General features: G+C 35.9%; 5 protein-coding genes across 7 annotated transcripts in view; 3 read left to right on the forward strand and 2 right to left on the reverse strand.

Moving 5' to 3' along the window:
• Positions 1 to 11,493: 11,493 nt before the first annotated feature.
• Positions 11,494 to 46,134, forward strand: LOC129749771 (tachykinins). 2 transcript variants are annotated; one of them, XR_008738159.1, is made up of 10 exons: positions 11,494 to 11,848; positions 38,740 to 38,846; positions 39,251 to 39,450; positions 39,512 to 39,584; positions 39,714 to 39,849; positions 39,916 to 40,194; positions 40,682 to 40,782; positions 40,899 to 40,987; positions 45,413 to 45,557; positions 45,616 to 46,134. XR_008738159.1 is itself a non-coding variant. In XM_055744845.1 (9 exons), the coding sequence occupies exons 2-9, from the start codon at positions 38,754 to 38,756 to the stop codon at positions 45,630 to 45,632; spliced, it is 1,044 nt and encodes a 347-aa protein (XP_055600820.1). In that variant the 5' UTR covers positions 11,495 to 11,848; positions 38,740 to 38,753; the 3' UTR covers positions 45,633 to 46,134. The 2 variants fall into 2 exon arrangements, 1 of the variants encoding a protein (XP_055600820.1); XM_055744845.1 differs by lacking the exon at positions 40,899 to 40,987 and having other exon boundaries at positions 11,495 to 11,848.
• On the reverse strand, positions 44,338 to 60,911 carry LOC129749769 (anoctamin-1). Of its 2 annotated transcripts, XM_055744842.1 has the most exons (16): positions 60,745 to 60,911; positions 60,286 to 60,530; positions 59,840 to 60,206; positions 59,709 to 59,777; positions 59,513 to 59,584; positions 58,600 to 58,760; positions 58,363 to 58,531; positions 58,066 to 58,298; positions 57,844 to 58,004; positions 57,485 to 57,717; positions 57,062 to 57,430; positions 56,759 to 57,005; positions 56,492 to 56,697; positions 54,094 to 54,375; positions 53,884 to 54,022; positions 44,338 to 53,823 (listed from the first exon to the last, which is right to left on the reverse strand). In XM_055744842.1, exons 2-16 carry the CDS (start codon positions 60,507 to 60,509, stop codon positions 53,672 to 53,674), a joined length of 3,084 nt encoding a protein of 1,027 aa, XP_055600817.1. In that variant the 5' UTR covers positions 60,510 to 60,530; positions 60,745 to 60,911; the 3' UTR covers positions 44,338 to 53,671. The 2 variants fall into 2 exon arrangements, with proteins under 2 accessions (XP_055600817.1, XP_055600818.1); XM_055744843.1 differs by lacking the exon at positions 59,513 to 59,584 and having other exon boundaries at positions 60,745 to 60,910.
• A 541-nt stretch (positions 60,912 to 61,452) lies between these two features.
• On the forward strand, positions 61,453 to 62,150 carry LOC129749772 (iron-sulfur cluster assembly 2 homolog, mitochondrial). The gene is made up of 2 exons (XM_055744846.1): positions 61,453 to 61,604; positions 61,659 to 62,150. The coding sequence occupies exons 1-2, from the start codon at positions 61,564 to 61,566 to the stop codon at positions 62,050 to 62,052; spliced, it is 435 nt and encodes a 144-aa protein (XP_055600821.1). The 5' UTR covers positions 61,453 to 61,563; the 3' UTR covers positions 62,053 to 62,150.
• LOC129749770 (4'-phosphopantetheine phosphatase) lies at positions 62,146 to 64,080 on the reverse strand. Its single transcript, XM_055744844.1, has 5 exons — positions 63,676 to 64,080; positions 63,412 to 63,614; positions 62,835 to 62,977; positions 62,471 to 62,759; positions 62,146 to 62,393 (listed from the first exon to the last, which is right to left on the reverse strand). The coding sequence occupies exons 1-5, from the start codon at positions 63,921 to 63,923 to the stop codon at positions 62,206 to 62,208; spliced, it is 1,071 nt and encodes a 356-aa protein (XP_055600819.1). The 5' UTR covers positions 63,924 to 64,080; the 3' UTR covers positions 62,146 to 62,205.
• A 21,783-nt stretch (positions 64,081 to 85,863) lies between these two features.
• LOC129748931 (voltage-gated potassium channel subunit beta-2) overlaps positions 85,864 to 144,179 on the forward strand; it is a 63,969-nt gene continuing 5,653 nt past the window's right edge. Inside the window, exons 1-12 of the mRNA XM_055743737.1 lie at positions 85,864 to 85,943; positions 87,301 to 87,367; positions 89,551 to 89,651; positions 90,594 to 90,869; positions 90,933 to 91,117; positions 132,405 to 132,475; positions 132,755 to 132,988; positions 133,061 to 133,157; positions 133,214 to 133,341; positions 133,408 to 133,487; positions 133,626 to 133,892; positions 133,959 to 134,144. Of these exons, the coding sequence (XP_055599712.1) occupies positions 90,825 to 90,869; positions 90,933 to 91,117; positions 132,405 to 132,475; positions 132,755 to 132,988; positions 133,061 to 133,157; positions 133,214 to 133,341; positions 133,408 to 133,487; positions 133,626 to 133,892; positions 133,959 to 134,144 (1,293 nt within the window). The 5' untranslated portion in view covers positions 85,864 to 85,943; positions 87,301 to 87,367; positions 89,551 to 89,651; positions 90,594 to 90,824. The remainder of the gene's footprint in view (positions 85,944 to 87,300; positions 87,368 to 89,550; positions 89,652 to 90,593; positions 90,870 to 90,932; positions 91,118 to 132,404; positions 132,476 to 132,754; positions 132,989 to 133,060; positions 133,158 to 133,213; positions 133,342 to 133,407; positions 133,488 to 133,625; positions 133,893 to 133,958; positions 134,145 to 144,179) is intronic.

Genomic DNA, 144,179 nt, shown 5'->3' on the forward strand with positions numbered 1-144,179 from the left:
GTGTGCGCCGGCCAATGAGAGATACCAAGAATAAAGTAGAAATTTCTTTAACAAAAAACGGTAAATATTTTTTTTCAAATTTTTTCATGAAAGATCATAACATTGCCTTCTTTTTCTTCATAGAAAGTATTTCGTTCAAACGAATGGTTTTTGAGATACAGGCATTCGTAACTGTCCCATTTCTAAAAGAACTAAGCTTTACTCTTTTTTATGGCTTATCCGACAAATTTGTAAATATTTAAAATTTTATAAAATGAAAATAGGGGAATAATGAGCACCGGTGGCAAAATTTGTCTACTAAAGTAGGAGAAATAAGGAGATGACAAGCATCTTGGCCTTGAGTCAGTTGACCTTTGGATCTAGCGAAAATTGTAGATTCGAATGGGAGCCGATAAACGAACAAGCAATTGGTGCCAATCTGAGTGAGTCGTGTTATTGACAACCAGACACGAACCCGAGCAAATAATGTATCAAATTGACTACAGTTAATCACATAATTGACCGCACACCCGTATTGTTGATTTAATTATTGAATTTTAAGGTCACTTTACCATCCTTGTGGCATTTGTGTCTGCACATTAGAATAAATCACCAAAAAATTACCATAAACCAGAGGTGAGCAACACGCGGCCCGCGGGCCGCATGCGGCCCTCGAGAGATGTTTGTGCGGCCCGCGAAGCATGTTTCAAATTAATTTTTTTTTCTGTTTTTGTTAATTATCACAAACTAGCAGTCACAACAAACCAAAAAAAAAAAACGCAAAAGGAAACCCAAAAAAACAGAATATTCATCCGTCCCATTATTATCCAGATTGTTAACTTTTTTGTAGGATTTTCATTGAGTTCTTATGAAGGCATGGATGCAATATTACTTAATGGAAAAAACGTAATATAGGTGTTGGTCAAGTCTTTCTAGCAAAGTTAAAATTGTATGAAAAAGTGAAATATTTTTGTTCTTAATTATTGACGGAAATACGGAAAGTTTTATAATAAAGACTGGGTGAACGATTATAGATTTCTTATCGACTTGACTCAGAAATTCTGATTTCTCGACTACAATAATATCTGCAATTATGTGGTTCAACCAAAAAAACTTGTATAATTACACAGGAGGGCTGCATTTTTGGTGCCTATGATTCAATAACTGATATTATAAGATTTTGATGTCTTGAATTCAAAACATTTAACAGATACTGTCTATGACTTGCGTGTGAAAGTTTTAAAATTGATCAGTTTTAAGTAAAATCTGTCTTTTATAAATGATAAACCAATTAACCTCCATAAAAATCAAAAGCTGACTTTCATTAATTTACTACTCTTCATTCTATCAAGGACTCAGATATTGCCCAGATAATCTTGTATCAAAGATATACTGCTTTCAAAAATTTAATTCTACTCACAATTTATAGAAATTCAAAAAAAAAAATAGATTAAACTACTTCTGACATCATTAAATAAGGTCATTGAATATTGGATATTAAAATTTTTAATTCATTCAACAATTTAGTTTTTTTTTCTCGAGGGATTTCAACCGTCTTTATGGCTTATTCATCCCGAAGTAAGTTGAAGACTGCGAAATGATTTGACTTACGGTTTTAAGATATCAAACATTCAATTTAGATTAATTTATCTATAAAACTTCGTCAAAATTCCTTTTTTTGCAGGATTGAAAAAAAAATAACAAAATGAAAAACTGTTTTCTCAGAATTCAAAATTACTCGCACTCTCTGAGAAAGTTGATCACTGAGTAAATAAGTATTTGTATTTTACAGTTTTGCCAAAAGAGAACGACTACTTTTTTTTAACCTAGTTTTTAAAGTCATCTCGAAATCTAGTGCTGACAAAAAAAAATTAATATATGGACTCAGCATCTCCGAATAAGTCAAAATCAGTTTTGAGATTTCTTGCACCTCGAAAAATGAGAATTTTGTTGTATTGTGTAACGCTATTTTCAGAAATTTCATAGGCAAATAAAGCCAAACATTGATTAAATTAAATTGGTTGAATTGAGTCATTTTACTTCAAAATTAGCAACCCACATTACCAAGATTTTCATGGTTCAGTCTTAGAAAGCCCATACCATAGGTATCTGAATTAAATTAAGAAAAATTATGAAATTTGTAAAAAAATTCTAAAATCAAAAATCTGTACCATTGGGTAATCTAGTTTAAAAACTGTGAAATTCTGATTTTTTTATGAATTTGAAGCCATGCTCACCATCTCAATACAATGATTTCATACGGAACTTCAAATTATAAAAAAATCCGTTGATAGGAAAAAGGAGGCTTTGCGAAAAAAAATTAAATAAATTGTAAAGAAAACTTTTTCGAAAATGGGCACAGAAAAAAAATCGCTATGATTAAGTTCCATGAAACTTTTCAATGGAGGTCATGACGAAAAATACCATCGCATCGGTTCGAACAAAAAAGGGTGTTTTTTCAGAAAACGGTTCTAATCTTTTTACGAACCTTCGAAAGACTTTCGAAAATTTTCGTTTTTAACAAGTTCGTCGCCACGCTCATTTTGACAGTATTACTAGCCAGCCCCAACAAATTTTCGGAGCGGGGAAGTAAAGAGAGAAAACTCCAACATTTGAAACGTTTTGATAAACTGAGCGGATATCTGGTGTCAGAGAGCGTCATCCGTTTTTTTTTTTTTATAAATGAAAGGGAAGCAAATGATGTTTGCATGTTGTAAAAATAGAATCTTCGCTAAACATTTCAAATCTTTAAAAACATTCAAATTATTGAAAAATGACCCGGTTTCAGTGATGAAACTAAAAAATACGTTCAATTTTGCAAACTATAATTAACTAAATTTTATTTTAAATGCGGCCCGCCGAAAGAATTTCATATTAAAAGTGGCCCGTTGCTTCAAAAGGTTGCTCACCCCTGCCATAAACGATGGATGCAAAACTGACCTTAGAGTACAAGTTTTCTAAAAAAACATGAAAAATCAGTCTAAAATGATGAACAAAAAAGTACACAAACTATCAAATTTGACAGTTTTGACTGAACTCAACGGAGCATGTAAGCAGACCAAAATAGTGATTTATTTGATTTAAAGCATTTTTTTCCAGAGCTTGTGGAAAATGTTGTTTGGGAGAATCATCAGTCAATTTGATGAACATTGGAATCCTTGATGTATCAACCTTGACATATGTAGGTTTTATCGTCCATAAGAAGATACCTATCGAACTTGGTCAGTACCCGGTCGTATAGCTTCTGAGCACGGATTTCGGTTATACACTATTCTTTTTTTTGCTGTTTGCTAGCTCGATACGACTTGATTCCTTTCCGGAGTCGAATCATCCTCACGGTACTATGGGCAGCGCCGAGTTTACTGGCCAAATCAGAGTCCGACAGATTGTTATTCCTCTTAATCGTCTTCAAAGTCTTCCCACGCAGTTTCCGGTCCACTCTGATTGGCACACGATTGGCTTGAGGCTTTTGAATCTTCGTCAATGTTTCCTTATACCATTTGATTCTGTTATCTTATTTTAATCGCCGCTGGGATATATTCTTATTTAATTTTTGGCATTTCGGCGAGTTGTGAAAATTCAAGGTAGAATATTTAGAAAGAACATGAAAGTATTATAGGTGGAAAAATCAAAGCTAGAGCGCTTTGGGTAGAAGAAATTGAATAGTTGGTGAAAATGTGAGCCCGGTCGGACACAATCTCATGTGTTCGACCCGTCCGTGTTTCAATGTGGGTAGGAATGCGATGGGTTTCTTCATCGCTTCCTATCAACATTGAAACGGTGCGCGGCAAAGAATCACGCAAGTAGTTCAAAAGCTGTTCACAAAACAAAAAGCCCTGCTCACATTTTCACCAACTATTCAATTTCTTCTACCCAAAGCGCTCTAGCTTTGATCTTTCCACCTATAATACTTTCATGTTCTTTCTAAATATTCCACCTTGAATTTTCACAACTCGCCGAAATGCCAAAAATTAAATAAGAATTATACCATTTGATAACGCGTCATACGGTATTTCTGGACCACAATGGATTTTCCTAATAACTTGTAACGGGTTAATAAAGCAAAACATTTTCTTTGTAAGGCCAATATCAAAAATACATTGATTTAACTTAAACGACTGTAAATATTAGCATAATTCGGAACCTTAATAGTGTTAATAAAATAAATAAGCATAAAATTAAATTATTTCAATTCGAAAACGAAAACATTTCGACATTCATATTTCAAGTGCCACCCTAGACGAACAATCATCAAAACCATTAGAACGCTGTTGAAGGCTTTAGATCAACCAACACACTTCCAACTTTAAACGTGTGGCTTGAGACGCCGTCTTTCGTAGACCACCGACGGCAGACTTTGTTTGCATCAGGTGAATGACCTCCTTCGGGATGCGTTGTGAACCTAAAAGTTTGGGGAAGAAAAAGATTGGTTTCTAATTTCGGATTTGGAAGGGGAAGACAAGGGCTATCCGAGAATTCGCGAGAGAGGATTTAATTGTTTAACTTCGCGACTCGACTAAGTCGGATCGGGTAGTTCCGGTCACGAAGTTGAACTAATCCAGTAAGCCAGATGACTGAAAGATCTCCCGACCCATTTATTCCCGGTGATTAGCGTAGGAAAGATCGGTTATCTTTTGCCGTCAAAAGTACATTTAGACTTGGTAATTTTTGAGACTTGTAACTTCTTTTACCAGTGCGTTTAATTAATTATCTCTCTCGAATAGCCTAGACCTAGAAAGCATAGGATAGTGGTAGTGCAGTGGCAAAAGTTATACGAGGATTAATCGACCAGAGGTATGTTGTGGGAAAAAACCGCACGTGTCGAACGCAGTGTAAAACACCGCACCTTTTCCCGACAGATTCCTCAAAAAGTCCACTGTTATCACCCAGAGGAAGTCGCCCTACGCCAAGCCTCGCGACACACCAGGTTTACCGGCGCAAGGCTGAGTACCCCAGCTAAGGCGGTTATTTTTCATCTCTATCGGCTAGCAAACATCAACACCCCAGCCGAACAGTGATACCGCCTTCAGTGCCATCGCGCCGCGGTCTTCTCGCGATTACGAGAACCGCGGTCATTTTTCATCGTCGTCGTCAACCAACAGCAGACCACGACGGCTAGCTAGAGAACATCTTCTCTAGCTGCGCCGGAATCCACAGACCAAAAAATTTCGCCGAATCACCGAAGCAGAACTACCACCACATGACCGTCAACTAGAGTGGTAAGCCGCAGGAGAGCCGCAGTAGTTCACCGCAGGAAAACAAAAACGGTGAGGTAATGGCTACCCAAAACCCCACGAACTGTTAACCGAAAACGTGAGTACTCCCATATGCAGAACATGTTTCTTCTGCGATCGCTTTAAAACGTACGTTTTTCGCCCGCAACTTTTGCACAATTTATGTTGCGCGAGCGCGAGATTTTGGCCGCATCATTGATTCAGCGGGCTATGAAATTGTTCGGACTGGCGAGCCGCATAAAGTAGCCCCATCGTTGAAAAATTGTCGTTCGTTTCACACGAAATAATAACAAGTGGAAATGAACATCGGACGCATCTTTATCGTACAAACCACCTAACATCTCCACCACGAACACCACTAGAAAAGTTTGAGAGAGAAGTAAAAGCTTAGGCCTAACAACACACTACAAATGTAAACAAACACGGAATAAATAGAATGTTTTTGCATAAATGAAAATCGGCTCCGATAAGTCTCAAAGGAAATGAGAAGTTAATATGAATGATTAATTGAGGTATTTTGAAAGGGGGTTACAAGTTGTTCCTTTTTCTGTTCGCGTTTTTCCATTTTAGAGTTTTTACTGCGGAGACTGGCCGCGAATCCAGTCACGATCATTCCTTCACTAAACCGGGGTAGAGGGCGGAGTCTTGTACGACGGCTTAAACCCTGGTAGTTTATCTTTGGGCCGAACAACAGCTAACTCCCCTTTCCACAAATTTCTGCAGGGTTTCGTCTCGTCTTCGGGGCGGCCTCAAAAGGGCCGAAGTACGAATCCCTTTTTGGAGACCCTTCCGCTTCTTTCCCAAAATAGGGAATCAACAGGAACTCGCGACCGAGTCTCATCAGTTGGGCAAACTAAGACAGGGTAGGTGGTCTTCCATCCTCAAGTGGCGCTTAAGCCACCCACTTAAAAACGGAAGTGTGTTGGGCCTCTCGTTATAAACTGTGCACATTTTTTTCCATCTTTCGGCTTCCATGTTGAATGTTTATAACAGTGATTTTTCAAACTTTTTTCACGCGCCGTCCTCTTTTGCTTTATTGCCGAGCTCACTGAACCCAAAGAAAATGTTGTGAAAATTCAACCGCTAACAGTTGGAATTCCGAACCTACGTAAGAAGATTACCAACTACAGTACTGTTAATAATTCTAGAGAAATGTCTGTCTCTTCAAATTGCAAATTCCATAACTCTTTATTTTGAAGATATTTTTGTTCAAATTTTCTACTTTAGATAGATCAACTATCACACTATCACCAAATTTAAGTTTTCTCTAACATGTATGACTTGAGATACAGCCATTCTACGAAAATCTGACTTTTTGAACTTTTTCCACTCAATCTGCAATATCTCAGAAACTGCACAACACCTATTATTAAAATTTTGCAAAATGAGTGTTTAAACATAAACAATTTTTGAAAAGTTCTATCGTTTGCATCAAAAGTTACGCGAGGTACAATATTTGAGGGTTGGATTGGAAAATGCGATTTCTTTATAATTTTGGACGAATATTTGCATATGAAAAATATAAACAGAGCAAGGAGTAGAGAAGTTGAAGTGATATCGCACTTGCTTCTATTTCTATAGAATCATGAACGGTGCTGTAGTTAAACAAAATTTAAAATGTCAATTAAGCTCAATATAACAATGATGTTATTGTATTTCCAAGACTTCAGACTTATGCATTTACAAAGAAAAGCTTATAAAAATGAACTCAAATTCCTGTACAAATTATTGCTCAATATCTTGTTCAAGTATTCACAATTTTGTTATTTTATTGGGCAAAATTTACAGGTCTGAAATATTAACAAAATAATGAAGGGAGAACTCCAGTGTTATTTTCAAAATCTAATGAGCTGTAGGTTTATAATTGCAAAAATCATCAATTTCTGGTAAATTTTTGATCGAATGAAAACTGTGACCTGTAATTTTCCGAAAAATAAAATATGAAAAACGGATAAAACGAAAACACGGAAGCTTGTTTTCCTCAAAAGCCTTTTTTATGAACTTAGTTACTCTTTGGTTCTGAGGATTTCAAATAGTTAACAAAGTATGGAAATGACGAAGTACATACGTAGGGGAGATGGGGGCATAATGGCCACCTTAAGGAAAACGGTTATTTAACCATAGAAAATAGCTATAATATGGAGGTTACATTATTGTTTCGTGTTCAGACACTTGAAAAGCCTATTCCCTAACGGGCTGAAACGCGAAAAACTAGATGAAAACGTTAAAAAATGCATTTTAAAAAATTTTGCCAAAAGCTGAAAACCAGCCACTGTGGAGGCATAACGAGAACCCCCCCTGAGGCAGTATGAGCACCATTAATCAGAGCAAGATGTGCGTTTTTGCCGGGGAATCTAGCAGCAAATTCAATTCGATGAAGTCAGGTGGGGCTTGTGATATAGCTCAGTTTGCAAGTCTGTTGTCTCCTGAGCCGATGTCCACGAGTTCGAGCCCAAGAGCAAACATCGAACACAGTTGTACCGGATAAGTTTTTCAATAACGATCCGCCAACTGCAACGTTGATAAAGTCGCGAATGCCATAAAGATGGTAAAACGACTATAATCGAAACAAAAAAAAAAAGATGAAGTCAGGTGAGTCGTAGATTCATCAAACAGAGCAATTACAAAATAATCTAGGTCTGTTTGTAGAATACAAACAATTCACGCACGCTTATACATTAAGTGCTTTTTTCGGAGGATGATGCTACTAGCCGTATAATGTAACAATAAAAAAATCGATCATGAATTGTGAATGGAAAAAAATCACCTCGAACAGAAATCTAACTCTAGTCTTTTGATTACCTCTCCGACACCTTACCAATAGGCTAAATTGTCGGATGAAAACTAGTCAAGGTGTGGCGCTATAAATCAATTTTAATTCGCTGCTAGATTCTACGGCAGAAAATGCTCATTATGCCTCGATAATATGGTGGTCTATATGCCCCTAGTCAACAAATTTAAGTAAAAACGTGTTTTAAAATTGATAAAAGTGAAAAATCAAAAATTTTATGATGGTAAAAATTGATAAACAATGTGTACATCATGTTGCAGTGCGTACATTATAGATCAAGGTTATTTTAAGATCATAAGAGCTTATGTCGTGGTGCTCAAAAATTATAATATTTTCGTAACATGAGAACCAAGCTAGTTTTTTTTAAATATCTCTGTAAAGATGATAAGGAGATTCCTTTTTTTTGTAAAAATTAATACTATAGGAAGTACGAAACAAATCCTCATGAAAATTTATTTAAGAAAATACGCACTTTCGTAGGAAAGCGTAGTTCTCATTATGCCTCGGGTGCTCGTTATGCCCTCATCTCCCCTAGTAACGAAATTATTCCTACAAAGCTTAGCTTCAAAATTGTTGGAAATTCAACGAAAAATATAAATCTATTGTTTGCTGTGTATCTTAAAGTTTCGAGAAAATTATTTCACATTTTTTCAAGCTACAGAGCTATTAAGACATTAACAATACATTTAAATTCATTTTTCTCATACTTTCAGATTACAAAGAGGCAAATTTGGTAAATGCAATGGTGGTTTATTAGTCTGCGTTATTGACATGATATCCCTGAACGACGTAATTTAAGACTCTTCTACATATGAATTTCAATCGGAAGTCATTTAAAATAGAATAAATTAAATATCAAGGTTTATTTAAAAAAGCGACTATTAAATTGGAGGGAAAAATGAAATGAAAAATAACAATCCACTTAAACCTATGTTCTGTGAAGAAAAACTGCTCAAAAATCCTAGATAACATGCATAGAAGGAGCGATAGGTTTTGGTCTCGAACAACGTCGAACAACGCAAGATGGACGCATAGGCTAATCCCGCGACTTTCAGACTGGGTAAATCGGAAGTATGGAGAGGTCAACTTCTACCTAACGCAGTACCCAGGGCCATGGGTGCTTTAAGCAATACCTTCATCGGTTTAAGCTTATCAGCTCGCCTTATTGCCCGGAATGCGTAAATACGGAGGAATCGGCAGAACATGCTATATTTGTCTGTCCCAGGTTCATTCCAAGGCGTCAACAACTTCAAAATTTAAACGCAGTCGTGGCGTGCTAAAGTCAACGAAATCTCGCAAATCATGCGCGATCTGATAAGAATCAGGAAAGATGATGAACGGAGAGAGCGAGATCGTCAACCAAATTTGACAAGCTAATGGAAGGTCTGCATTTGATTCATTGTAAATAACGGTACATTGTCCATTGTCAAAAAAAAAAAAATTGAACAGTTGAAAACGGTCCATATGCAGGTGTTCGTCGAAGCTTTCCGTTTGATGTCGGAACAGGAGTGTTGTACGGGCTTCATGTCAACTTTGTGAATACATCTCTTGATTCTACCAATCAATAGTTTGCAGTTCTTGGCTCTCCAATTATTTTTTTTACACCAATGAGCGAAAAAATCTTCGATTGAGTGACACTGAGGCAGATTTGTCGGGTTGTGGTTCTTGGGTACAAATGTGATCGAATGGGTATTCAGGAAGGATTGTGTTTTTTTGGCACAATCGATGACGCTTCATCCGGCCAAAACACAACCACTTTTTTCAATGTCTTGCCAATCTACTGGTGAGAACAATTGAAATTTTCAGCGACATCCCGTTGGCTCAGTGAATCCTTGTTGTTGAAGGCACGGGAAAGAGAACGAAGTCCTTTTGTGTCTATAATTTTTGATGGTATGTCACTTACTACCTTGCTTGCGAGTTGGGGACTTTAGGATATGGTAAACAGTGGAAGCCGCCACATTTTCACTTTTAAAATATTGTACTGTGTACTTTTTGCAGAGATTTTTGTGCTGTTCGTAGAACTGTACAACGCGCTCGCAAAACGGCATTCTGAGAAAAACTGGGCAAATACAAACAAAACAAAAATACTGGCGAAAAAAGGAGGAGAAAAGCTAACACATCAACAGTCTCATTTTTCTCGGAGCTCGTTTATGTTTGAGTATTGGGGCCTCGAAAAAATTCCAAAATTTTAGTTGTCACCCGTTATTTGAACATTATAACCTAACCGGCTGAAAAGGCGCTAGAAATCGAGATTTGGGAACGTAAGTGGATGGATTGGGCACACGCTGCGAAAAGATGAAAACGAGATTTGCAGAGAGGCGCTTGACTGGAATCCAGATGGGCATCGAAGAAGAGGAAGGCCCAGAAGCTCGTAGCGGTGCAGTCCAGCCGCTGAAATCCGCACAGTTGTCGAGAACCTTGGCTGGCAGCAAGTGAAGACGCTGGCTCCGGATCGCCAGCAGTGGAGATCTTTTATCTCAGCCCTATGCGCCGGTCAATCGGCGCCGGACTCTTGGGTAGGTGTATAACCTGACCTGTACCTTTTCATCAATATTAAAAGAAATAAAAGGGAACTATTCCTGTCCAAGAACCTCATTTGTGTACGTCGCTATACTCTGTTTGATAACTGACTAATTTCTTTTTCACCTGATTGTTTATGATAATTTGAGAAAAACTTGTACTGTACGATCAATAGTTATTTTTGTAACCAAAAATAGCCAAAGTTCAAAGCCAAATTGATTTTGTTTTCTTTCATCGTTGAAAAGATGATGATTTTTTCACTGCTGAACGCCTAGAATTTCAAATTGAGGAAGCATAATATGAGTATGGTAAGTTTTGGAGCTTACTGTATTTATTAGTAATTTAAAATCTTAAAGTGAAATATAACGTGTTATCCATCTTATATATAAAAATGGAGGGGTTTTCGTTGTAACACCATCACGTATAAGCAGACGGTCGGAATGAAGTGAAATTTGGTATCCAATAGTTTTTCGGGTCAGAGTTAGTTTGTAGAATAGTTTTAAAATTTCACATTTTATGGAAGGGAGCCCCGACACAAATTTAAAATTGGACACAGATCGAACAATTTAAATACGATTTTCATAAAAATTGATTCGCGAGCACGAAGTAGTTAAGGACGTGTAGATGAAGTTCAACATTTATAAGGATTTATTAATTTAAAGGTAAAACGAAGTTCACCGGGTCAGCTAGTTTATTTGGTGAACGGCATTTCGAAGTATGACGAAAAAATAACCTATCGTGTAGATATCACCAATTTTAAAGCATTTTTTTAAACAACGCCGTTCAAAACCCGCATTTATCAAACTTTTCGGAGCCCAAGTTCGCGTAATCCCAAATATTGAAAGTTTGAGTTGCCTTTTTATTCCCATTTTCCACACCGTGTGGGTGGGCTCACAGCTAGCGAGTGAGGTAGATCGCGGGGTGGCGCTCACAGCTCAGAATCAACTGGTTAAAGCTCCCGTTCCGGTGGTGATTGCTTCCATTCGGTCGGCTGGTTTGCTCCGGGCAGCATGTTCAGTTTGCCAGTAGAAACCAAGTTTCACATTTTATTCCCGTGAAGAGAAAAAAAAACGACGACGAAACATCCCCAGTGCTGTGAGCTTTCGGAAAAAGTGGCGGAATTGTCGTTCTAGTGAGAAGTCGTTGGTTGAGCCCCCAGACAACGGTCAGTTAATCGACGAGTTTCAAAGAACTGAACGAATGATACAGATTATCCTCGGGATATTTTCACAGTTTGTATTGTAAAGATTATTTCTTAGTGCTTTGTTCCATTTCGGTTACATCTCTTCTCAACGAGTGTTTTTTTCTGTACAGTTTGGAAAAGGTAAGAATTTTATTATTCATTATTCTATCTGTTGGGAGCTTTTATGCTCGAAACTATAAACAGAATGATTTTATTTTCAGTTTTTTTTATTTACTAACAATTTTAAGCTGTTGGATTAGTCTGAAGACTGTCTTCTTCCTTTGATAAGACTTCTTAATGTGTTTCATAGTTACAATTGATCAAAACGATTGAAAATTAAAAAAAAAAGATGAGACCGATATTTCGATCACGTGGGAGTGATTTGAGCGGAATAAATATGATTAATCATTTGATTTTCTATTATGGAATTTATAAAAACTTAGAATATAGGACCAGACATCAGGATTGAGACCAAAACCGCAATTAAGATTTTTGATTTAGTTTTTATTAAACTCAAAGAATACTCTTGTATCTTTTTCTGTACAATAGGCTAGTTCAGTGGTCGGCAACCTTTTGAGTAAAAAGAGCCAAAAAATCAATTTTTCAAAATTTCAGATTTTTAAAAAAGTATTACTGTTTTTCTGACAAAACTAAATCCATTATTGAAACGTAGCAATTCTTCTTATTTGGTTTGTAAAAGTGCAAGATGTGGACAAATTTAAATAAGAGAAAAGTTTACACATATTTTTTTTTTGACAAGAATTTCATGTAAGGTAACCTTAGTTGGATAAAATAAAATAAAGTTTCTCGTTCAGTAAGGATGGAAACAAAGAAAAACAATATTTTCCTTCTTGTTTATAATTCGACTCACCAAAACGTTTATTACAACAAATGAGAATTGTTTTGAAAATATATATCTAAAATCTGCGTATTGGACAATTTTTTATCTAATGATAAAAATGTAACCTTCGTGTGGGGTGACAATGGGTCAAAAACGATGTTTTTGATTTTTTTTCCAAATAACTCCAGTTATTCAACTCACATAAAAAAGGATTATTGCAGAAATGCTCGCAGATAGCTTAGGCATAACGGTGTAAAAAAAAATTTTGAAAATATTATTTTTGGAAAAATTATGGTCAAATGATAATCATTGTTGCAATAATCTACTATCTTAAAAAAATGTTATCAAAAATATAAAATTAGCGTTATATTTCAATTTTTCTATTATTTGACACAACTATCAATGAGAACATCCTTAGAAATCATTTGTATGAATTCGCAGTACTAAACGGGTTTTGTTTTCTCATAATCGGATGGTGAACTGAGAACATAGATGATCAACAATAACTCAAAAATTATAAATTGGTCAATGAAATTGAATTGTACAAAACTAAACCTGCCAGATTAAATTTCTACAATGTTTTATGTGTTGGATTTGGATTAACTTTTCCAAAAAATGCACGTTTAAATTCCTACTCGGCTATCAAAAAGTTAAAACGCAGCCTTCATCTTATAACTCCGAATGTAATTAAATCTTCTTTCCCTAGTTAAAAGAAATTCCAATTTAATATGTAAATGGTTGGATCTGGCTATTGTAAATGTAAATGGCAGGAACATTAGTTTTCATCATTCATACCTAATTGTTATGTAGCTGAATAAGTCTATTTATTAAGAATATGAATCATTACATTCATACTTTAAACACTGCATATTCTTGACAAAAACCCTTCTTGGTCCTTAGTCCTTCTTTAAAATATACAACCCGAGTAGCAAAAACCACGGTTTAGCAGTAATAAAACAATGATTTTTATGGTAACAGTAAGTTTAAATGTAAAATTATATTTTTTCTTTAGGTAAAATTTTTTAGATGCCGGTGAAAACACCATGATTATGTCAGTAACCGTGAAAATTACAGCTAAAACATATTAATTCACTGTATGTCTTACGCAGTTTGTTTGATTTTGAAATAAGCGTGTATCATTTCATGTCAAAAAAAAAAGTTTTTGTTTTCGTGTTCGGTGTTGGCAAAAATTTCCTACAAAATTTATGCGAAGAACTAGCTGTATTAAAGACGGTAAGTACAAATAGTGATCAAAATGAAGTTGCTTGAATTTCATGGGAGTTTTTTTTCAGGAAAAGACCTAAAATTGTGGCAGATCGAGTCCCCTTGGAATCCCGCTGGAGACAGACCCGGATGTCAGCCGAAAAACGTGAGTTTGATTGGCATTTAAAATATCCCAGTTATCGTGGAATTCACATAAAAACATTTGTGAAAATTTATTTGTGTGTTTGGCTAAAACTGGTAATATAATTTAAATAAATAATAAAAATAAATTCATTTGTTTTCCATCTATGACAATGATGACATTATCAAAACCAACCAAAAAACCCACCAAAAGCTACAATTTTTATTTCAGCGAGTGAACAATGTAAATCGGAATTTCATGGTTTTTTATGGACTGGAAGCTGAAAGAACCATGAACTTTATATTTTTGGGCTTTCCAATGTATGGCAAATCGCCATTTTTTCATGGTCACGCTGCCATACCCCTTTTTTATAGTTATTTTCGTCAAAACGATGAAATGTATGGTCGAAAACTATGAATTCCAACGTGCATTCACGGTATCGAGAACGATAATAATGATTGTGTAAACCATAAGATTTAAGGTCTGTGAAAATAGAATTCTTGGTTTTTTCATGGTGCAATTCTATTCGAGAAGGTAGGCTCTATTTAAACATGCCACGAAAAATAGTTACGGAAAAAACTGGCTAATGTATGGAATTTTTCAGAAAACAACATTTTTCTACAAATTGATAATGTATTTTCTATTAATGTAATGAACAGCATTATGCTTTTCGGCATAGCTAAAAGTGATATGCAATGGGCTTTTTTGACGATTTAAAATCAAAATTTGATGACATTTTTTCTTGTGTGAGTTTTTATCTAGCAATTAAAAAAAAATCATTCAAATTGTCTTGTCATCACAAAGATATGAAATCCTTAACATATGTTAAAAAAATATCACATTGCTTGCTTTCGACAAAGAGGGACGGCCATGAAAATTTATTCTAAATGCTCATTATCAATGGTTGAAATCCAAAAATGAATCCGAAGAATCAATCTTTAATCTAATGCACTTTTCAAAAGAATCAAATGGCGAATGTGGGAGAGATAAATAATTTTGATTTCCATTCTACAGTCCCCCCACAATCATTAGTCACTTAACGTATCATTTCACCACAAAATGTTCGTTCATTCGGATGTTAGTGGACCAAACATCAAGCTTTGCATGAATTTCAGTCATTAAATATTCCCTCTTTGATTTCAAACATGATTTTGTTTCCAATTTTGTTGAAAAATAAAATAATTTACCGAAACAATCAACGTTTTTAAAAACCACAATTATGGGTCAAAATTGAAGCTTGTAACAATTATTAGTCATATTGCCCACAATTATTAGTCACATAGAAGTCCATGGCAACACCCGAATATCAACATGAAAATCAACAAGTATCTGGCAAACATTCAGGGGCATTCTTCGCTAGTATACGTTCAAGGGGCAATTGGGTTGAGCTAGCAACCAAGAAATGTTTTGTTTTGCTTGCGAAAAAGTGACCCATGATTGTGTGAAACTTGGTGGATTCTGTAACAATTATGGGTCACTTTTATTTTGCTAAATATTATTGAATTTTCGCATTTTATTCGCTCGGTTTTATTTGGAAAATGTAAACTCTTCTTTTGTGCTTATATGGGACCAATTCATTTGGTTGGAATCTTTGAAATACCCGCATAAGGGTCTTAACGGTTTAAGATGTCAACCTTATAACATTGGAATTTTATGCGATAGTTCCACAGCTTAAAGTTCACCTTTGATAAAAAGTATTCAAACAGCAATTTTACTGTTATCAAACGCACAAATAATATTTTTAATGCATTTTGATGATATTGTCAATTAACTTAAAATAATAATTTGATATAATTTCTTTTGGTTTAGTAAGTATCAGCAGTTCTAATGATCGGTGACTAATAATTGTGTGTGACCCATGATTGTGGGGGGACTGTATATTCAACTGCCAAATTTTCATAACTATTTTTGTTGGTATACAAGCATGCTGTGTACATACAGAGAGCTTTCAAGTTTTTGTAATGATTTTATACTGAAATAACTTCTTTGTTTCGTAACTTTTATCTCCCAAGGTAGATTTTTTTTTGGCCCCATAATGATTTTTCTCATCTAGTCAAGATCTTTCAACCGTGTATTGCCGTGTCCCTGAGAAAATCAAATTTCATACATTTTTCCCCAGTCTCCTTTTTTATTACAATAATGAGTACGGATTCGGTAATCAGTTTAAATCTTTCTAGTAAGCAAGAAATTTGACTATCGTGTTCCGTTGTAGTGTGTTCAGAATACGTACATACGAGAAAATTGTCCATACCCTGAAATATCATCTGGCACTTCTGTATTCATGTGGCATATTTCTTGTAAAACGAAAAGAAAAAAAATCAACAATGTTTTCGAAAAAGTACATAGTTTTTAAACATATAAGTTGCAAAGGTTGAAAAATGTTTACATGCCCGTTCTTCCCGATTGTAACCGATCGCTCATAAATAAAGATACAGAAAGTGGCAAACATGTTGATTTGGCCTTACGACCGATACTTTCATATTCATAACACACACAATCGGCCGGTTCCGCTTCTTGGGCTCTCGATTGGAAACTTTTTATTCGGAAATCCGTTGCTGTTTTTATAGCATCCTGAGGGTGTACCTTTCCATGTCGTGTGTTCTGGACACCCAATGCAGCCGCAAAGAAAGTTTGAATGCGGAGAACACATGGACAGGAACCGGAAAGGTAGAACATCTGGTTAAACAATTCAGCCTTGCAGCAAGCAAAATTGATACACATAGTATAAATAAAGTTTCCTAGTAGATAAATTGGTTATAACTATTTTTTGAAAATATTTAGTAACGTGAATTTGTTTTTAAGCTGATGAAAAACCCCTCTACCGCTTCGCTTGACAAAAAGTAGTGGCTCCAGAGAGTGACAAAAATAGTAGATTGTTTCATATATTTCTCAACAAAAAGAAAACTATATATAATAAAAATACTGTTCCTTGCATTGTTTTCATGTAGCTTGGTTTGCTTAACTGTTAGTGTAGTGATCTTAAAGAGACAATTTATTATTCATATAGCTTCATGGATATCTTCATACACACCGTGAAATGTGGCGTATAGAGAAAGTTTTAAGACTGTCAAGAAGTTCCTATTCAATAGCTGAATAGGAGCAGTGGCTATTTAACAAACTAATTGAACATACCATTTTAACAAAATTATGTAGACATTTTCTCCGCGAGAGTTGGAGTTGAGATGCATAAATTCAGGGGTAATTATAACGTTTCATATGAGATTGAATCGATGAAACTTTGTCAGTTTTACACCTCTGTTACCAAATAGTAACAACAGCATGAAGCATCAAATGATGTTGAATAACGTTAATATCAAAATAGAAAGAACAAAAAAAAAAAAACTTTCTTAACCCCTTTCTTAACAAAATTTATCGCATCTCATAATCTTATTCTAACTTCAGAGGCGATGGCTCCAGATAGTGTAGTAGAAACCGAAAACAGTTTAAGCAGAAGATTGTTTTAGACCAACCTTTGCTTTTTTGTTTATGATTGACGGAAGAGAATTTGAATGTATCAATAAAAAAAAACTATTGCTTTAGCTTTTATTACTAATCCTAAGTGATTCATAGAAAACACAGACGAAAAATATTTAGGTATCCGGAATGCATAACTTCACAGAATGAAGTTCAAATGCAGCGCGACTTTGAAATCCACCCGAGCCATGAATAAGAAAATTATCCCAAACCGGTAACGAATTATTTATTTATCATATATCAACATCATACACTTGTTGCGGTACGCTGTCCGTTGAAACATGGAAAAAAGAATCAGCTGTCAGGCGAAGTAGATTATCAATGAAGAAGGAGCTTAAAACAGCGGTTGAGCTGTCTTCCGAGCTCGTAGGAATAATGCGCGTGTATATATTTGCCTTCATTGTTTGTAGAAGCACGGCAGTAAAGTGATATGTATATTCAATGAGGTTGAGAAAAAAACTGTTTGCTTTACCTGAGGGAAATCCGAGTAAAAAAGGAAACAAATGAAGAGAAAAATCAAATCAAACTGACAAATTACATTTGCGTATAAACTTGTTAACACTTACGTGAATCCATAGTTATTTTCAAAAGGAAGAACAAGAAAACCAACGGCTTAATCATCAAAAAAGGTAATGGCATTTACATAGTAATTACCTTGCTGTTTTGAGAATAAGCGTTCCGACCATTCGGTCTTATTCTGTCGAACATGATACAGCCAGTGCAAACTCCTTAACGAACACCAAATGCTCGTTGTGTGCTCCCCACTGTATTGCCTCTGTTAACAGTATAAGAACAAGACATCTCGGTTTTTTTTTTGCAACACGTGCTACGGCGTTCAACATTCAGAGAGACGAATCATACGTTTCGCCACTATTCACTTCAGCTACTCAAATGACGTATAACAACGACTGATCTCGGATAGGAATGGATGTACGTCACCCGAAATGTTTGGCATTGGAATTCAAAATCAGAGTTTAAGATTGAGAATTGAGTAGGTGTTCAGGTTTCCCACTAGAGCATTTGAAAATCTTCCAGACATAACATTAAATGCTGTTCGAAATCAATTTGTTTCTGACAAAAATAAGCGCCTGAATGTATGTAGATTCCGGGATCTGGAGCACACGAGAAACCCGCAGACAACCACACCGAATACCACTTTTCGGATAGAAATGACAACGAACGCGATTTACAGGGAATTCACTTTATTCCACCTAACGCTACTGTAGGACCGATCCCGATCAACAACTAAAGAACACTGTCGGTCGGGTTCTTATTTGATAGAGGATTATAATTTTAACTAGGGATGTTCAATCCAACATGTATACTATGATTTAGTTTCCCTTTTATAGAAGACAGCACATATTAACCCTCATCCGTCCCTGAAATTTTTACCCGTTACAGTTCCTGGAGTGTCTCCTGACTAAAACCGATATATCTCTATTGTTTCTTAACCGATTTATAGTTTTGGAAAACTTGTAATGTAGCTCAAATATGTTTCTCAGACAATATTCACCTCCAACACTTCAGTTTTCAGTTATTCAAAGTCTAAGAAAAAAATTCGAAAAAAACATGCTTCGGAAAAAGGCAGTAAATCAGGTATGGAATGCTCAAAAACATTCACTTAGTGTCCAATAAAGCTGAAGTTAGAAGCTATACGTTGGACATAAGTATATTTTTTTTTTATTTTTTAAGATCATGGCCACAAAAAATGTACTTTCTTACACGTTTTTGCAAATACTGAACTTTTCAATCAATGAATCGTCAAAATAGTTTAAATCATACCAGATAAATTTTGAAAAGAGGATTGGAAAGTTGACGTAATTTGGCACATTTTTGCGTTTTTTATTTTCAATATACGAAACACAGAATTTTTGACAATTTTTCAAAGGAAGCTGTTTTTTTTAAAACTTTTTGTCAATTTGCATTTTTTCAGCCTTTCTTGCACTTAAATTCAACTTTGCACGGGATTTTAAGTACATATACGCAAGATTTCCGTTTATATTCACTAGTAAGGTAACTTCAGGTAATTTTTTACCAATTCTAGTGGTGTAATTACTTTAGCGCTGCGATACTTTACACAGTGCGTCACGGTGCGTCCATAAAAAAGTAATCACGCGAAATTAGAGATTTCAAGAATTCATTGAGGGTCCCCGAAGAAAATGTATTATTTGGATGTACCCGAAGAAAGTTAGAAGCCGCCAAACTTCCAATAGTGTCATATTGACACCCAAGAGCAGATTAGGGTTAAACGGCATGAAAAGAAACTCATTCCTCGAGAATATGGAACAAAAGATTTGTTTTTGAAATTATTCATTTCTAATTGGAACATAAATCCACTTGAGTCAAAAAAGACTAGTTTAACTTCTGAGTACCTATACAGTAAAATTCCAATCAAAATGTTACTCTGTGTTTTGTACCTTCCATGCTTCATTCCTTTCAGAATGCTGAAACGAAATACTGTGATTTAAAAAATATGCCCACACATCTCTTCTTTTCATTACATTTTAATCTATGCTTTAATAACGTGAAAAAGTGATTTGGTTTGGACAAATCGAAGAAATGCTGTAATCAGTTTTCCGATAACTTATGACCTTCATAACACAGGGTGACATTCAAATCCACTTAGGCGACTTTAACGCTAAGATTGGCTGCGATAATCAGGACTTTGAGCGCATCATGGGGCGCCATGTTCTAGGACAGATGAGCGAAAACGGAGAGCTGTTTGTAGAATTTTGTGGCAACAACAACATGGCGATCTTAGCAAACTTGTACGGGGAAAGTTGGTGGGTTGAAGAAATTCTAAGGAACTTGTTTTTCTTATTCAATTAATATTTTTGGAACCAACCAATCTTAGTTCTCTCCGGTAATTTTTCCGAGATAATTGGTTTAGGGTCAACGGATTGAGGAACGGTAGGGTGATCGGTAATGAAGGGCCATACCGTATACACTCACCCTATTGATAGGTCTCTTAGCCGGGCAAGCACCAAACGGGAGATGATCTCTTCGGAGTGGCTCATTAAAATCATCCGCTAAGCACCTCGATTATACCCACGTCGCCTGCCTCCCGTTGCAATGGTACTCTCGGTAGAGTCTGTAGAAAAAGAAGTGAATGGATGTCGGATGAAACCTGGAGGATGGTCGACGATCGGAGAAAGGCGAAAGTCTGATTTGAGCACGCATGTACCGGTACCGGGTCAGCCAATGCAGCCGTCAGCTTACGATATGCAGAGCTGGAAAAGGCAGTTAAACGAGCTTTTAGACGAGACAAGAGAGCCTGGACAAACTCCCTAGCCGAAGAGGGAGAAAAAACCGCCGCCATTGGAGACATCCATGACATTTCTCGCCGCCTTAGTGGTGCAAGGACCAATGCTAGAATGCCGCTGAAAGTTCGAGCAGATCAGCTGTTGACAGATCGAACAGATCAGTACAAGCGCCGATCGTGGCCTAGAGGATAGCGTTTAAGTCTTTTAAGTCAGAGGTCATGAGATCGAATCTCGGTCAAGGCATGCATAGTACTCTTTCTGTGGGCTGGTGGTGTTAGCATTAGTAAGATCCTAACCATTATATCCTTGAAAGATGTACGCTTTAGTATTAAGTAGAATTTAGATCTCTTCAAAGAAACATGAAGTTTCACTGAGATCCTATATGTGTGTGTTCGTTTTTAAGCTCGGAGCGCCAACAGTAAGTCGCATTAATGGCGTCAACTAGGAAGCGTCCTCAATAGTTGAAATAGTAGCGGCAATCAAAGACATGAAATCCAACAAAGCGCCTGGAATCGATTGCATTCCTGCTGAGATGCTCAAAACCGACGCTGCCTTGTCAGCACAAATCTTGCATCGTCTTTTCGCTTACATCTGGGATACTGCAACATTCACGGCCGACTGGATGCAGGCTATCCTCGTATTGAAAGGTCCCGAAGAGAGGAAACCTGACCGAGTGCGGTAACTGGCGTGGCATTACGTTGATCTGTACAACTCTTAAAAGTACTCTGCAAAGGGATCCTAAACAGAATCCAGGAGAAGACCGACGTTACACTTCGATGGCAACAAGCTGGATTCCGATCCGGACGATCATGTGTGAACCACATCACAACAAACAAACAATACTGGAATAAATCAACGAATTCCAGAACTCTCTTCTGCTGGTTTTCGTTAATTTCGAAAAAGCCTTTGACCGACTGAACCACGAAAACATCTGGGTGCTTCTAAGGCGATGAGGAGTCCCAGAGAAACTAGTCCATCTCAGGTCTCAATGTCGGAAAGATCAAGTCGATGGAAATCAACACAGAAAAACCGTTCCAATTTAGTGATAGTTGGGCAACAGGTTGAGAATGTGGAGTGCTTCTAGTATCTTGGTAGTCAGATTACGCCTGATGGTGGTACCAAGGAAGACATCGAAACCCGGATCACAAAAGTACAATTTGCGTTTGGGAGATTCTACGAATGAAAATGCGAATCTTCAACTCCAACGTCAAATCCGTATTGCAGTACGGTTGCGAAACTTTGTGCACATATGCGGTGACGACGCGAAAAAAGAAAGTCTTTGTGATTCGCTGCCTGCGGAGTATCATCCGCGCTTGGTGGCCAGGCAACTGGATCTCAAACGCCGGTATCATCAAAAGGTGCTAGAAATCCTTAGGAGGAAAAGATTATTCTAAATCGCTTGAAAATCTTGCAAATTTTCTATTCAAATAGTCCATACAATCATTATTCTTCATTTAATTTTAATTTTATTTGTGACACTTTACCAATGTTTTGGCATTGGTGAAACTTACTTTTAATACATTTTCAGAAATAATCTTTATTATGTATCTTGTTTCATATATTTGTACCTCAAAGTAAATCTGTAAATTCAATCTGTGCAAACAAAATGCAAAAAAAACTTACTACAGTAATCTGTTCCACAATTCCAACAGCAAAAATATGTGGAAGTGTCTGAACAGCCTGACTGGAAACGGATCCAAAGAAACTGCTCCGCTGAAACTAGTAGTCAACGGTAATGTCACAAGTCATGAGAAAACTGTTGCTGATACCTTCAACACTTTTTTTTAGCAATATTGGCCCCCAACTAGCCTCCACTATCACAAGCCAGCGAAATACTAATCGATTTAGAACCTTTTCAAACCTGCGTCACTCGATCTTCTTGGAACCAACAACCGAACAAGAAATTATCTTAAAGATTCGAGATCTAGATCCTAACAAATGCGCTGGACCCGATGGTATACCCACTCATTTCATTAAAAGTCATTATCGATTTTTCTCTGAATTGATACGAGATGTTTTCAATGAAAGCCTATACACAGGAAAATATCCGGACTGTTTAAAGGTTGCCAAAGTTATACCAATTCACAAATCAGGATCTAAGGTTGACGTAAACAACTACCGACCGATCTCAATTTTGTCTGCTTTAAGCAAAATCCTAGAACAGTTGCTGGTCACTAGGATTACAAGTTTTTTCAAGAGCCAACGCGTTTTATATGAGTGTCAATATGGGTTTCGAGAAGGATCTAGCACGACAACAGCCACCTACGAGCTTTTCCTAGATGTCTACAAATCCTTAGACCAGAAAAACCCCGCAGGACTTCTTTTTCTCGATCTGAAAAAAGCTTTTGATACAATCGACCACGAAATATTACTCGAAAAACTTTCATTCTACGGCATAAGAGGTACACCATTGGAAATAATAAAGAGTTTTCTCACCGGTAGAAGCCAGTACGTATCTATAGAAGGAATTAAAAGCTGTAACCAATCATTGAGAGTTGGTATACCTCAGGGCAGTAACCTGGGTCCACTGCTATTCCTTGTTTACATAAACGACTTGCCTAACCTCAATCTTATCGGTAAACCTCGTTTGTTTGCTGACGATACTTCGTTGTTTTATTCCGGAAGGAATGCTGATTCAATAGTGGAAAGCATGCGTAACGATTTAAAAGTATTGTGTAATTACTTTGATGAAAACCTATTATCGTTAAACCTAACGAAGTCCAAATATATGATTGTATCAGCGTCCAATAGATCACAACAGCTACATGAAGAGCTTACGGTTGAATCTGTACCAATCGAGAAAGTGGAAAACTTTACTTATCTTGGACTAAATATCGATAGCAAGTTAAAATGGTTCAACCACATTAAAAAACTACATACAGAAGTAAGCGCAACATGTGGCTTGTTATGGAAAATGAAGAGATATGTCCCAAGAAAACAATTACTGTTAATGTACCAAGCATTCGTCCAATCTAAGCTGCAGTATCAGGTGTTTCTTTGGGGCGGGTCAGCAGAGACACATTTGAAAAAGCTTCAAGCTGCTCAAAACCGCTGCTTAAAAGCTATTTACAACCGACCGAGAATGTACGCCTCAAGACTGCTGTACTCTGAAGCATTGAACTCAACTCTACCTATAAAAGCATTAAGAGAATTACAAGCCATCTTGATCATCCACTCGCATCTGAATGATCAACGTGCTCATCACAATGTTGTATATGAACAACCAAGCCACGAATATGCCCTTCGTGCCCAAGCCACCATCTCAATAAGTCGACCGAATACTGAAATGACTCGGAGAGCATTTCCCTACTACGGTAAACTCGTTTACAACAATCTCCCTAGAGCCCTTAGGGATGAAACGAATATAAACAAGTTCAAAGCCATGCTGAAACGACACATAAGAAATAAACTAGGAAGTTATTTTAATTAACGTTCCGAAATCCGATGATTTCTATTAGTGAGTCCTAGCCAATAAGCGCTTCCTTTACAGAGATCTGTCTCGCTGGAAGCAATGTGAACATATACCTCCCATCATTCGCCTGTTTTGAATAGGCAACAGCCATCCCAACTATTCAAAATTTTTACAATTCCGTTTAAATTTATTTCGTTTCCGCCACTACCACCGCCACCACCGACCGCCACCACCAACCGCCTCCTCGGACCGCCACCACCAACCGCCCTTATCAACCACCGCCACCAACCATCAACATCACCTTCCGGCATCAATCAACTTCACCCGAGAGCAACGCTAAAAACTGTTATAAGTGTTATAAAAGTGAAATTTTGAATGTACTTTGAAAGAAGTGTTAACAAACGAAGTGAATGCACCTATTGTAAAAACAAAAATTGAAAAAAAAACATAAAAAATAAAGAATGATGAGGAGGTTTTGCGCCCACTGGAGAAGGACCTCAAAAGGAGGAACACTCCCGCGGGCTTTTCCCTGCTCATGAATAGAAAAAAAAAAAAAAAAAAAAAAATTGGGTCATTGAAAAAAGTAAACTGATGCTTTAATTATCCGTTGAACATTTCAAACAAATTGTAGAAGTAAATTTTGACTGTAGCCGATGATTCAAGTTTCACCAAGCAAAAAAAAAAAGAGTGGTATCTGGGCTATATTTTGTATCTCCCAGTGTACATGTGTAACAAAACGCCTGAATGTATCCTACCAATTTCTTATATGTAGGTACTGAAAGTTTCCTGACAGTGAAATCTGACAAGTTTTTACCCATATTATATCTTCAATTAGTGTTACTTTTTTTAGATTAGGTAGCTTATTCAAAGCTTGGCAACATAACGACTTCTTATGAAGATTTTAGTGAAATTTATTTATTTTATTTATTTATTGTTCACGGTCTTCGACAATTTTATATCATTCAGACTGATTTCTTAATCTATGCTTAAAACTATCTTTACTTATATTATAATCAAAACAAACACAAACTTGATTAAACAATTTACACGATATATCAAATGGGTTGAAAAATTCGTTTCTTCCATAATTAATTGTTCTTAGATGCTCAAAATTCCGTAGAGAGCGAGATGGGACATGATACGGTATCATTTCGACGAGGTTAGCACTGTCTATATTTCCGGATATAATGTCGAATATAAACAGGCGACGAAGAAGTATAATTCGTGAGCCGATCGGTTCGATGTTCAGGATCCCACATCGATCATGGTAAGGTGGAAGTCTCTGAGGTTCATAGCATGGTAGATTAGGGAGTGCGTACCTTAAAAACTGCTTCTGGACTGATTCGAGAAGTTTCATACCGCCGACTGAGTTTGGTGCCCAGACTTGTATCTAGTACTCCAAACCACAGCGGACGAGCGAGCAGTACAATGCCTTCGAACAACTTGTGTATTTAAGGCCAAGTATCATTTAAAACACACCCATTCGGAATAGTAGTAACATTCTAGCGTCCAAACTGAGTTCCTAAGTAGGGAGATTTCTATTCTAGGTAACGTCAATTGGGGCAACATGCAAAATTTTTCAACTTCAATGGCTTCCAAAATACTCACGTCGACAGATAATCATACCCTTTATGCATCTAAAGTGGGGAATCAAACCACATCAAACTGACGTAGTCAGAAAAATTATTGGTTTCTTCAGTTATTTTTGATTTTTTCAATACATGCGATTTTCTCTATATTTAGAAAAAGGGGTAACTTTGAACAAACTTCGATTTTAATGAAAAATCCAATGAAAACGTATGTAAACGTATAGTTTTTGATAAGTTTTTGATGCCATAAAAGCCATAACGTATAAAAACACCAAGTGTAGTAATTTCTGGTTCTGTTGAAACAAATTTTTACACTTTTTCTAAAGTATATTGCATACATTTAGGGGTAAAAAATACTACAAAAAATATATTAGCTGAAACCATAAAAATTAATGTTTGGATGAACGAAATTTCAATGCTGACAAATGCGTGATGCAAAACAATATATTCAAGCATATCGAAACGAGATTTAAAAGGTGTCTGTTTGATTTGCATTTTGTTGCATCTTACTCCAGGCAGGTAAATGAATTATAAAAATATTTATTTTAAAAAATTTGGTGATTGTTCGAAAAACATTTTTTTACCAACAGTGTTGGAAAAGGATCATGAAGCCAGTAAAAAGTTTCTAAGTGATATCATTAAGCCAATCCGTCATACTGGGTAAAGTTTTACAAGGCATCGAAAAATGTTAAAATTTGTACATTTGTTGCTGGATTTTTTAAATTTTGAATAAAAATGAAAAACTTCAAAATACTAGCTTAAGATCTGAAAAATTATGTCATCATCATTCTGTATTCATTAAAAGATAACTCGATAACGTTATATAAAATTAAAAATTATATCAGTGCTGTGGTACACAAATATTTCATCTAACCCCGCTGATAAATGATGCCCCGTTTGACGGTACTTAAATTAAAAACAAAACGTTCTACTGGACGGTCTTGTTGCCAGAGCCCAGTCAGCAGATGGACATATACCTACCATTCGCCATTATGTTGCGAGTGGGGTTACACTTTACACTGAATTTATGTAACGGAGTTGATAATGGTGTCAAGATGGCAAGAAGCAAGCTACACGGTGTTAAACTAACTACAAACATGCATGCAGACGCCTCATTTCCGGTCTGCTAACATTGGTAATTGTATAGCGCCAGGGAAAGTATTTTTTCCCCATCTATTCACAACTCTCTCGCTCGGATGACTTACATAGGTGTTGGACAGATCTATGCAGTAGGTAGTAGGAATGCTCTCGAATAAATTTAGTTATTCCATTTGAATGGCAAACGAATTGTTATCTTAATCAATCTAGTTAAAACTAAGGTAAATTAAATTTACCCCTTGGTTAAATCTAAAGAAGTTAAAAAATTATGATCAGATTCTTGGTTGAAAAAACGGAAATGGTGTTCAGAATAGTGATTTAGATTGTCAATTTAGGATTGAAAAATTCGATTTTTAAATTCACACTTTAAAGCCTTACGTCGGAGAAACGCTACCATAAATGTATCTCTATGTTTAAGTCACAACATTAACAGTCAGTTGCATTAGAGATTGTGAACCAAATTTCAAGCTCCCATAGGATTTTCAAACTTGCATATACACTAAATAGTCTGAAATATATGAATTCTCGAGTTTACTAACTTTTGTTTTTACTCAATCAAACCTGAAAGTACTTAAACATCAAAATACTACCTGGCTTCATAACTCAGTTCTAATCAAAACTAATAGTTTGTGTTTCAAAGATATATGTACAAAAAAAATCCCGCTCAACGAGCTAAGCGCGCAATAATGGTGGATACCTGAATGAGTTGCAAGTCAGCCATCGATGGAAATCTTGTTTGTTTATAATTCGATTTTGGCTCTTCGATGCTTTTACGCTAGCACTTTTTTCCCTCCAGTTATCTTCTGCGGTTTGTGGGGAAGCAGCATTCCATTTTTTTTTACATTGCTCTGTGCCGTTCATCTCACAACGGTGTTGTCTTGATAGCTATTTATCCCTATTATAATCAAATCGGTTGAGTAATGAAATCAGAGGTTTTCCCTTTTTTGACGCGGATGCTGTTCTGCTGATAGCTGAATGAAATTGACTGTTGTAGGAAAATGGTGAGTCAGTTGTTATATCGAAACATTTATTGGAATTGTTTGCTATAATGAACTCAATTGATAAAGGGTATTTTTTACCATAATTATATGAACACTATCCAAATATTCGAGTTTCAAAATTGTGGGTAAGTACAAGTAGAAGTTATATTTTGTATCCACTACGCTGAGTCAGACACTTTCAAGTGCCCTAATGAAACACTGGAGGAACACTTTATTTTGTACTCTCTGGAGCCGCATCCAAACAACTGCTTAACAATATGCGAGAGTACTACGATTGCTTCCGAGTGAAAGCTCTGATTACATTAGAATAATGTTAATTCTGTGCTTTCCCCAAGAAAATGTAAAGCTGCGTTTCACTATCCTCATTTTCCAAATGGATTTATCAATTTTAAAAGCATTTTCTATGAACATCTTAAATATAAACACTAAAATAAGTTTTGAAAAAAAAATCAGGAATCTCCTAATCTCAACCCCACTTTCCTGGAAAAGTTTTAAAGGTTTCCCGGCCTTTTTTCACCGCCTAATTCTCGTGTTTTTTGCTTAGGTCGTTTGCCTCAATAATGTGGATTCTCGATTAAAAGGATTTCCATGATTGAATTTAACAGCCGGCCCTACAACGACCCGACACCCACTTGTTTGCATACGATTATGTGTTCTGCTCTTTGATGGCTTTTTTTGCCAACCGCCCCGACCCCGGTTTGATGGAGAAATTTGCTAATACCGGGCGTGAAAAAGAAACAATAATATTATTATTGCCTAATTAAGTGCCGATTCTCGTTTGCCAAGTAGGTATTCATTGTACCTTGGGAGTGTTCAACATAAATGGTTTCGAGTGGGACCTTCATACGGCATTCGATGTGAAGCCACAAAAATCCCTGCAGTAATACAGTGACGGTTTTTTTTTCTACACAAATGCTGTTTTTTATTCTAAAATAAACCGATTTACATTTAAACGAATCTTGAAGGTTTTCCAGGTTATCCCAGAATTGAAGAATCAATTTGTGAATGAATTCCTATAATGTGTTTCAGAGACGCACACCATATCGAATACAAGAAAACGTTCATCAAAATCCATTTAAAAAAACTCAATAGCAATAAAAATGCATCCTCAGGATAATTGTTCTTAACACGTTCGGTGCCATGGGACCCATATTCGGGTGACGGGTGTATTTCTTGGGAGGCCCCGTCACATCAAAAACGTGTGACGCTCTCTTACTCATGTTAGCCGCTCAGTTTAGCCACACGTTGCAAAGCTGAGAGCTCTCTTTCTCTATTTTGTCGCTCCGAGAATTTCTTTGGGCCTGGCTAGTGAAACTACCAAAATGAGCGTGGCGATGAACGTGTTAAAGAGCCCATTTTTCCATTTTTTTTTATCATTGATCAAACAGAAATAAGTTTAAATTATGTTTTACTGTATTTTTCACATCAGAAAATCTGATAAAAGTAACAAAACTCGTTATGAAGAAAAAAAATCGTGATAGATTAAAAAAAATCGGATACTGAAAAAGATATATCCAAAAACTTGTCTGTATCTCTCTGGAGCTCTACTTTCAAAAAATAGATTTTTTTATTTTTTTTATTTTCTGTATGTATGTATGTATGTATGTAGATAATCCACCATGGGTGCATGGATTCACCGCAGTTTCGCCAACATTTGCGCTAAATTGCATTCTTTAGATTATAAGTTCGGCCAATCTTCCATGCAAATTAGCACATACCCGACACCATGGCTTCGTGTGAACTGTCATGTAATGAATTAATTTCGTATATGTGTATGTCTTATTTGTAGAACGAGCAAACAATTTCGCAACCGTATAAAATCCAAAACATTCTCAATGTTAAGAATCTTCGACAGGTATTCCGCATGCGTGTAGATATCTGCCCAGCTGGCAACTGATTGAACGTTCTTATATAATATAATCACTAAATGAAATAGTTATACAACACAATAACCTCACCTTTATACCAAACTTACCTCAAGACACACTGAGCTTACCATTAGCTGTAACCAAGCTTGATCAGTATCATGATTCATATGAATTATTTAAGTAGCTCTAAACTTCATACTCGGCACCATGGCTTTTCGTGTGATCTGTTATGAAGTGAATGTATAATGTTTGAATGTAAGAATTTATATTTGGGCGAACAATTCAAGCAGATACTCAACCAATCCAAAATGTATAAGGGGCTGTTCACTAATTACGTAAGCACATAGGGGGGGTGGGGGGGTTTCACATTTCCTTACGATCTCTTACTAGGGGGGTAGGGGGGGGTTTCCAAAAATCTTACGTAAGAAATGTTACATTAAAAATTAATCACAGCCACAGCCATACGAAACTATATTACTCAGGTTTTTTTTAACTCTTTACCTATTTGTTGGTAAATTTTGATGTTATGCTATTTATCTTTGAGTGAATTTGATTAATAAAACAATTGCAAGTTCTATAAAATTCATAGAGAACCAATTCAAACGAACATGCCATCAAAAATACTAAATCACATTTTTAAAAAAAGATCGTCGCTTTTCGCTTTCCATCATAAAAATCTTTTTAATTGAGAAATTTATAGAAACAAAAAGGAAAATGGCGCGTTGTGACACCACGATTTGAATCCATCATATTTCGAAAATGTCTTCATCCAGAAAAAATCTTTAAAAATTCATATGGCGCGCTTTAAATAATGCATTTCTAGACAGTTTTTTCAGTGTTAGACACGACCAACTCTAAATTTTACAAAAGAATAACCAAGAAATCCTAAAACTATATCGCTTACTGCTGAATAAGTCTGAGTTTTTAGGTAAGTTGACAACTTGATTGTCGTTAAACATTTTTGCCCCATCTCTAGTAGTACAGAATGATTTTTTTTTAAGATTTTTAAGATTTTCAGGTAAAAAACACCTTGTGCTAACCTGATCTCTCTTTTTGAAATTGGAGTTCAGATTTTGTATTGTTTATTCGATTGTGGAAATTTATTGAAAATTATTGCTACTCCAAACATGCTACGTCTTGAATGATGTTTTCTTTAATCGTTTATGATATTTCACCTGTTGTTTTGTATAGATTGTGCTTTTCAAATACAGTTTTTTTACTTTACTTAAGAAGAGTGCTTTGCTTTGAAGCATGTATGTAAAATTTTTAATATTTTCAAGCTATTTTTGAAAATAAGGTGTAAATTTCTCAAGGAATAAAAAACGTAAGATCTTACCAGGGGGGGAGGGGGGGTTTTGAAAAATCTTACTTTGTCTTACCAGGGGGGGAGGGAGGGTTGAAAATTTCCAAAATCGTGCTTACGTAATTAGTGAACGGCCCCTAACATGTTCAATGTTATACATTTACTACATGTATTCCGGCATCCGTGTATATACCTGGTCAGATGGCACCTGATTGAACGTTCTTATTTAAATAATCATAACCAAATGAAATCATATAATGTGACCAAACAAGAACAATCTCACCAAGTTTCAGGCTGATTCCTACATTTTCCGTATGTCTTCACTTCTCTGCACTGGACAACAGCTCCGACATGAAGCCAACATTTTAATGCGCAAGCCGATCCACATTTCTTCTTCAGCATATATTAAGCCCCTGAATTCGCCTCTGGATACATCACGTACGCAAAAATTTGAACAGATATTCACACACACCCATCAAACGAGCTATTAAAATTGGCACTGCCTTCTTCTTCTCACACTGCTTCTACCAATTGGACCCTTCGCGCCGCGCGAAACGACATTCCCACAATCCGATAGATAACCGAAAAGCGGACATTATCGCCGTATCCACACGTACATGAAAACCCTCACCCCACTCTTTTTTTATTTTTTTTTTATTTTTTATTTTTTTTAATTTTTTTTTATTTTTTTTATTTTCTTATTGTAAAACATGTCAAGAATGTTGTGTCAAATTTTCAAGTCAATTGAAGCAAAACTGTAGAAATTATAGGCCTTTATCTCCTCCTATCTAATACTGCAAGAAAGCAAGAGCAGAAACTTCAAACGCGTTTTTCTCGAAAGCACATTTTTAAAGTCCGTGGACATCTTCATTTGAAAACTACTTCTCCGATTCTTTTCAAATTTGGAACATATTTTCTACATATAAAATACCAGACCCCAACGTTTTTTTTTTTTTTACTTTGGAGAGATTTTACAGATAAAAAATAGCGGATTTTTTCGTGAAAAATCGTGTTTTTACTTCAAACAGCCACAAAAATTTCATAAAATTTTTTTAAGTTAAATAAAAACGTTGGGGTCTAGAAAAACATCTATTAAAAATATTTTGCTCTGATTTTTTGACTTCAGATGATTCTGTGCTGAGATACAGTGTCCACCGCAAATCCTGTTTTCTAAAAGGCATCCTCGAAAGTGCTCCGTCACCGGCTCATTTTTCAATATTTTTCTACGAAAAAATTTCTAAATGTTCTTTTAACAATGCTTTGTATAATGCAAAAAATTTGAATACATTTGTTTGAACGATAGCTCTAGAAAAAAATCGTGAAAATGGTGTTTTTTTTTACCCGTTAGACCGAAAAGTAATCATACGAAAAAATAAACAAAACAAGGGTTTTTATGACACGGTAAAAGAAAAATACCTTACTTTGGATGAAATATTATAGTTTTGTATTGAAATGGAGAAGCGCCAAAAAGGATTTCGTCAAAAATGGATCGAAATAATAAAAAACGCAAAGTAAAAAAGTCGATAAACAAGATAATGGTCCTTACCGTAAAAAAGTAGGACATTTTGGGTTCAAAGTAGGACGGTAGGACAATGGTTTAAAAAGTAGGGCGTCTGGAAAGCCTACTTCCATAGAACCTAGTGATATGATTTTGTAGCATACCTGCAGGCGCACCCGCTCAACCAGACAGGCAGCCAGCCAGAAAGAAAGCATCTCAATGCACTTTTTGTAACTTTTTTTATTTTTGTGACTTAGTAAATCCCGTTAAGAAGACTTTTGTGCACTTCTGTGTTCTTTCGTGATTTAAGTCCCTTACAACGTAAGGGAAACTTGTCTTCTACCGGACACTTAAGGTGTTTCAAGCAATAACTAACTAAAATATTTTTTGGTAAATATCGGTTCCTCTGCTGATTTTAATTGTAAATTGTAAACAAGTTGAAAAAAAGAAAAAAATAAATTGTTATGAGAATGTTTTGCGTCCACTGGAGAAGGAACATTGAATAAGTTCGACCACCGCGGGCGTTTCCTTGCTCACACATAAAAAAATGGGTTTTGAAGATTTAAATTTAAAGCCTGAGAATCTAAAACTAGCATCGAAAATAATTTAAAATATGAAGAGTTGTTTGGCGTTTCTAATTGACAATTGATCATTACTGCATCTGCAAATACCCCTATAACACTACAAGACATCTAACTAAATAATTTGGTTTTGATTTCCGAAGCTGTTTTTTATGTTTCAGTTGATATACTGGAGTGACTCTAAAGAGTCTAGTATTCTATTTTTTAATTTTTAAAAAAGATATGTTGTCCCTAGTTTTAATTTGATGTACACATATTTGTTGTGGCTCCAGAGAATCTAGGCATAAGTATTTTAAGCCCGAGGTTATGAGATCGAATCTCGGTTGTGGCATACAGGGTTCGGCAATTGAACTGCTGCATTACTTCAACAGTTTCGTTGCACACGAAACAGTATTGAATGACCCCTCGTCGCTTCGTTTACACTAAGTATTATCTATCATTGGATGTAAGTGTTACTTATGTATTCAGGTGTTATCCGGAAAAAATGGATCTCGATAAGAAACGTAGCGCTGTGGTTGTCTTGTTCCTAGCTGGCAAACGGCAGAGGGACATAGTTTGTGAGCTGTCCGATATAAGTGTGTGCAGAAGTTTTGTATACCGTACAGTTAAAAGATACCTGGAGACCGGAAGTGCCAAAAACGGTATGGTGGGGGACGCCGACCTACTGTGGTGACACCTGCCATGGCGAAGATCGTCAAGAAGCGCCTTAAGAGAAATCCTCGTCGTAGTGCCACTAAATTGACAGAGGATCTCAACATATCGGATCGAAGTCTCCGTCGGATCCTGAAAAATAAACTTCAGACCAAGCCTTACAAGATTCAAAAGCTTCAAGACCTTACGGTGAAGCAGAAACAAGAACGGGTAAAAAGAGCAAAGGCGCTGCTGAAGAGGGCCGCGGAAGGAAGGTTGAAAAAATATCGTATTTACCGACGAGAAATTCTTCATCGTACAGCAGTTCGTGAATAAGCAGAACGGCAGAGTTTGGTTGCCAGACAGATCACGAAGCCATGCCGACTTGCAGACGCCCACCCTGCGACAGAAACTAGCATCGGTGATGGTTTGGGTCGGAATCACCCGTGATGGCCGGACTCCGCTGGTTTTTGTCCCTGAAGGAGTTGAGATCAACCAAAATACATATCGGGAACTAGTTCTACAGAATCTCTTCGAACCGTGGGCACGTCCACATTTTGGTTCCAGGGATTGGGTGCCGGATTGGGGACTCGGCGCTGGCTCACAAAGCGAAGAAAACCCAATTTTGGATTGCGCAACATTTTCCAGGGTTCATTTCGAGCTCCGAGTGGCCAGCGAGTTCGCCAGACCTGAACCCTATGGACTTCGCTGTTTGGAGTATTTTGGAGGCCGAAGTCTGCTCTAAGAAACATGAATGTGTGGAGGTCCTGAAGCGATATCTCGTGGCAGCCTGGGATAAAATACCACAAGAACACCTGCGGGCCTCATACGATGCGTTTCTCGACCGTCTGCGGCAAGTGGTTAAACTCAAGGGCGAACAAGTCGAACTTTACCAGTAAATTTTGAAAAAGTAATTTGTTTTCAAGAAAAATTGAATGAATTTGAAAAAGTTGTTGTTTTGATCAATTTATGTTTATTTCAATGTAGCACTTCAATTGCCGGACCCTGTACATAGTACTTTTTCTGGAGGTTGGCGGTTTTAGCATTAAAAGCATGCTAGCTGCCTCTTTTGGAAGTTTGTACGCTTGAGTACATACATACACTGATGGACAAAATTATCCGACACATGCTAACTCATCGCATTTATTTAAATTTACAGTAACTCTAAATAGTTTGTAATAATTGCACTTTTTTGTGTGAATAGATTCTAGGAAATGTACTCTATCTAAGGGCATGAAATTTCCTATACTCAATTATTCTTTCATAAGAAGAAGAGAATATGTTAAATCAACGAAAATTTCAATAGAACACTGAAAGTGTCGAATACTTATGTCCATCAGTGTAGATATGGATTAATATTTCAGGAGAACTTAACGTTACACTTAGGATCACTTGTGTGACCTAAGGCAACGTGAGGTTGAGGTTGCAGCCAAAATTTTTATAAAGCCACTGGTCGGGGTGATGTCCTCGGCAAGTTCAAATTCGATAAGTTTGCAAGGAAGTGTTTGATCTGGCAAGGTATTTGCAGCTGCGGACGAAAAATCCCGGTTTTTATGATAAACAAGACCATGGACTCCAAGATGTACAAGGAGGAGAGCCTAAAATAACGTATTCTTCCGTACATTAGATCTACATAGGACTAGTAAAGTTTTGGCCAGATTTAGCAAGCTGCCACTACAGCAAAGAGGTACAACAGTAGCATCGGGACAACGGGGTGGATTTTGTCAAAAAGGACATCCCAACCCACCCAACAGCCCTCAATTCCGCCCTATCGAAAATTTTCTGTGTGAACAACGTCACATAAATTAAAATTTAATATTTTGATTTCCAAAGCTGTTTCTTAGGTTTGAGGTTGGTGTAACTGGAGTGGCTCCAGAGAGTCTAGAATATTAATACTAGATTTTATTGGTTTTATTGGTTATTTAAATGGTAATCCATGTTTTCTTATGTATTTGGAGAGTCCAATATTTAAATTTTGAAGTTTGAAAGTGTTTTTGAAAGTTGTATGTACTTGGCATTTGTGCATTTAGCATAGGCAAATCTCATCAAATAACTCGAACTATTTACGTGAATAATAAACACCAGTTCCATAACTTCATTAACAAACCAAACAATTACTTTCGAAATTCCGTTACCCAGCTGCGATAGCTGTTATTCAATGAATGTTACAACGGATGACCGACGCCCAAACGGTGGGCAAACAGAATGACCTGAACATTAAAACGTTAATTCAATGTTCCGGATTCACACGCACCGAAAATGTTGTACATGGCTTTACACTTTGTCGGACATTGTTTTCGAACTGATAGTCGAAAGATAATCTGTAAATAGTCACATAAATCGTACATTTGATACGTGACGATCCATCGGAATGCAATGCTAATACACACGGCCGAGCGATGTGAGCTGTTTGAATACGCTCGGTAGAATGTTTGATGCCGTTATTTTTTTCTGTTACAGTTAATAATTTTTTTCTGTTTGTTTTATCTTTTCCTGGACACACACACACAAAAAAAACAGACCATCAGGATTCTGCATATTTAAACAGACTGTGTCACCTTTCTCAGCGACGTGCTCGTTAATCTTCTACACTCTCGTGAGATGCCCCCGGGTAGTGCTTGTAAATGTTTCTGCCAACTTGAGCGAGCTGTGCCAATGTTTTCTTTCATCGTTGACGAATGAAATAGGTTAGGCTACGAAAAAAAAATCTGACCAAAATATTACTATTCCAACTGAGGTCATATCCGCTTCCACGTCATGCGTTTGCCTTTGTATGATTTATCGCAGCTGATAAAATACCCGAAAAATACGCCGACAATAAATCGAAATACCATGGCGTCATGATAACTTATTACCCTTTTCCATACGATAATGCACGGAGTAAAGCTTCGAAATAATGACTCGTTAAATAAATCAGAACATTTCACCTGACAACAAAATAAGTATAATATCTCAGATACATATATGAAGTCATTAAAACGTGTTGATATACCTACCGGCTTCATTTGAGATAGGCAATCCTTCCCTTACCACCTTTCCGTGTTGAGTGCACTCAGCCTTTGGCTTAGCGTCGACAAATGCAACAGTCCGGAAAAATGTATACAGTACTACAATATGATATGATAAGAGCAATAACAGAGCCAGAACTATGTTCGGGATGGCCCATTTTATGTTTCCTGTTCTCCAGCTGCTGTGCCGGATGAGATCAGCAATGAAAAATTGCTCCTTCTAATTAAGTTTGTTCATATCTGGAGAAAAGTTTCGCCAAGAAATTTTCTATATTTTATGGCCTTGGTCGGGGAATCGTTTTGTTTACAACAGAGATTTCGGATGCAACTTTTGGTGTAGGCCACATTCAGCTGGCTTTTTGATTAACTACAATCCAGTAACATTATTCTTTTAGATGATTGAGAAGGATTTTTCCATTTGCATTAACTACAGTGAAATTTAAAGTAATGTTGAAATTTTTAACATCACTTTGAATTCCACTGTAGTTTTTACCTTAAAAATCAACTGTATAACTGCTATTGAAGGCTGAAAGACAATAAACTCATCGATTTGGATTCAACATATTTCATTTTTAATTTTTAATCTCAATCTGAATCTGATTCTGTAATTTGAACCTGAATCTTAAATCTAAGATTTGAATCTGAATTATGAATCTTAAAACTTAATATGAAATCTGAATTTGAATCTGAAATCTGAATCTGAATTCTGAAATCTGAATCTGAAATCTGAATCTGAAATCTGAATCTGAAATCTGAATCTGAAATCTGAATCTGAAATCTGAATCTGAAATATGAATCTGAAATCTGAATCTGAAATCTGAATCTGAAATCTGAATCTGAAATCTGAATCTGAAATCTGAATCTGAAATCTGAATCTGAAATCTGAATCTGAAATCTGAATCTGAAATCTGAATCTGAAATCTGAATCTGAAATCTGAATCTGAAATCTGAATCTGAAATCTGAATCTGAAATCTGAATCTGAAATCTGAATCTGAAATCTGAATCTGAAATCTGAATCTGAAATCTGAATCTGAAATCTGAATCTGAAATCTGAATCTGAAATCTGAATCTGAAATCTGAATCTGAAATCTGAATCTGAAATCTGAATCTGAAATCTGAATCTGAAATCTGAATCTGAAATCTGAATCTGAAATCTGAATCTGAAATCTGAATCTGAAATCTGAATCTGAAATCTGAATCTGAAATCTGAATCTGAATCTGAAATCTGAATCTGAAATCTGAATCTGAAGTCTGAATCTGAAATCTGAATCTGAAATCTGAATCTGAAATCTGAATCTGAAATCTGAATCTGAAATCTGAATCTGAATCTGAAATCTGAATCTGAAATCTGAATCTGAAATCTGGATCTGAAATCTGGATCTGAAATCTGAATCTGAAATTTGAATCTGAAATCTGAATATCTTAAATCTGAAATCTGATTCTGAAATCTGAATTTGAAATCTGAAATCTGAATCTGAATCTGAAATCTGAATATCATAAATCTGAAATCTGATTCTGAAATCTGAATTTGAAATCTGAAATCTGAATCTGAAACTGAATCTGAAATCTGAATCTGAATAAACCGTTTAATAGCATTAATCGCAAGTCTCTGTTTCTCAGGCAAATGTCAACAAACTATGATCGAACAATAGATACGTTATGAAAGCTGAAAAAGTAAAAAAAAAGTTTTTGGTTCCTCCATATTTTTTATCTGACAAGCCAATTAGTTCGTGATAGAAAAATGTGTGAATTTAGGTTCAAGAAACAACTCGCAGCTTCTCAAAGCAGATTATTTCAGTTTGACGTGGGATCAATTAGCAGGAAGGTTTTTATTTTGTTTGACATTGTTTGATGCCCTCCACATTTGGGTCAAGATATTGTCGACGGTTCAATAGAATAGAGACTGTATCTCAAAGGAAAATCCGGTATTTACATTTTATTAAGGTTTCATAGCTAGTGTTTTCGTTTTTCAAAATAAGAGTAAAAAGTTTCTTTATAAATCAAGACTTTCTTTGAAGTTACATGTTTTCAAATCGTTGTCCGATTTGTTTCATGATAGATTTTTTTTCAATGAAACCAGTATTTTTTCTAATGTTTTTCTTTCTACTAAATATTTTCAGAATAGTAACTCAAAATGGCCAGGTTAATTCTCAAGTCGACACTTTTAATTGTGTTAAACGTTCACGTTCTCTTCGCCCTGCAAGCCACAACGTCAACAGAAACCGAGGTGAGTAGCATTTTTTTAGACCAGTTTGAACTATTACTTGTTCTTTTATGTACTATTCCGTTAAATTCTATCATTCATTTTGTTATTCAATAATTTGTTTGTATTTTATACTTATCATCCAAAACTTTGTTATGCGTTATCAGTTATGCGATTCTTTCTGAAAATATTTTAATCATCAATTCATTGAATTTTAAAATAACACTGTAAACTAGCAACCCTAGCCACAATAAGTAGCACCGCCGTTGAAAACTGATTCCCAAGAATTAGAAAAACTAAGTAGCCTGTTTCTTAAAATGATTATTAGGGTTAGGGCTCATCTACGGATAATCACGCTAGCTTTTGACAAATTATTTAAGAAGGCCGCGTTCGAAAGTAAAACATGTGCTTTTTTTTCTTCAAAACAGAGCGATCGGAACAAACGAGATCTGGCACAATACGGCTATTACCTCAATTTGAACCAGGCTGCTGCAGCAGCTGGTAATGAAATTAGCACGGTAACGCCACCGCTGATGGCATCTGGCGACTCCCAGAATGTGGCCAACAGCGACAGTACAAATGAGCAGGACTCCACTCCTGGGAGCGACGAACGGTCCCATTATTTGAGGTAATTTTATTATTGGCAAACAATTTTGACTTCAATCATGATGCACACATGCCAATTTCAGGGATTCCGCGTATGATCGGTTAAATTTGATGGAGAATCCATTCGCAGCTGCTATCAGTGATGATAATTATATGGTAAGTTTTACTGGTTCTTTGTAGTGATAGAGCGAAGAAAAAATTCGACAAATAACTTGCTATATCTAAAGCTGCTGGATGCCCAGCCGAAAGTTGATTGAATTATTCATGATGTATTTTGTTATACAGGATGTTCGTGGGAAAAAGTTTCTTTCTTTATACCCACTGAAATTATATCCCAAACGGGCACCATCTGGATTCCTAGGACTGAGAGGCAAAAAGTACTACTATGATGGTGTCAAGCGTGTCCCAACTGGATTCACCGGTAAATTAAAATCCGCCCTCTCAACCTTTACCATAGTTCATAATTGTGTGCCTATTTTGTTTTAAGGAATGCGTGGAAAGAAGTCGGATTTTAATATGGAAAATCAAATCGAAGATGATGAACCGGATACATATCCAGATGATATTGAATTTTACGAGTTACTGCAAAAGGAACGGAAATTGCTGGAAGATATCAGTGAAATCTACGAGCTGAACAACGCGCTAAGAAACGAAGTGGACTTCCAAACTGCCGAAAAACGTGCACCATCCGGTTTCGTTGGCATGCGGGGCAAGAAAGCTAATGGTGCTGCCTACGGAGATAAACGGGCGCCATCGGGTTTCCTTGGTATTACACAATGAGTAGTCCATTATCTATCTAACAGTTCTTATCGTTATAATCTCTTTTCAACTGCCAACAAAGTAGTTTAAAAAGCATCGCCCCTAATGCTCATTTTTGCCTGTCACTACCGCTTGAAAATGATGTTTTCGATACTTTTTATTTTTATTTTTTTTTTATTTTTTTTTTTCATTAAAAAAAAACATGATTTCAGGAATGTCAAATTTTTGTTGAACATCTACATAGCTAGGTTTAACAAAAAAAAAATGTTTCGATCATAATTTGAAAATATTAAGTATCAATATTGTCACAGTTTATAACAAAAAAAGTGGTTAAATTCATTATCCAAAAATTATGATTCAACTAATTACTGTAATCCGAACGACGGGCGATATGAGCAACTACCTGTTAGGCTCTGAAAAGCGTGAAACACAATTAAAATCACAACCTACCTGCAACATGCGTTCTAAAACTAATAAAATTTCATCCGGAACAGGAGTCCGCGGCAAGCGGGATAGCACATTGGAATACGCTGAAGGCAGCAAGCGAGGACCTTTCACCGGATATTTTGCCAATCGAGGGAAGAAAGAACCCCTGGTAAGTAAAATGGAATAAAGTTAGTGGAGACTGCCTGCATACACACTGATCGCTATCGCTTTTATCCACCCGGCTTTACACTAAATATGATGTGGCTTTTGTGTTGATTTTTTAAGCGCTTCTTTACCCGGGGAGTCGGACTTAATAGCGGTCGGGGAAAGAAGTACAAGTATCTCGGAAGTTTTGTAGGCGTCAGAGGGAAAAGGTAACAAACCATATTCTGCTTATCGCCTTGCTCTTCCGGAATGCTCTAAGCTGTACATACATAGTTGTAGTTTCGTCGAAAGCTTTTCATGTTTCGCTAGATCGCCTAAATGCATGCATTCGATTGAAATTAGCCGGAATTGATGTTATGTGGACAAGCTACACTCAAATTTCACCTAGAACCAAAACTCATATTTGGTCACGCTGCTACATCTGAGAATATTCTGCGGTATGAATATCCACTTCGAGATTGAAATATGATATTTAACTGAAATTGAATTTCATAACATGTCACGTTTCAGGTCAACTTTGCTCTTATCTCAAGCTCTAACTCTGGATCTCTTAAATTTGGAATTAGGAATCCACTTTTCATTCATATCTATTCGGGCTTGTGATATAGCTCAGTTGGCAAGTCTGTTGTCTCCTGAGCCGATGTCCGCGAGTTCGAGCCCAATAGTAAATCGAACACAGTTGTACCGGATAGTTTTTCAATAACGATCCGCCAACTGCAACGTTGATAAAGTCGCGAATGCCATAAAGATGGTAAAACGACTATAATCGAAACAAAAAAAAAAATCATATCTATTTATTTTTATAAATCAGCATTTTAATCTTGATGACTCATTAGTGTTTTTTTAGCAATTTTGAAAAAATACATTCGTTGAGATATAATAAATTTGATGAGGTTTTCTTTCTCAACTTCGGTATGGACTTTAATGATTTTCATTGTTGTAATTTTAATAATTCTAGAAGCTTTTTCAAAACTGAATTTTGAATTGAAAACCTAAATCTGCCTTAGGAAATTTATTTCCATAGAATCTGAATCTAAGTTCATTATGACGATAGTACGTACTGAATCTTAGTTCCTAATAGGAAGCTTATTTATATGTTTTTTTTTTATTGAAATAAAAATAGATAATTACATAAATTGGTCACATTTCTATGGTCCCTTGTTCATGATTCAATCACCATTTCAAAAACCTTCTATATTTCGTTCAGCAATACTGAATGAAGCAAGAATGAAATACACGTTTTTAACGAAAATGATCACTTATTTACTCTGTGAACGATACAGTAATTCACTTCTTTTATTTTGATCTTGATGTGGTTTCGTTTCCATTTTCGGAGGTTTGCACTTGCTTCTCGTTGATTTGAGGTTTTCCTGCTGTTTTCTCACTGACTCTCTCAGGTTGCTTTATTTCTGCTGGAGGAGCTTTCTCGACAACTACTATTGTTTGCGAAGAGCTTTTGGTTTCCGTGAGTACCTTTGAGTCATCTATTGGTTGATTTTCAGAATTGGAGTAAGCGTCTCTACAACTTGAGTTTCTGTTGCTACACTGCTGTATAAACGACCTTGAACCGAAACACGTGTAGATGTACCATTACGTCGTGGGTAGTTAACCTTATAATGATCACTGCCTTGACATAAAAAACACTTGTTAACCATTCCATCGTGATACAAACGGGCCTGGAAGTGGCCAATTCGAAGCTGGGTGGGGATCTCCTTGTTTATCTCCATATATGCCCCTCTTACCGTTGAGAATACTGGGAAACCTGTGCTCGGGTGATACTTTTCACGTACCTGATTCCTTATGATTCCGAACGGCTCTAACACCTTGTATATTTCTCTATCCTCAAGTTCAGGAGGAAGGTTGAAGATTCTGATGTACCTTAAGTTGACTCCTGCACTGCCCCTATTCGCATATGAGTCCCATGTGCATTTTCATCGTTTTTGAGTTATCGATGGAAAACGCTTCTTTGTGCTCCAATTTACCAATAAAGTTTGTTCCCAAAATTTCGAAAAAAATATTACCCCTGATGTGTCCTATGTGAAAAATATTCGCATATGAGTCCCATGACCAAAATTCAGCGCCAGAGCTTACAATTAAAGGAAAGGATAGCTAGAAAATAAAGTAAATCTATTATTTATTGCTTAAAACATTAATTTACGTAAAAATTGATCGTAAAGTAGCAAAATGATTCCGAAGAAATCTGGATCATAGTCACAAAAAAACATTATTAAGTAACAGGTTAATTCTACCAAAATTATTTTTTCGACAAAAATCAACCGATGAACAACGCTCAATAGATCAGTCTTCGGTCAGGATGGATCCTTCGTGGGAGATTTCGACGATCTAATGTGTGATCGGTAGGTGGTACTTGAAGTGTTGTTTCGGTAACAAAATAACAAACTTTTTTCATTACTTTTTTCTATATGCATAACAATATCAATACCACTGTTTTCGTTTATTACCCAGGAAGATTTTCCCGGAAGAAATCTCCTTCTTTGTCTTGAATCTAGCAGACTTTTGGTCGGTGTTATCCACGTATCCGTAACACGCATGGAATTAAATGGTGATGATGTCTTATAAATTCGAAGCAATTTCACACGAATGAAAACAAAGTTTTGGAAAAACACATCCCACTTGACGAAAAAACCTTGATTGAAATCAGTTTGGAATCAAGATCTTTCGAAAATTTTCTTCCGTCATCAAAAAGAATGGTAAACAAATGGAAAAAATATGTTAGAAAAGTACTTGCCACTTGCCGATAACTTTAGCACCAGAGACTCATTTGCGAATAATCGCTAATCGAGGGTTAAGAATATTCGCATATGAGTCACATGAGTGTTTTATTGAAATTTCTCCGTAATTATTAGTTAGTATTAGCGCAAAAGTAAACAAAAGTATTCTTTGAAGTGTTTTCTATCCGAACTATTGATAGGTTTTGCCAACAAACGATGCATACGATTGTTTTCATGAAAACAAGCTTCAAACTTTACAAGCGTTTTTCTCGGTTTGCAGTTTTTACACATGGGACTCATATGCGAATAGGGGCAGTGCATCTGTCATCGTCACTTCGGCAGTAGTTCCATTTGCATACGAAAAATTAGCACTTCCTTTAGTGATATCCGAAATTTTGGTTGCTTGGGTTAATTCATATCTGAATTCTAAATCATAAATTGGAATCTGATACCTTTTATAGAGTTTATATAAAAAATTATTTTCAAAGCTTTATTTTTATTTTGCTTGTGAATTATCAGAATGAGGACTTAATTGATGTACATTAAGACGAGTTTCATTAGATTGAGGACAATATACTCTCTGGAGCCACCAAAATGTTGTTTGAACTTATTTCCATGCTCGTGCAATGCAATGGATAATCCTTGTGGTTCTTGAAATATAAAGCTAGTTGTAACATAAATTTTCGAAAATTCTAATGGGATAAAAAGTTACGCGTGGTACAATATTTCAGGCATGAAGCTAGAAACGTGTTATCTAAGGAATTTCGGATGCATGTTTCCATATAAACATCATATTTTATGTTCAACAAACAGTAAATTTATTTCATTAGTTTAAAATGAATAAGTTATGACTTAAAATTCGGCGTATTTTGTGTTTGGTATTTCTTGATGATGGCGTTTGATTATGACTCCAACTAGAAAAATTGTTATTAAGAGCATAAAGTTCAAAACTGGTGTTGTCATTCAGGTGGTTGGGGTACGTTTACGCATGATTACGGTAATTCAAATACTCTGATAGAAATCGTATTTTTTTGGTCCAACCCCAAAATATTGTGCCTCGCTGAACTTTTTATTCTATTGATAGAAAACTTCAAAACATGTTAGCTTTATATTCCAAAAATCATTCTGTGAAATCTCAATAAAAGACGTTGTTTAGTTTCTGAGATATAGCAGTTTGAATTTTAAAAGATAAAAAAGTTCGATTTCTGTAGAAATTACTGTATCTTAGGTCTTAGGAAGCTCAAATTTTGTGAAATAATAGCCTGATAATGTGACGAAAAAAAAACATCATCATGTGTCATGGAAGTTGAAAGTTAAAGTGACAGTTTGCGTGTTTCCGTTTCTCTAGAATTATGAACGGTATTGTAGACCTCATTTTAAAAACTGATACCTGTTTATGATGTTCTTATATGTTCTTTTAATGCTTTCATTTTGACAGTGAGTTATCAAAATAAGGACTGAACCGTTGCCTCAATTAAGATGAATTAGTTTCGTTAGATTGGAGACAATGTACTCTCTGGAGCCACCAAAAAGTTAATTCTAGTAATCTATTCTCTTAAACAAAAATAAAGTTAACTCTTTTACCCATTTGTAAATCATTCAATAGTTTTAAAACACGATTGCAATTTCTATTTTGCTAGATATTATGAATATATTTGTATTTTTAATTTGACTCATGCTTTTATAAAAGTGTCTTTTGAAAATGACGTTGATGATCTGAACAAAACAAATGATGAAATTTCCAAGTTGATGAGAATGATTTTTTGTATGGCAGTTTCAATAATAATATGGAAATATGCATGGAAGTTCGGATGAGTTTGAGTTTTTTATATGTTACTTACTATTATAGATTATCTGAACAAAACTTTGCATATCTAAGTTGGATTTTCCTTTCGTTCACAGATGTCTGACAGCTTCCTGTACCCGGGCTCAGTAGACTCAGTCCGGGGATCATTTTATCCGATTGCCGATGCTCTGGAAAGCAACCTATCTCCACCGAAGCGAGCTCCCAGTGGATTTTTGGGTGTTCGTGGCAAAAAGTGGATAGGTATTTATCTAGGAAAATATGCTTGAATACAAAACTAAAAGAAACCTTTCTTTTGCAGATCAAACGGAGGAATAAAAATCCAAAAGAAGCGATACATGTACAGAAAAAATACAAGCTCACAAACCGGAACATAAATCAATGACAATTTCAAAAGAATTGCATAAACATAATCTTCATCTACTGTTTGTTGCTCAAAAACATAATGATACAATTTGCAAATGGCCCCCTGAAGATACAGTTTGTATAGTTTAAATATAATTTTCTCAAATCTGAAACACCGAGGTCGTTTTCTATTCTTGTGTTATTGGTTTATCTGAACGCAATATAAAACACTAGAAAAATACACCGATTCTTCAAAACGCTGTGTCAATTGATTGCAACCTAGGTGAAATCTTATCATAATGTTATCATGAAATGATAAAATGTATAGACTGTTAAATATGGCGAATTATTTATTGGAAACATATCACATGAAAACGTAAAAAGAGAGAAGGAAATAAGTTTAAACTATCAACATTGTATTATATAAGTAACCATGTAATAAGCGGCAGAATAAAACAAAAATTACAGTTTAAAATTAACATTTCTTAGGACGAACATATCCGGATCACTGGTTAAAGGGAAGGTTTTACGAAAAGCATCATTTTATGATTTGGGTTCTCCTATGTGGATTAAACTATTTTTCAAATTTCGTTAAAAAATCTCGTAAATCGCTGCAATAATTGAATGGTTGAACAAAAGGCATACTTAGCTAACAAAGGCTCGATTAGAACGTTGCAGCAGTTTTTGCTAGTACTACACTGCCGTTCTACGCAAAAGTGTTTCATGTGACTTTTGGGTCATTTTCACTTTTTTTGCTGGAACTGCCTTTTTAAAATTGAACAAACAAGTACCTAAACATAAATACATTGTTCTGAACTTATGCAAATAAAACAATGCTTCCTTTCAATTGAATTGTACATAATATGTCCATAAAAAAAAAACAAAAATTGTAACACCCTGATTTATTTAGATGACTAAAATAAATAGCTAGAGTACTTTACTAAAATTTTTAAAACAGACATAATACCAGCTTTCAAAGAAAGAAAAACCTTAGGCTTATGACAGGTTTGCATAGAAACTCGTTTCTGTATGCTTTCAGATTTTATGAAAAAAATCACACACAAATTTTTCCAACTTCCAGTTTGCTGTAAGAAATGTTACTCTCAATCAACTTGAACTATTAGTTCTATTAAAATGATACCATCATGTCACCATCTACCGCCCAGTTAAGCGGTTTTTCAACTTCAAACATGTGTAATAAAAAAACGACGGCAGATTTTTATTCGCTTTCTTTTCTAATACATCTCAAAACTGCTCTACTTTGAAAAAAAAATTTAGTGGAATGCGAAAAATATACGCTTTTAAAAATAATTAACTAAACGTTAAGGTGTTCAACTGGCCCTATTACCGCCCACTCGACTTTTTCGAGTATCGATAATGTTTTCTTAAGGAAAAACTATCTAACAACACGGAAACTGTTCTTTTTAATATTGTCCATGTAACGAGCTGTCAAAACCATATTTTGGATTTTGAGAGAATACATTTTGTGAAATCTTTCCCGCAAATGTTGTACAAATTTTAACAAAGTGCGTTGACTGACAAAATGATGATTCCCGGCAAACAGCCTCAAGTAATCGGTTACTTTCAGTTTCGGTTTCTAACGTAATCAAACTAAATGCTTCTTACAATTTACACTTTTGACACAATACATGCGTTAAAAACAAAGAAATTGTGCGTGCAGTCTCGTTTGAACTACGATACGTTGCACATCGTGTGTGTGAGCTGAATTGAAATCTAATTTATTTTTCTTCTCTCCTTCCACACTCTATTGTCGAGCGGTGCAATGACCCACAACGATACACCAAGGTCATCGAAAAATGAAGTTCGAGTACGGAAATATCACGAAAATTATGCTGGGCCATATCTCGTTATGGCTGAAACAAATGTCGGGAATATATCTGCTGCGAAGATTGCTAAAAGTCTGGTGAAGAAATTTGGTGACGATTTTATTCGTGCTATGCCGGTTTCTAAAACCAAAATGAAAATTTTGATGCGATCGAGGGATGCTGCTAATGAAATAGCAGGCATCGGTACCTCAAATGAAGTGCGTTTTTTTATCCCCCAACGGCTGGTGGAGTGTCTGGGGGTAGCCTATATTGAGCCGGATATTTGTGATGAAGAATTGAAGTTTGCTAATGCTTACGATAAACGCAAGTCGAATCAAGTTGATAACCCGGAGATAGTTCATGCTCGTCGTGTGCTTAGAAAATTGGCTGATGATAAAGAGGAAGCCCTGTTTACGGTGATTTTTACTTTCGCTGGGCAGAATTTACCTACTCACATCGAGTTAAATAGAGTGCTTTATGCTGTTAAGCAATACATTTATCCTGTCCGCCAGTGTGGTAACTGCTGGCGCTTGGGACATGACAAAAAAGGATGCAAGAGTGCTAAACGCTGCAATCAGTGCTTGGATCAAGTGGGCGGCGAAGATCATGCGTGTGAAAATAGTGAGCCACAGTGCGTTAACTGTTTAGGCTCCCATCGGGCCAATGATCACAAGCTATGTCCGAAAATAATTCAAAAAAAGAAAACCGATAAAGAGCGGCGTGACACTTTTTCACAAGGACGTGTCGATTGGTTTTGTGGAACAAATTCAAATGATTCATCAAACTCACTACCTATCATCTCTCAACCAACAACAATATCCACCGTGGCAGTAGCTTGCCAAACAAATAATGCTGACAAGAATGGATCTAATCCTTCCAGCAAACGTCGTTATAATGTCGATTCGGACGATGAGCTTCCCCAACTTGAAGTTAACATTTCTGACGGGGTTTGCGATTCGATCCGATCGACGATTGAATCTACTGAGGTCATCGATATCGTTGCAGATGCTCTGGAAGTTCCTGAGGAAGATATTGAAACTCGACAAAAAATCCAGCAAATGGTTTTGGAGAGAATTTCAGATGTTGTTAGTGATAAAATGAAAAGCTATTTTGCTAATCTCAGATTATGAAAAAGACCACACCAAGCACTTTAACAACCACCGTTCCTCTGCAATGTCTACAATGGAATTGTAGAGGGATAAATAGTAAACGCTCATCCTTAATCCAGCTCATAAATACACATAATATCAATATTTCGCTTTTGAGTGAAACACATCTCGACAGTCACACAAACTTTAATCTACCGCAGCACACCATGTTTCGTAAAGATCACAGACGAAACTCGATGGGCGTAGCCATCGCGATTCGTTCAGAACTAAATCCCGTAGCATTTCCTATTGCACTGCCAGCGGATATTCAAGCCGTTGCCTGCCAGATCAAATACATCTCCGGGTTGATCACTATTGTATCTGTGTACATACACCCGCAAGCCAACATATCGCAGACTCAGTTTGAAAATTTTTTATCAACCGTTCCGAAACCGTGCATCATTGGAGGAGACTTTAACGCAAAACATCACCTATGGGGAAGCGAGCATGGAAACATACGTGGAGACCGTCTTCATCAAGCCATCGAAACATCTCATCTCGTCATTCTCAACAACGGTCAGCCAACTAGGTTTGATGTAAACCGGTCGTGGGGCGCAATTGATATCACGCTGGTTTCTTCGAGCCTTAGTTTGTGCTTCGACTGGGAGGTTTTGGATTCACCAAATGGAAGCGATCATTTTCCGATAGTTTTTCATTCGAGTACTACATGCGCGATGAAATTCTACTCTGGAATTAATGTTCGAAAAATCGACTGGGAACGTTTTGCCGGAAGCCTCGAGGAATCATTCGTCGAAAATGGAGAACCGGATAGCTTTGATGTCTTCTTTGAGCTGATTTGGCAAGCACTGCGCAGGTCCTGCCCATCAGTAAACTCGAACCACACCCGCCGAATACCGCAACCCTATTGGGACGAAGAGCTAACAGAAGCGAAGAAAGCCACCAGAGTTGCTTTCCGCGCTTGGAAACGGGAACTGTCAACCGAAGCTTACGAAGGGTACGCTAATACAGAACGAAGGTTCAGAAATTTGGTACGCGAGAAGAAGAGGAAAAGTTGGCAACATTTTTGTGATAGCTGTGATAGTTCTACGTCCCTCACAACCTTATGGAGGATGGCCAGAAGGTTCAAAGGACGCGGAGAGCCATCAAAAAACATCAGAATTTCGGACAATTTGGCCAACGATGTTTTGGACAAGTTGGCTCCCTCATCTGCCAAAAATCCACCCCCGGTTTTTCTACAATGTTCGTGTTGCTCTCAAACTGGTTTTCCATTCTCAGTATCGGATATTCAAGCTGTTTTGAAAACCGGTAAAGATTCGGCTCCTGGTTTGGATGGTGTTCCATATTCCGTCATAAATCGTCTCCCATGGGCGGCGCTTAGTCAGTTGCGAATAATCTATTGCCAAATTTTTGCTTCAGGAAGAATTCCGGAAAGCTGGAAAACCTATAAAATTGTACCGATTCCTAAAAGTGGCCATGATCCGATTTCTCCTTCTGCTGTTCGTCCAATCGCGTTAGCTTCATGTTTTCGCAAAGTGTATGAACTCATAATCAAAGATCGACTAGAACATTTCATCGAAAACAACAACCTGTTCCCTTCAGCTATCAACGGTTTTAGGAAAGGACGAGGAACAATGGATGCGTTGTTTCCACTGATTAACGAAGCTTCCTTAGCTTTGAAAAGAAGAGAGCATGTGGTGATATGTAGCCTCGATATCAAAGCCGCCTACGACAACGTGGAAATTAATGTTCTGGTCCGCGAATTACGCTCATTAACAGTCCCTGAATGTCTAGTAAAAAGTATCTTCCATCTGTTTGAAGAAAGGAATTTGTGCATTTCGAGTGGATTAGATTCAATATCTAGGACAACGTGGAAAGGCCTTCCTCAGGGATCTCCACTAAGTCCGTTATGCTTTAATGTTGTGATCAGTGGATTGATCAACAGTGTCCCTCCTGATGTGATAACCGTAAATTACGCCGATGACACAACAATTGCTGTAAGAGGAACCTCACTGGAGCATAGTTGCGAATCTCTCCAAAGGGCAGTGGATAGAGTTGTGGAAAATATTTTCGACCTTGGGTTAGAACTTTCGCCGACGAAATGTAAGTGCCTCCTGATCTCGACACAACAATGCGATAATCCTCCAGAAATAAATATCGGCGGTTGCACTTTGGAATACGTCAGATCCCTGAGGTTACTCGGCATGTACCTCACACGAAATCTGTCGTGGTCGTGTCATATTAGAGAGGTACAGAAACGTACAGCTCCGTATCTTAACTTTTTACGAAGCATATCGGGCCAGTTATGGGGAGCACATCCAGCAGCATTGTTAGTTATTTTTAAGTCATGTGTGAGATCAATATTGGAATACGGTTCCATATTTATGACGGAGTTATCACAAAAAGAAGCCATTATTTTGGATAGACTACAATGGGCAGGAATTCGAATCTGTTTGGGCTCCACAAAAACCACCCACACAGGTTCACTCGAAGTGATGGCTGGTATTATTCCGCTGCAACAAAGAAGAGAACTTGCGGTCATGCGTTTTGTAAATAAAAGAGCGTCACTCCTTTCTTGGCATCGACAATATTCCAGACCGATCTTGGACGGTGGCTTAGTGGCTACGGGAATACACCGCGCAACAAGAATGCTTAACGAATTCATTCCACTTGAACAGCCTCTAAATAATCTCCCATGCTACATGTTCAACCGTGAAGTTGTAAGAACAAAAATATCCATTGATCTCACTGTTAAACGGTTATGTTTAGAACACCAGAACTCATCGGCAGCTGATTTGGTGTCAAACTATCTCTTGGAAGTGTATGCCAACGCGAAAATCTTGGCAACTGACGGGTCGAAAGATATTCAAGGCACAGGTTATGCTGTGGTAAATAACTTTGGAACACCTGCAGAAGGGATCAAACTCGACAGTAAAGCATCCGTTTATATGGCAGAGCTTCTGGCAATCAGGCATGCTGCGAAAATGATCGTAAATCTTCCTGTTGCTCAGTATATTATTCTATCCGATAGTTTGAGTTGTCTCACGAGCCTGCAAAAAATCAACATCAATCAAAAATATCCCGTTGCTTGGTACGATATAAAAGAATCCATTCTTGAAGGTCAAAGAATGGGGTACGAAATCCATCTGATATGGGTTCCGTCTCACAGAGGTATTCCAATGAACGAGTTGGCAGATCAAGAGGCGAAAAGTGCGTGCATCAATGGTGGTACAGCAGATTATATTTTAACATCATTCGACATCCAGTTTCCGATTCGGCGTACAACAATGCACAAATGGCAAGCAAAATGGAATTCAGGAACTAAAGGACGTTTCTGTCATAGCATCATCTCTAACGTTTCGCTCCAACCATGGTTTAGTAGCTTGGATCTCAACCGCAGACAAATTGTAATCCTTTCCAAATTAATATCAAATCATTCACGACTCCCTGCTCATCTCACTAGGAATGGTATCCTATTGGATGCTACGTGTAGTTGTGGCGAATCCATCGCAGATCCTGATCACATTATCTTCGCATGCAGCAGATTTGAAAATCTTCGTAGACCTATTTGGCGAATTTTAATGAAAAAAGGAATTCCACCCGATATTCATTTGATACTAAAAAAGAAAGACATTGAATTATATAAAACGATAGCTAATTTTGTAATTGAATGTGAAATAGACATGTAAGTAGAACAGTAATCAACACTTGGCCGGTTATGTTATAGAGGTAAAGCCAATAAAAAATTTAAAAAAAAAAAAAAAGAAATTGTGCGTGACCGGTAATTAGGAACCCACACTTTTATTTATACACCAATTACCGCCCATCGCTAAAGGCTTCAAAAAACAACAACTATTGAAAAAATCGAAAATTTTCCGATGCAAATCTATTCTACAAAAATCAAACTATTGCTTCAAGTCGATTGTAGGACAAATAGGTACTATTTAGTAAACAAAACCCCTTTTTTCCCTAGGAGCACAGTTATGCTTAGTTCGCTAACAGGCGTCGAATTCAATAATTTGACCGGAAACGAAAAACCAAATATTTTATTTCTGGCTATAGTTAGCATAATTAAGTGATGATTTTTCAATGAAATGGTCGAACAAAGATGCCGACACAGAACACAGGTCTTATTTTTGGAGAAAAAATTCCAGTTTTTTCGTAATACACACAAAAGGGTGATTTTGGGCGGTAAATGGTGTCTGGGCGGTGAATGGTGACTTGATGGTACCTTAATTCAAACGAAAAACTGAAAACATTATTCAAATTTCAATCGCATTTTTCTCGACAGCACGTTTCTTTTCACATGAGACAATCTTGCTTGGAACGAAAGTGCAACATTACGTAAAAGTATGGAAATTGTTTTAATTTTAAATTGAAGCCTAGGTACTTATGAATTTAAATATTTTTAACCCAAAAATGAAGATTTAAATTCCAAATATTTAGCCGTATAATGACGTTGTACAATGTACAATGTCTACAATAGAAATCTATATCCAACTTGTCCTTGACTAGACTGCAATGTTCTTTAGAAAATAATGCAAACAAATCTTCTAAATCTGGATGTTAAGGTGACAAAATGGTTTCCGAAACATCAGTCTTATAAGTATTAAGAAAAAAAATCATTTTTTAATATATTTTATCTACTTTTCGAGATGTGTTTTATCAAGAAACACACACATTAATTTTCAAGTATATGTTTATCAAGAAACACTGGTTAATCAAAATGATTATATAATAACGTAGTGAAGTTATCAACATCAAGATTTAAGGAAACAACACAGTTTTCTTCATGATTTTCCAGAATATACGTTACAAACATGTTTTTTTTTTAAATTATGAGTGATATACGCTTTTTTTTTTCTTATTATGAGTGATAAAGTTCTGCTGCTCTTAAAATGCTCCATAAATAAAGGCAAGATTTTTTGTCATTAAAAGTAACAACTAGCGACAGTTGAAACAAAATTGAAAATTTAACTAACTATCGATAACTATTTGGAGCTTAGGGGAAGATTTGTTCGTTACTAAGTATTGTTTGTTAATTTATATCACAAAACGAATATTGGCGATTGTCATTCCTTCAATTCCTTTCATTGTGGATAAAAAGATCCAACTGAGAGCTGGTTAAATTGGACGACAAAAACCGTTCCAACTGTATGAAGTTTTCATTGACGTTGTTGGTTTGCGGTTTTCTTGACCGGACTCCGTCTGGTTGTGTTTCTGCTTCTCGATCTGCGATTATTACAAAAAAAAGTTTATCAAACAAATGACTAGATATGATCACGATGTTACCTATTCGTGCCCGCAAAGTTTCTTGCTTGATGATAATCTCGTTGGTGATGTAGGCCTCTCGGCGGATTTGGTCACGCAATTCCTGCGACATGTCCGGTATGCACCAACGCACCAAAATCATCACAACGGCAACAATGTTCTAAGCAGCGTAAAATGTATTAATTATTTTCTTTGTAATTCACTGAATACAAATTCCGAAAAAAAACTTACTTCGAAGATAACGACGAACGCCAAGCGCGCCGCCATGATCAGCCAGTACATGGTTGTCTTTTCGTATGGATTAGGTGATCCGGGTGGCGCTCGGAAATCCGGATACCGACAAACGGTCACGTTGTACTGAGACTGGTGCGGTTGGCTGCCATCTTGAAAATCCCGCGTATCGAAATAGGCTAGGGTAAAGTTCAGATACCCACTCAGCGTGCCATCGGGCGATACGGTCAATCGATAGATCAGCTTCGGAATGAAGTCCGAAGTAAATGCTATTATGAAGCCCTGCGGAAAAGTAATGATAAACATGCACAAATTCGCACCAACATATCTAGCGACAGCACCCTGCAGAGGTAGGGTGTAACGTTTGTTGATCAAAATTAAGTATTTTGGCTATAAGCACCCAGAATATGAGAAATAATATTGAGCGTGTGGAGCTATTAGGAACAGAAAACGACAGTGCATCGATAATGCAGGCAGCGCCGTCAAGAAAATTTCGGCACGCTGCACAAATTTCAAGTCAAAAACGGTCACAGGATGACGATGACAGCTGTCAGAAAACGGACGAAGGCGAGCACATTTATTTTTTCATTGGAACGCACCACACGGGTTGCGAAAGTGCGCGGCAACAAAATTTAAAAAGAAACGAGCGCGAAGCAGCCATTTCATCCATCGCGTTGCGGAACGACAAACCCGACGGAAAAAACCCTCTAGGAGGGCAATTCCGACTTGTCGGCTCCATCGAGGAACCGCTCGCGTCCAAGCTTGAGCCAGCAGCGCGAAAACGGAAAACCCTCCTAGAGGGTTTTTCTTTTCATTCCTCGATTTCGTGTCTTCGGCAATCGAATTGTAGCCGTGCGATTGGGATTCGGGCATCTTCCGGATCTGTAGCTGGCAGAAACTGAGCCGCACCATCGGCTCAAAGGCATTTGTTCGGTCGAGCTAGGACCGCTTCACTCATCCGAGTTATCGGTGTTGGCCGATTCAGTGGCTGGTGCCATTTTCCGACAAGCAGTGGTCGAACCGAACATCGCGCTGGGCGCGATTCGAACATCAATCGGCAAGGTGGAAAGACGCCTCGGAACCCAAGCTGGTACGTTGGATTGGGCGCCAGGCTTGATCGAGAATCGTCGGAGAAAGTGTTGCGGTGATTTAAGGTGGACCTGACGGGTGTCCCATTGATGTGTCAAGTGGACCAAACACATTGGGCCTTGAGGTCTTTACGCACGCACCACGCACAGACTGCTCGCGAATGCTTGTCTGGGTGCGAGTATTCTTCCGGTTGTGACGCTGCCGCTCACGTCGCTTGGAGGATTCCAGGCACTTGGGTCCCAAGAAACAAGTGCCGTGAAAGGAAGGAGGAACGAGGAATTCGGGTCGCTGGTACGCATCGGCATGCCATCAAGATGCCCTGGTGCATATTCCGTGCGGCGATATCACCGAGTGAGCAGCTCAATGTAAGTAACCCATTTTCTCCACTATTCTGGGGTGCTCGGCATTAAGCCATTAACATCAGCCGATTCATGAAATTTCGTTTATTCTTTGTTGTGGCCACAGATTGCGCCACTTACCATTCGAGGGTCTCACTTGCAACAAGGGATCTAAATCGAATATTCAAAACTGAAACGAAACAACCCTTGAAAAGAATGACATGCGATCCTGAAAATTTAAATCAACATTTTTTTCTCAAACCCCCTCAAACCTTTTCACTTTCTAGCCGGTGTGCCATCCCAAATTATGGACTCCAATTTAGGGACGACATTTCGAAGGCGTTTAGTTCGAATTATGAAAACTGAATGTTGTGCGTGAGACTCGGTTGAGGTGTCAGAAGTACTGGTAGAAGGCAAGCGTAAAATTTCTCAAACGAGAATCACCGACGAACTCAGTTTTCGATTCTCTGAAGGGATTTCTTAAACGCATCGCGGAGATTTTAAGAAAGAGAACCGAGAACCTCCGTAGAGAATCTGTAAACCAATACGACAGAGCCAACTTAAGGCTTTTGCACAGTGCATTAGTACCTAATAGGTAAGCCGTTGAACAAACAAAATAATGTGACAGCCCCATGTGACATGACATGAATAGGGATAAAAATCCCAAGAAAAAAAATTGCCATGCTCGTAAGATTAAAATTTTAACAACAATTTGAGAAGGGAATTGTGATGAAATGAGGTAAGCCTGTCAATGATCGAATTGTGATTGCAACCGAACCCACATGTTAAGTGCGGTTCAATAGGGTTGAGCAATGGTCCATTGAAGATCGCGGAGACCAAGGTGTTGAAAACCATTTCTTTTAGTGTAGTCCTTTTCAGGATTATCTTTTAAACATATTACGGGATGAAAATCCCAGATAGAACCAATGAGGAACCATTAACCTAAATTTGATCAGGAAGTCAATACTTACGTTGGTTATAACGCTCAGTTTTCCAATACTGTCTAAAATGCGATACCATATTCCGATATCTCTCACTCTTTGAGATACCGGTCGCCGATAAAAAGTGAGCAACTTTTTCGCGTCTAATCTCATCTCGAGAATATTGTTCAGCAATGCAAATACCGGAGCGAGTGGAAATGCCGCAACAAAAATTGTCACAAATCCATACTGCAGTACTACAAAATAAAAATAATACCTATAATTTGTCTGTAATTCTCGTTACTCGGTAACGCCTACCCATTTCAAGGTATTCTGGAAAAAGACCTCTCGAGCCCCATTCCACAAGTTTCAAATCCTTCACAAACCGCTGTCCTTTACTTTTGAGTGACTGATTTCGTTGCTTGCCGATTCGCACCTTCAGCGAGTTCAGCCAGCGATAGAAAATGGGAAGGGCCATTTCAAGAACAGTATTAACGGTTTGTTTGCCTATCATTATTATGCCTAACTGAATGCACAGTTCCATTAAACAGCCACCAAATCCACACTGGAAGAAATAAAAACATTGAAATTCTCTGTAGCATGATAATACTGAACAATTACCTCTTCCTGCCTGAAATTGAAGAATCGATTGTAATTGCCTGGATAGCCAATAAACTTTCCCTTAAAAAATGCGATGTAGAAAATGGATGCATAGTAGTTGACAAATTGTAGCAAATAGATCTTCAACGTAAGCGAGTCATCGAATTCAGTCTGTGTTCTCAGCAATTCTCGCTCGGTCAGCCATTCCGCCAAGTACGTATACATCCAATTGAAGACGACAATCAAACTTAAATTAATGGTGGCCGCAGTTGCTGTTGTGAATAGAATGGCCACTGAGGTAGTAACATCATCACCATAAACGCTTAAGGCGGCTAGGACAGACATCCTGTAGAGCACCACGGCCAGCACAGCAACTATGGCCAGAGATACCTGGAATATAAACCATTAATGAGCCTATAGCTAAACGAATTTACTCGAACATACCAGTAATAAAATTATGGAGAAACTAAGTATCGTTGCCGGTAGCTTCATACGCCAGAACGGAACCTGAGGTTCTTCGGTGTTGGTAATTGCGTTCACTTTTTTACGCTGCACGTGAGCTAGCCTTGCCAGGTATTGCGGCCTTGGGTGCTCCTCGTGTACATCGAATCCGGTCAGATCCCAGCGATGGGTAATTTCGGCAGAGTAACGTTTCCAAAGTTCGAGAAAAAGTGTTGCTGGAAGGAAAATTACACAAATACCCAATTTAATGACCACAAAGCCATTTTTTAAATACGTAAGTTCTCGGAAAACTTTGCAAAGTTCAAAGGAAACAAATTTTAGGTTTCAAGTTGATCACTTACCCCAAAAAGACATAAATATAGCAAATAGCACCGTTGTTGGGTTGTCGAATAAGTACGTTACTCGGGCATGTAGACATGTTTCGTTCAGTTGCCAATAATCACACCAATGATCACATAAGGGACACATTTTTATGTCGTTATCTTTGGAACAAATTTCTTCGCTGAAAAATGAAGTAAATGATTTTTTAAACTTTCAGATATTATAATGAAAACTTAACTTACCTTGGCGTGTGGTATTTTAATGTTTTCCATGAATAAATAAAACATATTATTCCTACGATTGATGCCATCAGTAGCATGTATGTGTAATAGCCGAGCCATGCGAAATAAAGTCCAATTTTGACACCAAAATATTCTTTGATGTAATCTAATGGTTGATATCGGTACCACTTTGAAACCGCTGCCCATTTATTATACAACAAATGACGCATGCTTCCAGGAACATTGATTTCTCCCTGTATAATACAATTATCTATTATAAAACCTAATATCATATTTAAAAAACACAAACCCACTCACATCGTGTAACGGATAGGCAGCAATGTAAACTTCTTCTTGAATCAATCGTTCAACACCAAAGGCATAGTCATTTCTCGAATCGGTGGAAAAGCGCTTGCGATCCAGAATAAACTGCACAATTCGCGATCGAACTGCCGCCGTGAAAAAACATGCTTGCTTAAGGTCGAATCTGTAAAACAAGAAAAATCAACAAATTTCATGACAGCTGCCCAACATGAGTTCAAACTTTTGTCTTACAAATATTCCTTATCCCTACTGTAGACAGCCGTGAATCGGTGAGATCGAGGTGGGAAATATTTCTCTTCGATCAAAATTCGTCGTGCTACTTTTCCGCTAAAACCTTTCAAGCGAGACACGAATGATGTGGTGCGTGATTTGACTCCAGCCATTCCCGGAATCTGAAAATCAAAGCATTGTTACTAAACGAAATCGAAATTTTGTATTGACACGTAGTTATTTAACTAAAGCGAAAATGACAATCACGGTGTAAATTAATAAAACATACTCTACCATAACGGGCTTGCATTCTTAGAAGGAACCTCCAGAATAAACAAGTAACAATTTGTGCTCAGATTGAGGAACCGTCTGTTTCCATGTTAGTGTTTCACCACAGCCATCGATTAGATTAATTTCATTCAATCCAAATAAAACCAAACAAACTTAGTTAAACTGATAATCTACGGTTACTGGAACAAAAGTTAATTATAAAATACAATTGATGAGTGAAAAAAATTTTATGCGTGTTTGTTAAGTTTAATGAGTTATATGTGGTAAACTTATTAATTCTAGCTTAAAAATTAGCAAAAATTCACCGAACCATCTTTAGAGCCTATCTATATAAAGTTGGCAAATATAATGTTGTATTATTTGATAAGACAAAAACTTTACATTTTGGTATACACATAGCTGCTTGAATATACTACATCTGAAGCAATTGTGTTGTTATTTCGTTTTATGTCAATGCATTTTTTATTTTACATTTTGTTAATATGAACTGTTTCATTAATTTTCGAAATCCACATGATAAACTCAAATTGAATAGAAAAATGTGATGCAAAATCACTTAAAAGGAATGAATTAGTTCTCGGAATCAAATATTCTAGACCAAATGATTCAACGAAACTATGTTCGAAATGTAAAGATTGCAAACCTTATGCGAAATGAACTGCGCTGCACTCTCCAATCTACTAAGTCTACCAGAATTTCTCACCATGCATAAGGACTGAAATGTGACGCAAAATAAAAGTCAATAAACTATAGAAACACAAAACGATTCAATTAGAGATGTATGAAACAATTCTGCAACCAGTCACACGATATTAAAAAACTTTCTCGTTACCGCATACCTCTTTCATGGGCATTCGAAGTTTCAAAATTTCGGCATATCTTCTCAGTACCTCGAGGGGGGCATGAATCTGTTTAAAATGGGAAAACGATTAGAATAATCGTTACTGGTCTAATAATGCACTATCCATACTTTGATGAAGTGAATTTCATTTTCGATTGTTTCCCTTTCCAGTTCTAAGCCATCCAACAGCAGATTGTTCTCAAATGTATCTCTTTTAAGTTGCTTGGCTTCTTCCAGGTGTGCCTGTTCATCCGTTGGGTCCTTCCATGCTAGTACAAAGTCTACCGAACGAACGCCATCGGTAAAATAGAGGGAATTATTTACCGAACTGCTTTCACCATACGGATTGCACGGGCATGCATTTTCCTCGATGTGTTCTTCAACGGAAACCGAGACCGGCTCAGTTTCGTTCTGGGTCATGCTTCTCACATCAACGCGCGCTTCCATGTCTTCCTGGAGATTCGTGGTTGAGCTGACAGATTTACTGTCATCCGGTCTGAAAATGTTGCAACAAAGTGATTTGGCAAATTAAGCGAGTGGGTAAATTGGCCTCAGTACACCTTTGTTATACTCACTTGATTGTATTCATCTCAGTCGTTTCTTCTCCTTCGCCATCGTAAAGACTTGCCATAGACATGGCCTTGAGATCGCCTTCCAGCGATCGGTTTGAGTTCCGCGATGATAGATCCTTCTTAGCTTTCGTTTTTTTCCGACTGTCGTTAAGTGATACATAAAATTCGTACCTATCTTTGTCTACGGCGAGAGCATCCTGTTCCTGGGCGTGTATATCGTTGTTCATAATTTTATACCTTCGTTTGGTCTAAAATATGTTGAAACCTTCGTTATCATCGTTTATTTTAGCGGATACGGTTGGCCGACTCATTGCATATTTTCCAGATTTCTTCACTAGCAACAACTTGATCACAAAGGTGGAAAAGCGATTATTCTAAATTTAGCCTTTCTTAATAAGCCAACCTGACTCGTCGTAAACACATGGAACAGAAGCAGGAGCACATTGATTACGTTTTACCTACCTAATGAAATGCTAATAGAACACTGGAAGGCTGAAAACACTAATGCTATCGGCACAGATTATGATATTAGCACATTTTGATGAATGGCCCTAAAATCTGGGGATTCCAACTTCGCAACTTCCCACACATGACACATTCGCGATAAATTGTTGCCAGCCTGCTTCATTTTGTGCTATACAGAACAGACATACTAAATTTCATTAAAAAACCATCAAATTCACGTTATTAATTCCTTTTAAAGTAATATCGTAAAACGGACAATCGAATTAATTGAGAACAGATCTCATATGTGCCTGTAAAAGCCTTTTTTTTAAATAAACATTCGTCAGCAAGGGTACATATCACTGCCGACGCCCATGGAACACGTGGCCAGCTGATTTTTATTTTGACACCGCTTTTCGCTTATGTACTAATTATGTACCGGGGGAGCTGGATGACAGCGCTCATATAAAATACAACGTGAGTGCCGGGCCGGGATCTCGGCCCGTTTTCCTCGGACAGAGTTACCATTTGTGAAATCCTTCAAAACTACGGTGGGTTTTTTGTTAACTTACATAATATATAAAATATATTATATTTTAATACAATTTTGTGAAAGAAAACTGTCGAAAATCTTTTGCAACGTTTTCTTTGCATGCATGCCTATTTCGTGCGGAGCTTGGAACGTTGGAACATAAATCGTTAAATCGATGAATAAAGAACAAGTTCAAGTATAACAATTTTGAATGACTGGGTACCCTAAGGAATGTTTTCACTCCGTTACTGTCAGTGAACGTAATCAAAACAGATAATCCTGCAGAAGATTTCAACATTACAGCGATGGCATTGCATCGAAGTTTGCAATTGGTTAAATTAGCCAGGTAAAAGAAATCTAACTCTTAAATTTCAACCGGTTAATTTTGAGTTGCTTTCAGAGATCCGCTGGTGCTGCTGCGTGTTTCGTCGTATTTTTCTACCATTGAGTCACCATCGAAACAACTCGGACACTTGAAGATCAGCGAACCCTGTGTTAAACGGTTGAAGGAAATTTGTGACGAAAAATCATTTTTGCGTATTACTATTGAAGGTGGAGGATGCTCCGGTTTTCAGTACAAATTTGATATAGACGACAAGATTCTACCGGAAGATCTGATTTTTGGGGAGCAGAATGCTCGTGTTGTCATAGATGACACCTCTTTGGAGTATGTCGATGGATCTACTATAGATTTCCATACCGAGCTGATTCGTTCCGGTTTCAGAATCATAAACAATCCCAAAGCAGAACAGGGTTGTTCCTGTGGGGCATCGTTTTCTATCAAAATTGACTAGTTTATTTCCCCATATGATCCTTATGTTTAGTTGTACTTCGTTACGTTTAATGGCTTTAGGATAGTTTTAGTAAATTAAACATATATTAGCAACTGAAAGGGCATATCAACTCGTTTATCGGATTCTTCGAAAATACGCAGTTTTCATCTAATATCATATGTTTTCATATTTACAAATTACGGAAAAGGTTTCACCACCCAGGCGTTTAGCAAGCCATTCGTTTTTAACAACTGCCAGCTTCAGCGCTTCACAGGAAAACTTGGCATTCAGATTTGTGTGTAGAGCTCTAGCCATCCCAACGATTATGATCAGGTCACTCACGTTGATCATTTCACATAGTTCTATGTAACAAAGTGTTTAACACATAAAATAAGAACGACATTTTTATGGGAAATGCTTGAGCACAAAAAAAACTTACCTGGAGTAATATCGCGGAAATCAAGACACGGTCCGTTCTGTTCATTGCCGAGTATTTCCAGCATACCGGTGTTGAAAGCCTCGTTCAGAACATTGCATTCAGCACAACATTTCTTAACAACTTCTTGCAACTCTCTGTACGTAATATCGTTTAGAGCAGGTTGCGTATTGGCGCAAAGATAAACCTTCGTTTTGCGTAGCAACAGTTCGCGCGCCAACGGTATGATTCCTAATACTATGTCTATTCCTGAGTTATCTGTAAAAATAGTCGCACACTTGTGTGAAGAATTCTGAAAAAAAATGAAATAATGTTGATTGAAAATTTAAAGAGCTTTTCAAAATAACAACAAAATTTGCACACCCACTTGCATTCTTACTATCCATTCGTCCAGACAATCAACCAGCCAGGGTCTTTTCTGGATACGTTCCAATGCTTCATGCAGGCCGAAGTTCGAATCACTTTCGAGAATCTGGGACACAGCTTGTGCTCCCCAATCAAACATGTTACCTGCAAGTGAACAAATTTTCTTTACATTACTAACATTAATGGTTTCGTTTGTTAAAAAACATTTCTTATTGAGAGTTTTGTCTGAAAAAATTTAAAAAGTAATCAAACATTCTATTATTCCATAAATAAACGAATCCTATTTGATTGATTTGTGAATTAAACAGCACAAGGGGTGATTGAGTAATAACACACAGCTTACAGGCTTTCCATCATACGGTAACGACACTGTATATCTACTGTTAAATTTCTAAATTGAACTGGTCAAATATTTCTAATTTATTTTTTCCGACATTTTGTATCGCTATTGTATGCGTGAAAATAATGAACCACCGTAATCTAAATTTCCCATGAATGCAAATACTTTTATCACGTTAATTTTGACCGCGCGTGTTATCTTAATTTCCTTGATACCAGATAAAATTGGCAAACATTACCAGCCAGCACTCCTTTGACTATTTCTATCCATTTATCGTTGGAACCTTTAAGCTCGTCTATCTGTTGGAGACGGGCGCTCAGCTGTCGAATGGATGCATCATTTTCTATCTTTTTCTGCTCCTTCCATGGGTCATCGAAACCATATGCCCGTAATGATGATTCATTTAGCTCCAACAGTACCCTTATGGATAAAACATGGTTGCTGAAAATAAAACAAGATTCCATCAAGTTGATACTCAAGAAAACACTCCAAACGTACTTACAGACTAGTATCGCCGTTTTTCAGTGCTTCAAGCTGGTCCAAATAATGCTTTCGGAATTTGGCTGCCCGCTCCGTTGATGTTGGGTCTGATTTCTGGCTTTTGGCCGCTTGTTGCTCGAATTTCGCCACAAGTCGGACAAAGCAGGCAAACCAATATTCTCTCGCTTCCGCATCTGTGGTAAGATCTAGAGTATCTGGACAGTAGCTATCATAATCCTGTAGCAGTTCAAATCGTCCAGTTGCGTTCATTGTTTCACCGGTTCACTAGCTTTAAAATCAGAATCGGGATCAGAATTGTGACCCTATGTTATACAGTGTCCTGAAGTCCAGTTTTCCGTTCGAAAGTTTTGCAACAAAAAAAGATATCTTTCTGCCTGGAAGCCACAAAAACAAATTAATGTCAGAATGTTTGTTACCAAAACTGAAACAAAACAGCGACTGGAAAATGCTTGTGTCAAGTTAGGAACAAAACGTTTTCATAGCTAGGAACAAAACATTTCAACCACTGCTAGTCAGTTTTGAAACATTTCACTAGACTAGCGCCATCTATGATTCGCTAGAAAAAGCTCTGCTATAATGTTTTTAAACTTTATTTGGAACCGACTTACACGTTTCTGTTATTGTTATTGGATAGAATTTTTATAAGACATAACTAATGAACTGAAGAAATACTTCTGGGGCCCTTCAGATACCACGCGGACAGAAAAATGAGATTTTTGACCCTCTCGTCTCCTACCGTAGACAAGCGAAGACAATTTTTTTCAACAAAAAAATCAATTTCAATGTTTGAAAAATGTTGCTCAAAAACCTCGATAAACTCGTAGCCACTATATCAGGAGTGTTCTAGAGACTGTCCCGAACAACCCAGTATAGGTGGCACTACCAGAACTAGGGTCAGAGACGAGTTATAGGGTTTCAAAGTTCAGTATGCAGATTTTTTTGAAAATAAAAAAAGAAATGCAATTTCAATTTTTGAAAAATGTTGTTCAAAAACCTCGATATAAACTCGTAGCCACTATATCAGGAGTGTTCTAGAGACTGTCTCGAACAACCCAGTATAGGTGGCACTACCAGAACTAGGGTCAGAGGCGAGTTATAGGGTTTCAAAGTTCAGTATGCAGATTTTGTTTGAAAAAAAAAATGGAATTTCAATGTTTGAAAAATGTTGTTCAAAAACCTCGATATAAACTCGTAGCCACTATATCAGGAGTGTTCTAGAGACTGTCCCGAACAACCCAGTATAGGTGGCACTGCCAGAACTAGGGTCAGAGGCGAGTTATAGGGTTTCAAAGTTCAGTATGCAGAATTTTTTTGAAAATAAAAAAAAATGCAATTTCAATGTTTGAAAAATGTTGTTCAAAAACCTCGATATAAACTCGTAGCCACTATATCAGGAGTGTTCTAGAGACTGTCCCAAACAACCCAGTATAGGTGGTACTACCAGAACTAGGGTCATAGGCGAGTTATAGGGTTTCAAAGTTCAGTATGCAGAATTTTTTTGAAAATAAAAAAAAAAATGCAATTTCAATGTTTGAAAAATGTTGTTCAAAAACCTCGATATAAACTCGTAGCCACTATATCAGGAGTGTTCTAGAGACTGTCCCGAACAACCCAGTATAGGTGGCACTACCAGAACTAGGGTCAGAGGCGAGTTATAGGGTTTCAAAGTTCAGTATGCAGAATTTTTTTTTGAAAATAAAAAAAAATGCAATTTCAATGTTTGAAAAATGTTGTTCAAAAACCTCGATATAAACTCGTAGCCACTATATCAGGAGTGTTCTAGAGACTGTCCCGAACAACCCAGTATAGGTGGCACTACCAGAACTAGGGTCAGAGGCGAGTTATAGGGTTTCAAAGTTCAGTATGCAGAATTTTGTTGAAAATAAAAAAAAATGCAATTTCAATGTTTGAAAAATGTTGTTCAAAAACCTCGATATAAACTCGTAGCCACTATATCAGGAGTGTTCTAGAGACTGTCCCGAACAACCCAGTATAGGTGGCACTACCAGAACTAGGGTCAGAGGCGAGTTATAGGGTTTCAAAGTTCAGTATGCAGAATTTTTTTGAAAATAAAAAAAAAATGCAATTTCAATGTTTGAAAAATGTTGTTCAAAAACCTCGATATAAACTCGTAGCCACTATATCAGGAGTGTTCTAGAGACTGTCCCGAACAACCCAGTATAGGTGGCACTACCAGAACTAGGGTCAGAGGCGAGTTATAGGGTTTCAAAGTTCAGTATGCAGATTTTGTTGAAAAAAAAAATGGAATTTCAATGTTTGAAAAATGTTGTTCAAAAACCTCGATATAAACTCGTAGCCACTATATCAGGAGTGTTCTAGAGACTGTCCCAAACAACCCAGTATAGGTGGTACTACCAGAACTAGGGTCATAGGCGAGTTATAGGGTTTCAAAGTTCAGTATGCAGAATTTTTTTGAAAATAAAAAAAAATGCAATTTCAATGTTTGAAAAATGTTGTTCAAAAACCTCGATATAAACTCGTAGCCACTATATCAGGAGTGTTCTAGAGACTGTCCCGAACAACCCAGTATAGGTGGCACTACCAGAACTAGGGTCAGAGGCGAGTTATAGGGTTTCAAAGTTCAGTATGCAGAATTTTTTTTTGAAAATAAAAAAAAATGCAATTTCAATGTTTGAAAAATGTTGTTCAAAAACCTCGATATAAACTCGTAGCCACTATATCAGGAGTGTTCTAGAGACTGTCCCGAACAACCCAGTATAGGTGGCACTACCAGAACTAGGGTCAGAGGCGAGTTATAGGGTTTCAAAGTTCAGTATGCAGAATTTTGTTGAAAATAAAAAAAAATGCAATTTCAATGTTTGAAAAATGTTGTTCAAAAACCTCGATATAAACTCGTAGCCACTATATCAGGAGTGTTCTAGAGACTGTCCCGAACAACCCAGTATAGGTGGCACTACCAGAACTAGGGTCAGAGGCGAGTTATAGGGTTTCAAAGTTCAGTATGCAGAATTTTTTTGAAAATAAAAAAAAAATGCAATTTCAATGTTTGAAAAATGTTGTTCAAAAACCTCGATATAAACTCGTAGCCACTATATCAGGAGTGTTCTAGAGACTGTCCCGAACAACCCAGTATAGGTGGCACTACCAGAACTAGGGTCAGAGGCGAGTTATAGGGTTTCAAAGTTCAGTATGCAGATTTTGTTGAAAAAAAAAAATGGAATTTCAATGTTTGAAAAATGTTGTTCAAAAACCTCGATATAAACTCGTAGCCACTATATCAGGAGTGTTCTAGAGATTGTCCCGAACAACCCAGTATAGGTGGCACTACCAGAACTAGGGTCAGAGGCGAGTTATAGGGTTTCAAAGTTCAGTATGCAGAATTTTTTTGAAAATAAAAAAAAAATGCAATTTCAATGTTTGAAAAATGTTGTTCAAAAACCTCGATATAAACTCATAGCCACTATATCAGGAGTGTTTTAGAGACTGTCCCGAACAACCCAGTATAGGTGGCACTACCAGAACTAGGGTCAGAGGCGAGTTATAGGGTTTCAAAGTTCAGTATGCAGATTTTTTAAGAAAATAAAAAAAAATGGAATTTCAATGTTTGAAAAATGTTGTTCAAAAACCTCGATATAAACTCGTAGCCACTATATCAGGAGTGTTCTAGAGACTGTCCCGAACAACCCAGTATAGGTGGCACTACCAGAACTAGGGTCAGAGGCGAGTTATAGGGTTTCAAAGTTCAGTATGCAGAATTTTTTTTGAAAATAAAAAAAAATGCAATTTCAATGTTTGAAAAATGTTGTTCAAAAACCTCGATATAAACTCGTAGCCACTATATCAGGAGTGTTCTAGAGACTGTCCCAAACAACCCAGTATAGGTGGCACTACCAGAACTAGGGTCAGAGGCGAGTTATAGGGTTTCAAAGTTCAGTATGCAGAATTTTTTTTCAAAATAAAAAAAAAGCAAATTCAATGTTTGAAAAATGTTGTTCAAAAACCTCGATATAAACTCGTAGCCACTATATCAGGAGTGTTCTAGAGACTGTCCCGAACAACCCAGTATAGGTGGCACTACCAGAACTAGGGTCAGAGGCGAGTTATAGGGTTTCAAAGTTCAGTATGCAGAATTTTTTTTGAAAATAAAAAAAATGCAATTTCAATGTTTGAAAAATGTTGTTCAAAAACCTCGATATAAACTCGTAGCCACTATATCAGGAGTGTTCTAGAGACTGTCCCAAACAACCCAGTATAGGTGGCACTACCAGAACTAGGGTCAGAGGCGAGTTATAGGGTTTCAAAGTTCAGTGTGCAGAATTTTTTTGAAAATTAAAAAAAAAATGCAATTTCAATGTTTGAAAAATGTTGTTGAAAATCCTCGATATAAACTCGTAGCCACTATATCAGGAGTGTTCTATAGACTGTCCCGAATAACCCAGTATAGGTGGCACTACCAGAACTAGGGTCAGAGGCGAGTTATAGGGTTTCAAAGTTCAGTATGCAGAATTTTTTTTGAAAATAAAAAAAAAATGCAATTTCAATGTTTGAAAAATGTTGTTCAAAAACCTCGATATAAACTCGTAGCCACTATATCAGGAGTGTTCTAGAGACTGTCCCAAACAACCCAGTATAGGTGGCACTACCAGAACTAGGGTCAGAGGCGAGTTATAGGGTTTCAAAGTTCAGTATGCAGAATTTTTTTTCAAAATAAAAAAAAGCAAATTCAATGTTTGAAAAATGTTGTTCAAAAACCTCGATATAAACTCGTAGCCACTATATCAGGAGTGTTCTAGAGACTGTCCCGAACAACCCAGTATAGGTGGCACTACCAGAACTAGGGTCAGAGGCGAGTTATAGGGTTTCAAAGTTCAGTATGCAGAATTTTTTTTGAAAATAAAAAAAAAATGCAATTTCAATGTTTGAAAAATGTTGTTCAAAAACCTCGATATAAACTCGTAGCCACTATATCAGGAGTGTTCTAGAGACTGTCCCGAACAACCCAGTATAGGTGGCACTACCAGAACTAGGGTCAGAGGCGAGTTATAGGGTTTCAAAGTTCAGTATGCAGAATTTTTTTTGAAAATAAAAAAAATGCAATTTCAATGTTTGAAAAATGTTGTTCAAAAACCTCGATATAAACTCGTAGCCACTATATCAGGAGTGTTCTAGAGACTGTCCCAAACAACCCAGTATAGGTGGCACTATCAGAACTAGGGTCAGAGGCGAGTTATAGGGTTTCAAAGTTCAGTGTGCAGAATTTTTTTGAAAATTAAAAAAAAAATGCAATTTCAATGTTTGAAAAATGTTGTTGAAAATCCTCGATATAAACTCGTAGCCACTATATCAGGAGTGTTCTATAGACTGTCCCGAACAACCCAGTATAGGTGGCACTACCAGAACTAGGGTCAGAGGCGAGTTATAGGGTTTCAAAGTTCAGTATGCAGAATTTTTTTTGAAAATAAAAAAAAATGCAATTTCAATGTTTGAAAAATGTTGTTCAAAAACCTCGATATAAACTCGTAGCCACTATATCAGGAGTGTTCTAGAGACTGTCCCGAACAACCCAGTATAGGTGGCACTACCAGAACTAGGGTCAGAGGCGAGTTATAGGGTTTCAAAGTTCAGTATGCAGATTTTTTGTTGAAAATAAAAAAAAATGCAATTTCAATGTTTGAAAAATGTTGTTCAAAAACCTCGATATAAACTCGTAGCCACTATATCAGGAGTATTCTAGAGACTGTCCCGAACAACCCAGTATAGGTGGCACTACCAGAACTAGGGTCAGAGGCGAGTTATAGGGTTTCAAAGTTCAGTGAGCAGAATTTTTTTGAAAATTAAAAAAAAAATGCAATTTCAATGTTTGAAAAATGTTGTTGAAAATCCTCGATATAAACTCGTAGCCACTATATCAGGAGTGTTCTATAGACTGTCCCGAACAACCCAGTATAGGTGGCACTACCAGAACTAGGGTCAGAGACGAGTTATAGGGTTTCAAAGTTCAGTATGCAGAATTTTTTTGAAAATAAAAAAAAATGCAATTTCAATGTTTGAAAAATGTTGTTTAAAAACCTCGATATAAACTCGTAGCCACTATATCAGGAGTGTTCTAGAGACTGTCCCGAACAACCCAGTATAGGTGGCACTAATAGAACTAGGGTCAGAGGCGAGTTATAGGGTTTCAAAGTTCAGTATGCAGATTTTTTGTTGAAAATAAAAAAAAAATGCAATTTCAATGTTTGAAAAATGTTGTTCAAAAACCTCGATATAAACTCGTAGCCACTATATCAGGAGTATTCTAGAGGCTGTCCCGAACAACCCAGTATAGGTGGCACTACCAGAACTAGGGTCAGAGGCGAGTTATAGGGTTTCAAAGTTCAGTATGCAGATTTTTTAAGAAAATAAAAAAAAAATGGAATTTCAATGTTTGAAAAATGTTGTTCAAAAACCTCGATATAAACTCGTAGCCACTATATCAGGAGTGTTCTAGAGACTGTCCCGAACAACCCAGTATAGGTGGCACTACCAGAACTAGGGTCAGAGGCGAGTTATAGGGTTTCAAAGTTCAGTATGCAGAATTTTTTTTGAAAATAAAAAGAAATGCAAATTCAATGTTTGAAAAATGTTGTTCAAAAACCTCGATATAAACTCGTAGCCACTATATCAGGAGTGTTCTAGAGACTGTCTCGAACAACCCAGTATAGGTGGCACTACCAGAACTAGGGTCAGAGGCGAGTTATAGGGTTTCAAAGTTCAGTATGCAGAATTTTTTTGAAAATAAAAAAAAAGCAAATTCAATGTTTGAAAAATGTTGTTCAAAAACCTCGATATAAACTCGTAGCCACTATATCAGGAGTGTTCTAGAGACTGTCCCGAACAACCCAGTATAGGTGGCACTACCAGAACTAGGGTCAGAGGCGAGTTATAGGGTTTCAAAGTTCAGTATGCAGAATTTTTTTTTGAAAATAAAAAAAAATGCAATTTCAATGTTTGAAAAATGTTGTTGAAAAACCTCGATATAAACTCGTAGCCACTATATCAGGAGTGTTCTAGAGACTGTCCCGAACAACCCAGTATAGGTGGCACTACCAGAACTAGGGTCAGAGGCGAGTTATAGGGTTTCAAAGTTCAGTATGCAGAATTTTGTTGAAAATAAAAAAAAATGCAATTTCAATGTTTGAAAAATGTTGTTCAAAAACCTCGATATAAACTCGTAGCCACTATATCAGGAGTGTTCTAGAGACTGTCCCGAACAACCCAGTATAGGTGGCACTACCAGAACTAGGGTCAGAGGCGAGTTATAGGGTTTCAAAGTTCAGTATGCAGATTTTGTTGAAAAAAAAAATGGAATTTCAATAACTCGCCTCTGACCCTAGTTCTGGTAGTGCCACCTATACTGGGTTGTTCGGAACAGTCTCTAGAACACTCCTGATATAGTGGCTACGAGTTTATATCGAGGTTTTTGAACAACATTTTTCAAACATTGAAATTGCATTTTTTTTATTTTCAACACAAAATCTGCATACTGAACTTTGAAACCCTATAACTCGCCTCTGACCCTAGTTCTGGTAGTGCCACCTATACTGGGTTGTTCGGGACAGTCTCTAGAACACTCCTGATATAGTGGCTACGAGTTTATATCGAGGTTTTTGAACAACATTTTTCAAACATTGAAATTGCATTTTTTTTTATTTTCAAAAAAAATTCGGCATACTGAACTTTGAAACCCTATAACTCGCCTCTGACCCTAGTTCTGGTAGTGCCACCTATACTGGGTTGTTTGGGACAGTCTCTAGAACACTCCTGATATAGTGGCTACGAGTTTATATCGAGGTTTTTGAACAACATTTTTCAAACATTGAAATTGCATTTTTTATTATTTTCAACACAAAATCTGCATACTGAACTTTGAAACCCTATAACTCGCCTCTGACCCTAGTTCTGGTAGTGCCACCTATACTGGGTTGTTCGGGACAGTCTCTAGAACACTCCTGATATAGTGGCTACGAGTTTATATTGAGGTTTTTGAACAACATTTTTCAAACCTTGAAATTGCATTTTTTTTTATTTTCAACAAAAAATCTGCATACTGAACTTTGAAACCCTATAACTCGCCTCTGACCCTAGTTCTGGTAGTGCCACCTATACTGGGTTGTTCGGGACAGTCTCTAGAACACTCCTAATATAGTGGCTACGAGTTTATATCGAGGTTTTTGAACAACATTTTTCAAACATTGAAATTGCATTTTTTTTTATTTTCAACAAAAAATCTGCATACTGAACTTTGAAACCCTATAACTCGCCTCTGACCCTAGTTCTGGTAGTGCCACCTATACTGGGTTGTTCGGGACAGTCTCTAGAACATTCCTGATATAGTGGCTACGAGTTTATATCGAGGTTTTTGAACAACATTTTTCAAACATTGAAATTGCATTTTTTTTTATTTTCAACAAAAAATCTGCATACTGAACTTTGAAACCCTATAACTCGCCTCTGACCCTAGTTCTGGTAGTGCCACCTATACTGGGTTGTTCGGGACAGTCTCTAGAACATTCCTGATATAGTGGCTACGAGTTTATATCGAGGTTTTTGAACAACATTTTTCAAACATTGAAATTGCATTTTTTTTTATTTTCAACAAAAAATCTGCATACTGAACTTTGAAACCCTATAACTCGCCTCTGACCCTAGTTCTGGTAGTGCCACCTATACTGGGTTGTTTGGGACAGTCTCTAGAACACTCCTGATATAGTGGCTACGAGTTTATATCGAGGTTTTTGAACAACATTTTTCAAACATTGAAATTGCATTTTTTTTTATTTTCAACAAAAAATCTGCATACTGAACTTTGAAACCCTATAACTCGCCTCTGACCCTAGTTCTGGTAGTGCCACCTATACTGGGTTGTTCGGGACAGTCTCTAGAACACTCCTGATATAGTGGCTACGAGTTTATATCGAGGTTTTTGAACAACATTTTTCAAACATTGAAATTGCATTTTTTTTATTTTCAACACAAAATCTGCATACTGAACTTTGAAACCCTATAACTCGCCTCTGACCCTAGTTCTGGTAGTGCCACCTATACTGGGTTGTTCGGGACAGTCTCTAGAACACTCCTGATATAGTGGCTACGAGTTTATATCGAGGTTTTTGAACAACATTTTTCAAACATTGAAATTGCATTTTTTTTTTATTTTCAACAAAAAATCTGCATACTGAACTTTGAAACCCTATAACTCGCCTCTGACCCTAGTTCTGGTAGTGCCACCTATACTGGGTTGTTCCGGACAGTCTCTAGAACACTCCTGATATAGTGGCTACGAGTTTATATCGAGGTTTTTGAACAACATTTTTCAAACATTGAAATTGCATTTTTTTTTATTTTCAACAAAAAATCTGCATACTGAACTTTGAAACCCTATAACTCGCCTCTGACCCTAGTTCTGGTAGTGCCACCTATACTGGGTTGTTCGGGACAGTCTCTAGAACATTCCTGATATAGTGGCTACGAGTTTATATCGAGGTTTTTGAACAACATTTTTCAAACATTGAAATTGCATTTTTTTTTATTTTCAACAAAAAATCTGCATACTGAACTTTGAAACCCTATAACTCGCCTCTGACCCTAGTTCTGGTAGTGCCACCTATACTGGGTTGTTCGGGACAGTCTCTAGAACACTCCTGATATAGTGGCTACGAGTTTATATCGAGGTTTTTGAACAACATTTTTCAAACATTGAAATTGCATTTTTTTTTATTTTCAACAAAAAATCTGCATACTGAACTTTGAAACCCTATAACTCGCCTCTGACCCTAGTTCTGGTAGTGCCACCTATACTGGGTTGTTCGGGACAGTCTCTAGAACACTCCTGATATAGTGGCTACGAGTTTATATCGAGGTTTTTGAACAACATTTTTCAAACATTGAAATTGCATTTTTTTTATTTTCAACACAAAATCTGCATACTGAACTTTGAAACCCTATAACTCGCCTCTGACCCTAGTTCTGGTAGTGCCACCTATACTGGGTTGTTCGGGACAGTCTCTAGAACACTCCTGATATAGTGGCTACGAGTTTATATCGAGGTTTTTGAACAACATTTTTCAAACATTGAAATTGCATTTTTTTTTTTATTTTCAACAAAAAATCTGCATACTGAACTTTGAAACCCTATAACTCGCCTCTGACCCTAGTTCTGGTAGTGCCACCTATACTGGGTTGTTTGGGACAGTCTCTAGAACACTCCTGATATAGTGGCTACGAGTTTATATCGAGGTTTTTGAACAACATTTTTCAAACATTGAAATTGCATTTTTTTTTTATTTTCAACAAAAAATCTGCATACTGAACTTTGAAATCCTATAACTCGCCTCTGACCCTAGTTCTGGTAGTGCCACCTATACTGGGTTGTTCGGGACAGTCTCTAGAACACTCCTGATATAGTGGCTACGAGTTTATATCGAGGTTTTTGAACAACATTTTTCAAACATTGAAATTGCATTTTTTTTATTTTCAACACAAAATCTGCATACTGAACTTTGAAACCCTATAACTCGCCTCTGACCCTAGTTCTGGTAGTGCCACCTATACTGGGTTGTTCGGGACAGTCTCTAGAACACTCCTGATATAGTGGCTACGAGTTTATATCGAGGTTTTTGAACAACATTTTTCAAACATTGAAATTGCATTTTTTTTTTATTTTCAACAAAAAATCTGCATACTGAACTTTGAAACCCTATAACTCGCCTCTGACCCTAGTTCTGGTAGTGCCACCTATACTGGGTTGTTTGGGACAGTCTCTAGAACACTCCTGATATAGTGGCTACGAGTTTATATCGAGGTTTTTGAACAACATTTTTCAAACATTGAAATTGCATTTTTTTTTTATTTTCAACAAAAAATCTGCATACTGAACTTTGAAATCCTATAACTCGCCTCTGACCCTAGTTCTGGTAGTGCCACCTATACTGGGTTGTTCGGGACAGTCTCTAGAACACTCCTGATATAGTGGCTACGAGTTTATATCGAGGTTTTTGAACAACATTTTTCAAACATTGAAATTGCATTTTTTTTTTATTTTCAACAAAAAATCTGCATACTGAACTTTGAAACCCTATAACTCGCCTCTGACCCTAGTTCTGGTAGTGCCACCTATACTGGGTTGTTCCGGACAGTCTCTAGAACACTCCTGATATAGTGGCTACGAGTTTATATCGAGGTTTTTGAACAACATTTTTCAAACATTGAAATTGCATTTTTTTTTATTTTCAACAAAAAATCTGCATACTGAACTTTGAAACCCTATAACTCGCCTCTGACCCTAGTTCTGGTAGTGCCACCTATACTGGGTTGTTCGGGACAGTCTCTAGAACATTCCTGATATAGTGGCTACGAGTTTATATCGAGGTTTTTGAACAACATTTTTCAAACATTGAAATTGCATTTTTTTTTTATTTTCAACAAAAAATCTGCATACTGAACTTTGAAACCCTATAACTCGCCTCTGACCCTAGTTCTGGTAGTGCCACCTATACTGGGTTGTTTGGGACAGTCTCTAGAACACTCCTGATATAGTGGCTACGAGTTTATATCGAGGTTTTTGAACAACATTTTTCAAACATTGAAATTGCATTTTTTTTTTATTTTCAACAAAAAATCTGCATACTGAACTTTGAAATCCTATAACTCGCCTCTGACCCTAGTTCTGGTAGTGCCACCTATACTGGGTTGTTCGGGACAGTCTCTAGAACACTCCTGATATAGTGGCTACGAGTTTATATCGAGGTTTTTGAACAACATTTTTCAAACATTGAACTTGCATTTTTTTTATTTTCAACACAAAATCTGCATACTGAACTTTGAAACCCTATAACTCGCCTCTGACCCTAGTTCTGGTAGTGCCACCTATACTGGGTTGTTCGGGACAGTCTCTAGAACACTCCTGATATAGTGGCTACGAGTTTATATCGAGGTTTTTGAACAACATTTTTCAAACATTGAAATTGCATTTTTTTTTATTTTCAACAAAAAATCTGCATACTGAACTTTGAAACCCTATAACTCGCCTCTGACCCTAGTTCTGGTAGTGCCACCTATACTGGGTTGTTCGGAACAGTCTCTAGAACACTCCTGATATAGTGGCTACGAGTTTATATCGAGGTTTTTGAACAACATTTTTCAAACATTGAAATTGCATTTTTTTTATTTTCAACAAAAAATCTGCATACTGAACTTTGAAACCCTATAACTCGCCTCTGACCCTAGTTCTGGTAGTGCCACCTATACTGGGTTGTTCGGGACAGTCTCTAGAACACTCCTGATATAGTGGCTACGAGTTTATATCGAGGTTTTTGAACAACATTTTTCAAACATTGAAATTGCATTTTTTTTTATTTTCAAAAAAAATTCGGCATACTGAACTTTGAAACCCTATAACTCGCCTCTGACCGGTATAGTGCCACTTTTACTAGGTGGCCCAGTTAATTTATTACATAGAATATTGCTTATTCTGTACATCGCGTTTATCTGTTATTTGAATTGCTTTACTTTTCGATAACATTTCATACAATTTGGCAGCACTGCTCGATTTTATGGAATTATTTCAGGGCTTTTGAAATGTTTCGCCGTTGTACCTAACTTCACAGCGGTCTGGAAAATTGGCTGATAAAACCTGTGGTTTTTTTTTCTCTTACGTTGTACCCACCAACAGAAGAAGAACGCACGGCTTTCGAAATTCAGCTTCTTTTCGGTCAGAGAATCTGAATTTTGTAATATAAATCAAATAAGATCATGATTTATCATTTAATGTTTCCATTTGTTATCAGAATCCAGAAGTCAGGATAAAAAACATAGCACCGAAACGAAACAGAACAAAAAAAAAAAGATAAACTCTTAAGGAAAAGTGCGAAATAGGGTGATTTGCCAATCGTTGTCCCCTAACCCATCGCTGCACAGCATGACTTAAATTGTCAATATTTCAGCTGTTTTTCAACTTTTCCTCAAAAATAATACCGAATCGTGTAATTCGGAATGTTTTCTGATGAAATGAGGCTTTTGTGATATTTTCTGCTGGTAAGTGTGTATCTTATGACAGATTTAATTTTTCTTGTTTTTTTCGCGTGTTTTTTGTGCTAATTGTTAACAAAAAACTTAACATTTCTTCTACGGCAAATAAGGTTTTACGTCAGATCAAAACATTTTTCGTATCAGTTTTCTATACGAAACGTTTGTTGGACAATTTTAACACCATGATTTTGAAAAAAAAAATTATGATTCATACTTAACCAGAAAATATGTTGGATCGTGCAACAATTGGTCCGCTCAATATCGTCCTGCCCCATTGTTGTACATAATTCCGCTGTAAAATTTGTTTGGAAATTTCAAATTTATTAATTCGTAAACCTCCAATAACTTTGTTTGGTTGTTTTTACAGCTAAAAATAGCAATAAAATTTTTGGAAGCGATTGATTAAGTCCTGAATTATAACAACGTGTTTTGAATTAGTAAGGAGGCTTGTACGGAAAAATCCAAATTTTCATTCAAAAACCATCAGAGATGTACTGAAAGTTCAAAAAACATATATTTGTATATTTAAAATATTTCTTGGTTCTTGCAATACATTGCATGTGAACAAAAACTAAACCTATCTTGTACCCCAGAAATGATATTCGTTGTAATACAAGAAATTCAAATAGGTAACTATTTTTTTAATTTTAGTGTTTTGACAGCTGATTTTAAAACTTGTTGACCGGATGAAAATAAAAATCGCATTATACTGCTTTGCATAGCTAATAAGTTTGATGATTTAAAACTTTCACAAAAACATGTCATGAAATTATTGAAAGCTTCAGAAAGCAAATCCTGCAATTTTACAATGCTTTTCAATGGATCACGAATTTTTATTTCGAAATGCTTATTACTTTTTCCATGAAATACTTTGCTTCTTCTCATGCTGGCAAACAATTAATCTTAAGAATGGGAAAAATTAATAATTTGAAACAAAATTCATTTCGAACTTATTTGAATTTCTTATATATGCGAAAAGTTCTTCTTGCATACAAATTGTCAGACAAAATTGAACACGTTCATTGACTACATGCAACTAAAACAACTCGAGTTGTCTATTGATATGGCATGTTTTTTTTCTGAATAAGTGGATATTTACGTCCACTTAGAATTTTCACATTTTTTGCACTCAATTTTGATTTTTAATAATTAATTCTATAATTCAAAGACACTTTATATATCCATAAGTATATTTTTTCTACCGTCAAATCTTAAAAATGAAGTTTTGAATTTATTAAACTCGTTGAAAAAACTTATGCATGTATGAAAGTCGGGCAATTTGCATTGTCTGAAAAGTGTCAAAGTCAACTTAACTGCATTGGCTTTGAGAGACTACTTTTTTATCAGATTTATTTTGAAATCCTTTATACCGACCACTTACTCAACATTTTATGTAAATAATCTAAAAGCTGTCCTGAAAAAAAATTGTTTCTCTAATTTCGTGACGAAAAATCTAAAAGAATTTTATTCCATGTCAACAGCGATCCCCTTGATATTGTTATTAATATTGTCAGAATATTGTACATGAGGAAAACTACGACACTTAATCCCAAAAACTAGAAGTCGAAGGTTGGAAGACCTGAAATATTACTTATCTGACGTGCAATTTTCTTAGGACTTCGAATATGCCGTCGAGTTGCCGTCACTGGAGACATCTATGTGAAGCTTTATTTGGCCCTTATCATCCAGAAAAATAAACAGTCATAGCTTTGTGAAACTTATGCCATATTCGTTTTCATCTGGTGGAAAGATGGTTGTGCACCAACTGCTGTCATCTTCATATAAAAAAAACGCTTTGACAGCACTTGGTGCACTACCGGTGCACCACCAGAATGAAAACGAATATGGCATTAATTTGATCCAAAACAGTTTTTCAGCCGGAAAACACTTGGAAAGCATTTCTATGTGATGTGATTGTTTCCTGAAGATTGATGAAATGCTACAGAGGTTACCTCAATTACAAATTGAGTCCATTTTCAAGTTTTAAGTTGAGATTCATTTTATAAAAATCGATCGACTTCCAAGTGAGTCCTAAAACATTTATTTTATAAAATCGCATCTTCTGCATAGGGGTAAAAGGGAGCAAAACAGATCACGTTCTCTAATCTTTTCACCTCTTAAAAGCCACTTGAAAACTATGCATTAAATACCTTTCAGTTCATTTTATGGGATTTTAAAGACATAAAATTTTATGTTGGTAGGACATATAAAAAAGGCTCAACAATGGGCAAATTAGGTTAAATAACACTCCACTCAAATGGCTTCGAAGAGGTGGATTTGAGTTTCTGAGAAAACTTCACGTGTGATAAATGCTTTTCCAGAAACCCAAACCGGCGGCTTTGTGTTTTTTTAGGCCGAATTGGAATTAGATAGTGCATTGGACGGTTTATATAGAAGACACCCCCCCCCCCCCCCCCTTCTCATAAGGGGCCGTCTAAAAATTAGATTGCATTTGAACTAGAAGTTCTTATAATAAGCTTCCGTAACAAATATCTGCCTATTCGACCTCATGGTGACTGATTTTTAAAATGTGCAACCATTGGAAAAAATCGGACAACAATATGCACGACACAAAATTTGCCGGTGCAACTATTGGGCACAGACAAGCTGTTTGAAATGATTTTTTTTAATTTTTATGTCAATTTTTTCAAACACTTGAACTTTTGGATCTTGTTGACCAATCCTGTATGAGTGCATCGACAAAAAAAAATCGAGTGAATTTGGTTGAAATGACTAAAATACAGCATAAACACCAAAATCATGTGCTTAGCTGTGCAACGATTGGCAAATCACCCTATTTAAAGACGATATTACAGGGGCGTAATTCAAAATAAAATTTAATAAAGTTGGAGTTCGGGAATTATAACTATGTACAGTGAAAACTAACTAACTAAATAAATATATATTTATTCAGAATCATAATAGATAATTTGGTTTCGGAAATATCAGTTAATATATTTATATTCATACAAATTTAGAACGTTTAGAATTTTTTACTAGAATTTTAAACTTGAATTTGATCGATTAAAAAGTGACTAGTGACTGTAAAATTGAAACTCCGGAAAACTTCAAAAATTGAAAATGTTAAAGTTGGGATCGTTACTCTTAAATAAGAAATAATTTCAGGCAATATTGAAATTAAATTTAGACCTCTAAAATCAGATTTTGTTATTTTTGTCTAAGCATTGCAGTGAATAGCACGAATTCAGGATTCATAATTTAATTGGTGCCGATAGCTATAGGGGGAAGTGTTCCTAAATGCGCATGTTAGGTAATATGCGCATACAGCCGATTGACGATATGGCTAGAGATTCATCATATCTAATCAGTGCAGTTTGAGGGTAGTACGCTTTTAACACATGGCATGAAAAAAATTAATTGTTATATAAAGTAAAAAAAAATTAAAAATTCAAACAAGATTTTTGTCAGTTTTGTTATAATATATTGAACTTTAATTATCTTGCGTACAGATTCTGTGAACAAAAATTTTAATGGTTTTTCTTTCTTATTCATCTGGAAATCGGAAATTCAACAAATTGAAGCTTTTGGCAAAGTTGTAGATGATAAGATATTGGAATACGGGACAGGTTCTGAATGCCCATATCAAGGCAGGTTAAATGCCTATATCAAGAAAAATAGATTATTCTTATAATTTTTTAACTTTCTATCATTTAAACATTAAATCTACGCTCAAATCACGATCTTACAGCGGAAAAAGTAGAACTTCATACTGATCCGATAAAAATACAATATGAACAAAATATTACCATGAAATATGGCCATATGGCATACTTAACTATGTTTCATGCAAAAGAACTAGTGATGTAAAAAATGTCACCAACATTTCAGCCTTGACGTATGCCTAACATCCGTTACTACCATTTTCAATTAAATAATTTCAAAATATTGCGAGCGTAAATGAAATATAGCTTAAAACATAAATATGCGCATTTAGCCCGCCAGTTTCGGAAATCGGCTATTTTGACTTCTTTTATTATAAAATTATTTTCACAAAAACTGTAAGAGATTTTAACAGAAAAATTGCTCTTACGTTTAGAAAACAGATGTCCGCTCATGTGCATATAGTTTTCAGGCTTCTATCTATCGGAATATGGGAGAAAATGAGTGTTTTTCTTAATATGCGCATATAGCCCGCCTCTCCCCTAACATTATCATAGAAAATTCTTCATTCTACAGAGGAACCCATACCAAAAAACCGGAACATTTAATGAAAAAAAAGTTATTTACGTCCATAAATTTTCAATTTTTTTTTTTGTAATTTCTTTATTGAAAACGGCTTATACCTTAAGGCTTTAAGGAGCCAAACTCGTTTTGTATGTTTACAATTGTTTGCTTAGGTCTACAATAATTAATCACGTTTTTTCACTTTTTGAAGAGAACAGGAAATAGATAGGGAAATATGAAAATGAAAAAAAAATATATAGACGATGATCAATAGCTTTTAGAAAATGGTATATTTCGAACATGTAATCATTGTCTATCGCAGCTAGTATATCTCTTACTGGGGTCCAGGGCGATAAATTTTTAAATGTGAATTGTAAAATATTTTATAATCAATATCTACACCTTATGTTTCTTGTAAAGTCTCAACATTTGCAATACAAACCATAAAATGGAAAACATTCACAGATGATTTTATTTCAAAACTGTATGCGAATTCTGAATTATAAGAAATCACAATCGGAAATTTCAGAATGATTACAGAAGGAAATGTTCATAGCTATTTTTGAAAACATTCATAGTACATAAACTATATATGATTTTTTACAGAGTATTTGAGACTTTATAAACAGCTAAATTAGGAATTAAATTTTTGTCACTGAAGAATGTACTGAAAAAGTTGTTTTTTTTTTTATTTTAATAAAAAAATTGGGATTGAAAAAGCAATAAAGACAACATTTTAATATGGAGCTGAAAAAAAAGTTGAATATATTGAAATCACAAATGTTTAAAATCCATCCCTATTTTTTTTAATTCTATACATTTGAGTTATTCAATGATTTGATTAACTGATTTATTTTAATATTTAGTATTTAAAATATATAGGTGAAAATCAAAATTTATGTCGAATTCAACCAAAAACGGATAAACGTAATCATTTTAAAATTTGTTTTTTGCACCGAATGAAAACCAAAATTTGCAAATCTTTTGGAATTCACAGATGAAATTTGGAAACCTTACGAGATTTCTTACTTTAAAATATGGTCAGTGTTTAAAATTCAGAGCCTATAATTAATTATGGTTTCTGAATTTCAATTATGAAAAATTCTGGTTAAAGCTAAAAAAAAGTAGGTACCTACATGTTACAAGCAGGCGTTGGTAGAGTAGAAAAGAAGCGTTTTTTTCGCATGTCAAAATGGTCAAAATGTGAAATTGAAAAATTATAAAACTGTTAAAACTTCGGTGTTTATCTATGATGAACCGGGTTCCACAGGCACAGGAAAATGTTTCAAATGTGTCGCGGAGACATTTAACTGGAAATGATCCGAAAATAGCAACGAATTATCACCCTCCCTGAGCAAGAAACTTAATTTCTGGAAAATTAATTTGGTAAGTGTTGAGATTTTGTTTTACTATTTTTTTTAAATTAGATATTTTATTGATCTCAATGATGAGATAGTAAGTCCTCAACTCAATGTCATTCATCGCTCAAATTGGGGTTTTAAGCTTATTCATACTTTCATACAAACAGTGATGGTTAACTAATAAACTTTAGAGTAATGTTCTGAATGGAGTTTCATAACAAATCCAAAAAAATGTACATATTGCACATAGTTTCAGATTTTTTAATGTTACTAAGCAAATAATTTTTTTTCAAAAATATTTTTTTTTAAAAAATATTTTTTTTAGCAAACGGCCTATTAAGTTAAATTTATTTTGGTAATTCTTTACATACCATAGATATCACAGTACAAAATTATGCAATACTATAGATAGAGATTTAAACAAAATTATTTAATTTGTAAGACCCAAATCATGAAATCAATAACTCACAGACTGTGAATTATTTCAAAAAGTGTAACACAACTTCATTTTATTTTATCTTTAAGATTCTTATTTAACGGCCAGGTGGCAGCTATGTGGTATTCACTAGTGTTAACACAATCAGTAAAATATGATGCCGAAACCGTGGATTTAATTTTTTTTATCCCTCAAATTTTTCAGCTATCTGTAAACTCATTTAAATATCCAGTCCACCAAAATGATGATTGTATGTACAGTAGGGTGTCCCAAAATACGCAGAGTCTGGAAATCTGGGGCTCAGCCACCAACTTATAGATCAGGGTGTAAAGAACAAACTTTTGTATGGGGCCAACTAAAAAAATCATGTTTAGAGGTTCCGCAAATTATTTAGGATATTTTTATTTTTCAAAACCGACTTAATACTATACCAATCCTACTTGAAAATCGAAACATCAGAATCATCGGAAGGCCATATGCCAAATTTAAGCCAAATCTGACAACGGGAAGGGGTGTCGCTGAATCTTAAGTGTGCAAGGTATTATGAGACATTGTGTTATAAAGAAGCATAAAAAACAGGCTTTTCATACATTTTTTTCTGAACCAATAGATTGCTTATTTATGTTGATTCTATATTTAAATTCAAATAAGACAAACATTTCACCTGAAGACTGCATTCCGATTGAAATTACAGGTCGGACTCGATTCTAGGTTCCCCCAATTTATTTTCGGAACGAATTGAAAACATATTGTTTCCATGATCCTCACAAAATTTCATCGAAATCGCACCTATCAGTTCAAGTCAAAAATATCGTACCTACAGTACCGTTCATAATTGTATAGAAATTGGAAGCAAGCGCACTGTCACTTCGACTTTGAACTTCCATAATTTTTTACTTTGATGATATTTTTTGATCAATTTTTTTGCGTTAGATAGATCAACTATCACACTATTATATCATAAAATTTGAGCTCTCTGGAGTTTGTGTGGCCTGAGAAACAGTAATTCTACGAAAATTGGACTTTTTGGACTTTTCTCATTCAAACTGCAATATCTCTGAAACTACGCTACATTTTTGATTGGAAATTTGCAGAGTGATTGTTGAAATATGAAGCTAACATGTCTGAAGTTTTCGAAAAGTTCTATCGATGAGATCAAAAGTTACGCGAGGTGCAATATTTCAAGCATGAACCTTGAAATGCGATTTCTATAGGATTTTGGACGAATGTTTCCATAGGAAAATCATATTCTCTGTTTAACAACCAGTAAATCTATTTCAACCGAAAAATTACAACAATATCGCGAGATTCTAATTGCAAAACACAAATGGATCATTTATTCTATTTTTTTTCTTCATTGCTTTTGCCAGACATTTTTTGTCTAATCGGTGGAAGAAACGATATTGTTTTCATGAATCGTCCAAAATTCTATAGAAATCGCATTTCAAGGTTCATGCTTGAAATATTGCACCTCGCGTAACTTTTGATCTCATCGATAGAACTTTTCGAAAACTTCAGACATGCTAGCTTCATATTTCAACAATCACTCTGCAAAATTTCAATCAAAAATGTAGCGTAGTTTCAGAGATATTGCAGTTTGAATGAGAAAAGTCCAAAAAGTCCGATTTTCGTAGAATTACGGTTTCTCAGGCCACACAAACTCCAGAGAGCTCAAATTTTGTGTTATAATAGTGTAATAGTTGATCTATCTAACGCAAAAAAATTGATCAATAAATATCATCAGAGTAAAAAGTTATGGAAGTTCAAAATCGAAGTGAAAGTGCGCTTGCTTCCAATTTCTATACAATTATGAACGGTACTGTACCACCTTGCGTAACTTTTGATTCAACTGATAGAGTTTTTCAAAAACGAGGACGATACCCCGTTGTTGGTCAGAGAGCGACAAATCTCAAAAAAGTTGATGGAGCAGAGTACCACCGTTCAAGAAAAAGACGTACAGATTGATGTGATGAATAATGAAGAAATTGAGAAGAGTGTTTTAATCTCAATAATGATTCTTCATTGAATGATGGCGATAATACATTTTCGAAAAAAGCGATTTCTTCGTCAGTGTTTATCCACCAATCGATATGCGTAAGGCGATGAGATTATTTTTTTACCATTATCACTCGGACAGAGCGAAACCGTTTGCCCAAATGGAAACAATCGAGATTGCGAAAATTTGGTGGAAATATTATAAAGAAAATTTAGAATTTCAAAAATAGTAACGCTTAAATTTATTATTTTGTTGAACACCTTTTTTCTCTTTAGTTTTAATAACATTTTGGCAAAATTATTGTTTTTTAAATTTATTTTCAATGATAATTGATTCACAAAAAAAAAATCATTGAAAATACACGGATAATCGAGGCACCGGATAAGATTGTATTTTGGTCGCAAATTGTCATACATTTTTACTGCGTTTTATCTTGGAAAAAAAGTCATTCTCTTTATTGAGTAAATTTAAGCGATTTGAAAATTTTCCTCCATCCATATGAAGAAGGAAAATACATCAATAAGTTTTCGGTATTCTTATAACAGAAAACAAGGCTCCCTTACAAAGCACTCGCCTTAAAATAAGCAAGAAAGCCCAGAGGATCGATCTAACAAAGATCGACTTTTCGGATCCGATTTTTTTTAATGGATCGTTCTTATAGTTCTTACAGCTAGCACTAGCTGCATCGATTTTTGGGATCGATCTTTTCCAGAAAATTACGCAATGCTTTTGTTTTGTTCCGATTGTAGCCGTTTTACCAACTTTATGGCATTCGCGACTTAATATCATCGTTGCAGTTGGAGGGCCGGACAGTTATTGAAAAACTTATCCAGCACAACTGTGGTCGATGTTTACTCTTGGGCTCGAACTTGTGAACATCTGCTCAGGATGAAACTGACTTGCCGACTGAGCTATATTACTTGAATACCTTTTGTCACTGACTATATAAACTTGTAAATTTTCATATTCTAAAAAACAATAATTTCATGATATAAAATAAAAAAAAATTTAAACAATTTCGTTTTACAAAATGGACTTCATCTAAATTCTATTAGAACACGAATCACGATTTTAGAGTAAATTGTCCACTTAATAGCTTCCACGTGATTCGGTCGACCCCCCGGAAATGTAGCGCATGCGTTTGGGAACTCCCTCAAAAAAGGTATTTTTTTCAGTCTATCTTCGAGGTTTGAAGACCGAAAATCAGTAAATCTTAAACATACACAAAAGGCGGAATAAATTAAGTAAGTGTTTTCGAGCAAATAACGGCCTTAAATGTTGTGTGACAATCTGTGCAATAGTTGTTGATTCTTTTACTTGTTCGAGAAGTTATGGTGCTAAAACTCTGATTCTTTTTTTCTCGAACCTGTCGTGCCAAAAGGTTTTCTGCTTCGTACTTAGAGAGCTCTTTTCCTTTCGTTTTCATAGCAAATCTATATAGGTGTGAAGTGTTGCTTTAATTAATAGTTTTTTCGTTAAAAGGTAACGCATTGTCAGAGATACTCTGTCGAAGATGTTGACGTCATTCTAAGGGGAAAATATGTAGCTTCCAACATTGCTGAAAATGGACATTAAAGCATTCCGACTCTGGAACGCACAAGTATTACTTAATCAATGAAGCTGGCTGACCAAACCCCCAGTCTCTCGTCGATTAGAAGTGTGTTATTGCTATATGGTGAGGTGTTGGAAGACATTGGGAAGAAGAAAAAAATGCTCCAGAAAGGCCGATTTCCTTCGATAAATCAACTTGTTAGACACACATTGTGATTAGATTGAGGCGCATACAACAGAATCTTCAGCTTATTCTTAAAAATAACCTTTAGCTAGCAGAGCACAATACGGGATGACTTTTTATTTTCCTTTAATATAGTTAAAAACGACAGACACACATTTTGCTCTAGGGGTAAGAACATTGAAAAAATAAAAAAAATAAAAAATAAAGCGTAGCATTTTTTGGTGCACCATCTCAGTATTTTAGAAAGTATGCTCAAATAGTGGATAGTATTTTTATTTTCAGCACATTGCAACGGTCATTAAATTAAATCACAAGCACAAACTGTTGCGCTTCAAAGATGTAGTTTCGAATGACACCCGATAGGCATACACATAGGTATACCATTTTAAACATACACCTCCGCCCGTTTCTTTCTGCGGCCTCAACTGCCCTTAAACCCGGAAATCACCGTCCGTTCGTCCCATCTATATAGGAGCAAAAAAAAAAAATCCAACAGTGGTCATCCAACTGCCCCCGATGTATACAGAAATGCCAGCTTGAATTATTTTCCATTTTTCTTATTTATTTTGGCCAAATGTTATCGACTCTAGCTATTTAGTATGTTGCTTGAAAGGTTTCATCGTTGCTCTTTATAGAACACTTTCCTTTTTTCATAGTGTGGTATTTTCCTCCTCATATCTCACTCTCTCTGACACTGTGCCTTGCTATTTTTCTGCCAATGCTAGCAATTTTCACGTACTGAATCGATTGATAGTGGGTACTAATGTTTCTCTTTTTTCCTCCGATTTTTTTTTCTGTTTGTTTTTCGTTCACGGGAACACCGCACCCGTGCCAAACTTTTCGCATCCTCCTACCGCACCCCACAGCATATCAAGCTGGCTCACCAGTTTTGGTTTTCGTTTCCCCCGCCGGGAGCACCGGGAAGCTCATCAAGTAAGTCGATCCCCAAGATGATTTTGTTGCTAACCAATATCCACCCACCCAAGCCCGAAAACATTAACCGATTATTGTTGAAACCCCCAAATCTTTGAAGAGTTTTCTTAAATACGCATACAATAGTTCTGAGAAGGTCATATCAATTCGTCCGATAATGGATCATACTCTACAAACGGATCAATGTTTGCAAATTTTCGCAATTTCAGTATGTCTTAAGGGAGTCACAACACAAGTATTATTCCGTAGAACTTAATAGAACGAGTTAAAAAACTAAAAATCGAGATACTGGCTAAAATTGGAAATCCAGTAGTTTTAAGATCTTATTCGAAGTGTTCAAAATTCAGATTCAGAATTAAGAACTGAGAATTAAAATTTTGCTATCAGATGCAGAATCCTTATAGATATACTTAACTTGTTGTGTAACTTTTACTGTAAAAAATCTACTTACTTTAAGAATGCGGAAAATATTCTGCAATAAGACAGAATAAATCACCGGAAGTAGTACTAGAAGTGATACTAAAAACAAAAATAAATTGAAGAAATGCTAATAAGATTCCTAAAAGTTAGCGAACTGTACAGTAAAATATGATCAAATATTGTAAAATGGAATTTCCAAAAACGAGGATGAAAACTACAGGTTAATTCCTCTGTAAGTAAACTATACAAATTAACAAAAAAAATAAATTAGGATTCAGATTCAGAATTCAGAATCAGTATTCAAGATTAAGAATTCAGATTCATAATTAAGATTCAGAATTCAGGTTCAAAATTTAGATTCAAAATTCAGATTCAAATTCACATTCAGGATTCCGATTCCGAATTCAGATCCAGAATTCAGATTAAGACTTCAGATTCAGAATTCAGATCCAGAATTCGAAATTCTGATTCAGATTCAAAATTCAGATTAAGAATTAAGGATTTTAGTAAGATTCAGGAATTTTATTCATATTTTGGATTTTGGCTGTAGCTTCAGATTAATCTTAAGCATCAATATTTGGATTTAATTTTGAAATAAAGCAATTCTTTATAGCAATTCTGATTCAAATCGAAGAATCACATTAAAATATCAAATGGAAATTCCTAATATCGAAAAGAACGTTCAAAAAAGTATAAGTTTTTCTCTTGAAATGTTTAAATCACCTATTTTGAGCCCAAAGTTTCATAAAATTCCATATGTGCAATCCAAAAAAAAATTCGTATAATTATTCCACAAAACTTCATTGAAAATTTTTATCGTAAAATTTCATTTTTAAACGGGAAACAAATGAGAGTTTTTAATACATATATTAATTCACAATGATAGATTTCAATAACATACAGCTGAAATTTTGAAAAAATTTTAAACACAGGCAGGAATTTAAAAAGGGACAATGAATGTGAGGTTTTGACAAGGCAGTATATCAGTATGGTTCAAAATAATTTAAGTTTAGGTAATAAACAACGAACGACACATATTTGGTTCTATTCACAATTATTTTTGGAAAAATAAGAAACTATACAATTATAACATTTTCGTTTGTCATTTTTCACCGCCCACTAATAAATTCCTCGAAAAACTAACATTAGGTCAACCACCTGCTTCCAGAGCACCAAACAACGGTAAAATCGACATATTTTCACTTGTGCGCATTGTGGCTAAAATAGTGGATCTGAAAGATTGAAATTACTATGCTCGAAAAACTATACGATTGAGGAAATTTTAATACAAGTTTATTATTGCTCACAGCAATTTGGAAATATATGTTCACGCTCAACATATAGATTTTTAAATTAAATATTCTCTACGAATGAATTGATTGAAAAATAATGGAAAATTTGTATGGGATTCATATTCAAAATTCTCAATATGGAATTGTGTGATATGATCCGCTATTTGTCAAGTTGCTGTAATGCGTTCCACAACAACGAAACAACACTGCCGTCATCGCCAATTTTTCTAGTTTTCTTCCATAGGATCTAAAATTATCCTTTTGAATTTCTCATTAAGGTATCAGCATTCGTACTGGTATGATATAGAATTTATGATATTATTCAGTATATGATCCTCAATGGGCATATGGCACTAAGAGCCAAGGCGCGTTTTCTCTGATTTGTATATTTTCCCCTGTAAAACCACCCTCTCCATTTCCCACCCAATTTGGATTCCCTTTTTTTCGCAACATCCTAATCAGATACAAAAGCAGGGCCAACCGAGGAGGAAAAGCAAAAGGAGCGGCAGAAGAATGAAAACGCTGAACGAGAGCAGCAGAAACACCAGAAAATAGAGGCTGCTATCTTCAAGGTAAGAAAAGAAAACTGGAACATAATAAAGATTAAATTTTGTATCTGATCAACAAAATATCCTGTATCTTAGCGAATAGTTAAAAACCAAAATTCAGAAATGGACAAACATCATCAAAAGTCAAAATCCGAGTCCAGATTCGGAATTCGATATAAAGTCAAAATTCAGATTCAGTATTCAGAATTCAGTATTAAAATTTAGAATCAGACTTTAGTTTCAGGATCAGATTTCAGATTTAGAACCTACAATCAAAATTCAGAGAAGAAAACAAATATCTTGTTATTAATATGTGATCCAGAATCATTTGGACATTTACCTTTGTAAAAAAAAGGACAAACCTCAACAATAATGATTTGGTTATTGTGGATGAAATTATGCTATGATAGTAAAATTAAATTGTTATAATACTCTACATCACCAAATTACATTCAGGACCAGTAAGCGTTATAAAGCTTTATTTTATGAAATAAAATTTTACAAATTTTCGATTTTGTGCTATGGTTTATCTAATGAACAATAATTTTAAAGCTTAAGATAACAACCAAATTTAGCTTAATTTTAAAATTAATCTGTGTGGAGTGTATATTCAACCAGTGTTAATCATTATAACAATTTTTAAAATATTTTTTTCTCTCTCCAAAATTTTATATTTGGAGAGAGAAAAAAATATTTTAAAAATTGTTATAGTGATTTTTAAATTCTTGTTGATATTTGTAAAGAGAAATAAATGCGACTATTGAGGTACGTTTTTTTTCTCATCTTCATTCTTGAAAAAACTGTTATAGTTTCATTGAACAAACAAAACAGCAATCATTTTACTCAAGCTTTGTTGATATATTTTTTGATTCTATCGATTTTATGCAGATTTCCCCAGAAAATTGTAGTGTCTTGATTCATAATTCTTTTTTGAATTTTTGCTAACTACCTCGTTTGCGTCATCAGCGTGAGGCTCGCGAGGTCCGTCAACTGGACAATGAATTGTTGAATCAACGCAGAGCCCAGGAGAGGGAGCGCCAGGCTCAGCTTGGTTCTGAACGGCAGGCTGCGGCACTGGCCAGCGCTACAAAGTCTGACGGATCGCAACCGTCAACCACCGCAGCAGCACTTTCGACGGATATCAAATCGCCCAATGAACGATCGCCTGGCGCCAAAAGCTCGGACAACAGCGCAGCGATGTCACAGAAGGATTCTGCCAAATCAACTCAAGGACAAAGTGAGGTATGTAATTGAAATGTCACAGAAATGCCCAAAACCTGTGTATCTAACTACGTTTGATTCTAGGATGACACACAGCAGAAAGCATCCCCTATGAATGTGGCCATGTTCAACAAATCATCCAATTTGGAATATCAGGAAACATCGCCGGCAATACCTTTTGAATTCATACAGAACCGTCAAGATTCAACGGAGAGTGAATTGTCAACGACTTATTCCCAATCTCAGTCGGAGGCTTATCAAAAGTTAATGTGAGTAGAACTTATTTTTTAAGCAATTTTACACTGCATCAACACATGCTTTTCTTCAAACGGAAATTCATTGTTCTAAACTATTCAAGAATTACAGGTCGGACTCGATTATCCGGAGTATCGATTTTATTTTCACTCCGGATAATCGAATCTTCCGGATAATCGAATCATAAAAAAATGATTTTTTTTTCAGTCTGAGGACGTTAAATTGTAATTTTTTTGTGCATTATTTTTGAAAAATGCAGTGGCGTATAGCCAGAAATCATTTTTATAGGAAAAAGGGGTAAAGTCGTGATAAGAAAAAAAAACAAATATGTAATATTAAACCATCACTGGTTTCACTTTACCTTGACCTGACACATCTCGGAAGTTATTTTGTTCTCATGCTTCGTTATTCAATGAATGAATTTGTTTTTAAGCTTTAATAAACGAGAAGTTTCCTGACAAGAAATATGAATTTTATTTAACCAAAATGAGAATGAAACAAAAAAGAATATCAAAAGGGGAACATACTGAAATGACACCCTAGCTTAAGTCCCTCTTTTTCTTACTACTTTCACGTTTGTACATTTGATCATACTTTGTAAATAAACTAAAATACATTTCAAAATCCACTCATTTTCAACCAAAAACAATCGAATAATTAATAATAAATAATTAACCCGTTACTTCCCACGATTTTTTTTTTAAATATTTGAACAACAAAAAAGTGTTTGTAAGGAAAGAGCTTGAACAAAAGTTGTCCCCCATGGCCTCAAAAGTTGTTATTCGTTGAAAAAAGTTTTTGATTGTTTCAATAGTTGCTAGATTGTTTTCCAATAGTTACTATATCTAAATTTCAAGAAGGCTTATAGACAAGCACAATGAGTACACAAGGAAGTTTATACAATTATTGACTGCATCATAGTAGATTTACAAACTTGATAAAGACGCTAATGTTGTGGATCACTTGTGCTACCATGGGATGTAGAGAGTTAAGCACATTGACAACTCTTATTCTTACCCTCACTGTTCCTAGCTACGTTCTTGCTTGACCACATATTTAAATTATGTATTATAGAGTTAATGAGTTTGATCTTGAACAATACACTGTGGAGAACCAAGTTTTAATATAAAGTACAACTACTATACTAGCCCCTGACCCCCCAAACTCCGTCCAAAGCTGATAAAATATTATTTTGTGAATTATAATACTAAATTATTTAAAAAATCAAAAAAAAAAATAAAAAAAATATTTTTTTTTTCAAAACTCCGGATAATCGAGTCTAAAATTCCGGATAATCGAATCCCGGATAATCGAGTCTCCGGATAATCGAGTCTCCGGATAATCGAGTCCGACCTGTATTCGAAAAAGAAGTAGGAAGAAGTTTTCCGATATGCGCCAATCGGATTATATGCGCATACAGCCACTTGGCGAGATAGATGATAAATTGATCTTTAAAAATCATACCTACAGAAGCTCTCCTAGGGTGGTCAAATCAAGAACCGATTTGTTTTGTTTTTGATTTTGTTGGTGTCTTGAAATTGAGCCGATAGACAAAATCAAACAAAAATATGATATTTTTGAACAAATATCGGATGAAATAATAAAGCTTGAGTTTGCACGCCCCAGCACGTCGTTTGCGCAACCAAACCACCTTCTGGTTACCTAGAAGCAGAACAGTTTTTGGACAAAACCACCCGCTTAATCGATGTTGTCGGGTATTTAACGATGTGTCATACTTATTTGACCTCAATGTATCAAAATCAATGTTTAAATGTGCAATCCGTGACGTTCCCTAGCTTTAACGTAACTTTAATTTAAACAATCGATAGTCAATGACTTAAATAAATAAAAATAAAATTAAAAATATCGGATCAAATAATGAAATTTCATTATTTAAAGATTAAAATTTAAAGATTCATTTAAAGCGGTGTTGTGTGGTTTTCAAACTTTTTTCACTCTGTTGGCTCCCTCATCTGCCAAAAATCCACCCCCGGTTTTTCTACAATGTTCGTGTTGCTCTCAAACTGGTTTTCCATTCTCAGTATCGGATATTCAAGCTGTTTTGAAAACCGGTAAAGATTCGGCTCCTGGTTTGGATGGTGTTCCATATTCCGTCATAAATCGTCTCCCATGGGCGGCGCTTAGTCAGTTGCGAATAATCTATTGCCAAATTTTTGCTTCAGGAAGAATTCCGGAAAGCTGGAAAACCTATAAAATTGTACCGATTCCTAAAAGTGGCCATGATCCGATTTCTCCTTCTGCTGTTCGTCCAATCGCGTTAGCTTCATGTTTTCGCAAAGTGTATGAACTCATAATCAAAGATCGACTAGAACATTTCATCGAAAACAACAACCTGTTCCCTTCAGCTATCAACGGTTTTAGGAAAGGACGAGGAACAATGGATGCGTTGTTTCCACTGATTAACGAAGCTTCCTTAGCTTTGAAAAGAAGAGAGCATGTGGTGATATGTAGCCTCGATATCAAAGCCGCCTACGACAACGTGGAAATTAATGTTCTGGTCCGCGAATTACGCTCATTAACAGTCCCTGAATGTCTAGTAAAAAGTATCTTCCATCTGTTTGAAGAAAGGAATTTGTGCATTTCGAGTGGATTAGATTCAATATCTAGGACAACGTGGAAAGGCCTTCCTCAGGGATCTCCACTAAGTCCGTTATGCTTTAATGTTGTGATCAGTGGATTGATCAACAGTGTCCCTCCTGATGTGATAACCGTAAATTACGCCGATGACACAACAATTGCTGTAAGAGGAACCTCACTGGAGCATAGTTGCGAATCTCTCCAAAGGGCAGTGGATATAGTTGTGGAAAATATTTTCGACCTTGGGTTAGAACTTTCGCCGACGAAATGTAAGTGCCTCCTGATCTCGACACAACAATGCGATAATCCTCCAGAAATAAATATCGGCGGTTGCACTTTGGAATACGTCAGATCCCTGAGGTTACTCGGCATGTACCTCACACGAAATCTGTCGTGGTCGTGTCATATTAGAGAGGTACAGAAACGTACAGCTCCGTATCTTAACTTTTTACGAAGCATATCGGGCCAGTTATGGGGAGCACATCCAGCAGCATTGTTAGTTATTTTTAAGTCATGTGTGAGATCAATATTGGAATACGGTTCCATATTTATGACGGAGTTATCACAAAAAGAAGCCATTATTTTGGATAGACTACAATGGGCAGGAATTCGAATCTGTTTGGGCTCCACAAAAACCACCCACACAGGTTCACTCGAAGTGATGGCTGGTATTATTCCGCTGCAACAAAGAAGAGAACTTGCGGTCATGCGTTTTGTAAATAAAAGAGCGTCACTCCTTTCTTGGCATCGACAATATTCCAGACCGATCTTGGACGGTGGCTTAGTGGCTACGGGAATACACCGCGCAACAAGAATGCTTAACGAATTCATTCCACTTGAACAGCCTCTAAATAATCTCCCATGCTACATGTTCAACCGTGAAGTTGTAAGAACAAAAATATCCATTGATCTCACTGTTAAACGGTTATGTTTAGAACACCAGAACTCATCGGCAGCTGATTTGGTGTCAAACTATCTCTTGGAAGTGTATGCCAACGCGAAAATCTTGGCAACTGACGGGTCGAAAGATATTCAAGGCACAGGTTATGCTGTGGTAAATAACTTTGGAACACCTGCAGAAGGGATCAAACTCGACAGTAAAGCATCCGTTTATATGGCAGAGCTTCTGGCAATCAGGCATGCTGCGAAAATGATCGTAAGTCTTCCTGTTGCTCAGTATATTATTCTATCCGATAGTTTGAGTTGTCTCACGAGCCTGCAAAAAATCAACATCAATCAAAAATATCCCGTTGCTTGGTACGATATAAAAGAATCCATTCTTGAAGGTCAAAGAATGGGGTACGAAATCCATCTGATATGGGTTCCGTCTCACAGAGGTATTCCAATGAACGAGTTGGCAGATCAAGAGGCGAAAAGTGCGTGCATCAATGGTGGTACAGCAGATTATATTTTAACATCATTCGACATCCAGTTTCCGATTCGGCGTACAACAATGCACAAATGGCAAGCAAAATGGAATTTAGGAACTAAAGGACGTTTCTGTCACAGCATCATCTCTAACGTTTCGCTCCAACCATGGTTTAGTAGCTTGGATCTCAACCGCAGACAAATTGTAATCCTTTCCAAATTAATATCAAATCATTCACGACTCCCTGCTCATCTCACTAGGAATGGTATCCTATTGGATGCTACGTGTAGTTGTGGCGAATCCATCGCAGATCCTGATCACATTATCTTCGCATGCAGCAGATTTGAAAATCTTCGTAGACCTATTTGGCGAATTTTAATGAAAAAAGGAATTCCACCCGATATTCATTTGATACTAAAAAAGAAAGACATTGAATTATATAAAACGATAGCTAATTTTGTAATTGAATGTGAAATAGACATGTAAGTAGAACAGTAATCAACACTTGGCCGGTTATGTTATAGAGGTAAAGCCAATAAAAAATTAAAAAAAAAAAAAAACTTTTTTCACTCACCGCCCCTTTTTGCTAAATTCTAGAAGTCAACGCCCCACGGGCAAACTTTTAGAAAATCGTTAAAAAATATCATTTGGGTCGTTGAAAAACCATTAGCTTTTGGCTTTATGTTGTTGTAAGGCTCAACTCAAAATTTATTCAAATTTATATGAGGCCCTTAGAGCAAAAGAGCATTTACTGTCCATCCGGTGAAAAAACATAAAAAATAGTACCTATTATTTCTTGATATCTGAATTTTAATCCCGTTCAAAGTTATGCAGCATTTAAGGGTCTTAAAGTTTAAATTGGATTCTTATTACTGAATCGATTGAAATAAAGATGAACAAATAGAACTTAAAATAAAAAATTCTTTTACCCAATTTTTTTCATATTTTCTTTTCTAAAAATCTATCACTTTCAGGGACGGGATTATGTCATAGTCACGAGCCAAAAATTGCGACTAGTTTTTTTCCTCACATGTCGTTAGTATAAGATTTTTATGAAATGAAAGCATGCTATGAATAATTATTTTGGTAAAGAAAGATTTTTCCATTATGTAATTGATCATTGAGTTCTTCAATATTTCGGTCATGACATGATGGTTTAAATGGGTCATGAGAAATATCACAGTGCAATATTTGACTAATTTTATTTATGCTAACAAACGCTGACTAACAATAGTATAAAAAATGAAAATAGAGATAAGCGTTTTTAGAAACTTTTTTGAATTATTCTATTTGGCTCCGAATTTCATTCATTGCCCACTCTTCATATACGAACGTGAGATTTATTTACATCACGTGAATGTGAATGGTATTTACATTCACATTATCGGAATATTTCTGATATGAGATGATCCATGACTGATCTTATTTTCTTGGGTATAGTGATCCAAATTCAATATCGCCATCCTTATGAATGACTGAAAATTTTCAAGCCTTATCACTTTATCACAGATGAAGCCTTTTCACACAAATTTTTCTCGAAGGTTTTTTTGTTTAGCAGATTTTTTGAGACAATACATTTTAAAAATCATCAAGCAATAAATCTTTTTTAGTATAACCCAAAATAATTTTTCAAAACAAAAACAACATATACAATGTATACAAAATCAGTGAAAATATGATGGAAGTTATCAACGCCCTCAAGGAGGCTCAAGGGACCACTTTGAAAACCACAGATTTAAAGTTAAACAAAGTTTTTGGTTTCCGATGTCATATGTCATGAATCGTTATCGCTGTTAAAAGTTTTTTTTTGTCTATTAAAAGTGCTCATTAATTGTATGAAGCTCAACACTTCCATTGGCCTGACACATTTTTAAAGTAACACTAAATTCAGATTCATCTGTCCATTCGTGAGTTAATCATGTCAAAAAATTCCTTTTATTTCAAACTATATTTGATGATTTTTCAGATTTTTTGGATTGTATTTACATACCTTTATGGTAATGAGAAAAATACAAAGTTTGGTAAAATATAAGATTCGTTCCAAGTTTTAATTAGTAAAGATTTTTTCATTTTGTCACTTAGCCCCCTCAGGTTCCAGGGGGAAATGACCAATCACGATAGCTTGAAAGTGTGTTTTCTCGAAATTAGCTTTTATCCCCTTTGAATCTGTAGAGCTCAAATAGAAACTATATTTGGGTAACTTTTTACTCGATTTCAAATAGAACTAATTTGTAACATTTCACGTAAAGGGAAATTCATTTGAATATATGTATATCTAGGTATCTCTTGCGCGTACCGTAATGCGGGGTAATATTGATCACTTTTTTTTTTAATATTTTTTGATTATTTTTTCTGTAAAGGGGAATGTGGCATGTATTATATTTTTAAAACCAGTACTGGACTCCTTTGAACGTAAAACATGGTTGCAGAAATTTATTAGACTACATTTAATTTGATTTAAAAATCAATTTCGTCTCCGTTTTGAATTTGATGCCTTGGGGTAACATTAATAAGTCTCTATTTTGACAGTTTTAACGAGTTTTCTTGATCATAAAGGATACCAAACACCTTCATAATATTTAAAAAATGCAATTTTACCTTGCTTTTTAACGTTTTCTTTTAAAAACATATATCTGTACCAACACGTGAAAAGGATCTATCTCCAAAAGTAAACAAAAACCATTTTCAGTACCTCATGAGAGAAAATAATATTCCGTTACATTGAAAACTCCATTTGAGTAAAGGATCTATAAACATTCTTAAACCAGAACTGCCATTACATGGATATACATCCTTTACTCCGAAACAATTTTTCGCTACTACTCCGCAAACAAACTCAAAATAATCAATTTGACTCTTTATTCAACATAAAAACATAGTTGCAAATGAATGCGAGCTTATAACTAAAGCTAAAAATAAGAAAATAGCAAAGGGTGTATAAACAGGTTAGACAAAATATTACGTGAGCTAGGTTCTATCTACGATAGTGCGTTGTTTTTTCATGAAAATTGATATTCCTTTATTCTAACATGGGATGCTTCTTAAAAATCGTTTGTCTATCATGAAAACCAAAAATTTGAAGTGATTTTTAATTAGGGATTTAAAAAAGGTTGTATTTTTTAAACGCGTTTTTCTTGATACGCCATATATGGAGATAGATGCTTTTTATATGTTGGTAAAGATTTGACACTTTATTCAACATAAAAACATAGTTACAAATGAACGCGAGCTTAAAACTAAAGCTAGAAATGAGAAAATAGCAAAGGGTGTATAAACACGGGAGATAAAATAATACGTGAACTAGGTTCTATCTACGATAGCGCGTTGTTTTTTCATAGAAAATGATATTCCTCTATTCTAACATATAGGGGATGCTTCTAAACATCGTTTGACTTTTATAAAATGCAAACATTTCAAGTGATTTTTAATTAGCGATTTAAAATAGGTTGTATTTTCTTCAAACGCGTTTTTCTCGATTTGCCATATATGGAGATACATCCTTTTCACGTGTTGGTACAGATATAATCGAAAAAAAAAGAACTATTATGGTGCATACATTTAGGGGCAAAAATTAAAATATAATTGCTAAATAGTTTGAGCTTCAAAAAACAAATTAAATTTTACCTTCACACATTCCTCTAGGTCCGCCCACTATTTCCATTTTCATTTTTTCTTTAATGTTAACCATTTGATAGGGTTCCTTTCCATTTGTCCAATACGGGTTTACTCTTGAAAAATGTCCTTATTGTTTAAATATCAAAAATTTATCACTAAATGACTATAAAAATAGAACTATAACTATGCATATACAAAGAAAAAAAGTGGTTCTTTCATATTCAAATACCCGTTTTCTTCTAAATGATTTTTGGTATCATAAGGAGAACTGATTGTTTGCGAGCCTTGGGAAAATATATATTTAAAAATTTTGAAATAACATATTTACTATCAGAAAAAAATTTCAATTACAAACCAAATTTTGCCTATTTGATACTCAATTGATAGGCCTTCAAACGCAGAAAACAGTTTTCAAAAATTCAAACTATAGAGTGAGTTATTGTTGATAATGTCCAAAAATTTATGGTAGGTCATAGTTACCCCGGTGATCAAAGTTACCCCGTGTTACGGTATCTATGTCATCTATTTTTTAATTGAAAAAGGTGAAGTTTATTCTATGATACTAATTTAACAGTTATATCGATGAAATGTTATATTCTTTAAGAAAGAATATTTAAGAATTGAAAGATTATAGAACAGATAGAAGAATAAATAAGATGAAAAATGTTGAAAATGAACCTAAGGGTAGTTTTAATTTGAAAAACTTTTCATCACGTATACATACAGTACCGTTCATAATTGTATAGAAATTGGAAGCACGCGCACTGTCACTTCGACTTTGAACTTCCATAACTTTTTACTCTGATGATATTTTTTGATCAAATTTTTTGCGTTAGATAGATCAATTGTCTCACTATTGTATCACAAAATTTGAGCTTTCTGGAGTTTGTGTGGCCTGAGAAACAGTAATTCTACGAAAATCGGACTTTTTGGACTTTTCTCATTCAAACTGCAATATCTCTGAACCTACGCAACATTTTTTATTGAAATTTTGCACATTGATGGCTGAAGTTTTCGAAAAGTTCTATCGATGAAATCAAAAGTTACGTGAGGTGCAATATTTCAGGCATGAACCTTGAAATGCGATTTCTATAGAATTTTGGACGATTCATGAGAACAATATCGTTTCCTCCACCAATCAGACAAAAAATGTCTGGCAAAAGCAATGAAGAAATGGAAAAATGGAATGAATGATCTATTTGTGTTTTGAAATCAGAATCTCGCGACATTGTTGTGATTTTTCGGTTGAAATAGATTTATTGGTTGCTAAACAGAGAATATGATTTTCCTATGGAAACATTCGTCCAAAATTCTATAGAAATCGCATTTATAGATCCATGCCTGAAATATTGCACCTCGCGTAACTTTTGATTCATCGATAGAACTTTTCGAAAACTTCAGACATGCTAGCTTCATATTTCAACAATCACTCTGCAAAATTTCAATAAAAAATGTTGCGTAGTTTCAGAGATATTGCAGTTAGAATGAAAAAAGTCCAAAAAGTCCTATTTGCGTAGATTTACTGTTTCTCAGGCCACACAAACTCCAGAAAGCTCAAATTTTGTGATACAATAGTGAGACAATTGATCTATCTAACGCAAAAAAATTGATCAAAAAATATCATCAGAGTAAAAAGTTATGGAAGTTCAAAGTCGAAGTGACAGTGCGCGTGCTTCCAATTTCTATACAATTTTGAACGGTACTGTATATACATATTTATTTTATCCTATTCATGGAAGGCTTTCCCCGAAGCACTGATCAAATCGGAGCTAGATGTAGGTAATGGAAAATTTACAATTTACATCGATATAACAACCGTTTTGTTTAGTTATGGCTGAATTTTGAGATTTTTCCAAATAACAAAGCAACATGTACTTCAAAATCGAAGTCCGCTAGATAAAAATCAATTGTTGGACATTTATTGGGATGAATCAAGTGATTTAGAACCTCTTAGAATAAAAAATTGATACACAGTCAAACCTGGATAAGCCAGGGAATCGAACTTTTTTTCTCGCTTAATGAGGTTTCTCACTTATCCATGTTTTCGTTGAAAGAGGTTCTGGAACAATCCTTTTTCCTTATAGAGAAATCCTGGTTGCTTCGATAAGTTCGATCCCTCGACACTCCTCCTCAAACTTTTTGGGTATCACAAAAGCAGCGGTCCGATGCATGTAGAGAAGCTACACAACTTCGTGGTCAAAAGTTGCCAAGATATAACCTATTGGCACAGCAAATAAAAGTACATCCTAACTAGTTGATGACAGCGGAATAGAAAAAAATCCTTCATTCGAGTAAAAAGATCGCTTAAATCTAAACCATCCAAGATGCTGGTTGCTTCAATAAGTTCGATCCCTCAATAGAGGGAGTCTGCTTCTTCACAATTTTGTAAATAACTCAAGAACAATTCAACCAAATGGAACAAAATTTGGCATGGGAGGGTATTCGAATACGAGTAATATTTCTACGATTATTTGAGACCTTTCTCTTCTTCCATTGGGAAGATAGAAAGGCAGAAGTAGGGGTCCCTTACAATTTTTATGTAGCGTAACTCGAAAACTATTCGAGCAAATAAAACCAAATTTGTCATGAAAGGGGTTTTTGAATACGAAAAAGGTTGCTAACACGAAGTTATTGCGACACATTCACATAAATTTTTTACCATTGGGAAAAAATCAACCAAATTTTGCACACATTCTCATTTATATGTATTGTTTACATGCTGTCAAACTCGAAGCCGTGTTTTCTGATTTAACGAAAATGGAGTGAACCAACGCGATTCTAAACACCACAATAGATCAACTACTGGTCGCAGTGGGCTCTCCCCTACAGGAAAAAAAAACGCGATTCTAGAAAACAAATTCTTTCCAAACACCTGGAATTTCCTGACCTGTCGTATCGGCAGTTGGGAAAAATGTTGAACATCCAGTATTCAACCGTCTCCAGAGTGTTGAAGCGGTTCCGGGAGCGATTGACGTTGGACCACGGCAAAGGAGCTGGAAGAAAATCGGGACCGGAGAACAAAAAAGACGGAGAGAAAGGTGAAGCGGATTATTAATGTAAATCTCAACGTCTCAAGCCGTAATTTGGCTAAAAAGATCGGCATCTCGCAGAGCTACGTCCAGAATGCAAAGAAGATAGCTGGACTACATACATATCTATAAGGTACAGAACTTCCTAAACCACAGTGAGCGGCAACAATCTACGGCTGAACTCGGGCACGGAAGCTCTACGAGAACTTGCTGACAAAATATGGCTGCTGTGCGATGGATGACGAATCGTATATAAAAGCCGATTTTGAGCAATTTCCGGGGTTGGGGTTTTTCACCGGAAGGAGCAAGTTTGATGTGGACGACAAAAAGAAAATGTCGAAGTTCGCCTCCAAATATCTCGTTTGGTAGGCCATCTGCTCTTGCGGACTGAGGAGTGAACCTTTCGTGACAAAGGGCACAGTAAATGGCGAGATCTACAAATCTGAGTACCGCGAGAAGCGCACCAGCACGAAGAAGCTCCGGTATTTTGGCCAGATCTGGCATCATGCCACTATTCTTAAAGTGTCCTGGAGTGGTATGAGGCCAATTCTGTCCCTTTTATGCCACAGGACATGAACCCGCCAAATTGTCCGGGGCTGCGCCCGATGGAGCAGTACTGAGCAATAATGAAACGGGAACTTCGGATGAGCAAGAAAACAGTCAACGACGAGAAGGACATGTTGAGAAATTAAAAAAAAAAATGGAGAAATTGGTACCGGAAGACACTGTAAAGATTTTTAAGGAGGGCATCAAGCGAAAATGCGTTCAATTTTACACTCAAGGCTTTATCGATTAACTTTTCTTTTGGTTTTTGGAGAAAATATATGTATAAAACTACCCTTATATGTTGGTTTGATTCTAAACATTATTAGAAAATTAGGATGACATTTTCGGTGTCGCGATAATTTCGTGTTTGCCTTTATATGTATATATTTGCTACCACCACCTTCTTTCTGTTGGGAGATAGGAAAAGAGAAAGGTCTCTCTTAAAATTATAACCATCATTTGAAAACAGATCTCGAAAATCAGATTAAAAGATAAAGTTATAGTAAAGTGATACGGTCCAAATTTGGTCAATATCAACTTGACGTATTTCTTTCAATTTTGCATTTAAAAAACCTGAACACCCCTCATTTTGAAGGTGTGTGTGTAGAATGTTGCTCCTATTTTGATTTTGGAATTCACTCTTCATGCCGTCCAAGGAAGAAGAGCAGCGTATCAAAATTTTACTCGCGCATCGCGAAAATCCGAGCTACTCGCACGCAAAACTGGCAAAATCGCTAAAAGTTTCCAAATCAACGGTTACAAATGTAATTAAAGTGTTTGGGGAACTTTTGTCGACAGCCAGAAAGTCTGGATCGGGGGGAAATCGAAAACCGGAAGCCGCTGAGACGACAAAGAGAGTTGCCGGTAGTTTCAAGCGAAACCCTAACCTCTCTCTCCGAGATGCCGCAAATAAGCTGGGTGTATCGTCTACAACTGTGCATCGAGCCAAAAAACGAGCCGGACTATCGACTTACAAGAAGGTAGTGACTCCAAATCGCGATGATAAACAAAATACGATGGCCAAAGCGCGACCCCGGAGGCTGTACACGACGATGCTGACGAAGTTTGACTGCGTGGTAATGGACGACGAAACCTACATCAAAGCCGACTACAAGCTGCTTCCGGGACAGGAGTTTTATACGGCAATAGGAAGGGAGGAAGGTAGCAGATATTATCAAGCACATGAAACTGTCAAAGTTCGCGAAGAAATATCTGGTTTGGCAAGCCATCTGTACCTGTGGCTTGAAAAGCAGCATTTTCATAGCTTTCGGGACTGTCGACCCAGAAATTTACGTGAAAGAGTGTTTGAATAAACGTCTGATGCCTTTCCGGAAGAAACACGGTTGTTCCGTACTGTTTTGGCCGGATTTGGCATCTTGCCATTACGGTAAAAAGGCCATGGAGTGGTACGCCACCAACAACATGCAGGTGGTTCCCAAGGACAAGAACCCTCCCGACACGCCAGAGCTCCGCCCAATTGAGAAATACTGGGCTATTGTCAAGCGGAACCTACAGAAGACCAAAAAACTGCTAGGGACGAGCAGCATTCAAGGCAAACTGGCTTTCTGCGGCGAAAAAGGTGGACAAGGTGGCTGTACAAAATCTGATGGTAGGGGTTAAGCGTAAGACCCGGCAATTCGGATTTGGAAAAGCGGAAGCCTAACTGAATATTTTTCCTGAATTTTATACTAATTAAACTTGAAAAAGAAATTTAATTTGATTTTTTAAATAAACGATTTCACCGATTTACACGCGTTTTCCCTTGACCAAATTTTGACAGTATCACCCTTTAAAAAATATTGTATCATCTTTATATTTCAATTCGAACTCCAGCTGCAACCCTCATTTGAAAGTTTTTGCTTCTGAATTACATATATTGAAATTTGATTTGAAATTATGCCTACAAAAAATCAAAATTTGAAATTTTTAACATATTTTATTTATTTTTGGAAGGTTTAGCAAATAACATCGGATCAGATAGATGACTATAAGAAAAATCAAAATAATAGTTTTTTATTACACATTTTATCTTTCGGATACACCTAACGAAACAGGGAAAAGATTGAAATCAGGGGAGGCTGCTTGGAATCCGGAAGAAAGCATACTTCCGATCCGATCACGAAAAATCCGATCGAACTGATTGAGTTGTTTGTATACTGTCACGACTTTTTAGATTGAAGGAGTGTGGGACGAATGGCGAAACGAAAAATGCATTCGCTGTCGGTATGATGTTCATCTAAATAGGCTAACATGATTTTATTTTATCGTCTTTGGAAACACTTGGGGATTTTTTTCCTCTCATTCAAGCCTTACTGCGTTCAATTATTATACGGTTTTCGAGCTCTGATCTAAAAACGTTTGAGCTTTCCTAATAATTTTATTTTGACTTCAATTTATAAATCTGCCCTCACTGCTTGGCTCTATCGACCAGGCAAGAGAAGGTGACAATTTTCTCGATACAACAAAGCCGGAAAATGTATATCCTCCCACTCCCACCTTGCACTTGGAAACTCAAGCTGAGAATCTAGTCTAGAGAGCCCTCGATTTCCTGTGAAAACCCTCACTCTCTTGATGCTCTTACGTTTGCCCGTCAGAAATACATTCTCTCGAGGGTAGACCAGAAGATGCTCGCAAAAGTGTCCGCAGCTTTCGATGTGCTACCAAATTCTCACCGGGGTCTCGCTTTTCCCATACTGAAATTGTGTGCGAACAACGAGGAAAGGCGCAATGCAGTTTATTTGAAAATTTTGATCCGGTCGGAAGGATGAATGCGGATAATTGTTTGAGTTATCTATACGGTTTTTTGTACTCGCTGTGATCTCGATATGATTAAGCAAGAAAACAAATTGAACAAAGATTTTCTCTATCCCAAAAGTGAACGCAGTGGAAATTGTTCTAAATAGCCTGATGAAAATTCCGTTTCTGACATGAATCTGGTTTATGATCTATAGCTGCAACACGAATCCGCAGAACGAGTGCATTGAAATATTCATGCAGTGGAAAAGTCGAGGGATAAAGGCATGAATTAATGATAGTGCGAGAGCTGTAAAAGCGGAAGAACATCGTGTTTTAAAAATGTGGTGAAAATTAAAGAAAAGATTCAATCTGTTCGGATACTTACTGGATGTAGAAAATCCACTATAATAAACTTAATTTTCGGTAACGTCAAACAGATTTTATTAAGCAAGCAGTTATTTTGTGATAGTTGTTACACAATCCAAAATGTGAATGTACCCTTTTCCTTTATAATCCATGTCTGTACTGTATGAACGCATATTTTATTCAATATCATTCGAATCATACTTTCATTCATTAATGCCGTATCGATTAAAAGCAAATTTTCTGTGCGTGTTCCTACGTACCAACTGAATGTCCAATTCCGGTGCCAACATGCAGGGGAACTCTATCTTTGGCTCTACTCGATTAGCTCCAGGCGGTATTATTCAAATTCAAATCGATTATATGAACGGTCAGCATCAAATCTGAATAGAGAAAAAAAACGACCAGCACTCAACTGAAGTACCCCTATTAAATCATTTAGCAGCCGCTCGATTTGTGTATTGCTATTGGGTTTCTAAATTAAAAATTGATATATTGAAAAGATAGACAAACGTAGGCATTCATCTTAATATTACCAGTTTTAACAGAATGATTGTATTACATAGATAATTATTAAGATTCTGAATTTTATATAATATTATTCGTATTCGTTAAAATTTTATCATCCCATCATTTTGAGGCCGCAACGAAAAGATTTAAAGTTAAATAGTTATCGAGGCATATACACAATATATAGATGAATACTTTTAATAATTCTTCTGTATATCCACTATTTTTTTTAAAGTCAGTTTGATTTCGAACACCCGAAATGAATATTTACATTATACCTACTGGTTCTCTTTTCGGCTTTTTTCGCTAATCACATTGGGACTTACAGGTATTGAAGTACTCTAGGTAAATTTGAGCTCATTTGAGTAAGTTTCCAGTAGAGATGTATCGAATATTCGGTCGGCCGAATATTCGGCGCCGAATACCGCCGAAAAACCGTTAGGCCGAATATTCGGCTCACCGAATAGTTGAGCTAAGTATTCGGCCGAATAGGCCGAATATCTACTACCGACTTGTAAATTTTTCAAATAATTTTGGATAATTTATCAAATATCCAAAAGTAATTATGTAAAAGCTACACAATCATTAAAAACTTATGGTTTCAGCGAAACATCTATGATGTATCCGCGTATCTTTCACTGTTGATCGTTCAGGAGAAGGCTGACAAGTATCGCTTCATACTTTGATTATAGTTTATTCCAGATTTTCTGGATATATTCAGATTTTCCCATAAATCCAGTAAAGAATCTAGATAAGTCAAATCTCGCCGAGATGTCCAGATATTGTTTACAACTTCCCGAGTTTTGCTCGGGTTTATTCAGATTATTTGCTAAATCAAATCAAAAACTCAAATTGCTCTTTAATATTATTTAGATCTTGTCTTCAATAACGATTTTTCATAAATTTAAAAACATGCATAAATTTTGAACTTTTTAATTTTTTTTTCAACAATCGTCCTGAATGCCTGATTGTTTGGATACGTGTGGTTGAAAGTATGATATGCTTTTGAAAATACCTTGCTAAAATTCGACCTTCATCAAATTCAATATCAGAGAAGCAATTTCAAATAGCTTGGCACCTGTTTATTTGTTTATTTGTTTATTTGTTTATTTGAATTAAAATCATCTGACATAGGTGTCTTAATGATCTACTTAATATTATTAGCACATTACATGATACTTTTCTTAATTTCTTAATTGGTCACTTAAATAAGATTCAATACGACGTTTGAAAGTTGGAGTAGAAACATTGAAGTCGAAAACATTATAATAACGCAAAAAGCACATTTTTGCGGAACGAAGAGGGTCGTTGCTGCCATAGCTAGTGTTTCTGGGTTCCAGAGAGAGCCAGTTTCTATTACGCAAGGTTCTTTCTGGAGCATAAATATTACAGCGAGAAAGTAGCCAGGAGCAGTCAATTTCGTTACGAAGTATCTTAGCCACAAACAGCGATTGACCGATGGAACGACGATCCGACAGCGTATGAAGTCCAAGCAGGGCACATCGATGAGCGTATGGCGGTAAATTCAAAGGATTCTCCCAAGGTAGCTCACGAAGAGCGTAACGCACGAACCTACGTTGGATGGCTTCAAAACGCGCTTTCCATGAAGCTTCAAAAGGCCACCATACTAGGTTCGCAGATTCCAAAATCGATCGCACCAGGCAGCAATACAGAGCTCGCAAGCACACTGGATCAGTAAATTCTTTGCTCAAACGTATAATAAATCCCAGCATTCGGTTTGCCTTTTCGAGTACCACAGAGTAATGACGCTTAAAAGTCATATGACTGTCCAACAAAACGCCAAGATCCTTTATCTCCTCAACACGTTGCAACTGCTCGCCCAGAATATCGTAATTATGCATGAAAAGATTTTTCCTACGCCCAAACGTGATAATACAGCACTTCGCAACGCTCAAAACAAGTAAGTTATTACGGCACCAATTCACGACTGCGTCCAAGAAGCGTTGCAATTCATAACAATCAGCTTGGCTGTTTATGACTAAAAATATTTTCAGGTCGTCCGCGTACAGGAGAACTCCACATCCAATCAGCACCAAGTTGATGTCGTTACAAAAGAGCGTAAACAATAAAGGACCCAGATTGCTGCCTTGGGGTACCCCAGACTTCGGAATAAAGTCCGAGGATTCAGCAGAACCTATTTTTACAGCCAATCGCCGATCCGTTAGGTAGCTTCTGATCCACGCACACAATCGTTCGGAAAATCCCAATCTAACCAATTTTTTCAGTAGAATGTCATGGTTTACAGAATCAAATGCCGCAGAAATATCGGTATAAATCGCGTCAATTTGCTTGCCGCCATCCATGTTTGATATGCATAAGGATGTAAAAAGCATCAGGTTTGAAGTTACCGAACGTTTAGGAAAAAATCCATGCTGGTTCTCAGAAATCCAGTTCCGGCAGGCCGAAAACATGACATCGTTGACAATCCTCTCAAATACCTTCGAACAGGCAGCTAGCGATGTGACACCTCGGTAGTTAACAACATCTTGTTTGTCACCTTTTTTGTGCACTGGGCTCATAAACGATTTTTTCCAGATGGTTGGAAATTTTTGCTGCTCTAAAGACTGATTAAAAATACGCGTAAGAGGTTCCACCAGTAAAGTGCGACACTTTTTCAATACACACGCCGGTATTCCATCCTGCCCGGCTGAAGTGGAGTTCTTCAAATTAATTATGGCCTCTAAAACCATTTCCTCGCTAACGGTGAAAACATCCAGATCCAACACGTCGATGGGTAATCGTGATAAGGCGGAGTTTAATTGCTCGGCAGTTGGCGATGCGTCTGAAAAAACACTGGCGAAGTGCGCCGCAAAAAGATGGCATTTTTCAGAAGGTGACATAGCAATACGGTTGTTTAATTGAAGTATAGCTGGAAGCCCGGACTCTTTCCGTTTCGAGTCCACAAATTTCCAGAACTTTTTTGGATTGCGACGAAGCTCACTCTGGGTACGATCCACATAACGGCGATAGCAAAGTCGATTGTATATCCGGTACCGATTAGTAGCAGCGTTCAATTTGATTTTCACGAATGGGCACCTGGAGTTACTAAACTTCCGTAGCAATTTTGAACGCGTCTGTTTCAACCGCTTCAGGTGAGAATCAGACCAAGGGGGTCGAAGAGGAGGTCGCACCAGGGGTACGGACTCATCGAAAACGCCATCCAAAATTGCGCCAAATGTACTAACAGCCACATCTACGTCAATACAACTTTGTATGTCCGACCAGTCAACTTCAGACAGAACACGGTTCATGGTGTCAAAATCCGCACGGTTAAAGTCACGAGCTGACACATCGAAATCCTCGACAAAAACGATAGGACTCGGAAATGAAATTTCAAATTCCAACGGAGGGTGGTACACGTCTTTAGAGACAACGACGTCGTTGGCCTCGATTATGGGGCTGATCAAAATAGATTCATCCCAGAAAACCAAATCGAGCGTCCGATTTTGAAAATTTCGTATCTCATTTCGTTGACTCATTCCATTCAATGTCGTTCCATCCAAGAGTGAAGCACTAGCTGTATTTATTACTGAAGCAGAATCTAACACCATGCTGTTGCTCTGGCCGGGAATCCAAAATAATTGCGGTTGGTTAAAGTCACCAAGAAAAATAACGTTGCATGCAGTATGTTGCAGCCTAGCAGCTGATAACGCCTCAACATGCAAATCTACGATTGAACAATCGTGACTTTTTTCCGGTGGCACATATGCCGTTCCGATCAAGAATGAGCTGTTTTCATGAGACACTTTAACCCACAAGGTTTCGATGCAATCGATATTAGGAAAAGTAACCATTGATGCACTGAGCTTGTTTGATACCGCTATAAGAACTCCACCACCCCTGCTACGGCGGCTATTGGCACTACTCCTGTCGCAACGAAATACGTTATAATCAGAGCAAAATACCTGACTAGACGGCACTGAAGAATCGAGCCAGGTTTCGGTGAATGAGTAGATATCGTAGCCGAGTTCTGATGTAGCAACAAAGCACTCAGAGGTTTTTGATTTCAGACCACGCACGTTTTGATAGTACAGGCGCAGCGCATCAGATGAATTATATGCGCCAATTGTAGGACGAGATGTCATGCGATGATCATCGGGACGGGAGCTGCAAATTGAGAGGCAGTCACTGAACGCAGCGGGAGAAGAACAATTGGGAGGTGTGTACTTGCCTGCGGATGCAGGCTGGAGAACCCCGTCGCCGCAATCGATCTCAGGGCCGGGACGACTGCTGACGATGGCTGGAATCAGCGCGACTGAGTCGATGGGTTCAGGGGACTCCAAAATGCCTGATTCGTTGCGTCCCGGTGTAGTCAACCCAGTAGAGATTATGATGTTTCCTTCCGGCGTATCATTACATTGAACAAAAGTTTCAATCGGCGTTAGTTCAGTTTGCCTAACAGTCAGGCCAAACTCGAATCTGCAAGGCGAAGGGCGATGACTGGTCGGAAAAGAGGGTAGAGGAGTGTACTTGCCTGCCTGCACAGGCTGGACAGCCCCGTTGCCTTTTTCGAACACAGGGCCGGGACGGCTGTTGACGCTGGCGGGAAACTGCGCGACTGTGACGAAGGGCTCGGGGGCGTCCATTGTGCTAAGTGCGGTGCGTCCCGGTGATCCAAAAGCCATACGTTCAGCATGCTGTTTTGATGAGTGGTTTCGTTGTGCATTGATGGCAGCAGGCTGTAGCATCAGGTTGGTGTCTGCGTTGATTTGGGCATCAGAAAAAAATCGATTCGATGCACACGAAACGGGTCTAGAAGGCAGAGGTGTGTGACTCGGAGAAAAGCGAGAAAGAGGGGACATGTTTTGCACCAGATTTCATAGGAACGCAATCTCTTTGGAGATAAACGCTCTAGAAGCGACTAGTCATCTGATGTTTTTTTCAGTTATTAATAACATTTTAAAAATCAGAAAGACACCTGCTGAGGGTAAAAGTTTAAGGCTTAAAACCCTCTTTAAATAAACGTACGACAACAAAAAAGACCCCTTCTTTAAAAATATCTTGTAATACATCATCCGATAACATCATCTGGTTGAGAATAATCGACTTAAAACATGAGGGGCATTAATATGGAAGAAATGGAAACCATTGAAATAATGCTTAAGATTTTTTCATTGAAAACTCAATAGAATATTCGACCGAATATTCGTTTGGCCGAATAGTTGAAAAGGTCAATATTCGGTATTCGGCCGTTCGCCGAATACCACTATTCTGTACATCTCTAGTTTCCAGCGTGCGCAAAGAGTAAGTCATTTTTTTTGAAAATTTGTGTAGATGTGTACTAGCAGGCTATTGTTAATATAAAATGTTGGCTTAATAAATAATGCTCGGTGTTCGGTATTACAAGCAACTGTATGGATCTGTTAATCAAACAAAATCAAACCTAAATAAAAAAAATCTTAAATGTCTAACTTGTACAGAAAATTTACTTATAAGTAGATAGTTAAAACAGAAAATAGAGTTTAAACAGAGATAACTATAAGTATCTATAAGTAGCGAGTTAAAATCAGCAGTAAACAGAAAAAAAAATCCATGGATTTTTTTTTCTCAAAGGGTTAGTCTAATTTTAAAACCTTTAATTTGTAATTATCGCAAATGTATGAGCAACATTATTCAAATATCTATGCAACGAATTCGATTTTTTTTTAAAGATTTTACATTCAAGTTTTCTCCCTTCTAACTCGTATACAGGCCAACCCGCTTGTGCGCGCTCTGGTCGAGTTGTTAAAAATCCTTTCAGGTTGCCTAAAGATAAACCTTGATTTGGGAACAACATGATGATATAAAGAATTTATATATATTTTCATGTCAGTTTGTATGACACTTTTTCTGAAGAAAAACAAATGCGAATAAAACCTTTTTATTTAAATTTGCAACTTTGTTTCTGAATTTTGAATTAGAAATTCATTTGTTATCTGTTTCTTAAATCTTGATTTGAAATTATGAATTTTATTTGAGACATCGAATTGTGGTTCTGAATGAAATCCGATTTTAGGTTTCAAATTTTACTCTTGAACTTTTATATCTGCATTTCTATAGAATTTGAATTTATTTGTGAAATTTTTAATCCTAAGTCTATGATTATAAAGTTATTTCCCAATCGTCATGACAGAAATATGAGGCCCTTACTGCCGCTCATAGCAAGTCCGTCCCATTTGCGTTTTCATCATTTTTCAGTTTATCGCTGGAATCAATTTAACTTTATCTGTAGTTTCAAGAGAAAACTTTGTTTTCAACACTTTGTTCTGATGAACATTGAAAAAAACCTCAAGTAAATTTGTCCCATTGAACAAATGATCGCAAGTCGGTCCCATATGGCATAAATCATCGCATGTCGGTCCCACAGTTATAAGGGCCCAGCAAATGATTTTCAACGGAATCAAAACGAAAAAATTATCTTTATAAAGCGAAAATCTTTCATTAGCCTTTGCAGTGATAGATTCAGTTGATAATTTTGATTAAAAACGCATACAAGTGCCGAACTACTATTGGACTTTTAACGATTTATCAATGCCGTTTTTCTCATTTCAACAAAAACGCAAATGGGACGGACTTGCTATGAGCGGCAGCTTAGAGCCAAAGGGGTATAAGTGCATAAAAGCTGATTTTGAGAAAAAAGCACTTAAAGTTCGTTATGTTCCAATAAATTGAAAAGATATTTTTTATGAAATTTTTCAATGAGTTTGATCTTCTAAATTAAAAAAAAATCATTTGACATCATTTTCAAGAAAAACAACGTTTATTTGACGTTAATTGAGACGACACATGATTTATGATTTTTGCACTTATACCCCTTTGCCACCAACAAATTTCCATTTGATTTTGTCTTGTTGATATGATTCAGAAAACATAGGGATTTAATGAGGTGCAAGTAAAATAATATATTAATGTTAGTTTTTAATTTTTCGGTCTTATCGATGAAAAGTGATATCCTTTTTAGTAGGGACATCTACTTCCCTCTACTCACATAACAGTCCCATATGAATTTTCGTCATTTTTCATCTAACCTGACCAGAGCTACAAATTATCAATGTAAGACAGCCAATGTCAGCCGACTTTGATACTGCAATGCATGTTTATGTCATGCGATACTGATTTTTGGTCAGCGACATATGCATACAATGTCATGACCAAGTCGAATGAACGACATCATGCCTGCTAAGACTTTTTTCTTCTTACGGCCAATAGCTACATTTTTTCAACTCACGCGCAGCTTATAGCTTAAAATCATCCCCAAAACAGCCAGAAAATGAAATATAAAGATGATCGTGTGTGCGTGATTGGAGTGGAGTTCAAAAATGTCATTCTATATTGACATTGATGCCTGACCGACATTGTAGCTTGGTCATTCAACTCGTAGATGACTTTGATATTCTTTCGATAACATTGACTACCAGACGTTGGTCAGGTCGAACGAAATGGACTGAAATTTATCAGCCTTGAACCTGACAGTTTGTTATTTTAAACATAGGGCTTTAAATATAAAAAAATAGAAAGAGAGATTTTGCTCTAAAAATTTCGAAAAAAATATCAACTCGTGGCTGTCCCACATGAAATATACCCGCCTAACAGTCCCATATGTTAAATACTACGGATTTGGATACTTTTCAATGTTTCATCCGGCGATATGTATTTATTGCTTTGAATCATTTAAAAAAGGTTTAACTCACTTGAATTATACACACTAGTTTTCGAAGGCAGGTCAGTAAGAAGGAAGGAATGTCTTCCTGAGCAAATAACTATCAGGCACAATCAAAAATCGAGAAAAGATTCAACTTACAATGTGGAATTCACGATATTTTTCCAAAATAATTTTTTTTTTCTAAAAATTGCATTTAGAAGTTCAAAAATAATCAAATTTAATTCGTAGAAAGTAGCTTGGTGAGAAAAACATATTCTTTATGGGACTGTTATGCGAGTAGATTTGAAAAAGGTTTCAAATATGCTCGCATGACAGTCCCATAACGAATAAAAATGGTGCTCCCGAGCTTACAAATGACCCAATTTCAAAAATTTCAGGTCCAACGATTTATAATGACAACCTAGAACACATTCCATCAAACGATTTTCGTTTATGCTGAAAGTTGTGGTCACAATTTAAAAATATATTCGCTTGCTTGTTTTTGCATATGGGACTGTTATGAAAGTAGGGGCAGTCTAAAGATTATTAAATTTTTATAGATGGATAGATGGTTAGATGAAACGAAAGATGGAGAAAATGAGCGGGTAGAATTTATTTAGAAGCATTATCATCACATATCAAATTTTTGTTCCTCACGTGCCAACTACTATGAAGTGGTAGATACAGTTAGAGTTGCATCTACCACCACACATTAGTAAGCCAAGCGCTCATTTTCACCATCTTTCATTTCATCTAACCTTCTATCCATCTATAAAAAAAATCGTAATCTTTAGATGTCCCTACTGAAAAGGACTTCACTTTTCACCGATAAGCCCTAAAATTAAAAAGTAACAAACATTAATTACGGTTATTAATTCTTCATATAATTTATTATCATGTTCATTTTTTACTGTTATGATGGGAAATGTACCCGAGGTTTCATGTCTAAAGATCAACCTTGTCTGGTCAGTTGGAATAAATCTTTTCAAACAACAATTTTTCATCAGAATAATTATAAGAATAATTCGTGTTTCGGTATCGGATTTCTCTATGAATTTTCGATCATTGCATGTTTCCTGCGTCTTTTCCTGATAAATTGGACATTGGACATGGACTTCCGTTCATTAGTTGATGTTTAACAGTACATTCGTTAACCCAATTATCTCATGCAAATACATATTGAGCCTAGCCCAAAATGTGTGCCATACTCTAAATAATTATGACTAGAAATCAGAAATTTGGGATTAATTTATTGAGGTTAGAATAGGAGATAGAATATAAAATTTGATAATATTTTGCTCACTAGAGTTATCATTAAATGCAATGAAATGATTTACTATTGATGGTAAATTTTCAAACATTATTTGCTTTACAAATGCAAATTAAAAAATTACAATTTTTTTAAAATGTTCGTCCCCATTAAAAAATACTTCTTACTGGAGATGACATTTGGGTTGGTGGGAAAGGGGTATAAATAAATTACTTGGTGGCAAAGGGGTGCAGCATTTATAGCCCTTTGGCTCAAAAAAAAGTTAATTTCAGTTAGCAGGATTTTTTCAACGAGATCAAAACATAAGAAAATCGTGAAATAAAATTATGATTAAAATAGCATATGATGTTTGACAATCAAGGATTCGTTCTAGATGGTTATCTCGATTTTTTTCCATTTTGTCACTAATACTTCTTTGCCTCCAAGGGCCTTATATGTTTTTATCTTTCAATCTTTCTAATCTGCCTTCGATGATCTGCAATTAATCATGAAAAGAAAAACATTTTAATATTTATCTTTAATGTTTTCTAATTCAGAGAACTTTGGGTGATTTTAGAGTTATTTAATAATTCGGAAAAAATTGTATTTGACAGCTTTAATCAGAGTTTTAAGAATGATTAACTCTAATGCAACATTTGTTCATGATGTATTAACAATTATTGTTTGAAGACACCAGACATAATTGTTATTTCAATGTAGTATACTAAGCTTGCAAGATGCCAGATTGCCGAAATTGTCTCGGGAACCCCGGATGGCGTCCCTGACGGAATGTAAAAATATGTAAATTAAATTCTAAAAATCTGAAAAAAAAATCATTTAATATAGTTTGCAATATGAAGAATCATTTTGGACGTAAAGTCGATCATTTTCGTTCTTATCCTCCTTTGGCTCTGAGGGCCCCATATGAAATTTCAAGTCATTGTTACTCTATAGAAGGTTTTATTACACTTAAAATGAGAGGAGTTAAAAATATAAGCGATATGTTTTGCCCCCATTTATCCCTATGGAAAAGATGAATTTCTTAAACTCTGGGGTCTTAAAAATTTGATTATGATTCAGAACTCATCCATAATTTTCTGCAGAATTTTTAAGTAACGTTTACATGAGTAAATTTGAACTTCTATGTTTGTATGAGAAAATAGAATATTTTGTTCGGAAAAATCAACATCATGTTTGTTTCTTTTGTGGAACCGAGCCCGCTAACGGTTTTTATGCCAATTTAAAAATTCTTTGAAGGAAATTTTCCGCTACACAACTTTGTTGAAGACCGTAACTGCGTATGAGTTTTGAACCAAAACGAAGCTTTTAAGACCCCAAGATTTGAGAAATAAAAAAATGACCCCAAATCAACTCGTTTTACTGTGCAGTGGTTAGGAAATTGTTGTTTTTATTCATAAAAAAGAAGTCGATGATTTTCTTTTACATAATTCAATCACTGAATATTTTTGTTACAAATACCAATTTAATTCTAAAAGCATAAAGCATAAATCATTTAGAAACGAAGCACTTTACTTTTAAGACAAGGACGTGTAAAATGTTGACAGCGCTATGTTGCTTATGAACAGATTATAGACATTTTCCAGTTTTTTTTAACGCATGTGTTTTTGAAATATTGACTATGCATTATGATTGTGAAAAATAATTGTGCACAATTATCTCCAAAATCTATCGTTATTGACTTGGGATGAGGTAAACCTGTTGAATGTTTGGTAAAAGTGATTGAAAAGTGTGATAAGACTCTCAAGGATACTCGCAAAGTTTAAAGCAACGAATTTATAATCGGTAACTAAAGTACTAAAGGTTCTTGACAAAACTTAAGGCTCAGCATCTCAAAGGCCGTTAAATTCCGCCGCAAATTCAACAATCCCGTAAACAACAAAATGGGGACAGTTCCATGGCCCGCAAGCTGAACCTACATACTGTTAACGCAATGCGAAAAATGTGTTCTAATGAACGGAAAAACTTATGTGAAACGATCTAAATGACAATTTTTTTGTGATCTCTGCATTTGATAAAGTTCCTGATAGATTCAAGTTGGTTTTTGCAGATTTATTCATGTAAATCTTCATGACTTAGGAACGACCCAAACTTCTTTTACACCATTTTTTAATAAACTTTTTTAAGAAACTGGTAAAGAATTGGTCTCAAATTGGTGCGGTTTGAAGGCAATTTTTCTCTGTTTTAAACAGTTTGACAGAGCTGTTGGATCACTCGTGGGGTGCTATATTTTTGGGAACGAATGAAGGTCTTTTCCTTGTATAAATTAGACTAAGATAGCCAGAATTTTTCACGTGCTCATCCGGGCTGGAAAAATACGGCCATTTTTTTCTAAAAACCTGGTGAAATCCGCTCATTTGATTTAAACATGTTCAACTCCAAAGTCCGAGCAATATCTAGTTAAAATTAGTCAAAACCCAGCAGTTATTTAACAAAATGCCGAAAAACAACACTTGAACATTTTGCTTCCATTGAAACGCATCAGCGGAGTTTAAGTCATACTTTAGCTTTCCAAAAAACCTTTCATAATTATTTTGATAAACTTTGCTAAGAAAATCGATTTTGGACGCAAATATCAAAAATAACTCAAGTTTGAGTTTTTTGTTTGATTTTTCAAATAAAGTGAATAAAACCGGGCAAAATCCGTGCGTTTTTGAACGAAATCCGGGCAGCCGGACCGGATCTTTCCCAAAATTTGTATCAAATATCAGAGCAGGTCCGGTTTAAATCGGGCAATCTGGCAAGCTTAAATTAAACCTAGAAAAAGTTGACCTGGTGGCGTTTTTATGTTATTAACGACAAACAAGAATAACATTACAGTCCAATAAAAACCTTGCATTTTAACTCAATTTGGCCAAAGCTTCATACGGCATCTTGACGTGTTTTCATTATTTTGCGCATGAAAATATAATAAAATTCCTGCGAAAACGTGTACAAACACCGCCGGCACATGTTGCAACATTTCATAGCTAAGTATTGGATGCCCACCTCTAAGTGTCAAGTTTCGGTTCCGCGTGCGGCGTTTATATTTAAATCGACAATAATAAATTGAGAACGTTGCGCATGACTGATTGTATCACAGCTGCATGAGCATGGGACAATTTATGTGTTAGATTTCTTTCTCATTTCGCTTGAAACCGAATCGGTGATGATAGTGGTTGGTCGATTTTCGATATTTGTGAATTGCCCAGACAGGAGATCAAATATGAATTATCTAATGCGTTCTCAACAGGTTCACGGAACGCATATTAATAAACGTGACTTTTGAGTTGCTCGATCGAAACGAGAGGCGATGAGCGTTTTCCAAGTCTAATAACTGAGGTGTAGTTTTTATTTTTACCACACTTCGTGAGGGTGAGTTTGATTTTTGGGATGTTGTCCCATTTTCGTTGAAAAGAAGAAAAAAACAAACCATGACAGTAGTCGACCATAGTCGGAATTATCTACACGTACCTACGTCGATTACCTTCAATAGAAAAGTAAGTTTCTGTTTTGCGATAATCGTCTACAAATGGTTTGTGTACCTAGTTTGTTTTATTCACTTTCTTGAAAAAAAAACTTAAAAATATTCCATTCTTAAAAATATGTTTGGGAAATAGTTATGATTTTAAAAAAAACGGAATTTTCCTGTACGTAAAATACTTATGCTACAATGTTTATAGAAGTACTTTTTGACCAATTCAACACATAATCTGGTTTTTAGTGAAAATCAATGTACCACAAAAGTTGGTCAACTATTATGAAATGAGATAATTCAAATTTAGCTAAAAATAATAACAATACTAAAAATACATAACAAATAAGGAAATGGATTTCTACATCATTTTGTTACTCATAATTATCACACAAACTCAAAAAAATAATAAATTGAAAAAATAAATCAAAATCTCACAACAAATTACAATGGAAGCTTCAAATCAATTACATTTTCGGTAAGTCATTGATAAATTTATCAAAATGATGTTTCTTATTCTGTACTAGAAATTTGCTTCAAATTAATTTCTGAGCAGTCTAGTTTAAAATTTGAAATAAATATCCCCAAAACACAGATTAAGAATATAATTGAATTCAAAATAAATGTCAGATCAGGTAATAAATAATCAAAATTAATTGTTAGGAAAATGATAATATTTGTTATTTACTATTCATCTTAGTTAACATTTCTTGCCTTCATTTTCAACTGAAGGGTTGATTGAAAAATTCCGCTGTAGTGTATTCTTTTAGATAATGTAGCGGCCCACCACACTCCCCCACACCAAAAGGCTCAATTGAGCCCCCTGGTAATGGACGCTACTGTTCTCAGCATGTCTGGCAGCAAAATGATAATAAGAGTAAACGCGAGCAAATTTTAATCATGCTGAGAACACAAATATTTATAATGTCGTGCGAGGAAATGTATTATTTAACTAAATTGACTACAATATGAAATCTCAATGGAAAATAATTTCCTTTGAAGAGATTCATTGATATTGAATTTGAAGATATTGAATTTGAAAAAAAAAAATCATGATTTGGAATGTGTTATTATAGGCTTGCCAGATACTTTTAGAAAAAAAAGCGGGACATTTCACTTAAAAAAGGCGGGACACAGCCGAAAAAAGCGAGACATTTAGGAAAATCTTAAAACAGCTTAATTGTGAAGCCAAATTGATATGTTTACCATCAATCAAAGTTGTTCATATAATATACACTAAGGTTTTTTCAACGCAGATTCAGTTCAGTTACATGACTTTATTTACACGGTTTTTGCCATATGCACCGTTATTCTCCACGGTTCTCGAGAATTTATACGTTATTTGAGAGAAAATATTTCATGTCGTACATGTACACGGTGTGATTTGTATAATTTGTATAAAAATTAGTTTCTTTGGTATTTTTTTTTTAATTTAAAAACTTTCAAAAAACTTCCATCTTTATATACTTCGGACAATTGAGTTGAAAACGGTGTAATATGAGGCAATTAACTAAGATCCCGGCGAAAAATTTAATCGACATAATTATTTGGGAGCACCTTAAACAATATTTTCTTCATAGTTACATTAGTTGAACGTGCTTCAAGAACCTTAATCAGAATCTTCTTGAAATACTTAGAGCTTTAAAGTTTTAACTATGTAAAATGCTGCTTATTTTGAGAAAAACAAGTATTTGATAGATTTTCTGTTCGTCATAAAATTCAAAATAAGAATAAAGTTTGATTTTCTCCAGTGTTAGTCAATCAACTTTGTGAAAGTTTTCCAAGAAAAAAAGCGGGACATTTTGAGGAAAAAGCGGGACAGCGGGACATTTAACAAAAAAACGGGACATGTCCCGCTTTTGCGGGACGGATGGCAACCCTATGTTATTAGGAAAAAAAACTTAAGATCTATGTTTTTAGAACTCCCAAAATTTTGGTCTTTGTGATATAGCTCAGTTGGCAATTCAGTTGCTTCCTGAGCTGATGTCCGTGAGTTCGTGCCCAAGAGTAAACAAACATCGATCACAGTTGTAACGGATAAGTTTTTCAATGTCTGTCCGCCAACTGTATTGTTGATATAAGTCACGAATGACATAAAGATGTTATAACGACTATAATAGAAACAAAAAAAAACCCAAAATTCAGAACAAAGAAAGCTTATAAAAACTTATGAAAAAAAAAATCTAAAAATTTAAATACTTCGACTTAAACATTCGTTAAATTTATTTGAAAATTGAAAAATAAAATTCGGTCAATTGATGTGAAAATTAAAACAACATATGAAGATTAAAAAGATAAGTTTTTTACCATTTAGGAAGGATCTTTTTTCAATAAATACGGTCTACCGTTATAAAACGTATATAATTGATAACTCAAGGAAGAAGCATTTTGGTGCTTTTGGTGGTTTTAATAATTGATTTGGTAGATTTTAACGTCCTGAACTCGAATCTTTTGTCAAATTTGGATTATCACATTTAGTTTTTGTGAATTGGAGTTTTTAAAATGTGTCAGTTTTAAGTGAAATCAATCATTGATGACTGATAACCTAAATCAGTCATCAATGATTGATTTCACTTAAAACTGTCCCATTTAAAAAAAAAATTAATTTTAAAATGTTATATTCTAAAGATTTGTCAAAAAAGAACTGAACTTTCTCAAAAAATTTGAGCCTTATTTTAAAAGTTTTTTCAATAACAAAATCTGAAAAAATTAGGCAGATTCAGGGCACCCAAATTAGTCAAAATTACGTTTTGAGTTCATTGCATCTCTGAAAAATGTAAATTTTGTGGCTTTGTGTAATTTATCAAACTTTTAAAATGTGATGTTGAGCATTGAAAAGAGCAAGAAAAAAAAAATGAGACTGAAATTGGTTTCTTAAAGAATGTTTCATATCAGCAAACATTTGTAATTAGATAACAGTTTTTTTAATTTAAAAAATTTTTTAGAAAAAAAAATTAGAGGATTTTAGATTTTTTATTTGTTTTGCTAATTCTGTGGACCATCGTGAATAGTAAACGCCTGTTACATGGTGTCCAACTTTATAGAATTTATAGAATTAGGGAATCCTAGTATTCGATGAATTATTTTTGAAGTCAAAATGGTTCGTTTCAATTTTAGAGTTTTAATACAAAGGTTAATTTAATTGAATTGCAAATCGAAGCGAAACTTACAATTACAAATTATTTTCAATTCGTGAACTGTCGTTATAGTGTCGAAAAAATGAAATGTCTCAAACCTACAGGGTGACAAAAAAGTCCGGTCACACTTTTTTGGGGTCGCCTGTAGCCTACACGTTGCATCTCTCTGGTGCCTTCTATATGTCAAATGGAAGGGCTAACTCTGCTGCCCAAAGTGGCAGAGTTTCGTTTCTGTGCAGTTTTTTTTACATTGAGTTGTGAGCCATGGCAGAGTTGAGGGCAGCTGTTATCGCTGCTCGATTTGGCGCGCAGATAACGAGATTATTTTTTGGGACTAGAAGCTGTTCGTTTTGGAGCAAACAGTCAATCGCCAAAATGATCGAGTTTGGAGTGAGAGCTTCAAGCAAGCTCCTACGGACAATCTGAACGTTTCCCGGTTCCAAAATAAGACGTCAATCTTGCTTCCAGCAAGATGGCGCCCCATCCCACACCGCAAAGGTTGTTCAGGCGTGGTGAGAGGAAAACTTGATCGATTTCATTTCGAAGAATGAATGGCCTTCGTCGTCTCCGGATCTAAATCCACTGGATTATACGACTATAAAATAACAAATTTGGGGCAATTCAAGTGAGTTATCACGAAAATCTAGGACGAGATGCCGATGGAGCAGGTGCGCGCCGCATGCGACGACTTTCCGAAACGTCTGAAGCTGGTACGATCAGATAAAGGTGGTGTAATTCCGAGATATCATCTGTGAAGTATCTTTATGAGTTACTGAATAAAGCTATGAAAGCCAGAGTTAGATTTTCTTCTTATTCTTTGAAATATAAAGATTTTCCTGTGTGACCGGACTTTTTTGTCACCCTGTAGGGTGATTGAAGATTAAATTTCGCCGGGAAGGCGAGCCAAATTTCTGACTTGCTTGATAACACTTGTTTTTAAACACCTTTTAAGGTCAAGTAATTTCTCGATACTAAGGGTAAAAATTTTACTTAGAAAAAACCTCCATGAGGGAGGTTAAACTAGGGATACCATACGTACTTTTTTGAGAGTACATGTACTCTTTTTCGATCGCGAAATGAGCGTACTATTCTTTTTATGAAATTTTCCGAAATGTACCCTATTTGGGTGAAAGGCAATAAATTAAATTTTCTCATATAAATTAACTCATTTTTCCGATACACGAAGATTGTATTCTTATAAATACAAGAGATCCAACTCGTTATGCATTCGTTGCACAACACTTCAGTTTTGCTTCTTTAATTGAATGTTTCAAAGGAAGGATACCAATGGAAGGAATTACGAGTACATTCACGATTTTAATCGGGATTTTTTGTTCAAAATATTTAAGCGCCTTTGAGTATGCAATGAATTTTCGGACAGTAGACAATAGGCATAACAACAACTTACTTAAAAGAATAGTACACAAATCAAAAGCATACAAATAATATTTTTATGAATGAAAATGAATGAAAAAATACGCTTTTTAAAAAAAAAAAACTCTTTTTAAAAATGCAGTTTTTATCAACTTTGGTGTGCTTTCTCAGCATAAAATCGTAAATTTTGAATAATCCAACTTGAAATTCTGAGCATTTCTTATGTAAGTCACATATCTTGCTACAAATTGGCGGCATTTGAACAACCTAAAACATCATGGTTTTTTTTTAATAAATGGCATTTGTCTTTACAATTTTGAAAATTTTCTCAATGTACTCTTTTTGGCGTTGCAGGATATGGTAACGCTATGTGAAACCGATTTATTACATAAGCGCTGCTATGAATATTTGAGTTGCATTAAGAAGTTTCCAAAACTATAAACTTTGTAAAAATCGGTAGAGAAACAAGAGAGATATAGCGATTTTATGCGAGGAGTGACAAATTGACAATCAAGGTCTGATAAGGGAGTTTTTTTGTCTGGGCTTTCAGGATGCGTCCAAAAAAAAGGAATGATGCAAAATTAAAGATTGATTCAAGAGCGGATTAGGGTTAAAAAACCTGATGATGTAACCCAAAAATGATTCTCAGATTTCAGCTCATGTTAGCAAAAACTGAATTTTTTTTTTACTGTTAAGACATAACCGAAGGTTTATAATGAAATTCTAGTGGATATTTTGAGGTTTCCGGAGAGAATTCCCCTGGAGAAAAGATTCTTCCTTTTGACTGCGCTTCGCACGGCAGTGAAGTGAAATTTTAATCATTTAAGGACATTTGAAAGTATTTAAAGGGTAACAGATGCAAAAATTCAGAGTTTAAGCGCCGATGTGGTCATGCAGATAGGCTGGTGCGAGTCTGGTTTTGGTATGCCAGGCGTACTGGGTCCCGGTATCAGCAAGAAAACTTTTAGGTTCGAATCCCATAAGTGGTCGACAGGTAAGATGTGTTTCATCTTATAATAGTGGAAGTGGTGCCGAATTCGGATGATGGTTTTTCCCTAGTGCAAGTGGGATGCAGTTAAAATTTCACCCAACTTTTGACAGATCTTACGGGTTTTTTTTTATTAAGGAGAGAAAGAACAACTGTTAACTTCCATCGCCTATTGACTATAAAATAAGAATGTTCAAGCCATTGTCAGCTGGTCAGGTATATACACGGATGCCGGAATACCTGTAGTAAACTAGCCCACATGATTGATTCGTAAACATTGGGTCAAGGGCCAGGATCGTCGTTATTTATGGTAGTGATGTTATTATACATGTTTTCATGATATTCACGTTATAATACATTCCGGTATCAAGTTTTGGGTCAGGGGTTGAAAAAAAGGGGTCGTCCATATCAATTGTTTACTGCTTTTTGCGATATTGTCGTGATTATGCATCAGACTGTGATGAAATTTCGTTCATGAGAGGCTATTGATATCATGTATCCAATTTTGGATCGAGGGTCGGAAAAAGGGGTCGTCCAATCCATCTTGATTGTTTAATTTTGGGTCGGGGTCGTCCATATAATGTGTTCACTGTTTTTATGACGTCGTTGTTATACATTGCAATGCATTGGATTGAGTTGAAAATTTGTAAACGGAAGTTTTGAGAGAAGGATAATTAATGTTAGGTATCAAGTTTAGGGTCAGGGGTCGACAAAAGGGGTCCTCCATATTAATTGTTCGCTGTTATTAAAATATTGTCATGAATATGCATCAGATTTAGATTTTATTCACGAGATTTTTAAAGGCCAAGAAATTAATCTCAGGTGTCCTATTTTAGATCGGAGTTGGAAAAAAGGAGTCGTCCATAATTCCGGGTCACAGGTCCACAAGGGTTGTCCATATTAAATGTTCACTGCTTTGCTATATTGATGTATTATACATGGAATTTAGAAAAAAAAATCGCACAAGGCAGTTTTAAGGAGCGGAAAAATGATTTCCATTATCAAATTTTGGGTCATTGAACATAAGAAGAGGATGTCCAGATAAAAAAGTGTCGTTTATAAACAAATCAATATATCTACAATAATAGTACGATGTTGCATTGCATTGAATCTTTAATTTATTTTTTTAAGTTTAAGAACAAGTAAAAGGGTCATCTTTAAATACTTTGAGTGCAATATTGTAGTGAAAATGCAGACTTATTATTCAAACGCAGATTCATCTTCGCGTATTAATAGTTGAAAGCAAATCGGAGTTCGTACGGGACCAGTTAGTAAACATATAAATTTAATTGAAATTATTAGTAGTCAAAGCAATTGCCCCTGAAAATGGCTTCCCAAATCTTCCTAAATCTCGAAATGTTGAGGTACCTGCCATCAGCATATCGTGAAGTGGATTTCGTCAAGGATCTCTCCAGAGGATTGTAAAATTTAGCTGAAAATTAAAAAAAGAATTTTAAAATAGACGTAACTTTGCGTCAAGCGAATTTCCGTCCCAGTTGTGCATCTCGATAGGTGAACCAACTTTAAGAAGAGGTGAAATAAAGTCGCTACCACTGACTGCCGTTCGTCCGTTCGCACGATGACGATGGCACAAAGAGCCGAGATCAGTTTTTCCGCTTTTCCCAGTCCGAAGAGAACACTTGACACAATTTTGCCGTATTTATTCGGCAGTTGTTTGTCGCTGCTCCTCTTCGTTTCATTCCATTCCATCGTCTGACTTTTACGCATATTGCGAATCTTGGCCAGTAGCAGCATCAGCAGAAGCAGCAACTCTACGATAGCAACCTACCTATGCTGCAGGAGCTTATTTTTCCTCAGTGCTGCTGCTACTGATGGTAGCGGACAAAAGTGTGTAGTCGGGATGTGAGTTCGGGTTGTTTTTGGAAAACTGTCAGTCGGTCGGCCGGAGAGATTGACTTCTTCTCTTTTGGAGTATATCGAGAATGTGTGTGGAGCAAATCTCCACCGAGGATTCACTCCGAGATTAATGCAGACATTTCTCTATTCGAGAGCCAGCAAGATTGGATTATTGGAGAAAAGAAAACTTGGAAAATAGATTTTTATTTATTGTACCGCACCGCAGCAGTTTCAGCAGTGTCGTGGTCCAGAGTGTTATGTAAAATCGAAAAAATACTTGTGACCCATTAGCACTATTCTTTGATTTTGGTTTCCGTTTTGATGTTCAAGTGTTAATCACCAGTGTGTTGACGAGTGTAGCGCACAGTTGGCAAGGTCGAACCTTTACAATTCCGATAGATTTGGACTGCATCCTATTGGCTGGGTGCATCGACATTTTCATCCAAAATAACCGATCAAATGAAGTGCTTAACGAAGCTATTGGCTAAGCTCAGATCACTTTTCCAGTGCAAAAATGGATTATGAAAAACAAATTACCCACAAATATCGCAAGACATTCCTATGACAGGGTCAGTTCGAATCGATGTTTTGGATGTCTAATTATCTCGATAGAAGCTCACTTTAGTGTGAATGACTGTGAAAATATCAGCTCAATGTATATGTTTATTAGTTTTGTCCTCCAGTTTATGTAAAAAAAAACGATTACCATATGAGCAATTGTGTTCCGTGCAATTTCCTTCCCTAGTAGAAAACGACATAATTATGACATAATTGTTTTATAGTGATTGAAACTCTATTGTGCATGAACGAGGAATTAACAACCCAACCTGTACAACTCAAATAGAAACCCCTACTATACTCTCTCTATCTAGTGTCTGAACCCTTTCTTTGTACGTGTTCCATAAAATAGTGAAAAAAGAGTTAGCAATGTGATTTATTCCCACATTCATTACTTTCTTCCTAGTTTAGTGTAGCGTGCCCTTTCACTTCCTTTGATGTTGATCGTAATCATCAGAATAATAATGTTCCGAAAGGTTGAGGCTAGAGAGCAGCAGAACTTGAATTTTATCGATTGAATAACAGGAGACACACATCGAAACATGCGAAACACGCAGAAAATGTGCTTTCGAAAAAAAAAACAGGACAAAGAAAACAGAATCAATGTGTGTGTGGATGTAAAGCGTGTTGTGGAGCTGTTTGCCAATTAGAAAAAGTACAAAAATATTAAATTCACTGAATTTTGTAAAAATCATTATGGACTTGGGCGAATGGGTGTTTGTGTCCCGGTTGGAAGCACAGAATTACATAAAGCGCGATGGACCACGAATGACGTTTGGGACTCTTGCTGAGGGCCACATATGAGATAATTAATAAATGAAATGACATTTTTTCACCGCGAAAAATCGATTCATACTTTTTGGTGTGCCTACATGATCGGCCGAATACTTTCTTCTAAAAGTAATTACGTATCGAACAACTTTTTTTTTCTCAAACCTCCATATAAAATTGAGGCTCGTTAAGCGGCCCTTTCCGGTTGCGCAACTGGGCTCAAATTATGCATGTGAACTTCTGGTTGGCAAAGGTCCATTTCAGCCTGAAGCTCGTTAAATATTCGATAGATCCTTCAAAACTACACTTTTCGGACCATAAGTCGATTTTACAGTGTACCTCGTAGCTAAGAAAGATAAAAAATGGGCTAAATTCGTTTAAAACGCATCCGCTCCAAATTTTTTACCCGATAAATGTTCTAGGAGTGACAATTCGGTTTCCTAACTAATTTTAACAAACCTTACAGCCGTTCTTGTGAATATAGTTCAATGCCAAATCGTGCGTAGATATATGTACTCTGAAAGTTTGAAAAAAAAACAATAAAAATTAAAAAAATAGCTTATTAGAAAATATGTTAAAAATTTGGTCTTTCATGAAGATCCAAATATGCCAAAATTATGTCAACTTTCCAATCCATTTTCCAAATTTTTACGACGACTACTGAAAAACCTCTGACGGTAAATTGATTAAAAATCACGGTTTCATACCACATTTTTTCAAACATTACTTGCTGTCATGATCTCTCGAAAAAAATCAAAAATATATATTGATACGTTCCGAATATACATAGATTCTTACTTCAGCAAACTTATGCACTCTACTTAGACTATTACAAGCTATGAAAGCTGAATGAATGATTGTATTGTTTTGTATATTGTTCATAGATCATATTTCAGTTACGTTACAAGGGTTCCAAAACTATGATTTGGTACAAATCGGTTGAGGTACAAGAGATATATAGAGATTTTAAACGAGAAGTGTCAAATCGACACTCTAGATCTTATTTTCGATTATTTTTCTGGGCTTTCGTTGGGCGTCCCAGAAGATTGAGTCGTTTGGTGGATTTTTCTGAGTTTTGGAGCCAATTTGTTATTTGTTATGTCCTTGAAAAATCAAATCAAAATGATCGGAGAAGCGGTTAAATGTCCTCATTGCACCAATAAGCGCTGTATTAGCTCCGTAGTTGTTCTGTCGGAGAGGAGCAAAGAGCTGAAGATCACGATTCCGCAAGCATTGAGATCGAAAGCTTAGTTGGAGTGCTTCTAAAAGCGCGGGACTATCTAAAGACTTAAATATCAATAACTTTCACACCGGAACAATATTTCTGAACATTAGAAATCTGACAGTGTTACTAGAATCTTTCCATGAAAAAAGAGCAACATATTGGCGTAGTACCGTTTTCCAGCACCGCCTCCCACACAAGTACACTTGGAGATCACCGTACCAAACGCAATCACAGATCGACCACGTTTTGATAAACAGCCGGCACATCATCGGACATCATCGATGTCAGATCATGTCGAGGTGCTAACATAAAATCAGACCACTATCTGGTGGTGGTGAAGATGCGTCCAAAACTCTGCGTAGTGAATAACATACGAAACCAACGCCCGCCTCGGTGATGTATCGCACGTCTGAAGCAACCTGAGGTCGCGGCAGACTACGCGTAACCGCTCGAAGCAGCGCTGCCGGTAGAGGGCGAGCTTGATGAAGCCCCTCTCGAGGACTGTTGGGATACCATCAAGACAGTCATCAACAGTATTGCGCAGAACGTCTTCGGTCATGTGGAACAAACTCGACGGAACGACTGGTTCGACGAGGAGTGTAGGAGGGTGAGGGATGAAGAGATCTATTGCCAACACCGGTTGATGGTCCGGATCTAGGACACATAACAGCTATCGGAGGTTGAAGGAGGGGGTAATATGCCCCTTTTACAAGAAGAGCGACAAATAGGACTGTGAGAACTACGAGGGATCACTGTCCTCAATGCCGCTTACAAAGTGCTGTCTCGAATCCTACTCCAACGTCTAACGCCACAAGCAAACAGATTCGTGGAAAGTCATAAGGTTGAGCTGGGAGGAAAGGTCTACGACGGACCAAATCTACACACTACGGCAAATCCTCCAAAAATGCCGTGAACGCCAAGTCCCTACGTACCATCTATTCATCGACTTTAAAGCCGCATACGAGACGAACGCAGTGCTGTGTGCGAATTTCGGACGAATTGTCGAGTTCATTCAAATCGAAGATAAATGAATGGTTAGGTACTTCTCTATTCTCTCCCCGACGTGCAATACTATGCGTTTTTTTGCGCCACCTTAATAAACGTGTACCTCATTGGGTCTAACCTGCATGATGTTCAACGTGGCGCTAGAAGGTGTTATTCGACGAGCGGTGGGCGAAATTGCGGGGCACGATTTTCACAGATCCAGTCAACTTATCTGCTTTGCCGACGACATTTGGTATAATCGGCAGATCATCTGCGGCGGTGAAGGAGATCTACCGAAAACTGAAAAGCGAAGCAGGAAGGATTGGGTTCATGATTAATACGTCCAACACGAAGTATATGCTGGCCTGGAGATCCGAGACCGACCGAGCCCGTTTGTTTAGTAATAACAAGGTCACGAGCTGGATATATTCAAAGATCTCAGCGGAAGAATGATCAGCGGAAGTTGTGACTACTATGGACTCCACAAGCAACTGCGGTCGATAAGGCTTAGCCCTCGTACAAAGTGTAACCTGTATACAACGCTCATTACACTAAATAGTTGTCCTCCATGGGCACGAAATGTGGATATTGCTCGAGGAGGACCTGCGAGCACTCGGAGTATTCGAGCAACGAGTGTTAAGAACCATCTTTGGCGGCGCCCAGAAGAACGGAGTGTGGCGGCAACGAGCTTGCGCGACTCTACGGCAAACCCAGTATCCAGAAGGTGGTGAAGGCTGGACGGATACGCTGGGCAGGGCACATGATGCAAGAATGCCGGACGACTGTCCTGCAAAACAGGTGTTCGCTGCCAATCCGATAGGAAGAGACGAGCAGGGGCGCAACGAGCGAAGTAGTTAGCTTAAGTGGAGCGTGATCTGGCGTATGTGGGATGCCCGAGAAGTGAGAACGGTTGCCATGGACCGAGTGAATTGGAAGATTCTTCTATCGCTTTACGGTCTTCAAAGCATATGTTGAATTTGAGAAAAACCAAAAAAGTGGCATTCTACAAACGAATTTTTGCATTTTTTTTTATTCAAAAATCAATTCTATTCAATTAAAATCTGGGTACCTTAATCTGATTTAAAAAACCTGTAAAAATTTAGACTAAAGAAGTTTCCGAATTCGAAAAATGTTTCATTTTGACGTACTCTACTGGCAATTATAAAATCACTCAGAAAACCTGTAAAATTGATTCTTTCCTTGTTGAAAAAAGTCTTTAAACTATGATATCCGGAACAAAAACACCGGAAATGGAACCCAAGAAAAAACTAAGAAACTAAGGCCAAACAGTAAAACATTGTTCATCAATTCGTGTTTTTGCAAACGTCCTTCATGGTTCATTGTGCTATTTGGATTGTTGTGATTCGAAACTAAATGTTGTCAACTGTGTAAAATAAAAGTCACTTTAAAAATTACTCAAACAACTGTTAAATATACATAGAACAGAAATCGCTTGGTTTTTTTTACTTTATTTCATTAAAAAAAAAAGCAGTTTCAAATACGATAATGATATCATAATTCATGTGCTTCAAATAGACGTAAATTCGATGTCCTGTCCTTGAACATATATCGCCATTGACGAAAGCATATAGATCAATCACTTTTGTAAAATAATAAGGATTTAGGGGGAAGAGAGCGGAACATTCAAAATTTCCCAAACCTTTTATAGATTCTAAGGCAATTGATAATCTTCTTTGGTCTGGGAATGAAAATTACCTTATAATAAGTTACGGTTATGTACACAGCTACGCCATGTCTATAAATCTACTTTGAGACATAATAAAAAGACTTTATAAATAATAAAAAAAAAACTCAATAAGTGCCGCCCAGGGTTGGCTCACAAGATGTCGGTTGTATTATATAATGTTGCCTCGGCAACAGGAAATGACAATAACAATAATAACGACAATATTAGTGAGGATTCGAATCCGGTTACGATATACAGGTAGATATTTACCCAATACTTTGCATATAGTCGATTTAAACAGCTTACAACTTATACCCACATCCGGCAGTAAATTTTAATATTTCAAAAAATCAAGCTCAGCAGGTCACCGTTTGGATAGAATATTTCAACATATTTTCGCATTTTTCTGTACCTATAATTAAAAAAAAAACAATCATTTACGATCTCGCTTCCGCTGTACAATATGTAATCCATTTCTGTCTTTTGCCACGAATGCAAAACAAGTCTTTTTGTCATTTAAAGTGCACCATCTACACGCAATTTGCACGCAATCATTTGTTTCGATAGACTAAAAGTAGGAATGCAACTTTGGCAAACTATCTCACGCAGCAATGACAAGTTCGAGTTAGATTCTTTACTAGACACGTAGTGTTTCTGCCGCTGCATTTGTATATTTCGCATTGAATGCACAAAACAATTACGTACCATGTACAAAAACCATCGAATGACTAGTTTTTTATTTAAGATTTATCTTCAAAAAGTTAGGATTACAATGGGTTGGAGGGTTAGGATAGAAAATCCTTTTTAGAGATTAAAACTATGTGCATCGACGCATGAATTGAAGGAAGCTTTTAACAGCTATTCGTCAATTGCGTTTTTTTTAATAGGGTTGAAGCCATCCGTAAAATTAAATCAAATTTGAAAATCTTTTATGATTTTATTAACTTAACGCCTGTTCAATGGCATATCTTTCTTAGAAAGTTCAATAAATAATTTTTATAGTTTTGATGATACTGAGATAAGCTTGAAGTTGTTCGACGAAACGGTCAAAACATACCTCGTCGAAGTATTGTTTTCACTGTCCGTCTTTCTACGTAATTATTTTCTTTTTATCGAAGATTTGCGAAGTTAATTGCATTATTGACCTAAGCTTACATTAACTTCAAACGTTTTTATAAATTATTCTGTATCACAAAAAAAAATAGGAAAAAAAATATGTGGACAATAAGTAATTAGTAGAGATTATACGAAAATCGGAATAAAAATTAAATTGAATTTCTTTCACCGGAGTTGTCACTCCCATTTATGAAGAATGGTTAGGATGGAAGCTAGAATGGAATAATGCAATCCGGGACTTGTTATCTCATGAAAAAAATCCGAAAATTTCATCTATCACATATTTTTGTATTAAACTTGCTTATGTATCGCAAATTAGATAGTTTCTATTGATTTTGGTTTTCAACAATGTTTTCCTCATTGCGTTGAATTTTAATCATCTACACTGTTACATGCAATCCTAAATCTGTTTTTGCTGACAATGCTGACAGATTGGACCAACAGCTGTATGTTTAACTATTTCATCTTATTTCAGGTGTCGTGCTCCAATTGCATCGCTAGATTGTATGGAGGAATTCAGTGGTACGACAGCTCAGCTAGATTTCGGTATACATTTGTTTTATTTAAATTATGCTTTTTTAGAATTGGTATAATTGGTTGACAAAAGATTGCTTTAAAGTATGTCAAACTAGTTTGCGACCTTTTTCGCGGTCGGCTTTCGAATTAAACTTTTTTTAAACAAAATCTTAAACCTGTAAAATCTATGTCAGCCAACCGTCTTCAAAAAATCGTTTCCCAATACCAAATTCGTTATGCCGAAATTTATCGGAAACTGGGATGCATCATTAAAATACCCCTCTTCAATCATTTCCGTGCATCCAACAGGACGCTCGATTAGTTTGGGTTCCAATCCAGCTATACCGGCTCGTAACAATGCTACAACAACGCCCGGACTGCGTTACAAGAATCTCGGCAAAAGTGGCCTTCGGGTGTCGAATGTTGGCCTCGGAACATGGCCAATATTTTCACCTGGTGTTTCGGAAGAGCAGGCTGAAGCGATCCTCCGGCTAGCCGTCGATAGCGGAATAAACCTATTCGACCTTTCGGAGGCGCATTCAGGTTAGCCATAACGTTTCAGCAGTTCCCAAAACCGAATTACTATAATATATGTAATTTCGCTCTCTACCTCAGGTACCCGAGCTGAAATTGAATTGGGTAAAATAATCCAGAAGGCAGGATGGAAACGAACAAGTTTCATCATTACGACCAAAATCTATTGGAGTACCAAGTGAGTCGAGAACATATCAAAATTAATTTCAATAATCACTCATATTCTTCTAACAGGTCCGAAGAACGCGGTTTATCCAGAAAACACATTATAGAAAGTGTACAGGCTAGTCTGCAGCGATTGCAGTTATCGTACATAGACATAATTTTGATTCATAAGGCTGATTCAATGTGCCCAATGGAAGGTTAGTTTGAGCAGCTCCAGACGAAAAGGATTGAATTTATTTACTTATCGTTGAATCTACTTGCAGAAATAGTTCGAGCAATGAACTACGTCATCTCCCAAGGATGGTCTATGTATTGGGGAACAGCACGATGGTCTCCAGTTGAGGTAAATAGAAATCTTTCAATACCAAACAAAGTTTCGAATCTTCTCAAAGAAAAAAAAAAGTTGTAATCATGTTTAAAGTTTGTTTCTGAATCTGCATTATTGTTTAACGTCCCTTTTTCTGTCCATCTCCTAAATCAGATAATGGAAGCATACACAAACTGCCGTCAGTTTAACTGTGTTACGCCGATTGTTGAGCAGGCAGAATACCACATGTTCTGCCGGGAAAAGGCAGAGCTGTATTTGCCAGAAATGTACAACAAGATTGGGGTCGGTTTCATGGCTTGGGGCCCCCTTTCGATGTGCTTGGGGGATACGCAAAATGGAGAGCGTTTGTGGCTTCCGAAGGGTTCGTTCAAAACCAAAAGCCAAAGCTACTCCTGGACAGAAGACGAGGTGAACAAAGAGGTCTCGGAACAGAAATGGCTTGAATTATAAATGTTCGAATATCAATCTCTGTTTTTAACATTACAGGAACGGCTGGAGGAAACTCGGCGAATGTACGATAAAGCCAGAGATATCAGCATACTGGCGGAAAAGCTGGGATGCAATGCGATGCAGCTTTCGATCGCATGGTCGTTGAAGCATGAACCCGTGCAATGTTTACTTCTAGGAGCCACTTCGCCCGAGCAATTGCACCAGAGTCTGCAGGCGCTGCAGGTAAATTACAACAAAATCAGAATCGATTGATTTCACAAAGAGTTAGGTTCATGATTTTTAGACGAGCCATTAACATATGAGGCCCTTAGAACCAGAGGGGGCTAAGCTTTTTTTTTTTTTTTTTTAAGAAAAAGCTAGTTTTGAAGTTCAAACAGTTTCACTAAATTCCACAACCATTTTCTTGGAAAAATATTACGACGACTACGATAATGAAAATGAGGCATTTGACATATTTTTGACAAAAAGCAATCTACGCTAAACGTTTATTTAAGCGGTTGCTATTTTCAATATTTGCACTTGGCCCCTCCTGGCTCCAAGGATATTCAATTATTCTTCTTTGTCACCAGTATAATTCTCTCAATCGGTCACGTTAATGTGGTTAAAATAAACGTGGTAATTATTCGTTTAAAACTTTCCCATATCTCAAAAACTTATTCTTAATACACATCCATCCCAGTAGATTTTTTCTCATCAAACGCTTATTAAAACAAAGGGTAGGCTGTGCCCGAGGCTGACAGAAGTTTTATTTTTGGAGCTGAAATTTGTTTATGAAGAAAGAATTTGTGAAGAAATCTCTGAAAACCAACGTTTTGTATTTTTCTTAATCCTGGTTTAATATTCTCGCAGAAAGGTGGGTAAATGTAAAATTACTAATTAGTTTAGTTTTTTTTATTCGAGTGGCATATGAAATCGTTTATATAAATTGGAAACCAACCAAAAGTGTTTTATTTTAAAACCTAATAAATACAAAAACATTTATCGTAACATAAAATCTCAAATTACGTAATGAAATCATTTAAGATTTTCCCACGAATGCCAAAACGTTGGTGAAATGTCATAAATAAAACAAATACAAGATTTTCAATTATTTAAAATTGTTATTCATTTAAAAGTAACCAAAAGGCATTATTATTTAACATTATTTTCTTGGCAATCAATTTTATTAATACTTCTGATCTTTATAAATTCTTTTGAATTAGGCAAAGCTTAGACAGGGATGAATTAAAAAAAAATTTTTTCAAGGAGATTCTCAAAACTGCACAGTGAGAGTGTGTTGCTTGTTCCCAGCAAACTTTCATTTGGTTCATCGTGCAATATTAATTATCTCGAACAAATCACGGAGTGCAACCAATAATTCTTTTTAAAAATTTTCATGATTAGTTGCTTTAGAAGAGAGCTAGACAAGGTGGTCCAAAATAAGTCCCCTGATCCAATATATGTCCGTCACCCTAGACCACAAGAAATGATGTCGATGAAGTGCTACTTCATCTGATTAAGGTTTACTTTTAACATCAGTTAGAATACTTGTTATTAAAAAGTTACTCATAACATTCATATTTGATTGCGTTACTTTTCTAACTGAAGTCATCCATGAATAAGCATATAATATTCTCATTGAAAGTTAGTTATATATTTATATTTAAAAAAAACTTGTACGACTTTTCGCATTTTTCTGTTCGATTACTTGCTAAAAAGTCATAATTTTAGCTTTTTGTCGAGGTTTGTTTTTTTTAAGTTGTATTATTTATATTTGTTTTTTTTTCTTTGTTTATCAGCACTCTAAACTTTTTTAGATGCTGATTCACTAATTTGAACATCTTTAAATAACTTAAATAGCTTAGGTAAGGGGATTTTTTTTTATTATCTGACAATTTGCGCCGGGGGTCTTCAGATTTTCCCCAAAATTGAAAATTTGATTCATTTTTGCGACTTAAAAACACATGTATTTTTTCAGATTTCTAACATTTTTATTTTTTGAGTTAGCTTCGGTTAGATTTTTTTGTAAATAAAAAATAACCATTTTTCAAAGCTACATAACTCTGTTGTTTCTCAACGGAAATTATAAAATACCACATCAAAATGCATTGAAATTTTAACAGCTTTCCAAATAGAATAGTTGAAAAAAATTAAATAATGACCTTCAACATGAAAAGTTGTAAATAAACTTTAAATGGCGTCTAAAAGTACCGTCTGCACCACCGAATATTTTGCAAAAAATACCATTGTATAGCTCGATTCATGATGCAACTTTCATCTGAAGACACCAAAGTGGGCCATTAACACCTTGAAGAGTTATGAAAGAAATAATGACAATAAATCTCTATTTTTGCATCGAAAACAAACAATGGTCGAACAACTGCACTCACATATGGAGATAGCAAGCACTTCTAACAACATGGAAACAAAAGAACTTACCAAAGCAGGTAAAAAAACACTACTTTTTTGTGCTTTGTAGAGTGTTTGCAGCAAAAATGACTTTAAATTTTAACCAAAATTCTGAGTATCGTTTTGTTTAATAATGGGAATGTTGCTTTTACAACCTGGTCATATACTATATAACTTATTAATTTTTCGATCAAAGATCATTGTGAAGCATAATCAATGCCAATAGTAGAAGCAGGCGCGGTCCTATGGGGGGGGGGGTGATCGGGGTGATCACCCCCCCCCAAGCGGCAAAAAACCGTTACAAAATACCCGTAAATGCTCGAATGTCTATAAAAACTTTTAACTTCGCTTAGTAGATGTGCTTTTGAATTTTCAAAAAATTTCCACTCCGTGGGGGTGTTAATTCAACAGAAATGTTTGTTTATCCCTTAAAGGCTCAAGATTGAAAAAAGTGGGTTTTCCAAACTCAAGCAGCTGTAACTTGCAAATTACTGGACCGAATTATACAAATCAACTTCTGTTGATTTACTTAGAGTGTTGACTTTGAATTTGCTAATCATTTATCTACTTATCATTTGAGCTAGGTAATGAAATGTAGTGACATTTTTTATATTGTCACTTATATCCCTCATATGCCTAAATTTACAAGAGCAAAATTTTCTATTTGTTTCAAAATTGAGAATTAAGAAGCTCAATTCTTTATTTTGTTTTGAATTTTAATGGAAAGACAAATTTTGAAAAAGTCAAATAGAAGAGTGAATATTGTCATAACACTGAAATTCTTCAATATTTTATCTTCTGAAGTCATACATTGATTTCCTTTACCATGCAGTTTCTTTTTTATTTGAGTTTAAGTTTAAGTTTATTATTCGAAATTACGGGACGGTTTATTCTCAAAATAAACTCAAAATAAAAATACTCAAACTATATTCATAAATATGTCAGAAATTTCTTTCACGTTTAATGGATTTACAGATCTTGGTCATTCTAAGAAGTGAAAGTTAAGTGTTAAATTGCCTTATTAGTAAGAAATTTAAATTGTAGTCACATTCTCCATTGGCTGTTTCAGCTGTTTCAGTATGAAGGAATTGGTATTTTGAGAAAGAGATTTAAACTCATCTTCAAAACTCAAAATCTACATTCACAATTATAACACAAGGAAACAAAATTCACATTTTCCGAGGTGCAAAAATTTGAAAACTGACTTTGACTTATTTAGGAGTACTGATTGCAAATTTGTATTTATTCTATATGCTCTGTTTTTCGGTATAACTTTTGAAAATACAAGGGTGAAATTCATTGAAAAAATCGGTGCACTTTAACGCAAAAGTGTACAGTATCAATAAGATTTAGAAAAAAAAGTTCTAAATCATGATCAATTTTTCCGAAGACTATGAATTATTTACCGTGACTTCTAGACGAAAAAATTATGGAATTTAAAAAAAAAAAGTTGAATGTATATTTTTCAAATCGTTGTTTTTAGGAACAACATCTGTATCGTTTTTTCGGTAATTGCCAGCTAGTGGCATTCTTCCCTAAAATCTGCATCGATGAATGTATAAAAGATAATTGAAAGATTCAAAATAATTATTTGTTGTTCATATAGGTCAGTTGCTTCATCTGTTATCATTAATCGATTAAACTCTAAACCAATTAGTTTTCTGCCAAAAAATTTGACAAAAAAAATCGAGTTGAGGACGCAAAATTTTTCCAAAATTAGACTTCCTATGTTTTATTTTTTCCTTTGTGGATTAAAACTTTCCCATTATCAGTCGATTATTTTTTCGGCAACAAGGCAATCCATCTTGCTAATATTCGAAAGGGTTTCTTGTGAATTTTGACTTATACTGCTGGATTTCAAGATCTATACCAATTTTATCGCCGATACTGCTTTCAACTCATCCACGTAATAATTTTGAAATTTTAAGTTAAAATCCAGTTTAAGGTTGGATTAGCTATTTCAATTGCAATAGATAAATACTCGTCACTAAATTCACCCTTCATGGCTTCATTCCACTTTTTTAAAATTTAAATCAATATCGTTTTAAGAGTTTGGAATTATCAATAGGTACCTAAATGAAGAAAAAAAACGATGTTTCACTTACTTTCTAATTTATGTGTTGCTATTTCATTTATTTCAGTACAATTTAAATTGAAAATTTTGTATTATTAACTGAAATTCAAGAGCGAATCAATTAAAATTAAGTTCCAGAAGCTTCTTACTTCAGTATCTGGCTTTGATAATCTTCTTTTTAACTAAATATAAATTTACAGTGTTGATTTTATATTGAAAATTTGAAAAATCAAAACCAGAATTTTGAACGAGTATTGCGTTTCCAAATTGAAAATAATATAACGAAATTTCCAAATCCCTATCCAGTAAATTACTACAATGAAAAAATTTATCACCGTTAATCAGTTTGAAATTCATAGCAATAATTAACTAAAACTTATCTTAAAACCATACTTTTTGTTTGGCCTAGCACTAGTGAACCTTCATATAAGAGAAGCGACATCTGATCCCTCTTAAAATAAAATATGTGGCAACATCGCCGAAATCAAAAAAATCCCCAGCACTGTTTTCTGGCTCAATGTTCAAGCTCTAAAGTGAACGCTCCTTCAATCCAACAAAACAACATTGAACTCGATGCCCGAAGGATCACGATAAACGGTATGAATGACTTGAATTTTGTTAATAATCAGTTAGTATTTAACTAGGAACAAGATTCACCAAAGCATTCAAAAAAATTGCACCTTATCATAAATTCATATGACCAGCTTAAAAATTATCTGTTTGAACTATAACAACAATCACAATACCTTCATTGGTTGAGTTTTCAATAAGAAAGGTAAAAGCTGTGCGACAAAATGCTCGGATCGATTGGAATCGATTTTGACAGTTCTTTTGCTCGATTGGAATTTCGTGTTTCAGATGTCACTTCTATTATATACAGGTTCACTACCTAGCACTAATATTCAGAAGTTCAACAGCGTGTGTATGATTTTCATTTGTAAAATGACACTTATAACAAAAAATTCTTTAAAGATCTTTGAAAGTGACAATTTCAAACTACCAGATATACAAATTATGACAATTTTTTGTGATTTTCTTGGATAAATAGAATCGCATGCAAATTATTTTGGATGTCAATAATTTCCATTAATCTTTTACTTCACCTTGGGTTGTATTTGTATATTCTTGAATGATTTGTTTATATTTGTACATAAGTTTACAACATAGTAGGTATATTTTGTATTTCATTTCCGTTAGCGACAACTAATAAATTGGTTTGTTTGGATTTTTCCTACACTCAGAAATGAAAAAAATATGAAAATTATTATATTTCAATAACTCCGATATTTATCTGACATTAATATCCAGAAATATTAAAAAATAACTATTTCAGATATTTAAATTTATGCATCCGAATAATTTCTTGGCGTGTAATGATCCAATGCATAAAATTTAATAACCGAGAAATTATATATTATTTTGTTCGACCAAACGCTTTGTGCGTTTGAGTCCCAACTAAACGGGTATGAGCACATGCTAGATTCTTCAGTTGCTAAATGCCTTTCAACTTGACTGCATGCAGATTCCATTCTCTAAATATTTAACTGAATCATATTTAAAAAGGATGGACTCAATTGCAGCGAGTAATATTACCAGCGAAATGCACATGTTTTTATGCTATGGTCAATTATGCACATTGACCATAGAACATGAACGAAAATCAAACGATTTTCGTTTGGTTTTTCTGTTTATTTCTGCTTTAAGCGTTTGCCTTTACGTTACGGCTCAAACTTTTATTTCTGACCACCAGATGTCGTTCCCTAACATTTCTCAATGCATAAATTTTAATCGCAGAAATATTTCCCAGTGAGAAATATCCCAGTAATTACACCAGGAGAAATATCCGTGTGCGTAAAGAGGGAGATATGTGAAAATACCTAAAATATAACTGTTTGATATTTTATTTATTTCTGAGTGTAGGAATCAATTTCGATTCATTTTTTTAAAAGTATTTTAAGGCCCTGAACGCAAAGAAAAAGTATATGTACCTTCGTGATAGGTGTTTTTGTGTTTTTGGAATATGTTATGTCTCCTTCATTGTGAAGAGACTTAAAAAATGCAATTCAGTTTTTTAAGTTCTAGTCCTAACGTCAAGGATAGACATATCTAGGTCATAGCAGAAATTTTGGTTTCACGTACAAAAAATCAGAAAGGACTGACTCTTTTATGAGATGGAGAATTTACAAAACAAACACATACACTATAAAAATCACTTTTTGTTTTCAGGATGTTGAAATGGAAATTACCATTTATGAAAAAAGAGAAATTTCAAAAACTCCTTTTCCCAGATTTCTCGGGAATGATCACAAAGAGTCGTCATTCGGTTTCCCTGGAATCATTGAAATGAATTTCTTTTAGAATTTATTTTTTTTATTCAAAACACGCAGAATAAATATTTTGAAGACTTTTCGTTTGAACTATTGAATAAATTTTTCAAATTTTTTCCTATAATTTTTTAAATAGGAATTTTATGAAAAAAAATGAAAGTTTTTTCAGTTCCATATAAGAAAATTTTAAATTGTAGGATAGTTAATTTTCAAATTCAAGACGTATACACATTTATTGGTGAGAGAATAGAGCAAAATCGTAAGGCGAAATTTGAGATTGACGAAAGTTTAGTGCTTAAAGTCTAGCGCGAGAATAAGATCACAATACATATTATTAACATTTTTTTTTGCAGTAAGATGTGTTGATTGTTCTATAAATATTGAAAAAGTTTGTTAAAAGATTTCCTTGTTCTTCTCTTATGCCATATTTTTCAAAATACATCTGATTGTGAAATTGAAGTGGGGGTGGAGGAGTAGTGTGCAGCTTATATTGTGCTTATTTGAAAGCGCTACACTCTCATCCCCCTCCCCCCGCCACCCTCCCCTTTTTTCGCTTTTCACCAGATATAACGTTCCTTCATATTGACTGATTTTTGAAAATTTGAAAAATCACCCCCCCCAAGAGCCAACTCTAGGACCGCCCCTGAGTAGAAGGTTCAGTCCCTGTGTTTGGGATCACAAAAATGTGATTAAAAAGATGAAATATAGACGTGCTTTACATAGGTTTTATATCGGGAGCTAAGCACTGGACACCAAAAACCTTTCCCATTGATCAAAAAAGTATGAAAAAGTGGCACAAATGTTGAAGAAATAATCAAAGAGCTCAGTGTGGCCAGCCCAGGCTGTAAAATGATGAAAATATGTTACTTCGTTTTCTAGATTCGCCCAGTTTTGAGGTTTACCATACTAGAACGAACATAATTTGTCGTCAGTGTTTTGCTACCTCGATCGCTCACGCACGAATCTTCAGTGTTCCACCGTCTATTTTAAATCAAATCTGGGGAATTACGGATGCAAATCTTAACGCATAAACTTCTAAAAATGACAGTAAAATGTGCATAACTTGTTGTGATCTGGTGCAAAACTGGGTATAAACGAATACGTTATTAGATTTTTGGATATAACATGAAGTCAGTTAAGCTGCAACAATCTACCGCCCCTTCTTTCATAACAGTCCCATATACAAAAATAAGGAAGCGAGACAATCAGCTTTTTCTGTTTTGGAATATATTTTTAAATTGTGACCACCACTTTCAGCATAAACGAAAATCGTTTCTAGGTTGTCATAATAAATCGTTAGACCTGAAATTTTCGGAATTGGGCTATTGGTAAGGTCTAGAGCACTATTTTTATTCATAATGGGACTGTTAATCAACCATATTTGAAACCTTTTTCGAATCTACTGACATAACAATCCCATACAAAATATATTTTTCTCACCAAGCTACTTTCTAAGACTTAAATTTGATCATTTTTGAACTTCTAAATGCAATTGTCAGAAAAAGAAACATACTTTTGCAAAAAAAATATCATGAATTCCACATTGTAAGTTGAATCTTTTTACGATTTTTGATTGCATCCGATAGTTTTTCGCTCAGGAAGTCATTCCTAAGAAAGTCAGACCTGCCTTCGAAAACTAGTGTGCATCATTCGACATCAAGTGAGTTAAAAAAATGTTTAAATGATTCGAAGCAATAAACCAAAGACTATATCGCCGAAAGAAACATTGAAAAGTAACCAAATCCGTGGTATTCCAAATATGGGATTGTTATTCAGGTATATTTCATATAGGATAGCCACGAATTGATATTTTTTTCGAAATTTCTAGAACAAAACCTCTTTTTTTAGTCTTTTATGTTGAAGCCTTATGTTGACCTAAAATGACGAAAATTCATATGGCACTGTTATGCGAGTAGAGGCAGTCTTAAAAGGACGAAAAAATAGTGTTTTTTACCAGCTTTGATAAGTTCTTTTGTTTTCATGTTGTTAGAAGTGCTTGCTATCTCCATATGTGAGTGCAGTTGTTCCACCATTGTTTGTTTTCGATGCAAAAAAAGAGATTTATTGTCATTATTTCTTTCATAACTCTTCAAGGTGTTAATGGCCCACTTTGGTGTCTTCAGATGAAAGTTGCATCATGAATCGAGCTATACAATGGTATTTTTTGCAAAATATTCGGTGGTGCAGACGGTACTTTTAGACGCCATTTAAAGTTTATTTACAACTTTTCATGTTGAAGGTCATTATTTAATTTTTTTCAACTATTCTATTTGGAAAGCTGATAAAATTTCAATGCATTTTGATGTGCTATTTTATAATTTCCGTTGAGAAACAACAGAGTTATGTAGCTTTGAAAAATGGTTATTTTTTATTTACAAAAAAATCTAACCGAAGCTAACTCAAAAAATAAAAATGTTAGAAATCTGAAAAAATACATGTGTTTTTAAGTCGCAAAAATGAACCAAATTTTCAATTTTGGGGAAAATCTGAAGACCCCCGGCGCAAACCCGTCAGATAATAAAAAAAAATCCCCAGGTGTTTTTTTAATTATGTAAGTAAATTTTCCTAACTTTTTTAAGTTTGATAAATAAAAGAAGCATATGATGCGTATTTTAGTCAACAACATATAGAAATATATGCTCACGCAAAGTGACGACGATGACAGTTGGTTTTAGATTTTATATCTCAACGCACATCTGAGATATTAAAAGTGGCCCATGTTTCCCCATGGCCCACGATACCCCACTCTCCCCTACTAAAGATTAAAAAAAATACAAAAACTTACGATTTTTCTCAAATGTAAAAAAAACTGATTTAATGAGTTAGTTTCATTCATAAACAGTGCTTTTAAATCATTTTAGGTAGAGAAATGGATATTTTCTGTAATGTGCCGAATACTTTGTCCAGCGAAAAATGGAGCATTAAGTCTTCTTCCCTTCTTGTTATGGTAGTCTAGTAGTCAATGTTATCGAAAGAATATCAAAGTCGTCTACCAGTTGAATGACCAAGCTACAATGTCAGTCAGGCAGCATGGTCAATATTGAATGGCATTTTTGCACTCCACTCGCATCACACATACGATCGTCTTCCTATTTCATTTTCTGAATGTGTTGAGATGGATTTTACGTTGAAAGTTGCACAACAGTTGAAAAAAATGTAGTTGTTGGCTGTAAGAAGAAAAAACTCATAGCAAGTATGATGTCGTTCATTCAACTTGGTCATAAGTCATAACATTGTAAGCTTATGTCGCTGACCAAAAATCAGTATCGCGTGACCATAGATATGCTAAGCAGTATCAAAGTCGGGTGATACTGGCTGTCTGGCAATCATAATTTGCATCTCTGCCACACACTATTAATAGTAACATTGAATAAATGTGCTAAGTTAAGTTATTGCCGAATACTTTTGTCCAGCAGTGTATGTGGCTAATTTATCCAATTCCTGAAAACTAATTGAAAAGCTACAAAT

This window comes from Uranotaenia lowii, chromosome 2 (genome assembly GCF_029784155.1).
Source record: "Uranotaenia lowii strain MFRU-FL chromosome 2, ASM2978415v1, whole genome shotgun sequence".
NCBI lineage: Eukaryota > Metazoa > Arthropoda > Insecta > Diptera > Culicidae > Uranotaenia > Uranotaenia lowii.

What these genes read in the sequence shown, in the direction of transcription:
- LOC129749771 (XM_055744845.1), top strand. Translation starts at nt 38,754, where the DNA reads ATGGCCAGGTTAATTCTCAAGTCGACACTTTTAATTGTGTTAAACGTT. An exon ending in GAACGGTCCCATTATTTGAG is followed by an intron (nt 39,451 to 39,511) that starts GTAATTTTATTA and finishes TGCCAATTTCAG; the next exon opens with GGATTCCGCGTATGATCGGT. An exon ending in TCAGTGATGATAATTATATG is followed by an intron (nt 39,585 to 39,713) that starts GTAAGTTTTACT and finishes TTTGTTATACAG; the next exon opens with GATGTTCGTGGGAAAAAGTT.
- LOC129749769 (XM_055744842.1), bottom strand. Translation starts at nt 60,509, where the DNA reads ATGAACAACGATATACACGCCCAGGAACAGGATGCTCTCGCCGTAGAC. An exon ending in ATGAAATTCACTTCATCAAA is followed by an intron (nt 59,778 to 59,839) that starts GTATGGATAGTG and finishes CATTTTAAACAG; the next exon opens with ATTCATGCCCCCCTCGAGGT. An exon ending in AACTGAGCGTTATAACCAAC is followed by an intron (nt 54,376 to 56,491) that starts GTAAGTATTGAC and finishes ACTTTTCCGCAG; the next exon opens with GGCTTCATAATAGCATTTAC.
- LOC129749772 (XM_055744846.1), top strand. Translation starts at nt 61,564, where the DNA reads ATGGCATTGCATCGAAGTTTGCAATTGGTTAAATTAGCCAG. An exon ending in CAATTGGTTAAATTAGCCAG is followed by an intron (nt 61,605 to 61,658) that starts GTAAAAGAAATC and finishes AGTTGCTTTCAG; the next exon opens with AGATCCGCTGGTGCTGCTGC.
- LOC129749770 (XM_055744844.1), bottom strand. Translation starts at nt 63,923, where the DNA reads ATGAACGCAACTGGACGATTTGAACTGCTACAGGATTATGATAGCTAC. An exon ending in AAAAACGGCGATACTAGTCT is followed by an intron (nt 63,615 to 63,675) that starts GTAAGTACGTTT and finishes TTTTATTTTCAG; the next exon opens with CAACCATGTTTTATCCATAA. An exon ending in AGTCAAAGGAGTGCTGGCTG is followed by an intron (nt 62,978 to 63,411) that starts GTAATGTTTGCC and finishes GTTCACTTGCAG; the next exon opens with GTAACATGTTTGATTGGGGA.